The sequence below is a fragment of the Acipenser ruthenus genome, chromosome 51, assembly GCF_902713425.1.
Source record: "Acipenser ruthenus chromosome 51, fAciRut3.2 maternal haplotype, whole genome shotgun sequence".
NCBI classification, from domain to species: domain Eukaryota; kingdom Metazoa; phylum Chordata; class Actinopteri; order Acipenseriformes; family Acipenseridae; genus Acipenser; species Acipenser ruthenus.
Genome location: NC_081239.1, coordinates 2,527,007 through 2,655,592, shown reverse-complemented (window position 1 = coordinate 2,655,592; position 128,586 = coordinate 2,527,007). Strand labels below are relative to the sequence as shown.

The 128,586-nt window shown below is 41.2% G+C and overlaps 2 protein-coding genes across 5 annotated transcripts; both read left to right on the top strand.

Annotated features, from left to right (window-relative positions):
- The first annotated feature begins 17,923 nt into the window (after nt 1-17,923).
- LOC117962614 (signal-induced proliferation-associated 1-like protein 3) lies at nt 17,924-95,209 on the top strand. 4 transcript variants are annotated; one of them, XM_059015696.1, is made up of 18 exons: nt 17,924-18,118; nt 18,245-18,308; nt 42,388-42,434; nt 53,605-55,821; nt 57,697-57,821; nt 58,734-58,922; nt 62,325-62,499; nt 63,631-63,734; nt 64,159-64,316; nt 65,043-65,628; nt 69,839-70,113; nt 71,494-71,784; nt 74,119-74,272; nt 75,626-75,758; nt 81,277-81,375; nt 82,835-82,922; nt 85,843-85,921; nt 91,693-95,209. In XM_059015696.1, exons 4-18 carry the CDS (start codon nt 54,717-54,719, stop codon nt 91,834-91,836), a joined length of 3,705 nt encoding a protein of 1,234 aa, XP_058871679.1. In that variant the 5' UTR covers nt 17,924-18,118; nt 18,245-18,308; nt 42,388-42,434; nt 53,605-54,716; the 3' UTR covers nt 91,837-95,209. The 4 variants fall into 4 exon arrangements, with proteins under 4 accessions (XP_058871679.1, XP_058871681.1, XP_058871678.1 ...); XM_059015698.1 differs by lacking the exon at nt 18,245-18,308 and having other exon boundaries at nt 74,122-74,272; XM_059015695.1 differs by lacking the exon at nt 18,245-18,308.
- Nucleotides 95,210-111,650: 16,441 nt separating this feature from the next.
- Nucleotides 111,651-113,929, top strand: LOC117967725 (insulinoma-associated protein 1a-like). The gene has a single exon (XM_034915032.2). It carries the CDS (start codon nt 112,029-112,031, stop codon nt 113,472-113,474), a length of 1,446 nt encoding a protein of 481 aa, XP_034770923.2. The 5' UTR covers nt 111,651-112,028; the 3' UTR covers nt 113,475-113,929.
- Nucleotides 113,930-128,586: the final 14,657 nt, after the last annotated feature.

Sequence of the window (128,586 nt, the reverse complement as noted above, 5' to 3'; positions counted from 1 at the left end):
GGATAATTCTGGTTGCTCTTCTTTGCACTCTTTCTAGAGCAGCAATATCCTTTTTGTAATGAGGTGACCAGAACTGAACACAATATATCTTTTAAACAGTAATCTGTCCCACAAGCACTCACATACTCTAAGATCTACTTACTATCAATGCAGATGAATTTTCTCTTCATCTTACCCTAAACAATTAGTTTCTGGCGAAGGACTGCGAAGGACAACACTGCACTGAATATTGTACCAGTCTTGGGTAAAATAGAGAACAAATGCTTCACCCAGTAATTCAGCATTAATGAGTCATGAGGGAACCACTGAACTTGAGAGGCGGATTGCTCATTAAAATCCTCAGCATATTTTTAAAGAGGAGTGCGTTTTCTATTCAGAGATACCAAGATATTTAGTGAACTTCGTCTGAGTGAAGTTATCCAGCAAAAAACTCCTCATCCCCAGCTGTGCTGCTTTCCTAGAAGAAGGAGAACATTCTAGGGTGCCATTCTACTGGTCAAGTCAGGGATATTTATTAAGTAAATGGTCTGATTAAGGAAAAACAGGCAATAAAATTATTGAATATAATTTTATTGCTAATGAAGTCCAATCAAAGACTCTCCTAATACAAAAATAAATACATAAACAAAACCCGTCTCTGTGTCTGAGCGCTTAACTAAACTGGAGGTCATTTGTAGAGAGGAGGGCTAATTCCTTCTCCCCTCTGTATACAACACATCCTTATTCACTTTCGTTCCAAAAACAAACAGTGTTTTCAAATCAGCCCAGCAGCAGACAATCAACCTGTTGTCAATGCTGCCCTTACATACAGACCTTTCCTGATTACAGCACAATCAGCTATTGACAATTAGTCTCACCCCAACAGGCTACTGGACTGTTGCATTCTGGGAGATGTCATTTTCAGTCTGCTAGAAGTGACAGCAGATCTCCTCTCATCTACTCTTGTGTAGATCTCTTTAAAAAGAATACAGACTTCTGGTGATACGAGACCAAAGTACTTTACCCAGTCTTTAATACATGGGTTAATATAGTTATATTGTTTATCTATTACATATGATATTGTATCATACATATTTGAAAATCTACATTGTATTATAGAGTGCAAAGAAGAGCGACCAGAATTATCCCGGGTTTAAAAGGCATGTCGTATGCAGACAGGCTAAAAGAATTGAATCTATTCAGTCTTGAACAAAGAAGACTACGCGGCGATCTGATTCAAACATTCAAAATTCTAAAAGGTATAGACAATGTGGACTCAAGGGACTTTTTCTAACTGAAAAAAGAAACAAGGACCAGGGGTCACAAATGGAGATTAGATAAAGGGGTATTCAGAACAGAAAATAGGAGGCACTTTTTTACACAGAGAATTGTGAGGGTCTGGAACCAACTCCCCAGTAATGTTGTTGAAGCTGACACCCTGGGATCCTTCAAGAAGCTGCTTGATGAGATTCTGGGATCAATAAGCTACTAACAACCAAACCAGCTAGATGGGCTGAATGGCCTCCTCTCGTTTGTAAACTTTCTTATGTTCTTAAAATATCTATTGTAAATGACGTTGTTTTTTATAGTAATTCACAATATTCAATAGGTCATATTTAGTAGTCACAGTTATTACCACAAACAGGATCATGTTTTATTCGGTAATTTCTATTTTCAAATGGCTCTCAGAAAGCCCTGTTTTAATTTCACATGCGTGACAGTGCTGCGGATTAAAACCATGCCCGATATTTCAATTAACACGATTCTATATTCCTCCGAGATAATTGTTGACGTCATGCTAACTCAACGCCTCTGCCAATTCCTGTCAGCGCGGCTGCGCAGTGAAATGAATTCCCTCAGCCTGTGAGAAAACTGCGCCTCCCGTGTCGTGATTATTGATATAAACAGGCTCGCCTGGGTAACAGCTATGAAAGAGGAGCGCAGGCTCGCACCGGGGAACAGACAGAAGAGCTCTCAAGGGAAGCAAGCACCGCAAAGACATTGGGGGGGGTGCTGTACGTCACATCTGTTGCTGCGTGTTGGTAGAGGCTGTTTCGTAACTTTGGTGGAGACGAGTTCCCATCAGAGAATTTGATGCCAGCGAGTCTGCTCAATTGTGCAATTTAGCTCATTTAAGGTCATTTTTTTCTACATCCATCTTTTTTTATGCGAGCGCTGTCTTTAACAACACCATCTTTTCATTTTCATATTCATATAATGCTGAACAGCACACTGAAGACCAAAGATGATTAAAGAGGATTATACATTATTCAAAGTACGAGAAATTACCTTAAAATGAGTACACAGGATTTGACAGAATATTAAGAATGTGTCCGTAGACAGGTTCTATAAATCTACCCGAGCAGGTCCGTGGACCCATACAGAGCCGTTGTTGTCATTAAAGGACGGGATATTTTGTCATTTTTAACTGGCTATCCCTGTTATTGAACTATACTGTTATGATAACTCCCTCAAATTGTGTTAAGTTGAAATGTAATACATCAAATTACATAAATATAGCTTCTGATTTGTTCACAGAAAATGTAATTTGGTATTTAATAATGGGTTAAAGGTGGAACAAATATCTAATAGTAAATATCTCATTTTTAGCCGTCATTCTCATCTTATACACCCTCGTCCTTTGGGGGAAATCGCTGAATAACTGCTGGCAATGAAAAAATTATCCAGACGCTCTTTTTATATGTAGGATTTCTATCTGAAGGTTGTACGCTGCTGCCCCCACTGGACACAAATGCGCACTGCAGTCAAGGATTGGACTGTGAATTCGAATGATGAATAAATACAGAATGACTTGGTTGGGCATTTGTTCCTGTTGACTGTCCAGTTTGTTTACATTCCTTAAGCTGGTTTGAGCTGCAGGCACACACGCCCCCTCCCTCCTTGAAGCTTTGAGGCCATCTGGAAATATTTTACTATTTAAAAAATACCTATTTTTATTTTAATTTCAAAGATGTTTTTAATTTTTGAATAAATATAACATGTATGTGCTAACAAGGGGATTATGTTAGGGTTAGGGTCAGGATGAAGTTAACCATGCCACTGATAATCATTGCTGCAGTTACTCTAGGAAGCTGTGTGGTCCAGTGGTTAAAGAAAAGGGCTTGTAACCAGAAGGTCCCCGGTTCGAATCCCACCTCAGCCACTGACTCATTGTGTGACCCTGAGCAAGTCACTTAACCTCCTTGTGCTCCGTCTTTCAGGTGAGATGTAGTTGTAAGTGACTCTGCAGCTGATGCATAGTTCACACACCCTAGTCTCTGTAAGTCGCCTTGGATAAAGGCGTCTGCTAAATAAACAAATTATAATAATAAGGGGCTTGTTACAACAGGGTTCCTGGTTCAAACCCACTCAGCCACCGACTCACTGTGTGTGACCCTGAGCAAGTCACTTAACCTCCTTCGGATGAGACGTAAAACCGAGGTCCTATTGGAAGTGACTCTGCAGCAGTGTTTGTGATGCACGGTTCACCCCCTTGTCTCTGTGAGTCACTTTAGGTATAAGCTTCTGCTAAATGACTAATTAATGCAAATGGTAATTTTGCAGTTTCTCCCCATGGCTATACTGTGCATTTACCATGTTTTTGTAATATGCTTTACCATACCTCTGTGCTTTACAATGCTTCCCTATGCTTTACCAGACCTCTCTGTGCTTTACAATGCTTCCCTATGCTTTACCATACCTCTGTGCTTTACAATGCTTCCCTATGCTTTACCACACCTCTCTGTGCTTTACAATGCTTCCCTGTGCTTTACCAGACCTCTCTGTGCTTTACAATGCTTTCCTATGCTTTACCATACCTCTCTGTGCTTTACAATGCTTCCCTATGGTTTACCAGACCTCTCTGTGCTTTACAATGCTTCCCTATGCTTTACCATACCTCTCTGTGCTTTACAATGCTTCCCTATGGTTTACCAGACCTCTCTGTGCTTTACAATGCTTCCCTATGGTTTACCAGACCTCTCTGTGCTTTACAATGCTTCCCTATGGTTTACCAGACCTCTCTGTGCTTTACAATGCTTCCCTATGCTTTACCAGACCTATCTGTGCTTTACAATGCTTCCCTATGCTTTACCAGACCTCTCTGTGCTTTACAATGCTTCCCTATGGTTTACCAGACCTCTCTGTGCTTTACAATGCTTCCCTATGCTTTACCAGACCTCTCTGTGCTTTACAATGCTTCCCTATGCTTTACCATACTTCTCTGTGCTTTACAATGCTTCCCTATGCTTTACCACACCTCTCTGTGCTTTACAATGCTTCCCTTTGGTTTACCAGACCTCTCTGTGCTTTACAATGCTTCCCTATGCTTTACCAGACCTATCTGTGCTTTACAATGCTTCCCTATGCTTTACCAGACCTATCTGTGCTTTACAATGCTTCCCTATGCTTTACCAGACCTATCTGTGCTTTACAATGCTTCCCTATGCTTTACCACACCTCTCTGTGCTTTACAATGCTTTCACTGTGCTCTATTACACTTTTCTGTGCTTTTACTATGGGACGCTTTTATAAGGGTACAGGATCAAGTAGCAGCACCAATTGTTTGAATGTGGATGCAGACAGCAGGTAGGACACAATGTAAACAGGCAAGAGGATTACTGCATTGATAGTTCCTTTGTGAAAACACAGGGGATAACAAGTTGTTGCCAATCAATTACACACATTTCTAGCTCTTAATAGCGCACATGAAACATGTCAGTCTGGTTTTCGTGCTGCACATAGTACTGAGACAGCCCTTGTCAGAGTTGTGAATGATCTGGTGATAAGCTCTGAGTCGGGCTTTCCATCCAAATTCAAATTCAAATTTAAAGGTGCTTTATTGGCATGACCATTATTCACAGTATTGCCAAAGCAATGCATACACAGTACATCATCTGAACATTAAATAGACAATAACACTGATGAGAATAATAATGATAATAATAATGGTAAACAAATATAAATAATAACCACGTTATTAATAATTTAACAATAACAACAGTGAAATATAACAAGATTTGAACTAATGTAGAGTGCTCACTATTTTTCCCTCAGGCTGTGACAGGTGGCTGTGTACTGGGCTGCCAGTTGGACACAGCTGGACTCCTCTCCGAGGAGGATTGGGAGTTTTTGAGAGTCTGGCAGGTCTGGGAATGTTTTGTAGAGATGTTTTATTTGTGGGAAGAAAGTTTCCCTTATTTCTGTGTATTTTGTACACTGCAGTAGAAAGTGCATCTCTGTCTCTACTTGTTGGAGTTGACAGTGATGACACAGCCGGTCCTCTTTGGGCAGCCAGGTGTGCCTGTGTCGGCCTGTTTCTATGGCCAGGCTGTGCTCACTGAGCCTGTATTTGGTTAGGGTCTGCCTCTGCTTGCTGTCTTTCACCCTGCTCAGGTATTCAGCCAGGGTGTAGTGTCTTTTTAGGGCCCGATAGCACTCTAATTTGCTTTGTGTTTTTGTGTGTGTGTCCCAATAGGTGAGGTAGTTTTGTTTGTGTTGTGTCATCCATCTGAATTCTCCTCACTCTAAGTGCTGCTTTTGATACTGTGGACCACTCCATTGCATTGAATGGTCTAGAAAGCTCAGTGGGGTTGTCAGAATGTGTTACTGTTGAATTCTGATAAAACAGAGGTTATGCTGTTGGGCTCTCAGAACCAACTAACACATGTGGGATTACATGAGTTAGACTTCAGCAGGCTCTGATCAGAACTAAAACTGGAAATGAGAAATGTGGGGCTCATCCATTACCCTGGTCTATCATTCAAGATGCATATTAGGAACGTTACTGAAGTATCCTTTTACCATCTGAGAAATATAGCTGATCCTAGACCTATTATTTCTGTATCTGATGCTGAAAGACTAATGCATGGCTTTGTTTCATCTTGAATTGAAATTGTAATGCACTTTTCTCTGGTATCCCAAAATGTGTGGTTGTCGCTTACAGCTCATTCAGAACACTGCTGCTAGAACATTAAAAGCAGGCAAAGTGTATTACCCCTGTTTTGGCCTCTGTGCACTGGCTCCCTGTGCAGTTTAGAATTGAATTTAAGACTTTGCTTTTAACTTATAAGCCCCTGAATGGATTAACATCCAGTTACTGACAGGAATTATTGACCCTGTATCTTCCTAACCGCACAATTAGATCGCAGGATGCAGGGCTGCTGGTGATTCCAGGGTGAATACCAATAACACAGGAGGAAAGGCCTTTTCTTGTGACGCTCCGAAATTCTGGAATGCTCTGACTTCTGGGAGGGAAGCTGGGACTTTTTTGTCCTTTTTTAAATTCTAATTTAATTACATTTTCATTTTAGATTCTTAATTGTTCTATTTCTACAGACTTTTTTAAAGTTCTGTTTTATCATGTATAAAGGAGGACTGGAAAGCAAAGTTTTAGACTCCCAGCCTCCCTATTTTCTTAATTGGTCAACACTAATATGTTTTCCAGGTCTTTTACCAGTGATGATTGTGGCTCTCCAGGACCAGGGTTGTCCACCCGTGAACTAGGTGTGTGCATGTTTGTGTGTGTGCGTGTGTGTGCATGTTTGTGTGTGTGCGTGTGTGTATATGTGTGTGCATGTTTGTGTGTGTGGGGGGGGGGGGGGGGTATGTACATTAGGCATATCCATGAGAAAATATTTAAAATGTTTATAGAATTCTAATTTTAATGGTAAGATTTTCTTTATGTATATTTTATTGTGTAAATAAATTCGTTTTTTATTCTAATTATTTTTTAAAAGGGTCTCATGTTTATTTACTCGATTTGAAGAATGTATTTATAGGATCTATCCATATTTCATTTTGTGTAAAACAATTAATACTGTAAAAAGGAACGCAATAAAATCAATCAAACTGAATGAAAAGCTTGGTTTTTCCTGTAGCAGTACTGGTGAGCACCACCAGGGGGCAATGGGAGATGAGAGAAAAAAATAGAAAACCTCAACGGTGAGAAGACTGCAGAGCAGACAGGATAGTAACGGTGATTATTATTAGTATATAAAAATGTATTGTATATTTATAATAGGTTATATTGAATTCCATGTATTACATATATATATATATATATATATATATATATATATATATATATATATATATATATATATATATATATATATGTACATGGGCATTTTTTGTTGAAATTATGTTGAAAAAGTGGCCAAGTTAATATTTAAAACATATTTATATTTAAAAATACATGGTGTATATATATATATATATATATATGTATGTATTTGGTCAGATTTTTTTGTGGGTTGTAGTAGTATATAGAGGGAGTCAGAGAGAAAAAATGACACCAAAGTTTGGTGCTTCTTTCATTTGTTTGGTGTGCAAGGTAATCAAACATGCAATCTTCAGGTGTGAAAAAGTTATTTCCCCCCCTAGTTAACTCAACCCAATTAAAGGGATAATTAGAGTCAGCTGTTTGAGTACGTTGGTTAACAACCAGGCCTGATTTGGGCCAGCCCTGCCCAATATAAATCTGACTAACTTTGACCCTTACTATCAGAGTGAAGTTGTCAGCACACAGGTTCTAGAGGCACATCATGCCACGAACAAAAGAAATTCCTGAAGACCTCCAGAAAAAAAGTTGTTGATGCCTATCAGTCTGGAAAGGGTTACAAAGCCATTTCTAAGGCTCTGGGGCTCCACCGAACCACAGTCAGAGCCATATTGTCCAAATGGAGAAAGTTTGGGACAGTAGTGAATCTTCCCAGGAGTGGCCGTCCTGCCAAAATCTCTCCAAGAGCAAGGCGTAAAATCATCCAGGAAGTCACAAAAATCCCTAGAACAACATCCAGGGATATGCAGGTCTCTCTCGCCTCGGCTAAGGTCAGTGTTCATGACTCCACCATCAGAAAGACACTGGGCAAAAATGGGATTCATGGCAGAGTAGCAAGGTGGAAACCATTGCTCACTAAGAAGAACATGAATGCTCGTCTCAAGTTTGCCAAAAAGCACCTGGATGATCCTCAAGAGTTCTGGAACAATGTTCTATGGACAGATGAGCCAAAAGTGGAACTTTTTGGCCGACATGGGCCCCGTTATGTCTGGCGAAAACCAAACACTGCATTCCACAGTAAGAACCTCATATCAACGGTCAAGCATGGTGGTGGTAGTGTCATGGTTTGGGGATGCTTTGCTGCATCAGGACCTGGGCGCCTTGCCATCATTGAAGGAACCATGAATTCTGCTCTGCATCAGAGAATTCTACAGGAGAATGTCAGGCCATCCGTCCGTGAGCTGAAGCTGAAGCGCAGCTGGGTCATGCAGCAAGACAATGATCCGAAACACACAAGCAAGTCTACATCAGAATATTTGAAGGACAAGAAATTTAAAGTTTTGGAATGGCCTAGTCAAAGTCCAGACCTAAACCCCATTGAGATGTTGTGGCAGGACCTGAAACGAGCAGTTCATGCTCGAAAACCCACTAATGTCACTGAGTTGAAGCAGTTCTGCATGGAGGAGTGGGCCAAAATTCCTCCACGTCGCTGTGAGAGGCTAATCAATAACTACAGGAAGCGTTTGGTTGCAGTTATTGCTGCTAAAGGTGACGTAACCAGTTATTGAGTCTAAGGGGGCGATTACTTTTTCACACGAGGGCACTGGGTGTTGCGTAACTTTCTTTAATTAATAAATGAAATATGTATCAAATTTTTGTGTTATTTGTTCACTCAGGATCCCTGTTATCTAATATTAGGTTTTGGTTGAAGATCTGATAACATTCAGTGTCAAAAATATGCAAAAATGCAGAAAATCAGACAGGGTGCAAATACTTTTTCACGGCACTGTATGTATATATATATATATAGATATATAGATAGATAGATAGATAGATAGTGGAAGGGCACCCCTAGTGGTTGGAAAGTAGGTAGGGAATAGTTCCTTTAAGTAGGGACCAATGTGTGCGGACAGAGGCAGACAGATGACACCAGAGGTAAAATAAAATGCTACTGCCAACATCCTGCACACTCAGTGCAGCTCCAGAAATTAACAAAATAATACTTTCTCTCTCTCTCTCTCTCTCTCTCTCTCTCTCTCTCTCTCTCTCTCTCTCTCTCTCTCTCTCTCTCTCTCTCTCTCTCTCTCTCTCTCTCTCTCTCTCTATATATATATATATATATATATATAGTGATAGGAAGCATGTGTTTCCATTGTCCTGCACAGGGTTATATATATATATATCTCTGTTTGGAAACCTTGCTTTCAGTTAGTGTTGCACTTCCTGGGTCACCTGGAGGGTGAAATTGTCCCCGCCCCTTCACTCACTTCTTAACTGTCATTAACCAACCAGCTGCTTCCCCTACTGACTCGTTTGTAAAATATTTCAACCTCAAAGACAGTGCTGAGGTGAAAGGACCGAGCTGCCTTTTACCTGTCAAACTGAACCTATATAGTGAATGGAGGTCCACAGCCGTTAAAAGGAGCGTTAGCTAAACTCCTTTAAACTACAATACCCTGTTGCTAGGTAACAGAAGGGGTGGGCGGGGTTAGACCGCTCCAGTCTCCGAGTCTCCCCAGAGGGGGTTGATAGCTGGAGGAAGGAGTTATTCTTTAACCTCGTTTGGGGTCTTCCCCTCTTCTGACCCCAAGCGCTGGGGTCCTGGCTGGGCCATATGGCAGTGCCGGGAGGGGGAGGGGCGAACCGAGGCAGCTTTGTGTAATTAGGACACATTCACTCAGCCAGCAGCTGAGATCTGGCAGCCTGGAGCCTCCATTCATCACACAGCAGACAAGCCAGTGATTTGGAGAGATCTTACCTGCTGATGTTGGGCTGGGTTTGTTTTTAGTTTTTTTGGTTGTGAACCTGCTGTGTGGAAAGCTAAGCCTCTGGCATTATATGGCTTTCATTGCTACAATTATACTGCAGCTTAAGAGTACGATGCTTCTTTGTGGTATATGCAAAAAAGTACTAGAATAAGGGCTGTTATTGAGGATCAGATCCTGAGGATATGGAGGTGTCTGTCTGTTCATCCAACTGTCTGTACAGAATATCACACGTACATTTCACACGTATTCTTGACTCAATCAGAACTACACTGATATTAAATAACCATTATCAAAATAAAAACAGTCATCATTTGAATCTATCTATCTATCTATCTATCTATCTATCTATCTATCTATCTATATATATATATATATATATATATATATATATCCAAAACTTTTGCATCACCTAGAATTTTAGGATTGAGACATGATTTAAAAATAACAACTATATGAACATAATTATGTAATAAAAGAAACTACCAAATGATATTGCAACAGTGTACCGGAAGCTGCAATAGCAGTACAGTATTTCATGTTAGATTTCGAAATGTCAGCAATATGTTAACGTAACATTATTCAGCAGGTTTCATTCAACCTTTCAAAAGCAAAATTAGTTAATTATATAGAGTGAATCAAAAAGTTTGGCCATATATATATATATATATATATGTATATGGACACATACATTGGATGTGACACAATTTTATGTTATGCTAGTGGGCTCACAGAACCAACTAAAAGGAAATGTGGGACTACATGAGCTCGACCCTTGCAGTCTCTCATCAAAACTTAAACTAGAAATTAAGAGTTTGGGGGTCATCTCTGATCCTGATCTCTCATTTGAGACTCATATTAGGGAAGTTACTAAAGTATCTTTTTACCGTTTGAGAAATATAGCCAAACTTAGACCAATTATTTCTGTATCTGATCCGAGACTAATGCATGCCTTTGTTCTGAGCGTTCTATTCTAAGAATCATGACATCATCCACAGAATCTTTGTATAATTCCAAAGTTTACTGCACTGTTTACTTTTCTTTTTAAACAGCTGAATATATATATATATATATATATATATATATATATATATATATATATATATAGATAGATAGATAGATAGATAGAAAGACAGACAGAGAGATAGATAGATAGATAGATAGATAGATAGATAGATAGATAGATAGATAGATATTGATATAGATAGATAGATTGTATTGGTTTACAGTTATTTAATTAATTACATATTTACAAACAACAGCATATGTTTATTGCATTACACTATTTGTTGTTTTCTCAATTAGTTAAGTATTGATTTATATGTTCTCCAGTTTATTTTAATTAGAATTGGAATAATTGTATTTGTAGCCTCTTCTCTTACTAAATTCGCAGCATGGTTTGTGTTATAGTGGGGTTCTTAATAATGCTGAATGGATTAACATAAGTGACAGGCATATAAGCACACTGTAACAGTTTTTCCAGTCTGCGTTTCTTCTTCTCCACGGCTCTGGTCATCCTCTTGTTATATGGTACGGTCAGCAGCTTTACCGTCACACTGACCGCTCTCATTTTGAATGCACTGCCTTGGCATGAGGATGTTTCTGATCTCCTTCAAAGGGGTGCTGACCACGGCTTGAGCCTTTACTGTGCCTCTGACAAGGACTCCTTCTGAGTTAATGTCCCTCCTGATGTGACAATGACTATCGCCAACCACGCTTCTGTTTTGATTTCTGGGAGTTGAACTCTCATGAATCCTGAACTGCAGGGGCTTGTCTGAGGAGTATTTAACAGAGAAAATACTGAACCCGTAGAAATGTATAAAACACACACTGGAAATGTCTTCCGATGTCTCCCAGCTTCCACTGAAGCTGACACCCTGAGATCCTTCAAGAAGCTGCTTGATGAGATTGTGCGTGTGAAACTGACGACCCACACAGTGAGAGAGCTGAGGCTGAAACCCTTTAGCATGTGTTTGTTACCACAGCACAGCATCTTACCTCTTAGCAGCATTATCAGTGTCCCTTCAGTGATATACGAGACAGTGCTGCAGATGCAATGGTGCTGGTCCCTAATCGCTTCATGTTGTGTTGTAGTTCAGTCTCACTCCAGCGGTCCAGCTGCATTCAGACAGAGGGACTTACAGTATGCTATGCATCAGACTAACTGTAGGGCTGTGTTTGAAATATTATCCTAAATTAATGCAAAAGCATGTGAAGAATCAAAAAAGAGGTGCAGAAATGTGAATAAAGCTAATAAGAGAATGGATTTTAAAATGGTTGACACTCCTTCAAATGGGGAAGCAGTAATACTGTGAATACAGCTAATAAGAGGCAAGAGAACTGATTTTTAAAAATGGTTAACACTCCTTTAAGAGGGGAAGCAGTAACAGAGGCTTGGTGGTCCAGTGGTTAAGGAAAGGGTCCTGTTACCACGAGGTTCCTGCTTAAATCCCAGCTTGACCACTGACTCACTGTGTGTGACCCTGAGCAAGTCACTTCACCTCCTTGTGCTCCGTCCTTCGGATGAGACGTAAAACAAACAAGGTCCTATTGGACGTGACTCTGCATCAGCAGTCGTTGATGCGTAGTTCACCCCCTAGTCTCTGTAAGTCGCTTGGGATAAAAGCGTCTGCTAAATGACTCATTAATAATGTTAATATAATAAATAAGAGGGTAGGAAATGTAAAGCACAGGGTTAGATGATGTTATAATGATACATGACTGTATTAGAGGTGTTATGTGCAGTATTACAAATAGGATTTGTTTTGACAGTAGGTATTGCAGTGACCTGACAGCTGACCTGCTGCTTACAGAGCAACAAAAGCTGAGCTACAGACAGGAATGACCTACCTACCCCACCCTGCACTGCCCCACAGCGGTTATCATCCCCAGTGACCACTGACACACACACACTGAGACTCACACACACACTGACATACGCACTAACAATCACACAGACACTGACGCAAACACTCACTGACACACACTGAGACTCACACACACACACTGAGACTCACACACACACTGACACACACACACTGACAATCACACACACACTGACGCACACACTCACTGACACACACTGAGACTCACACACACACACTGAGACTCACACACACACTGACACACACACACTGACAATCACACACACACTGACGCACACACACACACTGAAACACACTGAGACTCACACACACACACACACACACACTGATAATCACACACACTGAGACTCACACACACACTTAATAACACACACTGACATACACACACACACACTGACACACACACACTGACAATCACACACACACTGACGCACACACACACTGACGCACACTGAGACGCACACACACTGACTCACACTGATAATCACACACACTGAGACTCACACACACACTTAATAACACACACACTGATGTACACACACACACTGATGTACACACACACACTGACAATCACACATGCACTGACAATCACGCACACACTGACGCACACACACACTGACACACTGACAATCACACACGCACTTACAATCACACTCACACACACACTCTCTCTCTCTCTCTCTCCGTCTCACACACACGCAGACACTCACCTGTTTAATATCCGTGTCTTTGTATAATTCACATTGGCTATGTTTACAATGACTTCTAGCACTCAGAATGGAACGCTCTTTTTCTAGAAATGTGACATCATCATACTGTACTTTTCTAGATTTTCGAAATGCCTGGAAGGGATAGGCCAGTGCCACTTTGGTTGGTTCCGGATCAAACTGCGAGACAAATTGAAGAATCATCATCTTACTGACACAGAAATACACTTCCTTATCTCCTGTCATCCCATTGCAAATCCCATGTTAAGAAATGCACATCACACAACTTCAGAACAGATATCGCAGAGACAGTGAAACAGTATATGAAAAAATGTCAACCAGGGAAAGGGCACAGCGCTTCCCCACGATTATTAAAAGTACATTCTCAGGAATTTCACAACACATTTCTCTGAATAATCTCAAAACAGGTTGATCTGTTTAAACTGTTTTTGTTTTGTTTAGCAATACACTTTAAAGAGAAGATATAAACACCTCCAGACCGTCGCTGATAAAACCACTGAAACCTCAGCAGCAGCACAATTCAATAAAGCCTCAGTTTGCAGTCCTTAGATCTAGCATCGAAAATACTTCAATACAGAAGTCCTTCTCTAATACTAATTTTATTACTTAGAGCATCTCTTTGAAAATGAATTGATTTGGAGTCAACAGTCATGCATATTTCAGCAGACACATTTTGTTTTACCTTGCATGCAGTTCATATTACAGTACGGCTATTCTAATTAAAGAGGGGATAACCATAAAACAAAGCAAATATTAATAGTACAGAGTTTACAAAATTACAGCTTTAGCACAGAACATGTCTTTATGTATGAGGGAATCTTTTTTTATAAATTTAGAGTGACCAATTATTATTTTTTCTTTTTATTTTTCCCCAATTTGGAATGTTCAATTACGTTTTTTCTCCTCACCGCAGGGAGTCCCCGCACAGCACGGACGTTCTGAGGGCGTGTGAGCATCCTCCGATCTCACAAGCATAAAGCCACAATCGCTTTTCAGTAGAGCAATCCAGAGCAGAAGTGGAGCGGCCTACCGATCCCGGAGAACAGAGATCAGCCCTGCCTCTTATCCAGCACTTTAACTGGATGAGCCGCTCGGGCTGCTGCACTCATCGTGTGCTTCCTGTTTCTGCTGCCCTCATCGTTTGCTTCCTGTTTCTGCTACACTCATCGTTTGCTTCCTGTTTCTGCTGCACTCACCGTGTGCTTCCTGTTTCTGCTGCCCTCATCGTTTGCTTCCTGTTTCTGCTACACTCATCGTGTGCTTCCTGTTTCTGCTACACTCACCGTGTGCTTCCTGTTTCTGCTACACTCATCGTGTGCTTCCTGTTTCTACTACACTCAGCGTGTGCTTCCTGTTTCTGCTGCACTCACCGTGTGCTTCCTGTTTCTGCTACACTCACCGTGTGCTTCCTGTTTCTGCTACACTCACCGTGTGCTTCCTGTTTCTGCTGCACTCATCGTTTGCTTCCTGTTTCTGCTACACTCACCGTGTGCTTCCTGTTTCTACTACACTCAGCGTGTGCTTCCTGTTTCTGCTGCACTCATCGTGTGCTTCCTGTTTCTGCTGCACTCATCGTGTGCTTCCTGTTTCTGCTGCCCTCATCGTTTGCTTCCTGTTTCTGCTACACTCATCGTTTGCTTCCTGTTTCTGCTGCACTCACCGTGTGCTTCCTGTTTCTGCTGCCCTCATCGTTTGCTTCCTGTTTCTGCTACACTCATCGTGTGCTTCCTGTTTCTGCTACACTCACCGTGTGCTTCCTGTTTCTGCTACACTCATCGTGTGCTTCCTGTTTCTACTACACTCAGCGTGTGCTTCCTGTTTCTGCTGCACTCACCGTGTGCTTCCTGTTTCTGCTACACTCACCGTGTGCTTCCTGTTTCTGCTACACTCACCGTGTGCTTCCTGTTTCTGCTGCACTCATCGTTTGCTTCCTGTTTCTGCTACACTCACCGTGTGCTTCCTGTTTCTACTAACTCAGCGTGTGCTTCCTGTTTCTGCTGCACTCATCGTGTGCTTCCTGTTTCTGCTGCACTCATCGTGTGCTTCCTGTTTCTGCTACACTCACCGTGTGCTTCCTGTTTCTGCTGCACTCATCGTGTGCTTCCTGTTTCTGCTACACTCACCGTGTGCTTCCTGTTTCTGCTGCACTCACCGTGTGCTTCCTGTTTCTGGTACACTCACCGTGTGCTTCCTGTTTCTGCTACACTCATCGTGTGCTTCCTGTTTCTGCTACACTCACCGTGTGCTTCCTGTTTCTGCTACACTCACCGTGTGCTTCCTGTTTCTGCTACACTCATCGTGTGCTTCCTGTTTCTGCTACACCTATCGTGTGCTTCCTGTTTCTGCTACACTCATCGTGTGCTTCCTGTTTCTGCTACACTCACCGTGTGCTTCCTGTTTCTGCTACACTCATCGTGTGCTTCCTGTTTCTGCATAGAGCGTTATTTACCAGATTTTCTAACTAATCTTATTTTTCAGGTGTTTTTTTTTAATGACCACTAGGGGTGTGCAGCTGTAATGTCTGCCCCCTCTGCAACTGTGGCACATTGTGAGTAACTGGAAATACACACTTACTGAGGGGACAGAAATTACAGCTGCACCCCTTTGTTGAACAAAGACATTGTGTTGGAATAATCAATCTGAGCAGAAACCGTTATAGGGAACACACAAAACAGGATACTAAACAGGGAGGAAATGCAATATCAAGAACACGCGGGTGAAATGAAATGTACTTGAGCCACCGTGGTTAGTCCTCAGTCTGCTGTCTGTGTCACATGAGCTCCATTTATAAAGCACAGTCATGAATCAGTATCTCAGCACCTTGAACTGACTGGCAAGGCAAGGGCTGCCCGTGGAGCGCAAACCTCACAGTTCAGATCTTGTGCCCAGTGTAACAAACCCGGGTGCACCACATGAGAGCATCTTACCCACTGGAGATCTGTTTGATAAACACAGTGAAGGTGTTTGATGCAGCTTTAATGCAATATAAATACATTTCCAACTGTCGTGTTTATGACCTGCTGCATTACACCTAACGGGAGTGCAAAATATGTTAACCAAGAGATTAACATGCTAATGTCTTTATTAGCAGGGCCCTCTCGTATGGTTTGAGCATCCTTTGTACCTGACATCCTATGCTTTCGGTGTAGCTTTACATACAGATATCACACAAGACTCTTAAAACGCTAGGAATTAAATAGTTTAAATGTATGCTTTGGTATATGAGCCTGCCTTTTCACAATGACCACACTAACTGCGCTGTGTTGTTCAATGGCTAACCCTTTAGTAATACTAAATTATTGTTATTCATTTCTTAGCAGACACCCTTATCCAGGGCGACTTAAATTTGTTACAAGATATTACATTCTTTTTACATACAATTACGTTATTTTTTTACACATTATTTTTGCATACAATTACCCATTTATATAGTTGGGTTTTTACTGGAGCAATCTAGGTAAAGTACCTTGCTCAACGGTACAGCAGCAGTGTCCCCCACCTGGGATTAAACCCACAACACTCCGGTCAAGAGTCCAGAGCCCTAACCACTACTCCACACTGCTGTGTGACATAAACCTGCCAGGCATTCCCTGATGAAAGCACAGCAAACTATAGTGAAGCAGAATTCAGCTATGAATAAGAAAACCACTAAGGTTGTTTGATAAAGACATTTTTAATTATTGATTATCGGCTGTAAATTACCATGATAATCACAATTATCTTAAATCATGATCCTAGTTTTTAGTTCTTCCTCTCTCTCACATTTCGCTGGTTGGCTTTTTAAAACAGAGCCCCTGTTCTCTCCCACAATAGAGGGGTCTGAATTGAAGTTATTTTGCCATGCCCAGTTTAATTGTGATGGTTCTGTACAGGAAGAGAGAGAGGAGCATCTCGGCAGCAGCACCGCTGATCCTTCTCAGCTTCACTGTCAGGAACACGATTACTGCAGAGAACACCAGGAGCCACAATCACTTTCAGTGCAATACATGACACGATACGAAAAGAAATGTACTAAATTCAATGGCAAATCCAATTTCCAGTCAAAACATTTGTCATTGAATTGCTTTCAGTATTTCTAAATTCAGCTCTGTTTTAATAGTCATGGATAAGAAACAATAGAATCTATGACAATCCAAAACAACCTTGGTTGTTTAAGAATGGGCTCAAAATGAGATCTACAAAATGTGTCATGAAAACTCCCTAGGGCTGATTTTATTTTTTTTTTTGCACTTGTGATTCATCAGTAAAGCATATTTAACGGAAGCCATTCACTGTGGGCTTCAAGTCATCGCGTTACCTTTTTTGAGGACATTTTTTTTCTTCAGTTTTGTCTCCACACGCAGACAGACACAGACACAGACACAGACACAGACACATACGCAGGCACACCCAGGCAATGTTTGTGGCTTAATCTCACAACCTTAATCAGCCTTGTGTTAGTCGTAGGACAAGATTAGCTGGAGGTAGGAGAGAGAGAGAGAGAGAGAAAGAGAGAGAGAGAGAGAGAGAGAGAGAGGGGGGGGCATCCTGCTGGTTGTAGCCCAGTTGTCTGAGAGAGAGAGAGGGAGGGGGTTTGAAATGTGTATAGAATAGAAACACAAGGGAAAGAGAGACAGAGCGACAGAGAGAAAGAGAGAGAGGAGAGAGAAACCTGTCCGTTTGACAATGCTGGAATAGGGTACACAAAAAGGAGTCGAATCAAACACAAGGATTTGCCTGTGAAGAAAAATATATAGAAAAAAAAAATGCCACAAAAATAAGGTAAGATGTGTTTTTTTTTTATATTTAAAATGTCTTTTCTGTCAAACAATTGCCACCAGAGGAAATTTAAAAGAGGAAATTTAAAAGAGGAAACGTTTTTTTTTGTTTTTTTTTTGACATTGATAGTAAGGCTTAGCTGTCTTCCTATTGTAGAGGATACAGGATGTACCAGAATAGACTGCTGAGAAAGGTAAGGAAAGCCCTGGTGTTTCTGTCTGTGCTTGGTTTGCTATATAGTTGGGTGTTATTTTCTGCAGAGAATAAGGGCTGGTGGTGGTAGGGGAGGCAGGGAGGGAGGGGAGTGTTTGCTATCATAAAGAGGTCAAGGTGCCTTGTTTTTGATACAGTGTGAATTACGAGCAGGCAGGCAGGCAGGCAGACAGGCAGGCAGACAGGGCTGAATTGGTGGATGGATAGAAGGACGATATAAGGGAGAATGAAGGAAGGAGAGAAGCTCACATAAGGGTACATGTGCAATGGAGAGATGGATTTCATGGAGTTTATTTTGGTGTCAAAAGACATTCTGACAAAATGTCGGGGGTACTGACACAGAAATACATAGGTGGGTAAAGATCATGTTATATCTACATGTTAAACACATTTCTTGTAATAGATGGATTCAAGTCTATCTATCCAGCTACCTATGTATCTATCTGTCCCCTCAGTCCTTTGATTGTGTTGTGTTTGTAATGTATAGCTTTATAAACATATTTGCAGTGGGGACTCAGGGTTGAGTTGTTTGATTTAAATCCAACGTCTGGATTTGAAACCGTGGAGATTTGGAAAATCAAACATATTGAAGATTTTTGTAAATAATGATAATTCTCAAATCAAAATATCCAAGTACAGTACAATTAAAGTGAAATGTTTTTTAAATATATATTTTGATTTCTATGTACATTTCTATATTTATATATAACATAGTTCTACATTTAAAATAAAACCTCTTTTTGGAGTACAATGTTCGCTAGGGTGTAAAGATTCACGGTGATAAATCGGGATTCTTTCTTTACATGATATACTGTATCGTAATAGAGGTATGTATTGTTGATATTGTGATACAAAATCACAGCACAGCTCACTGTAGTTCATCAAACGCTTCTTGAATGAAGAATGCGTGTGTTTTATAGTTGAATACACACTCTCCCTGTCCCATTTCATTTAACAAAATGTCCCATCGTTAATGATCATTTGATCTTATTCTGCATCATACAAGTAGCCCATCAGGACCATTGCATGTACTGTGATGCATATTGCAACCTGCCTATCGTGATACATATTGTGACATTAATGGACCGTTACAACTCTTATAGTCACTGCCAATATGGCATCTCTTACAACAGTAAGTGAGACCTTAATAATGAAATGTTAACTTATAATATATTCATAATAAAAATAATGTGATATCTGTATACTGTGAAATAATGTATAATGTGATATGTTGTAACAATTGTAAGTCGCCCTGGATAAGGGCGTCTGCTAAGAAATAAATAATAATAATAATAATAATAATTCAAAAAAAGGCACTATATATCCAAGCTGGTATCTGAATCCCAAAGGTTACTAACCCATCATAGAAATAATCATTTAATATGAATTGATGAATAGAGAAACCCCATGTTAAAAACTGATATATGTTATAACAAGCACGTCAGTCAACAGGGGATGCAGCTGATTGGTTATTGGCAGGAAAGAAGGCGGTGAAAGGGGTGGGGACAATTTCACTCACCAGGGGAAGCACAAGATCTGAGAGCACGGTTTGCAAACAGAGACTTTTTTCACCTTGTGGAGAACCTGATGTTTTAAAATGAACATTTTCTATAACATGTGTTTCCTTCAGAGCTGCACATTTAAGACCTGTGAGCCTATTGCATTGCTGTGTATCATATCTCCAGTTATGGTGTACGGGTACAGTAGCTGCTGTGGATCGAGTCAGTGCTCCGCAGAGGGGATGTGTGCCCTTTCTGTTGAATGGAAGAGGAGGGGGTTCAGGTGGCATGTGGGAATGTGCTGCCTGGGCAGGCTAAAGAACACGGCTGCCCTCTCTGGTATAGCCTGTGGGCATGGGACATTAAGCTCAAGATTTATCAAGGCGTTTACACCTCAATATAAATCGCACCCCCTTTGTCTGATGCTGGCAATCATTCAGAGCTGTTCTTTTTGTGCACGCGTGGTTCTTATTTTTTAAATCTGTGTAAAGATGCTTTCGACTGAGTTCAGGAGCTGCTGTGCCACGTTGGCTCATTTTTGCTGGCAATACACCAGCTGTGCACTAGATGGTGCTGGCACTAATTTAAAGATGCTGGTTGATCTAACTTGCGTTACAGGCATCTACAAAATACCACATCGGTTCTTAAGTGTTGTTTAAACCCACAGTGTGCTGCAGGGGGGACATGTTAATGGTTACACTCTGGTGTGCCAGCTGTAGAGAGAAGACATGTCTGAGAGCTGTAGTGAGGCCAGGGAACACAAAATACAGTAAAATACAGTATAAAAAAATACAGAAAGCTCCTAATAATATCACTTTGATAGAACATAAGACTTGAAGGTTTCCGTGTAATAAGATATACAGTATTGCAATTTTACACAGAGAATGCCACAATCTGTATGATTGCAGCTTCTGTATTCTTCAGTTATAGCTATTTGCTGTACACTATACTGAAAAGAATATGATTAATGAGCGCTATATACACAGTCAATACCTCGCACTGTGTTTGATTTGCACATGTGGTATCAGCACTGTGTTTTAATGTGTGTTCTGCCAGGTTATTAGTGAACTCCTGTTTAAGTTAAACTCCACTTAAGGTTACCATTTTTACTCAGTCAATTGAAAGTGATATTAAACGGTTTTGACTGATTTCATAACGAATGCATCATTGAGTAACATGCATTACTATTGTAGAAGGCCACCAGATTATATTATTTAAGACATAGCAGTAATTCCAGTAAAGGTGTAAACGGCTACAGGTCGCAGACATTGAAATGTTGGCGTTTCAGTTGGAGTACATCCGGTTTGTATCACATGCTGTGACAGCATGTGAGGAGTTAGGGGAGGGTTAGGGGTTGTGAAGGATTGTGCGTGGAGTTATACGCTGCTGTGAAGCTTTCCTGGAGGTGGTTTTATTCCTACATGGTGTTTATTTGAGAAAAAAAGCATTATCCTGTATTAAACACTGTTATTTTCAACCAGTATTGCCCTTATAAAAGTTTCCCACAATAAAATTACAGCAAAGTTTAATAAAGCACAGTAAAAGCATGGTAAAGCATAGGTAGGCATTGTTAATCACAGAGAGGTCTGGTAAAGCATAGGGAAGCATTGTAAAGCACAGAGGTCTGGTAAAGCATAGGGAAGCATTGTAAAGCACAGAGAGGTATGGTAAAGCATAGGGAAGCATTGTAAAGCACAGAGAGGTCTGGTAAAGCATAAGGAAGCATTGTAAAGCACAGAGAGGTCTGGTAAAGCATAGGGAAGCATTGAAAAGCACTGAGAGGTATGGTAAAGCATAGGGAAGCATTGTAAAGCACAGAGAGGTCTGGTAAAGCACAGGGAAGCATTGTAAAGCACAGAGAGGTCTGGTAAAGCATAGGGAAGCATTGTAAAGCACAGAGAGGTCTGGTAAAGCATAGGGAAGCATTGTAAAGCACAGAGAGGTCTGGTAAAGCATAGGGAAGCATTGTAAAGCACAGAGAGGTCTGGAAAAGCATAAGCAAGTATTGTAAAGCACAGAGAGGTCTTGTAAAGCATATGGAAGCATTGTAAAGCACAGAGAGGTCTGGTAAAGCATAGGGAAGCATTGAAAAGCACTGAGAGGTATGGTAAAGCATAGGGAAGCATTGTAAAGCACAGAGAGGTCTGGTAAAGCACAGGGAAGCATTGTAAAGCACAGAGAGGTCTGGTAAAGCATAGGGAAGCATTGTAAAGCACAGAGAGGTCTGGTAAAGCATAGGGAAGCATTGTAAAGCACAGAGAGGTCTGGAAAAGCATAAGCAAGTATTGTAAAGCACAGAGAGGTCTTGTAAAGCATATGGAAGCATTGTAAAGCACAGAGAGGACTGGAAAAGCATAGGCAAGCATTGTAAAGCACAGAGAGGTCTGGTAAAGCATAGGGAAGCATTGCAAACAATTTGACTGTAAATCTAGAAGACTTGTGGTTGAAATGTTTGCAATTGAATTGAGTGGTTCCAGTATTTCTAAAGGTTTATCAGCTATGGATGATGCATGCAGTGCAGTGAAATACGCCACTCCAAATCTTGAACTTGAAGGGTGTTTGTGTCCATTCCTGTTCTTGTTTCTTATTAAATATCTACAGCTTGTTATCTGTCCAGCAGCAGTGCAGTCCTGGCTGGAGGTAATGTCTCTTTAATAAGCAGTGCTGATGTGGAGGCTCCAGTCCAAGATTATCCTCCTTCTTATAGTTTAATCCCAAACCAGGAAGCGCCAGGCTGGGGAGCAGCAGCTGCTTCCATCCCCTGTGAGCTGCCCAACCCAGTAATGGGGACACTCCTTTGAAAAAGTAATGTGTTACAGTTTCAAGTTACTTTGATAAAATGTACCTAGTTACAGTTCCAAATAGTTTCTTCTCAGGCACAGTTTGCATTTTACAGAGATATTGCTTTGGGTTTGGTCAGGCTGCAGCTGGAAATATTCTTTGAAGACCCAGCTATCGAAGCCACTCCCTCCCACCTCCGATGCTGTTTTCTAGCAGGATGATCTGAAAAGCGTCTTCGTGTGACGTGTAGGGTTTGACTGCTGGAGCACTTTCTAATTTCCATGGTATTCATTAGCTGTAGTCCTTTTTTAAACTATGATATTTTTTCACTTCAAATGTGAGCCGTTTCCACCGTTCGTCACCTGCATTGCAATTGCAATGCTATAAGAAGCTTCTTTGACGTTTCAATTCCTAAAATAAGTTTCAAAGAATAGTAGGGTTGCTATATACACTGGCAGTCAAAATGATGATGTCACCAGCCTTGGAACAGAGTGACTGGGGTGGGACACTGTCCCCTTTACCCACTCAGACCCCTTTCTTAATAAATATCTTGGTATCCCTGAATGGATAATCATCTCCTCTTTAATGCAAAGGATTGTAATACTCGTCTAGTGTGGTGGTACCGGATCCATGTTTCAGAATGCAGAACGACTGGCAGGAGGGTTTTTATCAGCCAGGGTTTCTCACTCAGACCTCTTGTTCACTGAATATCTTGGTCTCCCTGAATAGATAACTGTCTTTAAATAGATCCAAAAGATTTTAATTAAAAATCCCTGCCACAGACGTTTCCCCCAGATATCATCAATTTACTCCCAATGCAGAATGGCTGTGTGGGACAATTATTCTTCATTTCATCCCAAAAACGTATGTCCCTACAATGGTGACTGCCAAGAATGACACCACATGGAGTTGTGTACCAGTCTTGGCAGACAGCATTGCAAAAACATGTTGAAAACAAAGAGCTATTGTCCCACAGAGTCAATCTGCATTGGCACTAAATTGATAATGAGAGGAGAGGATTATCTATTCAGGGATACCAAGATATTTACTAAGTGGCTAACTGTAAATGTAAGATTCTGCAATGTCCATTGTCTGCACATAGAGCTGGTTATGTGGGGTAATGCAAGAACAGGAAACAGTATAGTGTTTAGAAATACACATTATGCACACAGAGGATGCAAAAACCACAAAGTCCAGAAGATACTTTCTATATTCTGTTTTTAAAGGAGACGTGGTCTAACTTTTATCAGACCGTTATAATAATAATCAACAATTGTGATGTGTTGTTTCTTCTTCTTCTTCTTCTTCTTCTTCTTCTTCTTCTTCTTCTTCTTCTTCTTCTTCTTCTTCTTCTTCTTCTTCTTCCAATACTTTTCCTATAAACATCCATGTTGTACAGTCTTATTGTACACAGTGATGGCGTGAGACCTGTGCATAAATAAGGTGTATAATAAGGTTATGATAAATTGCTAAACTCAATTTTAAAAACAAACTCTACCACCAGTAAATGAACACAATAAAACCATCAATGCCAAAGCAAGCAGCAATGTCCTGCAGATTGAAAGTTTTATCTGCAGAAGACTGGGGGGAAATCTGTGTGAGAGCAGAATAGCGCAGTAGAAAATCAATAAGCGACATAAATTCAGTAAGAAATGACCTCAGCCACATGCCCTCCGTGGGATATTATGCAGTGTAGGACTGAGGCCCTCAGAAAGCAAAGGAAATCATCCAACTCCACCCTCCACAGCAGCACAGCCAATTTTGTTCTCTGATTCCTAATAATAATTCAGTTTTTACACCCACACATTTTACTAAAATAAAAAATTACATTATGTATTTTTTTCCATTTTTCAATATTATCCTCAACACTTCTTCAATTGTTAAAAATAAACACTGCTAGTTTTACAATTTCTGTCTCTTAGGTCACCATGTATTATAAGAAATATATCCATCCTTCGGCTGAGGTGTGAAACCGAGGTAGCAGCAGTTGTTGATGATGCACAGTTCAGCCCCTAGTCTCTGTAAGTCGCTTTGGATAACAGTGTCTGCTCAATGACTAATTAATAATAATAATAATAATAATAATAATAATAATAATAATAATAATAATAATAATAATATACATCAAAACTGTACATATATTTTGAGAGCCTCCAAAAAATATACACTGAAAAGGAGCAAGTCTCAATATTTCCAATAACATAACCTTCAATGTCTTTCCAAAGGAAAATATACAATGACACGAGTATTTGCAATCCACAATGACTTCTTCATTTGAAAGCAGCTCATCAATATTGTGCAAGTGTGAGGCCACAAAACATCAATATTGCGCAACTCACCATAACACAGCTAGTACTCAAGTCTTACTCATATACACTTGAGATCTCAGATGATATTAAAATGCTTTTGTAATATAATTCCATCCCATATAGACAGACGGGGATTTTTCTATTGATGGATTGTAAGAATATGCGCATTGATTATTGCAAAAGACAGGCCGATTACATGGATTGTTAAAGCATTCGTTATGGATCTGTTCATTGAACAAGGATTCAGAAACAAGTCCAGGAGTGTTTATAAGCTGAACTCCACTGTTTCGTTACAGCTATGAGCCCCAGGATGGCACTGCGGGTAACATCCCGCTCTGCCACTGAGTAGAATGGGGTTTCTGTCTGTTTTGGGAATGTGCTATTTAATCAGGACAACTCCAGCGATTTAAACATGTCATGTGATATTGTGAAGCAATGAAAAGCAGATCATCAGGCAAACCGCACACACAAAACACAACAGGAAGCTTCCATTGCTGTGTGTTGAAACCAGAGGAAGCACTGAATTTAAGCTAATCTTTTAGCTCCCAGTCTGAGTGAAAGTGTCTTCCTGTGCAGAAACCAGATGCTATTGGTCACCAGGCTTTTACATTAGCTAAGCTAGTGTGAGCTGCAGGCACACAAGCTTCCCCTCCTTGAAGCTTTCTGGCCACTCTGTGACTGAACTAAAGAGCTGTCCTCCTGCTGCTAGCTGCACCGTGCTTACTGTATTAGCTTTATGAACCCTTTAAGGTACAAGGAACATGTGTGTCCCACAAATAAAATGATGCTATTATTATTTGTTTATTTAGCAGACGCCTTTATCCAAGGCGACTTACAGAGACTAGGGTGTGTGAACTAGGCATCAGCTACAGAGTCACTTACAATTACGTCTCACCCGAAAGACGGAGCACAAGGAGGTTAAGTGACTTGCTCAGGGTCACACAATGAGTCCGTGGCTGAGGTGGGATTTGAACCGGGGACCTCTTGGTTACAAGCCCTTTTCTTTAACCACAGGACCACACAGCCTCCTTAGGGGTTAAAAGTTACTGCAGGTTGGATCTGGTCATCCAAATTGTCGCTTTTGAACAACAAGCGCTCGATTCCTTGTGTACTTGAAGGAGTTAACAGTATTGCTGACCCCACCATTTCATTGTCATGAGAATCTTTTGAGTCTGCTAACCTCAGGATATGAAACTATTTCAGCATTACCCTTTATAAGGTTTACCACAGTAAATGTGAATGCATTTTTGCAGTTTTCCCCCATGCTTTTCCTATGGTTATATATATATATATGGTTACCTATCCTAGCTTACCCTGGTTTGCCATGTTTTAAATATGCTTTATCATACCTCTCAATGCTTACCTATGCTGTGCCATGGTACCTGCATTATTACATTTTGCTATGCTTTTAATATGGGACATTTTTATAAGGGTATAGACAAACTATGGTATGCTATGGTCCAATGGTACATTTGCTATGTGTCACATGATCTGGACCATTGGAGGGAGCTTGAACTACAACACAACAGGAAGTGATTAGGTACCAGGAAGCAGCAGTAACTACTTATTCCCATTTATAAACAATATATAAGTATAAAATCCCAGAAGGTGTTCAACAGAAGACCAAGGAAGCTGATAAGAGGTAACAGAAACTTGGTTTGAACTCCTTTAAAAGGGGGGCACTGGTAATGTCGCTGGTGCTATGAAGACTGGTGCTGTGAAATGCTCTAATGAAAGCCAGCTGTGGGTTCTCTGGGTGAAGACTGATCAAATAAATCGAGCCCTGATCAAAGACTAAGGAGAGTTGTCTGCACGCTACACCCATTGCATGTGTTTGCAGGAAGGTTTGCACAGGAAAAAGGCAAGCCTTGTGGTTTTCTAATTATTTCCAAAGACACTCTGAGCAGAATGAATACAGAGAGCACCTGACTCATTTAGAGAACTTATTTCAACAGGAATAGTTTGCGATAAAACAATAGTATGACAAGTTCCTTTTTATTATTTCAGAGAACGGTTCTTTCCTAGTAAATCAATAATAACAACACATATAATAAGCTGCTGCTTCCTGAAACCACTTCCTGTGCTGTAGGTCACCCACTTGTAACACCCGCTCAGAGGGGCTCAAACAGAGGGGTTATTTTTAATATATAGCCCGACTACGCCAGCACAGTGTGATAAGCACAGAACAATATTCGATAATAATCAGAGACAATAGAAAAGCTCTTAATAGAAAAGCTCTTAATTCACTCGCGCTCGTTTTTCAAACCGGCATACTGTATGTCAGCCGAATACTTACCATCAGGAAAGTCTATGTACAGGCTCGTTTCACTTCCCTCTGTGGCTCTCCGTTCCAAACACTAAAATAATGTTCCCACTCCTGCACAAACAAAACCACAACAAAGGACGGACAGAGAGACACAACCCCCCAGGATGGCTGTCCAGTTTGCAAGAGGTGTGGGCTGTTTATATTGAGGTGCATAAAACTATCAATAATTCAATTTGTCAGTACCCAATAAGGCATTCTAAGTGAACTGAATGGAGAAGCTACTACAAAGTGATCAATCAGTTACAAAGTGTGAGTCAATAATATATAAAACGTGCACAAATCAAAGTGTAAATTTATAAAAATCAAACATACAAGTGACAAATAAATGCGTGAAAGCAAACGGACATTGTTGAATGTGTTACACACTGTTCAGCAGTAAATGTGGAGCTGTTGATAAAGAGGCAACTGACTTCATATTTGAAACACTTCCCTTTTGTGGTTTTGTCAGAAACTTTCGGGTCTCAGTGACCTTTATATTACTTAAACCAATGCACGCACATATAGTGTGTCCTCACAAGCACTGAAATATCTGTCAAATGACATGTATAAAACCATACAGGTATTAGATTAGACACAAATACAATCCTAAAGGGCTAGAGAACCATTTTCATCTGCCACTGGGACGGACTTGAAAGCATTTTGAAACATTCATTTCCATCAGCATCACAGATCAGATACGTTTCAATTGGGACTGTCTACCTGTGTGTCTGTCTGCCTGCTTGCCTGTCTGCCTGCCTGTCTGTCTGTTTGTCTGTCTGTCTGCCTGCCTGCCTGACTGTCTGCCTGCCTGACTGTCTGTCTGTCTGTCTGTCTGTCTGTCTGTCAGCCCCAGTTAGGATTGCAGGCTGGCAGAACCCCATCTCTCACACTGATGGACGAAGTGACCTAACATGTGATGCTAAATCTCTGACTGCAGAAAATAATCTGTAGGCTGTGATTATATTATAGTGTCCGGGGAATATTGGAAGTTGGTGAATTCATTCATAAATAGCAACTATACAACAACGTGATACATACAGGTTTGACTTGTGTGTCATGTGTCCGGCTGCAGAGTGGATTGTAGACTGCAGGTGGAAGCTGCCCCAGTTTGATACTGGGAACGAGATGAGATTGATTTTCACACGGATGGAAACGTGGCTAGGAGTCTATCATAAAAGTCACTAAACTTTCTAAGGACCTTTTTTTTTAGCATAATCTCAGGGCATATGGAAGCTTCCTGCTTCAAGACTGTATGCAACTCTTACCTTTTGACATTTATCTAGAGAACTTCGTGTCCTATTCTGATTAAACTTGGTAAGGACATTCTTTAGCACACTTTATTAGGAGTATGATAATATGAGGGTGTAAGAAAGCACACTGTTGTTCTGTCTTTATATCAAACTTCCATTGTTAACTTAAGGTGCTTATAATCTTTTCCATTTCCATCAGCTACACAGGTCTCAAATGTTACAGCCAACATGTATAGTTATTTTTGAACATGATATCCAGTACTAGGTTGAAGAAAGTTCTCAGTTTCTATACCTTATTCTCAGGATATCTGTTGCACTTCTTGGGTCAATTCACCTGAAAGCATGTCAGTCAATAGGGGATGCAGGCTGATTGGTTACTAACAGGAAATAAGACATTGAAAAGGTGGGGACAATTTAACCCTCCAGGTGACCCAGGAAGTGCAACACAGAGATTGTTTTAACCAAGTGTAGCACCAGATATCATGTTTAATAGTAGTACAGTATTTCATGTTAAATTTATCACATTTGTGTCAGTTTTTCGATAAGTATCTGGAAAACTACAAAGTGGTGTGTAATTCAATATGTTAACGTAACATTATTCAGGAGGTGTTCATTCGATTTTATGAAGCATAGTTACTTCTATAGGGTGATGCAAAACCTTTGGCCATAGCTGCATATATTGACTGGAAATGGACCACAGTTCTGAAATTATTTAGTTATTATTATTATTATTATTATTATTTATTTCTTAGCAGACGCCCTTATCCAGGGCGACTTACAATTGTTACAAGGTATCACATTATACATTATTTCACATTATACAGATATCACATTATTTTTACATACAATTACCCATTTATACAGTTGGGTTTTTACTGGAGCAATCTAGGTAAAGTACCTTGCTCAAGGGTACAACAGCAGTGTCCCCCACTGGGGATTGAACCCACGACCCTCCGGTCAAGAGTCCAGAGCCCAGAGCCCTAACCACTACTCCACACTGCTGCCCTGACCTCTAGTTAGCCATGACCTCTTTAAATTGTCACACGGAGATCTGATAGAGCACAGGTGAATCACTGGCAGTCGTGAGACACTGTGTGCTGAGCGCTGGCTCCAGATTAAAGGGACTTTGACATTGAAGTTTGGTTTGGTTTTGGCCGTGTGCATTTGTAGATCAGGTCTACTTCTTTCTTTCTTTCTTTCTTTCTTTCTTTCTTTCTTTCTTTCGAATAGTCATCTAGTCAAATAGCAAAGTGAGAAACTCAGACACTGCGAGTGGACTGGGCTGAAGTACAGTTGGGATTTCAATCCATTCACATGTAAATGACACTTTGGAATAAATAGTTCAAACAATTTCCAAGCAGTTTTAAAATATAATGTTCAAACAGCTGTTATGAAGCAGTACATTCACAAATAGCGAACCGGACATGTTCAAATACATTTATTATTAATATGTATTTAAACGTGGTGGTTTGTTGACCTATTCCACTATTTTTAGCTCAATTGTTGTCAGATTAATAATCGTGCCACCCCTAATCTAGATTATTACCAAAATCATTCAAACAGCAATGTGACTAGCAAGGGGCAAGCTGCACTCTGAACTTTACTGATGTTCTTTTGTTCTTAGTTATTATTATTATTATAATTATTATTTATTTCTTAGCAGACACCCTTATCCAGGGCGACTTACAATTGTTACACGATATCACATTATTTTTACATACAATTACCCATTTATACAGTTGGGTTTTTACTGGAGCAATCTAGGTAAAGTACCTTGCTCAAGGGTACAGCAGCAGTGTCCACCACCTGGGATTGAACCCACGACCCTCCGGTCAAGAGTCCAGCGCCCTATCCACTACTCCACACTGCTGCCCTCAGTTGCTGCGTAACTTCATTACCAGTTCAGAAACACGCAAGTGCTAAACACAGGGTCATATCAGAGAGAAGCTTGTTAATAGCTTGTATTGAAGAAAATATGCCCTAAAACATCAGAATGAATCTGATGCATTCTAACTATTCCAGCAGCATTGCTTATGTAAAGTGTGACAAAGGTACAATACGACTCCTCCACTGTTTCCTCTTCACAAGGGATGCCAACCCCAGCTCAGGATTAAGAGGTAACAGAATGGGTTTTAAAGTACTGGTTAGCGCTTCTTTAAAGGCTCGGTGATAATGTTGCTAGTGCTTATAAGAGGTAAGAGAATGGATTTTAAAGCCAGTGAGCATGTTGTTGGCACTCACAGGAAGTACCGTTAGCCCTGCTTTAATTACTGTAGATCTCTTCCTGTTTTTAAAGTAGCAAATACAGGAAACAACTGAGAAACTGTAAACCACACTACGAGAAACACAATGGCAAGGTACAGCAGTATCTCTGAACTTTCATTTGCTTGCTATTTTACCCTATTTTTCTCTTTAGAAGTTGAAACTTTCTGAATACACACAAGTCTGTTGCTCTGTCACACTAACATTATTGCATTTATCTGGAGAAACACTTATCTAATTGTCGTGAAACTTGGTAAAAACATGATTTAGCATAAATTCAGATTCTGGAATATCGTGTGTCTGTGATGCTGTCTGTGCCAGGCTGGGTTCAGATTTTAGGATATAGATTCCAGGTTATACTTTTTTTAAAGAGGCAGAGGTCAGGGTGTGCGTGACATCACATCCTGCTGCACAGGAAGCCGGTGCGCTGAACAATATGTGGGCAGGCCGTCCTCGGAGTTTGGGTTCAGAAATAGAGTGCTGGAACCTGAACAGGAAATACACAGTCGCTCAGCTGGGACATGCAGCCACCACACACAGGCCTCTACAATGTGATCACATAACTAACTGGAAGGACTAATTCAATCATTCTCTCACAAACCTCAGGGATTTGGTTTCCAATTCTTATTAGTTTTCCTTGAAAAAAGTTTGGAGCTCAGCAGGATTCGTAGCAATATCTGCCAAAGCCCATGACAAGATGCTTCTAGCTAGTTCCCCACAAGGGCTTGCTGCCTCATCAATGTGAGACTGAAGGTAAGAGAGTGGGACCGGGTATCAGTCTCAGCTTCTCCACCTGTGTGAGCTTCCCTGCTGACAGCCTCGTTGTGACGGGCTGGTTGAGATCATTGCTGCTGCTAACAAGATGCAGTGAGTCTGATGGTTTTCATTACAGGGAAGCTCACACAGGGGATGAAGGTGAGACTCATAATCAAATCAGATCACTCTCTTCTCAGCTGGGATCAGTTTGAAAGCTCTATAAAGTCCACAGGGGGTCATGAAAGTTTTGAGTTTTAAAAAGTCTCTAAGACGTGGTGATTCTAAACAACAAGACGAATGCAACATCGACATTTCAGAGCAGTACCAGTCTATAATGTTTCATAATGAATTGTCAGCTTTCCTATGATTCATGTTTTGTAGTTATAGAGATTGAAGGACAGACAGACATGAACAGTAATTTAATAATATAACTGGAAGCAGACAGGTTACCAGGCTGCACCCTTATAGAAGTTCACCACAGTACGATAATGTCCATGGTTATACATGCTTTACAATGCTTGCCTACACTTTACCATGCTTTCACTGTGCTGTATTACACTCTGCTATGCTTTACCATGCTTTCACTGTGCTGTATTACACTCTGCTATGCTTTACCATGCTTTCACTGTGCTGTAATACACTCTGCTATGCTTTACCATGCTTTCACTGTGCTGTAATACACTCTGCTATGCTTTACCATGCTTTCACTGTGCTGTATTACACACTGCTATGCTTTACCATGCTTTCACTGTGCTGTATTACACTCTGCTATGCTTTTACTGTGGGAAGTCTTATAAGGGAGGTGTGTGTGTGTGTGTGTGTGTGTGTGTGTGTGTACAGAGGGACAGCGTGTGCTCTTGCTATGGTGACGCTGTGTGAAGTAAAGCTGTCAACGAGGGAAAGAGAAAGACGCAACAGAAACATCTGTGAGATATATTGCATCCTGCAGCTTCATTCAAAACGCTGTAGTATCGAAATGATTGTGTCACCAGCCTGCTTCTACAAGCGTCACTGCCAGGAAGCACACCACATCCAGTGTTGGCAGTCGCCACTGCAGAAACATGTTGAAAATGAAGAACAATTGTCCCACACAGTCATTCTGCATTGAGAGTCAATTGAGAATATTTGGGGTAGCACTGCACCTGTCAGACAGATTGTTAATTAAAATCATTTGCATATAGTTAAAGAGGACATGATTGTCTGTTCTGGGCAATACAAGCCCTGTCCCGCTGTAGTAGTTGTGGATTTGGGGCGCCGCTGAACTTGTGAGAGGGTTCGATCAGGAGATGATGGGAGTTATTCAGGGATACCGAGATGTTAATAAGTCAGAGCTCTGGGTGGAATAAAAGGGGCAAGAAATTATTATTTTATTATTATTTATTTCTTAGCAGACGCCCTTACCCAGGGTGACTTGCAGTTCTATACAAAAAAATACATATCAAGAATCACAGTACAATTAAAGCCCCCCACCTCCCAGTCTAGTTTACAGGTTCAAAGGACAAGGATCTTTAAAATAGGAATTCTGCCTACATGTGACTAGAATTAATTATTTAACATGGAAGTTGTTTCAAATTTAATGGAACTATCGCTGCATATACTTGCAGAAATTAACTTGTCTATTTTTTTATTTTTCCAACTTTATCGACTCCTATGTAAACACACGGGTGCAATCCTGCTCATTTTAAGGTCTAAACCCTAACCCTAACTCTATACCTAACCCTAACCCTTTTCTGATACAATTGTGTACTTACATGTATCTTGCAAAAAGATTCACACGTTAAGTGCATTGTAACTATGCATAACAACATTGTAATTATGTGTAAGTACACATGTGTTTACTATGTAACTATTATGTTAACACACAGTAGAGACACTTCATGTAAAGCAGGACTTCTCAAACCCGGTCCTGTGGACCCCCTGTGTCTGCTGGTTTTCATTCCATCCCAGCTCTCCATTACTTAACTAGACACTTAATTGAACTGATAATTTACTTAATTAGACCATTTTACTTGTTTTCAGCTCTTGAACAGTTGCAGATTTCAAGTTAGTCATAACATTTGATAATAACTTGAACTACAACTGTTTAAGAGCAGAAAACAAGTAGAATGGTCTAATTAAGCAATTATTAGTTCAATTAAGGGTCTAGTTAAGTAATTGAGAGCTCTGTTGGAATGAAAACCAGCAGACACAGGGGGTCCCCAGGACAGACTGTGAGAAGCCCTGATGTAAAGTGTCACCCATTATTTAGTTATTGAGAATTCTGGGGATACATGGGGGAGTCTGTCTGTCTGTCTATACAATTGTTCATCTGTATGTTACATTTACATTTTCAGAATAGGTTGGTCGGTCAGTGGTATCTCAGTGAGTACTGGATTGTGGTTGTTGTGTGTATGGAGGCTGGTCTGTCAGTGGTATCTCAGTGAGTACTGGATTGTGGTTGTTGTGTGTATGGAGGCTGGTCAGTCAGTGGTATCTCAGTGTGTACTGGATTGTGGTTGTGTGTATGGAGGCTGGTCTGTCAGTGGTATCTCAGTGAGTACTGGATTGTGGTTGTTGTGTGTATGGAGGCTGGTCTGTCAGTGGTATCTCAGTGAGTACTGGATTGTGGTGGTTGTGTGTATGGAGGCTGGTCTGTCAGTGGTATCTCAGTGAGTACTGGATTGTGGTTGTTGTGTGTATGGAGGCTGGTCTGTCAGTGGTATCTCAGTGAGTACTGGATTGTGGTGGTTGTGTGTATGGAGGCTGGTCTGTCAGTGGTATCTCAGTGAGTACTGGATTGTGGTTGTTGTGTGTATGGAGGCTGGTCTGTCAGTGGTATCTCAGTGAGTACTGGATTGTGGTTGTTGTGTGTATGGAGGCTGGTCTGTCAGTGGTATCTCAGTGAGTACTGGATTGTGGTTGTGTGTATTGAGGCTGGTCTGTCAGTGGTATCTCAGTGAGTACTGGATTGTGGTTGTTGTGTGTATGGAGGCTGGTCTGTCAGTGGTATCTCAGTGAGTACTGGATTGTGGTTGTTGTGTGTATGGAGGCTGGTCTGTCAGTGGTATCTCAGTGAGTACTGGATTGTGGTTGTGTGTATGGAGGCTGGTCTGTCAGTGGTATCTCAGTGAGTACTGGATTGTGGTTGTTGTGTGTATGGAGGCTGGTCTGTCAGTGGTATCTCAGTGAGTACTGGATTGTGGTTGTTGTGTGTATGGAGGCTGGTCTGTCAGTGGTATCTCAGTGAGTACTGGATTGTGGTTGTGTGTATGGAGGCTGGTCTGTCAGTGGTATCTCAGTGAGTACTGGATTGTGGTTGTGTGTATGGAGGCTGGTCTGTCAGTGGTATCTCAGTGAGTACTGGATTGTGGTTGTTGTGTGTATGGAGGCTGGTCTGTCAGTGGTATCTCAGTGAGTACTGGATTGTGGTTGTTGTGTGTATGGAGGCTGGTCTGTCAGTGGTATCTCAGTGAGTACTGGATTGTGGTTGTGTGTATGGAGGCTGGTCTGTCAGTGGTATCTCAGTGAGTACTGGATTGTGGTTGTTGTGTGTATGGAGGCTGGTCTGTCAGTGGTATCTCAGTGAGTACTGGATTGTGGTTGTTGTGTGTATGGAGGCTGGTCTGTCAGTGGTATCTCAGTGAGTACTGGATTGTGGTTGTGTGTATGGAGGCTGGTCTGTCAGTGGTATCTCAGCGAGTACTGGATTGTGGTGGTTGTGTGTATGGAGGCTGGTCTGTCAGTGGTATCTCAGTGAGTACTGGATTGTGGTTGTGTGTATGGAGGCTGGTCTGTCAGTGGTATCTCAGTGAGTACTGGATTGTGGTTGTTGTGTGTATGGAGGCTGGTCTGTCAGTGGTATCTCAGTGAGTACTGGATTGTGGTTGTGTGTATGGAGGCTGGTCTGTCAGTGGTATCTCAGTGAGTACTGGATTGTGGTTGTGTGTATGGAGGCTGGTCTGTCAGTGGTATCTCAGTGAGTACTGGATTGTGGTTGTGTGTATGGAGGCTGGTCTGTCAGTGGTATCTCAGTGAGTACTGGATTGTGGTTGTGTGTATGGAGGCTGGTCTGTCAGTGGTATCTCAGTGAGTACTGGATTGTGGTGGTTGTGTGTATGGAGGCTGGTCTGTCAGTGGTATCTCAGTGAGTACTGGATTGTGGTTGTTGTGTGTATGGAGGCTGGTCAGTCAGTGGTATCTCAGTGAGTACTGGATTGTGGTTGTTGTGTGTATGGAGGCTGGTCTGTCAGTGTTATCTCAGTGAGTACTGGATTGTGGTTGTTGTGTGTATGGAGGCTGGTCTGTCAGTGGTATCTCAGTGAGTACTGGATTGTGGTGGTTGTGTGTATGGAGGCTGGTCTGTCAGTGGTATCTCAGTGAGTACTGGATTGTGGTTGTGTGTATGGAGGCTGGTCTGTCAGTGGTATCTCAGTGAGTACTGGATTGTGGTTGTTGTGTGTATGGAGGCTGGTCAGTCAGTGGTATCTCAGTGAGTACTGGATTGTGGTTGTGTGTATGGAGGCTGGTCTGTCAGTGGTATCTCAGTGAGTACTGGATTGTGGTTGTGTGTATGGAGGCTGGTCTGTCAGTGGTATCTCAGTGAGTACTGGATTGTGGTTGTGTGTATGGAGGCTGGTCTGTCAGTGGTATCTCAGTGAGTACTGGATTGTGGTTGTTGTGTGTATGGAGGCTGGTCTGTCAGTGGTATCTCAGTGAGTACTGGATTGTGGTTGTTGTGTGTATGGAGGCTGGTCTGTCAGTGGTATCTCAGTGAGTACTGGATTGTGGTTGTTGTGTGTATGGAGGCTGGTCTGTCAGTGGTATCTCAGTGAGTACTGGATTGTGGTTGTTGTGTGTATGGAGGCTGGTCTGTCAGTGGTATCTCAGTGAGTACTGGATTGTGGTTGTGTGTATGGAGGCTGGTCTGTCAGTGGTATCTCAGTGAGTACTGGATTGTGGTTGTGTGTATGGAGGCTGGTCTGTCAGTGGTATCTCAGTGAGTACTGGATTGTGGTTGTTGTGTGTATGGAGGCTGGTCTGTCAGTGGTATCTCAGTGAGTACTGGATTGTGGTGGTTGTGTGTATGGAGGCTGGTCTGTCAGTGGTATCTCAGTGAGTACTGGATTGTGGTTGTGTGTATGGAGGCTGGTCTGTCAGTGGTATCTCAGTGAGTACTGGATTGTGGTTGTTGTGTGTATGGAGGCTGGTCAGTCAGTGGTATCTCAGTGAGTACTGGATTGTGGTTGTGTGTATGGAGGCTGGTCTGTCAGTGGTATCTCAGTGAGTACTGGATTGTGGTTGTTGTGTGTATGGAGGCTGGTCTGTCAGTGGTATCTCAGTGAGTACTGGATTGTGGTTGTGTGTATGGAGGCTGGTCTGTCAGTGGTATCTCAGTGAGTACTGGATTGTGGTGGTTGTGTGTATGGAGGCTGGTCTGTCAGTGGTATCTCAGTGAGTACTGGATTGTGGTTGTGTGTATGGAGGCTGGTCTGTCAGTGGTATCTCAGTGAGTACTGGATTGTGGTTGTTGTGTGTATGGAGGCTGGTCTGTCAGTGGTATCTCAGTGAGTACTGGATTGTGGTTGTGTGTATGGAGGCTGGTCTGTCAGTGGTATCTCAGTGAGTACTGGATTGTGGTTGTGTGTATGGAGGCTGGTCTGTCAGTGGTATCTCAGTGAGTACTGGATTGTGGTTGTGTGTATGGAGGCTGGTCTGTCAGTGGTATCTCAGTGAGTACTGGATTGTGGTTGTGTGTATGGAGGCTGGTCTGTCAGTGGTATCTCAGTGAGTACTGGATTGTGGTGGTTGTGTGTATGGAGGCTGGTCTGTCAGTGGTATCTCAGTGAGTACTGGATTGTGGTTGTTGTGTGTATGGAGGCTGGTCAGTCAGTGGTATCTCAGTGAGTACTGGATTGTGGTTGTTGTGTGTATGGAGGCTGGTCTGTCAGTGTTATCTCAGTGAGTACTGGATTGTGGTTGTTGTGTGTATGGAGGCTGGTCTGTCAGTGGTATCTCAGTGAGTACTGGATTGTGGTGGTTGTGTGTATGGAGGCTGGTCTGTCAGTGGTATCTCAGTGAGTACTGGATTGTGGTTGTGTGTATGGAGGCTGGTCTGTCAGTGGTATCTCAGTGAGTACTGGATTGTGGTTGTTGTGTGTATGGAGGCTGGTCAGTCAGTGGTATCTCAGTGAGTACTGGATTGTGGTTGTGTGTATGGAGGCTGGTCTGTCAGTGGTATCTCAGTGAGTACTGGATTGTGGTTGTGTGTATGGAGGCTGGTCTGTCAGTGGTATCTCAGTGAGTACTGGATTGTGGTTGTGTGTATGGAGGCTGGTCTGTCAGTGGTATCTCAGTGAGTACTGGATTGTGGTTGTTGTGTGTATGGAGGCTGGTCTGTCAGTGGTATCTCAGTGAGTACTGGATTGTGGTTGTTGTGTGTATGGAGGCTGGTCTGTCAGTGGTATCTCAGTGAGTACTGGATTGTGGTTGTTGTGTGTATGGAGGCTGGTCTGTCAGTGGTATCTCAGTGAGTACTGGATTGTGGTTGTTGTGTGTATGGAGGCTGGTCTGTCAGTGGTATCTCAGTGAGTACTGGATTGTGGTTGTGTGTATGGAGGCTGGTCTGTCAGTGGTATCTCAGTGAGTACTGGATTGTGGTTGTGTGTATGGAGGCTGGTCTGTCAGTGGTATCTCAGTGAGTACTGGATTGTGGTTGTGTGTATGGAGGCTGGTCTGTCAGTGGTATCTCAGTGAGTACTGGATTGTGGTTGTTGTGTGTATGGAGGCTGGTCAGTCAGTGGTATCTCAGTGTGTACTGGATTGTGGTTGTGTGTATGGAGGCTGGTCTGTCAGTGGTATCTCAGTGAGTACTGGATTGTGGTTGTTGTGTGTATGGAGGCTGGTCTGTCAGTGGTATCTCAGTGAGTACTGGATTGTGGTTGTGTGTATGGAGGCTGGTCTGTCAGTGGTATCTCAGTGAGTACTGGATTGTGGTTGTTGTGTGTATGGAGGCTGGTCAGTCAGTGGTATCTCAGTGTGTACTGGATTGTGGTTGTGTGTATGGAGGCTGGTCTGTCAGTGGTATCTCAGTGAGTACTGGATTGTGGTTGTTGTGTGTATGGAGGCTGGTCTGTCAGTGGTATCTCAGTGAGTACTGGATTGTGGTTGTTGTGTGTATGGAGGCTGGTCTGTCAGTGGTATCTCAGTGAGTACTGGATTGTGGTTGTTGTGTGTATGGAGGCTGGTCTGTCAGTGGTATCTCAGTGAGTACTGGATTGTGGTTGTTGTGTGTATGGAGGCTGGTCGGTCAGTGGTATCTCAGTGAGTACTGGATTGTGGTTGTTGTGTGTATGGAGACTGGTCTGTCAGTGGTATCTCAGTGAGTACTGGATTGTGGTTGTGTGTATGGAGGCTGGTCTGTCAGTGGTATCTCAGTGAGTACTGGATTGTGGTTGTTGTGTGTATGGAGGCTGGTCTGTCAGTGGTATCTCAGTGAGTACTGGATTGTGGTTGTTGTGTGTATGGAGGCTGGTCTGTCAGTGGTATCTCAGTGAGTACTGGATTGTGGTTGTGTGTATGGAGGCTGGTCTGTCAGTGGTATCTCAGTGAGTACTGGATTGTGGTTGTTGTGTGTATGGAGGCTGGTCTGTCAGTACTTATCTCAGTGTATGAGTGTCTGTGTAAGTACAGATAACGCAATAGGCCTCTCCTGCACTGATCTCACAGTCAGCCACACAAACAGACCCAACTCCCCCTTAGCGTCAGGCGAGACTGAGGAGTTGTTGCTGGATCAGGAGGAGGCCTATCTCACTGCTGAGCATGACAGAGCAGCACAGCACGAGACAAACAAGAAGCGGCTATGACTCGGATACACCACACTGGTACAGTAAAGCTTTTGATAGCCAAATCAATTGGGACCAGGAGGCATTCGGATAATCCAATTACACTGTGAAATTGTTTCTGTGACTTTCCCAATCAAGAAACCTCCTCAAAATGTACAATTCAACCTCTTTACATTTCAATATATATCATACAGTACTGAGCTGTCCTGTAAACACCAGTGCTGACTAACCCAAGGGTTCTGCATTGGGAGGAGATTGATAATATTCGGGGTACCGCTGCACGGGCGGGACGGATTGTTCTTGAAAATTCAAATACATTTAAAGAGGAGACGATGGTCTTTTCAGGAATACCAAGATATTTAGTCGTGCAAGGGGGCTGAGTGGGAGAACCTGGGCAGTAAAAACACCAAGCCCTAGCTTCACATTCCTACAATTGAGTTGAGTTGGGGTATCACTGCACTTGTGATGTGATCATTCAAATATTTAGTAAGGGGCCTTAGTTGATAATTGGGGCAAGTGGGTCAAAAGACAAGGTCTCTAAAATGGGAATATTGCCTATAAGTGCCCAAAACATGAAATATTTACTATGGAAGTTGGGTAACAGGTTATATTAACTGTCTTTAATTACTGTGTATTTACATAGTAGTTACTTAGTAAATACATATATACTTACTAATAATTATAATGTTATTATGCATAGTTACAATGTACTTAATGTATAATTGTTTGCATGATATAACCCTAACCCTAACCCCCTAAACGCTAACTCTAACCCTAACCCTAACCCTAACCCCCTAAACCCTAACTCTAACCCTAACCTAACCCTTTTCTGAAACAATTGTAATAGCATTGTAATGATGTGTAAGTACACATGTATTTACTATGTAACTACTATGTAAATACACAGTTATTAGAGACACCATGTAAAGTGTAACTGGAAGTTTTCTCACCTTTAATAAATCTGCCGTGGTGTATAATTGCTTTGTCCTTTCTTGCTTGATATGTTAACAATCTTTGTTGTTCCTCCATTCAGTAAGGATTTGTAAAACCAGGAGAACGTGAGAAAGAATGAGTGGAAACATCGTTGCATTCTTTAGACCTGTTTATAGTTACATTACTGACCCACCTGGGCATAATAAAGATGTAAGAAGTCACTGGGGATTGTGGAGATGCGTCTAGAGTGCTTTCATATTCATTGAGAGGATTGGGTTGTGGTATTGACATTTACCAAGGCTTGCTTTTGAAATCTTAACACGTATGTCAGCAACCATTTAAAATGATTCATAAAAGCACAGCAAAGTGTAATAAAGCACCGTGAAAGCACTGTAAAGCACAGGCAAGCATTGTAAAACACTGAGAGGTATGGTAAAGCATAGGGAAGCATTGTAAAGCACTGAGAGGTCTGGTAAAGCATAGGGAAGCATTGTAAAGCACTGAGAGGTATGGTAAAGCATAGGGAAGCATTGTAAAGCACAGAGAGGTATGGTAAAGCATAGGGAAGCATTGTAAAGCACAGAGGTGTGGTAAAGCATAGGGAAGCATTGTAAAGCACAGAGAGGTCTGGTAAAGCATAGGGCAGCATTGTAAAGCACAGAGAGGTATGGTAAAGCATAGGGAAGCATTGTAAAGCACAGAGAGATATGGTAAAGCATAGGGAAGCATTGTAAAGCACTGAGAGGTATGGTAAAGCATAGGGAAGCATTGTAAAGCACAGAGGTGTGGTAAAGCATAGGGAAGCATTGTTAAGCACAGAGAGGTACGGTAAGGCATAGGGAAGCATTGTAAAGCACATGCAGGTATGGTTAACAAACATGGTAAACAATGGTAAATGCATAGTATAACCATGGGAAAACAGCAAAATAAGGGACTGGCTGTACATTCTAAATGAGAGCTGTCAGTATAATGTATAAGGTGAGCATGGTGTATATCAGCAGTACAGAATACTGTAGAATAAGAAATGGCAATGACTAGTTTAATGGGAAGTGGATAAGTGGTATTTAAGACCAACATGTCATTCAGTAAGCAGAGTTAGCATCATGGTTCATCAAACTGATTTACTTTCTGTGGATTAGACTTGTGCTCGCATGTAAAAAAAAGTAAGTATGACATACAGACAAACAGATGCACAGACAGAATACTATGCCCTATGTGTGATGTTTAGTGTGTGTGTGTGTGTGATGTTTAGTGTGTGTGTGTGATGTATAGTGTGTGTGTGTGCTGTTTAGTGTGTCTATGTGTGATGTATAGTGTGTCTGTGTGCTGTTTAGTGTGTGTGTGTGCTGTTTAGTGTGTCTGTGTGATGTTTAGTGTGTCTGTGTGCTGTTTAGTGTGTCTGTGTGATGTTTAGTGTGTCTGTGTGCTGTTTAGTGTGTTTATAAAGCTAAATCCTTCCCTATTTAAAGATGATTCTCCTCATAAATGGCTTGCCTGTATTTTTAAATAATATTCTTTTATCCTGAAGAAATGACTCATATTTTCCAAAGATTACAAAAATATATATATCTTTATAATACGTTTGTGGAACCCTGAATTTCTATTCTGTGAATCAAGTTTAAAATTGTTTAAAAGAAGACATGAAAGATGGCATTTGATTGAAGATTATACAATCCTCAATGATCTAGTTAACCTGCCATTACTAAACACAGAGAACAGGAGACAGGGGAAATGGAAGCTGAGTAAAGTCAGTTTGGAATAGAAGGTAGGAGTCACATTTTGAGTTATACCCACGTGGAATAGCTCACCAGGTGAAGTGTCTAAGACACACGACTCGATTCTGCCCTATTAAAGTAGACCAGCCTGGTCAGGTGAATGTTCTGTATGGGAGCTGTATTGCACTGTAGTATTTATGTAATGGATCTACTCCTGACGTCTGATGAATTAATAATACTGACCAGGGCTGACCGCTCCACTACAGAGCTGGCTCTTTAGCTGAATGGACTTGTTTGGCTTACAGATCAAGCTTTTTCCTCTGTATTCAATCCAGTGGGCTGAGATGCCAACTCACTACAGTGTCACTATTTCCACTGGTCACACTGAAGTTATTTTATTTATCGTATTTTTTTCTTCTTTGATTGCAGGAGCGATTTCTGTACGCAGTGTGAAGGCCAAGTGAAAGTATTTAAAAGTAAGTTAATCCTATTTGTATTCGAGCTGTAAAAAACATGCTTGTGTTTTTAAAGGGATTTCACCTTTTGTGCATATGTAGGGTCTCAAATGTGGAGCTTTGAGAGAAGCACATGTTATAGCGCACATGTACAGTCATTTCATTTCAACACTTCATATGTTTTCAGGTAATCTGTTGCACTTCCTGGACCATTTTACCTCAGCTACTACATGAAGTTAAAGAAAGTTCTCAGTTTGATTGTCTTGCCTTCTTTGGTCATTTCACCAGAGGAGTGCCTTCCATGTCACTGGCTGAAAGCATGTCAGTCAACACAGGAGGCAGCTGGTTGGTTAATGACAGGAAAAAAAAGATCTGAGGGGGTGGGGCCAATTTCACTCTGCAGGTGATCTAGGAAGTGTAACTGAAAGCATGGCTTACAAACAGAGATTTCTTTAACCAAGTGTAGTTTTGAGCTGCTTTGAGCTTGTCTGGCGAATCCTGCAGGGCAGAACAGACTCCCTCATTGTATGCCATGTGACCTTTCAACTCTGTGACAAACATTCAATCTAAAGTCTTTTTCAATGCATTCAACGTAAGGGTTTCCAGTCGAAACGGTTGTCGTTGGATTTATTTCTACAATGGTTATGGTTTGCCACAAGTAGGAGTTGAAAGGTCATCATATCATGTGGTGTGAATGGAACGCGGCAGGCTGGTTGGCCGGTCAGTGTGTGATACAGAGCTGCGATCGGATATATTGTCAAAATGGAAATCTGAAGGACGAAAAGCTGACAGTGAAGCGTATGGAGGGGGAGCGGCGAGGGGATTACACAGCCCACATATTAATCAGCTCCAATGAATATTTCATTCTGGCTGCATGTAAAAAAAGCCCCTCAATGGAATTTATTAAAGATTTAGCATCCATTTGCTCTGATTAAAAGTAATGACCTAAATCTAGGCTGTAGGAAAACGCACACCAAAATGACATTTTATACAAAGAACAAAAAAAAAATCTGTTTGGAATGTGCTTTCTTTTACAGTGCATACAGCTATCAATATGATTCCAGTAAAGCTCATCACCTCGTAGAGCTCATATTTTCCTATAGGAAAGAGCCACATGTCATGTTAAATGTTTGTTTGATTTTTAATGGTATTTTTTCATTGCATTTGTAAACAGGAAACTGGTGAATGTCTGGGTGCTGTGTGCTGGGTGCTGGGTGTTGTGTGCTGGGTGCTGGGTGCTGGGTGCTGGGTGCTGGGTGTTGTGTGTTGTGTGCTGGGTGCTGGGTGCTGGGTGTTGTGTGCTGGGTGCCGGGTGCCGGGTGCTGGGTGCTGGGTGTTGTGTGCTGGGTGCTGGGTGCTGGGTGTTGTGTGTTGTGTGCTGGGTGCTGGGTACTGGGTGTTGTGTGCTGTGTGTTGTGTGCTGGGTGCTGGGTGCTGGGTGCTGGGTGCTGAGTGCTGTGTGCTGTGTGTTGTGTGCTGGGTGCTGAGTGCTGTGTGCTGGGTGATGTGTTCTGGGTGCTGGGTGCTGGGTGCTGAGTGCTGTGTGCTGGGTGCTGGGTGATGTGTGCTGGGTGCTGTGTGCTGGGTGCTGGGTGTTGTGTGTTGTGTGTTGTGTGCTGGGTGCTGGGTGCTGGGTGCTGAGTGCTGTGTGCTGGGTGCTGGGTGATGTGTGCTGGGTGCTGAGTGCTGTGTGCTGGGTGCTGGGTGATGTGTGCTGGGTGCTGGGTGCTGGGTGCTGGGTGCTGAGTGCTGGGTGCTGGGTGCTGGGTGATGTGTGCTGGGTGCTGGGTGCTGGGTGCTGGGTGCTGGGTGTTGTGTGGTGTGTGCTGGGTGCTGGGTGCTAGGTGCTGGGTGTTGTGTGCTGGGTGCCAGGTGGTTTTGTGATTAAGATGGCAGTCTCAATAGTGTGCTCTTCTATCGTCCTGTCAGAAAGTAGCATGGTTGTGACAGCTTCCTGTCTGTTGCTAGGCAGAACGCCACCGTGGGAACAACCTGTATACTAGAAGCCGCTTTTGTCTGCTTGACTTTCATCGATGAACGTGGCTCGTATTTTCGTGGTTGGTTAGGGTTGAAGGGGTGTTTTTTTATCATATTATCTAATTTGAAATCAGACTCGTTCATTTCCATCAGCAGCAGGTCCATTTCAGTTGGGTGTCTGTCTGTCTTTCAGCCCCACAATAAAGTGACAGTCGACCTCAGAAACTGAGGAGGCTGTGTGGTTCAGTGGTTAAAAAAAGGGCTTGTAACCAGGAGGTCCCCGGTTCAAATCCCACCTCAGCCACTGACTCACTGTGTGACCCTGAGCAAGTCACTTAACCTCCTTGTGCTTCGTCTTTCGGGTGAGATGTATTTGCGAGTGACTCTGGAGCGATGCATAGTTCAAACACCCTAGTCTCTGTAAGTCGCCTTGGATAAAGGCATCTGCTAAATAAAATAATAGTAGTGATTGTGAAGAAACAGTGAGGCATGTGGTTTCAGATGGAAGGAAGTGCAAGAAATAAACAACATTTAAAAAAAAAAATATATATATATATATATATATATATACAGAACTCCAAGCTGATTCAAACTGCAAAAATAGAGCACCATACATGTTCAAATACAAGATACAGCAATATTTAACACAGTGAGGCTAGTCAACTATTTTTACCTCAACTATTCGACTAGTACAGTAGTTGATTCTTCTCTTAACGTGTATATATACTGCACAGAACAGCCGTTCTCATGGTGCGTGGGGACCCTTTGACAGCAGGTCAGGACTAGATGGACTGTGACATGTACAGCTGTGGCCAGTTTGGCATCATTTAGAATTTTAGGATTAAGACCTAATTAAAAAAAAAAAAGAAAGAAAGAAAAAACTATATGAACATTATTTGATCTTTTATTTAACATCATGTAATTAAATAAACTCCACAATTATATTGCAAAAGACTACCGGAAGCCATAATAATAGTACACTATTTCATGTTAGATTTCGAAATGTCAAATTTTTCAATTTTTGTCAGCTTGTCATTAATGGAAAACTCCAAAGCGGTGTGCAATTCAATATGTTAACGTAACATTATTCAGCAGGTTTCACTCGACTTCATGAAGCAACATTAGTTAATTCTACAGGGTGATGCAAAGCTTTTGGATCACTTTAGTTAAGAAAGTGAATGAGTGCATGTACAGGTTTAAAATATTCATATCAAATTGAAAGTCTATTGGATTAGAGCCAAAAGCAAAAAGTCTAAAAGTTTGGGAAGATTGGTGCAAAATTAAGGTAGTTATAGTGCATTTAAGAGTCCCCATGTTTTGACCCTAAAAAGATGTCATTGTGAGAAAATGAGAGCTGAGTAGACTGCACAAAGTGAGCAGTGCTGTGGAAGCACCTGCATGATTGTGTGTATTTGACACATGAACAGCAAACTGTGCAGCACAGGAAACAGACTGACAGACAAACCAGAATCCTGCTTGTGGTGACATGTTGTGACGTCACAAAAGTCAGCTAAAATAGAGACGAGAAACCAGAAGAGACAAGCAGACGAGAACAACCTGCAAACCGTTCCAACACACATTGTCATTTGCAGGTAAGAACAGCAATCGAGACTCAATTTTCTTTATCACATCGAGAGTTGTTAATAACTGAAGCTATCAGTCAATCTGTGGCGATCAAGGGAAATGCTTTTGACAGACTGCTACTGTAATTGAAGTTAACTATTCAGAGCGGTTCAGAGAGATATGAAACAAGAGTTTGTCATTTAAAGGGTGGATTAAGAGAGAGGTAAAACCAGGGTTAGACTCCTACAGAAAACAGTGAGTACACTCTACAGGGTTACGCACTGTGGAGGAGCAGTGTGCGTTTCCTATGCACAAGGGGTTTGGGGACTAATGAGGCCCCCAGTGGGGTCCATTGGCAAAGCCCTTGAGGGATTTTTCACATCTACAGTGCCAGTGCAGTCAGTTTTATACCTAAGAAGAAATTGATCTATAGATATTATTTGGGGAGGCTGGGTCCATGAAAAATTATACTGTTAGTTGGATGTGAAAATGTTTATTTGCATGTAAATCATTTATTATGAGAGGGTTGGAACAAAGGTTACCAATAATCAGTATAATAATTCTAATTAATAGCATGCTGAACTGGAAAATGCTGCCAATCTCTCTATTGGGTAGATTTTCTATGGAAAGTTCCCAGCCCAGAAAAAAGAAAAGGAGACTCCCACTCTCTAAACTAGGAGGGCTGTCTTGCCTGTTCTTGAGAAATATTATTTGGCTGCAAGGCTATATTCGGTGCAATACTGGATTTTCAAAAATGTCAATGCCGTCCCACATGAAACCAATTGGAAAACTATCTGACTATTCACATCCCCTAACTGCTCCCAAATTTGTTTTTAAGCATTTCAAATAGAAAACAGCTATTTTACATGCACTAAATGTCTGGTATAATGTTTAATGTTAGGATTAGAGAATTATTATTTAAAACTGGAGGAGAACTAAACAGAAAAAGCTTGGTATCAACACACTGCAGGACATCAAAAAGGAACACTGCTATCCTTTGACAGCACAGTCAGTCACAATACAGCAAAGGAAGTCTTTCAGTTCTTTCAAATAAGACAAGTTTCTTGGCTTTCAAAAAAAGCCAAGAAACTGCAGGTCGCAAATAAAAATGAAAGCATAAAAAACTGACAATATGTAGCCACACACGCGTGCCCTTTTTACATATGATATAGTATCCCAAAGCTTTTTTACAATAAAAAATATAAATACCATACTGACATCACACATCACAGAAATAAGAAACAAGCATACAGAATGCATAACATTTAAAAAAAAGAAGAATTTTTCAAAGACAGATTCACAAATTCAAAATAAACACGACACAATGTATGCAATAAAATAAAGAATGGGAAGGGTTTATATTATAGCCTAGTACAAAAAAAGGTTTGTAGTGTCTTTGTAAACACTGATATGATATTAAACAACTTTCGCTTTGTACTGTAAGATTTCACAATTATTTTTAGCAAATCGCTCACCCCCGAGTCTAACAGTGAGTAAAACTAATACTACCAGCTATAACTATGAAACACTCAGTGGTGCTGAGTTTAGAATTGTACATGTGAAGACAGTTTCAATAAAAGGACCTTTTTTAACCACGGCTTCTAACTCCTAAAACCTTCTGAAGGGAGATGGTTTGAAAAAAATGGGTTTGCTGTAATCTCTTTTGATTATGTATTGCGATTTCCTAACTCACATTTGCCACAGTCCCTCATCCCCTGAGAGAAAGGGTACTCCCTCCAGTACAGGGCAGGCTTGAGGCATGGAGACTGAACTGCTCCCTCCCTCACCCCCCTAAGAGAAAGGGTGCTCCCTCCAGTCCAGGGCAAGCCTGAGGCATGGAGACTGAACTGCTCCCTTCCTCACCCCCCTAAGAGAAAGGGTGCTCCCTCCAGTCCAGGGCAAGCCTGAGGCATGGAGACTGAACTGCTCCCTCCCTCACCCCCTAAGAGAAAGGGTGCTCCCTCCAGTCCAGGGCAGGCTTGAGGCATGGAGACTGAACTGCTCCCTCCCTCACCCCCTAAGAGAAAGGGTGCTCCCTCCAGTCCAGGGCAGGCTATAACAATTGTAACTGTAAACAATTAACAGAGAGCCACGTATATACAGGAAGGGGCAGTAATGTTTTGTATTAGTGAATTTGCTAAATAGTTTCCTACAGTTAAAAAGTGCCGTAGACTTTTTACTCTAGATACTGTTTTAAATGCCACACACAGTAAATCCTGCAAAGCAGTGGTTTGCTAAGCAGCCTGCAGTGTGATCATAATAAATAAAACACGCGCTTCCTCATGCGAGACAGGAAGCAATGCAGCAGTGAAGGAAGTAGATGTGGGGGAGGCCTTCGGTTCAAGTCTGTGGTTTGATCTGGTTCAAACTGGTATGAAGTTGAATGGACAAGACCAGTGTTCGCGACATATTTACCACAGCTCTTGACACATACCTCAGAAACGATTTAGACGTTTATATTTTTTGATATGACATATATATTTCTTACACTGAAAAAAAAAAACCTGTCAAAATCACTGAACACAAAAACTGATAACAGAAACACAGGATAACCTGAAAGATAAAGAAATCGCTTCTGACTGCTTGTTTAAACGTGATAACACAGTCATGTTATTTATAACGTGTCTTGATACGGCCAAACTCATAAAATCATTACTTAAAAAACGTTATAATGTTTTTTTTTCGTATTAAGTTTTCTCTGTCTGACAATACAGTTGGTGTATCAGATTGCAGGGGACATATTGCAGGAGACATAAGGAAGCTGTGTGGTCCAGTGGTTAAAGAAAAGGGCTTGTAACCAGGAGGTCCCCGGTTCAAATCCCACCTCGGCAACTGACTCATTGTGTGACCCTGAGCAAGTCACTTAACCTCCTTGTGCTCCATCTTTCGGGTGAGACGTAATTGTAAGTGACTCTGCAGCTGATGCATAGTTCACACACCCTAGTCTCTGTAAATCGCCTTGGATAAAGGCCTCTGCTAAATAAACAAATAATAATAATATCAAGGTGTGTGTCAGACTTATAATTTTACACATATCTTGAACACAAGAAGTTATCTCACACACTGTAAATCAGTTGTTTTACTATACTCTGAGACTGACACCTCATTGCTTACCTAATGACATCCAGGTCTTCAATACCACTGATTGGATTTCCATTAAACTGTTCTCTGCCATGTCTTATTCTAGACTGTTCTGTACATACTGTTCATTATGTCATGGTCATTGACGTGTTCATTCAGATACTTGAATGCTCAGTCGTGTTAGGCCGAGGGAACACGAAGACAGTTTGTGGCTTGTTTCAGTAGACCAGGTTTCAGGCCACTGCACGGCACACCAGGGGAGACTTAGGGTTTGATAAAGCACCTCAAACTAAATCTCCTGGTCTCCTGGAACCAGGTTTCAAGTCACTGTTCCTGAAAAGGTGGTTTCATGTTCCCTCAGCTTTACTGGCTTGCCTGTTTTGCCATGTTATTGCTGAACCTAACAGGAAGTGTCTGTACCGGCAATTTACACCTGATAATGAGAGCAGCTCAGATGGTTCTTCACTGCTCTCTAATCCCTGCATTGATGTTTCCTTGGTTTCGTAAGTCACCGTTGCTGTGTAATTGTCCCGCCATTTCACAGGAGAGCCTCTCAATGAGGCTGTGGAGCGTCGGTGTCTCTTATTATTATCAGTGATGTCATCTCATGCACTTTGGGCTTTGTCAGAATGCCACTCCATCACATGATATCATCTGGAGCAAAGAGCATACATCACAATCTCTTTGTTTTGTGTTGGGTTGTTCTGTTTGTTCTGCTACTAAACGTGAAAATGAGCTGCTGGTTTTGAGCTGTAGAGCTGGATCGTATGTTTTGTGCAGCAGATGGTATGCATACCCCAGATCTACTGGGCTTTTGACAAATCCTTAGTGGTGACGGGTTGATTTCTCAACCCTGGTTTATAATTTAAAAGAAAGCTGTAAAACTGACCAGCTTGTGTTGTTTGTTTGTGTTTGGTCATTAGGAGATGTGACCGTTGTACAAACACAGTACAGAGCCAGCTTGTGCGTGGGTTGACCGCACTGTGCAGGTGGTCTGGCTTTCTTTTTTTGCCACGTTATTGCTGAACTAAAGCCCTCGTAATGTCACCTAACAGGGAGGGTCTGTAACAGCAATTTACTGTGTTTGCACAACGGTCATGCCAAAGATTCTCAATCAGATTTAGAACGGGACTTTGACTAGGCCATTCCAGAACCTTGATTTGATTCTTCTTTAACCATTCTGAAGTAGATTTTGATGTGAGCTTTGGATCGTTGTTGTGTTGGAACGTCCAGTTGCGCTTTAAACCAAGTTTTGTAGCGGAGGGTTTCAGATGATTGCCCAATATCTTTTGGTATGCTATGGAATCCATTTTACAGTGTATTGGAACTCAGTTTCCTGTGCCATTAGAGGAAAAACAGCCCCACAGAAGGGTATTACCACATCCATGTTTGACAGTATGTTGTTCTTTTCTTTTTACGCCTCATCAGACTTTCTCCAAACGTAACGACTATCAGTGTGACCAAATAGCTTGATTTTTGTTTCATCACTTCACAAAACCTTTGACCAGAACTCATATCCATCATTCAAATGCTGTTTTGCAAACTTTAAGCGATTGTCCTTGTGACGTTTTCCTGAGTGGCTTTTTCCTTGGCCTGCGACCACTGAGACATTCATCATGCAATACTCGACCTACAGTAAGGTTGAAATGGAAACCCCAGTCCCACTTCCAGCCAAATCACTTTGAATATCTTTGGCAGTCAATCTTGGATTGTTATTAACCTTCCTCACAATTCTTCCACTTGTTCTTGGTGAAAGAACATTCTTTCTTCCAGACCAAGGGAGCGTTGTGACAGTACCATGAGTCTTGTACTTCTTGATAATAGAAACAATAATTGAAATTGGGATACTCAAATGCTTGAAAATCATCCTGTATCCTTCTCCAGCTTTATAACAATAAACAATTTTCTGCCTAAGGTGTTCAGATAGCTCTTTACTTTTTCCCATATTGACTTATTGATAATGACAGCAATCATCCTATGCCTAATCATTGTATCCTGTCTAAGAATGTTCACCTACAATCCTGCATTTCCTAGACTTTTCTAGAATTAGGTTCTGCATTATCATATTGCAATTTCTAGCACCTTGTAAACAATACTATCATAGCATCAAAGGGTGTGAATACGTTTTGAATTACCATTTATTGAGTTTTGCAAAATAATTGCTGAAATAAATAACTGCAACTTGTTTTCCTCATCCACAAAAGCAAAACTTTTGCTACAAAAGATTTTTCCTAAAATGTTTTGTTTTTCGAGAAATGTCCAGAAATTATAAATCTCCATTGGGGTATGCAAACTTTTGACTACAGCTGTATATACACACTGTACATGCACACACATGTTGTTACAAAGAACAGGATAGATCTCCAACTATACTTATCTCCTGCACGGGGTCATTCTAATTATTATGTTATGAATGGTTTTTTATAGGTTTTTAATTGTTCTGTTGTTACAAACTTTACATTTTACAATTAAAGTTTTTTTATATTTATTTTTTATTCTGTTTGTGTTTTAGACTCTCAATTGTTATATTTCTACAAACTAGCTTTTTATTTTCGTTTTTTTTAAACAATTTTTGATCTCTATTTTAATTTGTTTTTATCAAATTCTGTATTAGACTGTTTTTAATTTAATGTTTAGAAAACCTGACGAAAGGCATTGTCGTTGTTGCCTTTTACACCCCTGTATTTTGGTCCTGTTACCCCTAATCTAGAGAGGTCGGAAAGGGGCCCCACTCCTGAAAAAACACACGGTTTCTGTTATTCCTTTTATAACCCAGCTGTTTATATGATGCTATTTTAGTTCATAAATCCATCCATTCCCAAACGGAGTAGGAAATGTTGACTGTAACCCTACAGCCTGTTATTAATGCTGGTCGACCCCATGCAATGTGTTGTTGCTGGTTATCTATATCCTCAGACAGGCATAATCCCCATCACACGAAATGCTGGATTCCATGGGAACAATATCCCTAATACTCTACTCAGAAAACCCTGCTGTTTCTGACCAGAGCTCCTGTGTCATTTTACATTCATAAAGCATATTCAGCAGCATGGCTTCCTGTCTGCTGCATCGAGGAGCCCTTTGTTTCAGTCCAGCAATTCCGCTGGCTGTCCAACAGCGTCTGTTCATCATTTACTAATATAATAAATGGGACTGCACCTCTCTGGAAGCGTTATACCATGAGCCAGTGGAACTTCCTCCGAGGCAGTCACTCTTTCCCATCCTGTCCAAAGGCTGTGTAATATTGAAGCTTGTGCCTGTCTTAGCAGACTGTACCATTTAGTAGCACCTCTTGAAGGTGCCACATTTGCTGGAGTAACGCCTCTGTGTCTGTTATCAGCCGTGGTTTATTTGTGGTAACTACACTGTGTGTTAGTTGGAGGTATCTCCACAATTCTGATTTAGAAAAATTAAATGTGTCCTTCAATTGAGAGCATGTTTTCCCCTTCATAGATATCATCCAAGTGCAGTATCCTTGCTTTTACCCAGAATCCCCGGCAGAATGGCTTTTTCAAAATCAATAAGTAGTAGTTTGTTGCGCCATGTGGATGACTTTTTTGTATAAAAAACCCTGTCAGAAGATGAGGAGGGGAATGGTGTGGGAACAGGCAGGGAATAGACTTGATTTGGGGGCACCTTTATAAATGCACCAGTAAGGTCAGGTCCAATGCTGTCCAATTCTGTAGAGTGATCTCTGTTTTGAATGAGAGGGAGTCGGTTGCATGATGTTCACACCCAGTCTGTCGTACCTGCATGGCCTCACCTACAGTGCCAGTGTTCTCTTACACTCGGCGGGCAGAGTTCAGAATGGCATGGCTTCTGATTGGGTCCAGTTTGTCTTATTGTTTGAGGATTAGATGATATATCATTAGCATGAAGCAGCAGTGTATGCGCTTGCTGCCCAGATACCTGCAACATTGGTATTAATCCCTATGGCCATTGCCTGAGGTTGTAACGCAATGGAGAATAGGGCAGGGCATGAACAATATTTAAGTATTTAAGAGTATTTGATTTCTGGGATTTAAGGTCAGTCGATATTTTTGCATGTATCTTGAGAACACAAGAAGTTATTCTACATTCTGTAAATCAGTCCTCTGATACTGACACCTCATTAGCTTACCTAATGACATCTAGGTTTTAAATACCACGTATCTAGGTTAACCCCATTCATGACCTCAACATCCCATATTGCTTTTCTATTACAGTTGACCAGGTCACAATACCTCAGACCTATAATTCCAGTCAAACCATAACAGTGACATCACATCACCTTCCTCAGCCACTAACATTATTCTCTTCATCAACCTCGCCCCTCTTGCCAATAAAAATCACAATAGACACCATCATGAATGGAAAGCAAAGAGAGCTGGATATGTCAGCTTGTATATGAATAATAAAGTGGTATGTAGTGGAGTTCTGTCTGTGTTCAGGTTATATGAACACTGATAGCTCCCAGCCTCGCTCCGTTCACTCCTACCCTCCGATATTCCCTCGCACACAGACGCTCATTGTCCTGTAACCTCGTATTAAACAACACTAACTCCTTTCCTTGTTTGTTTGCTCTCTGCAGGTCTTTGTGATTGACCAGCAGAAGGGAAATAAAGACACCTGTATCACTGTGGGCTAATTCCAGAACAATTGTATTGAGACTGTGCCAAAATCCTGGTCTGTTTGAGCTCCAAAACAAGAGAAGTGAAACCAGAAGCTAGAATCGATGTGAAAAAAGTATTTGGACAAAGTGTGTCTATAATTCTGAGCTTCCACTCTTCTGGAACTACTGCTATCTCACCTTCTTGGTTTCTACGGCAACAGGTTTGACAAGTTCTAATGAACTGTGTTTGAGGCCTTTGGGGAGAGTAGGCCGCCACAGGAAATGACATCAGTTGCCAAGGAGAATACTGGTGCTCTTACTGAGATTGGAGCCAGCTGATTCTCACTTAAAGGGGAAATACAAAACATCTAATATTCTTTCAATCAAAGGAATTGATCCATCATCCTTTAAAGTAAGAAGGTCAAGCATCCGGTGCTTACTTTTAAATTAAAAACTCTCAGGCAACATTTTTAACAAGCTCTTCAAAGTGCAATATTTTGAGTATTGGGATTAAGAGAGAAATAAAGAAAGTTGTATATTATATATACAATATATATAAATATATCCATATATTCTACGCAATATTTACTTTCTCATCTATCTCCCAGTAGCAAAAGTTAAACAAACACCAGCTTTTCCACTTGAAACTGTAAACTATTCATTCCGTGTGACTCCAGACACAGTATTTCTTGAATAAAAAACTGTTTCCATTTTATATCATATGCAACATCCTGTTTGGTTAGCCAAAGCTGAAGAGCCCATAAAACCACCAATTATTAACTTCTTAACCATCTGTTAACTGACTTTATCTACAATATACTGTTCCAGAAGATTCTTGATTTATCGGGACACACAAAACCATAGCAAGGATAGTTGGAGCAGACTCCTGTCAGCCTCACATGAACAAACCGACCGGAACGCCCGCTTCCTCCCAGCGATTCCTTCTCCAGCCCCTTTTCATGTGCAGAGCATCCCCAGCACTGTCCAGCAGAAAGCAGTGGCATTGTAACAGCTGAGAAGCAACACAGGAAGTGAGCCGGGCAGGCAGGAAGTGAGGACGTCGGAGAGCCGTTACCCTGGCGGCGTCAACCATGCAGTCGGACGACCTATTCATCCGCAAGTTTCGCCGGCAAAGCCCCCGGCCTTCCTTGGCTGGGGTCACCTTCGAGTCGAAGAGGGAGCCGCTAATCGGTACCCTGCGGGGGAAGGTGGTGGCTGAGTGGCCACCCAGGAAGGAAGGAGAGGAGAAAGGGTCCGGGATAGGGAGCGGAGCACTGCGGTCTGCAGGGAGAAGCCATGTGATGCAGCGGAGCAACAGTGACGTGACTTTGGGGGATCTTGAAGTGTCTGGGAAAGTGGGGGGCAGTGTGGACGGAGGGGATAAACTACAAGGTGGGCCAGCTTTGGGGGAACAAGATGTAGTCCTGCACAGGGAGTACGGAAGTCTATCTTCTCTGGAAAGGCAGAGTCGAGCAAGGGCACAGAGCAGCGATGATCAGGGTGCCTTGAGTCCTCCAGCCCAGCGTTTCAAAGACCCCTTCCTCCTTCTAGGGCTCCAAGCAGGAGGAGCCGAACCGGATTCCTATTTCAGAGCTCTCACCCCTTCCGTAGTGAAGCCCAACAAATCCGAGCTTCAGAAAAAGCCGAAAAGCCAACCTCAGCTGCAGCCCTGTAACGAGAATCTACCCGGAGGGGCCTGGGTCAGAAACTTCGCCCACTACGATGTGCAGAGCATCCTGTTTGACCTAATTGAGGCTGCTTCCAACCGCGACAGCATTGGTCGCAAGAAGAACATCACCTCCGGGGCCTCGGCTGCCTCTCAGCTCCGCAGCCCAGCTCTGCCTGCTCCTCCCGGGGGCGGTACTGGGACTCACTCCCCCGGAGCTGTGTTGGGAGGAAGCACCGAGGACTTGGGGCTGGACGAAGGGGATGGGAACGACAATGAGCTGCTGCTCAGCTGCCCGCACTTCCGCAATGAGCTGGGCGGGGAGGAGAGAGCAGGCTTGGGGCAATCGCAGGCACGCAGCAGTGGGCAGCCGTGCCAGCTGCAGCTGAACTTCCAGTGCCCAAACGATGCTGTGTCCGTGCTGGAGGAGCCCAGAGAGAGCCACATCCAGCAGCAGGGCAAGACCAGTTACTTCATCGAGCATGCAGACCTCGGAGCCCACTACTACCGCAAGTACTTCTACATGAAAGGTAAGAAGCTTGTGTTCATCCGTATCTCCATACCTATGAATAACACACTTCCTATGTTTAATAACTTTCAGCCAGTAACACGCTTTTACCCATGCTTTTATAATTGCATTATGTATGTATTTATTGTAAAATGTATTCAAACACAGTCAAAGCTATGAGGTTGAATAAGACAAAATGATCAGAGCAAGTACTTTTTATAATCTTAGAATGCATTTGGGGTAAACTCACAAATCCACAAGCAAATTACCTTTGGAAGTTCTGAAACAGATTTTAAAAATGACATATTATAACTTGTGTCATCCATGATTAAGTTAACCTGTTAAGGATGCTGTGTGGTCCAGTGGTTAAAGAAAAGTGCTTATAACCAGGAGGTCCCCGGTTCAAATCCCACCTCAGTCACTGACCCACTGTGTGCCCCTGAGCAAGTCACTTAACATCCTTGTGCTCCGTCTTTCGGGTGAGACATAGTTGTAAGTGACTCTGCAGCTGATGCATAGTTCACACACCCTGGTCTCTGTAAGTTGCCTTGGATATTAGCGTCTGCTAAATAAATAAATAAATAAATAATAATAATTTAGCTTCTTTCAGTACTTCTGAAATTAGCCCCATTGAGGGTTTTCTAGTTATGGATGCATTATTAAAAAAAATAATGAAAAGGCTTGTAGTTTCAATAGAAACTGTGCAACCTTTATTCTTGCAGCTTATTATTCTCACAAATCCCAATGCAGTTTTTAAAACATATTCTCTTATACTGGACTCCAGCCATCTCTTATCCTACATATAATATTTAACAAGTCATGCTTCAGTGCCATGACATCACGCTGCCATGACATCACGCTGTCATGACATCACGCTGTCATGAATCATTACCTGTTATGCTGTAGGTATAGGTAAATGCATAGGTAAATGAGCTCTAGAACACCGCAGTGTATCCAGATCACGCTCCCTCCTGTAACAATGCTGGTGATTCAATTGAGTGCTCTATGGTAGGAACAGAAAACCAGCATCGTTGAAGGAGGGAGCGTGATCTGGACGCACTGCGATCACGAGTAAATGGCGAACGCTCCCGAGTTAATGTTGAGAACGTATTGCCCAGCTGATTTATGACCTGTGATCTGTGATTAAGTTTTAGTCACCAGTATGTTTAAAAATATAACTCTGTGATACGCACAACACGGGGCACAGCAAAAGTGACACCGGGGCAGCAGTGTGGTTAGGGCTCTGGACTCCTGACCGGAGGGTCGTGGGTTCAATCCCAGGTGGGGGACACTGCTGCTGTACCCTTGAGCAAGGTACTTTACCTAGATTGCTCCAGTAAAAAACCCAACTGTATAAATGGGTAATTGTATGTAAAAACAATGTGATATCTTGTAACAATTGTAAGTCGTCCTGGATAAGGGCGTCTGCTAAGAAATAAATAATAATGATGCGTTTCTTGTGACACTGCAGGGGTTCTGGAACACTTTAAGAGGATTATTAGGGATGAAAGTCTCTTGTGGGTGTCGGTAGCTGTATGCCAACCCCAAACCCCGATCCACAAGCAGAAGAGAACGTGAAGCATATAGTGAGCTGCTATAAATCAAGGGCAGCACTGAGGTCTAGAAACAAAAATGCTGTTCCTCCTCCTTCATTATGAGATCCATTACCTTTTCATTTACAAATGAACCCCTGGATATCAGATTAGCGTATTATTCATTTCAAAATAGGTAGAACACTTGAAACCTAAAGAAGGGTTAACCAGACTGTTGGAACACACTGTTAAGAGCGTTCTTTTTAGTGTTTTTGTAGAGAGGCATGGCTTTGTCTTGTAGATATAACACAGGTCTGAGTAGGGACACTATCTGAGAGTTGGTTTATTATCTCTGCTCCCTCCAGATCACCAGAATTTCTTCGGGACGGATGAGAGGCTTGGCCCGGTAGCGATCAGTTTCCGTCGGGAGGAGAAGGAGGGATCAAGTGGCTCTCAGCACAATTACCGCATCATCTTCAGAACCACAGAGGCAAGCACTCGGCATTCCGCTCATTCACATCTCATTTATTATCACATATAACATGAACTTTACATACTGTACCAGTGACATTTTTTATATGCAGCTCTGGCCAGACGTTTTGCATCACCCTATACAATGAACTCATTTTGCTTCATAAAGTCGAATGAAACCTGCTGAATAATGTTACGTCATACATATTGAATTACATACCGCTCTGTAGTTTTCCATATAATTAAAGAAAAACAGACACAAATTTTGCATTTTGAAATCTAACATGAAATACTATACTATTATGGCTTCCGGTAGACTTTTGCGATATAATTTAGTAGTTTCTTTGTTTCTTTGATGTTAAATAAAAGAGCTAAATTATGTTGATATCATTTTATTTTTATTATATCTCAATCCTAACATTTTAGGTGATGCAAAACTTTTGGCCATAGCTCTATACTCGCTGTCAAAATGATGGTGTCACCAGCCTTGAAACAGAATTACATGCCTTGCCCTTGTACTACACTCAGTCCCCTTCTTAACTAAATATCTTGCTATCCCTCAATCGTAAATAATCTCCTCCTTCAATATATACTGAGATTTATGGATCAAGCCCTCCCACTAGAGTATGTTTCTGCAATGGTGGCTGCTACCTGGTACAAAATTCAATGAGGTATCATTCTTGGTCGTCATAGCAGAAACATGATATTGAAAGAGTAAGGGGCCTGAGTGGGCAGTGGCCCCCCATTTTTATTGCAATTGAAACATGTTTATAAGACTGTACATGTGAAATGTTTTTGGACAGATATCACTTTAAAATGGCACTGAAACAAGTGTGGCAATGTCCTAGGTGTTCCAGTCTGTTCTGTCCCATACATATAGTCATGTGACCGCCAATACCCTCCGGTTATTGTAAGTGTCTCTCCCCCTCAGCTGAAGACACTCCGAGGGTCAATCCTGGAGGAATGTGTCCCGACAGCAGCCCGACACCCCACCCCTCGCGGCCTGTCCCCCAAGAAGCTGCTGGAGTACATCATCCCCGAGCTGAACCTGCACTCCATCCGCCTGGCCTCCACCTCCCCGAAAGTCAGAGAGACCCTCCTGAAACTGGACGAGCAAGGGGTAAGCACAACCCCAAACCATTCCCACACAAACATGCACCATACCGAATCTGAGAGAGAGACGCTCCTCAAACTGGATGAGCAAGGGGTAAGCACAGCCCCAAACCATCCCCACACAAACACGCACCATACCGAATCTGAGAGAGAGCCCCTCCTCAAACTGGATGAGCACGAGGTAAGCAAAACCCAAACCATCCCCACACAAACACGCACCATACCGAATCTGAGAGAGAGAGACGCTCCTCAAACTGGATGAGCACGAGGTAAGCACAACCCCAAACCATTCCCACACAAACACGCACCATACCGAATCTGAGAGAGAGACGCTCCTCAAACTGGATGAGCAAGGGGTAAGCACAACCCCAAACCATCCCCACACAAACACGCACCATACCGAATCTGAGAGAGAGACGCTCCTCAAACTGGATGAGCAAGGGGTAAGCACAACCCCAAACCATCCCCACATAAACACGCACCATACCGAATCTGAGAGAGAGACGCTCCTCAAACTGGATGAGCAAGGGGTAAGCACAACCCCAAACCATCCCCACACAAACACGCACCATACCGAATCTGAGAGAGACGCTCCTCAAACTGGATGAGCAAGGGGTAAGCACAACCCCAAACCATCCCCACACAGAGAAACATGCACCATACCGAATCTGAGAGAGAGACGCTCCTGAAACTGGATGAGCAAGGGGTAAGCACAACCCCAAACCATCCACACACAGAGAAACATACACCATACCAAATCTGAGGGAGAGACGCTCCTCAAACTGGATGAGCAAGGGGTAAGCACAACCCCAAACCATCCACACACAGAGAAACATACACCATACCAAATCTGAGGGAGAGACGCTCCTCAAACTGGATGAGCAAGGGGTAAGCAAAACCCAAAACCATCCCCACACAAACACGCACCATACCGAATCTGAGAGAGAGTCTGGTCAGGGAGAACCTTCCTCACTCTGAATGAGCACAACCCGAAACCATAGAGGCACGCACAACCATACCGAATCTGAGCGCAAGCGTCTGGCCTCTGCTTACCACAAAGTCAGGGGTAATCTGCCCAAACTGGACGAGCAAGGGGTGAGCTTCCAGCACAAAACCAATTACCACACATACGCATCCAGAACCATACCGAATCTGGGCAGTTAAACTGACTATAGAGACTGAGCCATCAATGAGAGAGGGAGAGAGAGGGGAGGTAAGAAGCTCAAAACACATCAGTAGTTTTCTGAAGCTACATTCTACCTCATGCAGTGTTTTGAATGGGTTAGTGTTTTGTCCCACGTGTTTCAGGATGATTAAAACCCAGTTGTTCTGAATTGAGTCTTCTGTCCTGACACAGTAAAGCCTGTCTAGCCCATCCTTGTTAATGCAGTGTGCTGGTGTACAGAGGTACTGTCAAATCTAATACTGCACCTACAACAGGTAGAAACTATCTGAAATTATTCCAGTACACACAGTAGGAGTGCTGCCCAGGTACACCCTGTAATTCAAGGATTGGATCAATTTTACTTACTCCATTATACTGATATATTGATTTTAGACAGACAATATTTACAAATACAATAGACTTTCCAAAATGTAAAGGAGATCACACCATTCAGTGCATTAGGGATTTGGGGAGGGTGCAGTATGGATTATCCAGGTTTTACTGTAGTAATTAGACAGTAGCTTATGTATTATTGCTTAATTCCAGTCAATCCTCTGTGCTTGTTTTGTCTTATGTGATGGTTCTGGACTAGAATGAGACCTCTAAATGATTTCACCATCAGCAAGGCTACTAGTCCACTGTGCCACGTAGCTGTGGAGGGTATTTTGTAATTGTTCTTGTGTAGATGTACATCTGAGATGGTTAAAACGATTGGATTACACTAGAGAACAGTCTTACTTATGTGCTGGAGCAGCAAACGATATGTGCAGCTACTGATTTATGACGGGTTGGAGTTGGTTCAGCTTTGATAGCGTTGTTAGGTGAGCATTTCCCTGTTCCCTTTTCAAGGGCACCACAGAGGCACATCAGCGAAATAAAACAGAAGGGAAGCAGCTCTCTATCCCCAGAGTCCCGCCTCCTGATTCACGCACTGCAGCCAGCCCTGGATTCGAAGTCTCTCCGTCTCTCTCCCCCTCTCTGATCTGTCTCACTAATTAAATCATTAAAGATGTCCCTGGGGCAGTGTGGGCTCCAGCTGCTTGTCTCACATTCACTAAGCCCTGCCGCGGACATGGGATTTATCCCTAGAAATCCTGGATTAATCCTGCTGACTTTGCACTCCTTCACTCATGCACATCTTTTAAAGAGTATCACAGTTATATTCAGAACATTTACGAACGGGAGGAGGCCATTCGGCCCATCAGTCCTCGTCCGGTTTATCCCAAAACGTCTTAAAGGATCCCAGTGATTCAGTCTAAACAACACGACTAGGTAGCCCATTCCAGCCCCTCACCCCTCTCTGTGTGAAGAAGTGTCTCCTTCCCTCTGTCCTCAGTCCACTTGTCCTCTGCTCCTGGTTTCTGTGCTAGTATTGAATTAAGTCCCTCCTGATGTTTTTTTTGTTCCAGGCTGAACAGATTCCGCTCTTCTTTTAAGCTCTTCTTCTTTCGATGTTTCATTTTCTGTTTCAGTCATCACATCCTGGTGATGTTTTCACAAGTATAAAGCCCCCCTGTGGCCCCTATAGAGCTCATGTCTCCTCTCCACAGCTGGTACACCAGAGTGTAACCTTTAACCTACAAAAATACAGCAGTGAAACAAGTGTGGTATTTCGTACATGCAGGATGTAGTGACTGAAACAGAAAGTTACATTAATTCCAGACAAGGAGAATACATGATTGTATAATACATACATACATCTCTCTCACCTTCCTCTCTCTCACCCTCTCTCTCTCTCTCTCTCTCTCACCCCTTCTCTCTCTCCCTCTCACCCCCCTCTCTCTCTCTCTCCCTCTCTCTCCCTCACCCCTCTCACTCACCCCTCTCTCTCTCTGTCCCTGTCACCTCTCCCCCTCTGTCTCTCTCCCTCACCTTTCTCTCTCACCCACTCTCTCTCTCCCTCTCACCCCTCTCTCTCTTTCTCTGTCCCTGTCACCTCTCCCTCTCTCTCTCTCCCTCTCCCTCTCTCTGTCCCTGTCACCTGTCCCACTCTCTCTCTCATACCCTCTATCTCTCTCTCCCCCTCACACCTCACTCACCCCTCTCTCTCTCTCTCTCTCTCTCTCACCCTCTCTCTCACTCCCCTCTCTCTCCCTCACCTTTCTCTCTCACCCCCCTCTCTCTCTCCCCCTCACCCCTCTTACTCACCCCTCTCTCTCTCTCTGTCCCTGTCACCTCTACCACTCTCTCTCACCCCCCCTCTCTCTCCCTCTCACCCCTCTCACTCACCCCCCTGTCTCACAGTTGAATTTCCAGCGCAAGTTTGGTATCATGTACTGCAAGGCAGGTCAGAGCACGGAGGAGGACATGTACAACAATGAGAGTGCCAGCAGCTCGTTTGAAGAGTTCCTGGACCTGCTGGGGGAGCGGGTTCGACTCAAGGGCTTTGAGAAGTACCGCGCTCAGCTCGACACCAAGAGTGAGTACCACCGCCGACACGTCTGTGTGTGTGTGTGTGTGTGTGTGTCAGCTACAAGAAACAGGGAGCTTGCAATGAAACCATGCTATCACCTACGCCTGGTATATATATACTGTTACAAGACGTCTAGTTATTTCTGTAGCATCCATGTGAGACTAAAGTGAAGAAAGTGAGATTGATTTGATTAGTGTCACCTTCTATAGCTCTAATTAAAAAAAATAAAAAAATAAAACAAATTATATATATATATATATATATATATATATATATATATATATATATATATGAACATCATTTCATAATTTGGATATTTTCTTTAACATCATGTTATCAAAGAAACTACAACATGATATTGCAAAAGTCTACCGGAAGCCATAATAGTAGTACAGTATTTCATGTTTCACATTTTTCAATTTTTCTCAACTTTTCATTAAGTATATGGAAAACTACAAAGCGGTATGTCATTCAATGTGTCAACATATCATTATTCAGCAGGTTTCCTTCGACTTTATAAGGCAAAATTAGTTCATTCTATAGGGTGATGTTAAACTGTGGCCAGAGCTGTACACTTGTGTGAGCTTCCCTGTAGCAAATGTCTCCAATCTTCACATACAGATGTGGCCAGAGATGTGTGCCACTATAAACCACATGGGTTGTTGTAGCCAATCAAATTCAGTGTAGAGCAGTCATTATCGTACAGTAGATGCCCTCTAAAGCTAACCTAAAAACACATTTTAAAAAACATCCACGTTTATTAATTTTATAATAGCATTAATATTCTTCACAGCAGTCATTACCCATCGATAACTGACCTTCCGTCAAGTGCCTTTGGCTGCAGACACCAAACTGTCCTGTTGCCAGCCAGTATTGCTTAACTGGCATTCCTGTTCTGGTTTAAAGATATGCAGGCAGGAGGGTTTATTCCTCAGTCCCTGTAGTCTTGTGTAACGTCAGTGAGATGAGGTTCTATAACCACGAAAGCAGAAGAAGAACCCGGTTCTTTTCCTCGCTTGCGGTGTGCCGGGTCCCTGCTTAGAACTTCTGCTGCACTCGCATTATATTCTTCACTTGAGAGTTCTGGGTGGATTACCTCCATTGCTTTGCCTGATGGTTCTGTCATTCTTTCTGCAGCCGATTCGACTGGATTGTACTCTCTCTACACTCGCTACCAGGACTATGAGATCATGTTCCATGTCTCCACCATGCTGCCCTACACTGCCAACAACAACCAGCAGGTAAAAGTCCATCTAAGCACTCTGCGCCCTCTATGCTTGGGAAATGTAGTCAGGCAGCGTGCAAGGTGAGTCATACAGTCAGGGGAGCGCAGGGGTCCCTGAGGGTCTCCCCTGGTAAATGCATGACTGTGTGGTGTGCAGGGGGGAGTCATACAGTCAGGGGAGCGCAGGGGTCCCAGAGGGTCTCCCCTGGTAAATGCATGACTGTGTGGTGTGCAGGGGGAGTCATACAGTCAGGGGAGCGCAGGGGTCGCTGAGGGTCTCCCCTGGTAAATGCATGACCTGTGTGGTGTGCAGGGGGAGTCATACAGTCAGGGGAGCGCAGGGGTCCCAGAGGGTCACCCCTGGTAAATAGATGACTGTGTGGTGTGCAGGGGGAGAACATTGTGGGTAAAATAATGTGATTTTGTTTTTGTTGTTTCAGCTGCTGAGGAAGCGACACATCGGGAACGACATCGTGACAATCGTCTTCCAGGAGCCGGGAGCACTGCCCTTCACACCAAAAACCATCCGCTCCCACTTCCAGCACGTCTTCATCATCGTGCGCACCCACAACCCCTGCAGTGAGCACACCTGCTACAGGTACACAGGGCTCTCACCCCTCAGAACCGCACTCCCCTACAGGAGCACAGAGCAGGCTCTCACCCCTCAGAACTGCACTCCCCTACAGGAGCACAGAGCAGGGTTTTCACCCCTCAGAACTGCACTCCCCTACAGGAGCACAGAGCAGGCTCTCACCCCTCAGAACCGCACTCCCCTACAGGAGCACAGAGCAGGCTCTCACCCCTCAGAACTGCACTCCCCTACAGGAGCACAGAGCAGGGTTTTCACCTCACAGAACCGCACTCCCCTACAGGAGCACAGAGCAGGCTTTCACTGCCTCAGAGTGTACCAGTGGAACAGCACAGTGCTTGTGGAAAATGAGGTTCAGAACAGGGTTTGTGGCAGTGGAAACACAGCTTTTTCCTGAAAAGAAAATTGCTTGAGCCCCAACCAAAAAAAAAAACAGCATTACTGATCATTTAAATCCCTAATTTATATAAAAAAACATAATAAAACTATAAATATTATGAGATCTCCTGCTATTATTATCTATTATAAATGTATGAATTTGACAGAATTCCAGTACATCTCACCCTGTGTGCAGATGCCATCCCTTGTATCTTATTTGTTAGCTGCCACTGTCCAGATCAATTGACTACAGACCAATATAGTCCTGAAACTGATCCGCAGTGCTGTTGATTTCTTGCAATCTTGTTTGGGTTTGTTAAAGAGTTGAACCCCTGTTCTCTGTGCTTCCTCTTGCAGTGTGGCAGTGACACGCTCCAAGGACATTCCACTCTTTGGTCCTCATTTCCCTAAGGGGGCGGTGTTTCCCAAGTCACCCGCCTTCCGTGACTTCCTGCTGGCCAAGGCTCTGAACGCAGAGAACGCAGCGGAGAAGTCGGAGAAGTTCCACGCCATGGCGACCCGCACAAGGCAGGAGTACCTCAAAGACCTGGCGGACAACTACGTCACCACCACCCCTATCGACTCTTCCTCCAAGTTCCCTCTCCTCTCCCTCGGAGGAAAGAAGAAGGAGAAGCTGAAAGGCTCCAAGGGGGCCGAGCTGCACAGTGCTAGCGCCCTCGTGTGGGCAGTAGGAGCGTCGCGGCAGCCCGGGGTTTGGGATTGGGTGCAGTGCCTGCTGGGAATCTCTGCAGAGTTCGTGGTCCTGATTGAACGCAGGTCCCGGAGGGTGGTCTTTAACTGCTCCTGCCGCGATGTGATTGGCTGGACGGCCCGGTCGGGCGGGACCGCGCTGGATATTTATTACGAGAGAGGCGAGCTGGTGTCCCTGTGCGTGCTCGAGAACCAGGCTGAAGACATCAAGGAAATCATTCAGAGGCTGGAGGTGAGAGAGAAACAGACTAGCCTGTCAATCAGGAATCCTGCCAATTCCAAAATCTCAAGGGTTTTATTGTATATTTTACAGGAATTAGACAGCATTGGCAGAACCATTTTGATGTAATACTACCTAGCCATGCTGCTGAAACAGAATCACTTGGATCAATTAAAATCCAACTTGACAAGGTTTTGGGATCAATCAGCTATCAATCAGCTACTAGGAACCAGACGAGCTCAGATGGTCCGAGTGGCCTCCTCTCTCTCCCTATTTTTCTATTTCTTTATATATTCATTTATTTCGTTTCCAAACAGAAGCCAGGTTAAAAACACAGTAGGTTAAGATCTCAAATCTCTTCACCCAGAGAACAGAAAAGTCAGAACAGAAAATCGTCATGAACTTACCAAACCGGAATGAAACTCATTCTAGAGTTAATCTTATGTTATTTCTGCTGCTTTATGATATGTGTCTCATTTCACTCACTTTAACTCTGATACACAATAAGTTGATACGTGGTGTGTCTCTTAGTATAACAGAAATCCATTCCCACAGCTGTAGCAGACAGAAGGCTGGTTGTGTGGTGCAGTGGTTAAAGAAAAGGGCTTGTAACCAGGAGGTCCCCGGTTCAAATCCCACCTCAGCCACTGACTCATTGTGTGACCCTGAGCAAGTCACTTAACCTCCTTGTGCTCCATCTTTCGGGTGAGACGTAGTTGTAAGTGACTCTGCAGCTGATGCATAGTTCACACACCCTAGTCTCTGTAAGTCGCCTTGGATAAAGGCGTCTGCTAAATAAACAAATAAACAGAAGCAATATGCATGAGATTATCTCTCTGCTAATATTAATAAGAGACACTTTACACTCCACATAATAACTTATAGGGTAAGAATGGCCCCTAGTGAGGGTAAGAAATACTGGTGACACTTTACATTAGATGTCTCTAATTGCTATGTATTTACATAGTAGTTACATAGTAAACACATGTGTGCTTACACAGCATTACAATGTTATTATGCAAAGTTACAATGTACTTAATGTGTAAATCTTTGTGCATGATATATCGAAGTACACAATTGTATTAGAAAATGGTTAGGGTTAGAGTTAGGGTTAGGGTTAAAGTTAGGGAGAGGGTTAAGGTTATATCATTATAACTATGCATAATAACATTGTGAGTACACATGTATTTGCTAAGTAACTACTATGTAAATACACAGTAATAAGAGACACTTCATGAAAAGTGTTAGTGGTAAAGTGATACCAGATTGAACTAGAGGCAGGTTTTTGGTTATGGTCTTTTGAAGCCACAGGGGGTCTTTACACTTGTGAGGGTCCCCAGGATGTGACGACTGTACAGACAACGATACAGAGTGAATCAGACCAGCAAGAGCAGTACTAGGAAGCCTTACGTCTTGCTGCTGTTATTTCTCTGTGTTTTCAACACTCAGTTTTTCACTTGTCTTTGCAATGCTTGATTTTCGTTATTTCTCTTAGCCTCTTTTTCTTCTTTTCTTTGGTTTATTTTGTTGTTTTCTGGGAGAGTTACCTGGGGCAGAAGGTGTGCTTTTATTTTTGATCTTATTAAATACAAAAATGAATATCAATTGTAAATTATAAATGGTATTGAATACAATGACCCAAACGTGGACTCAAGTATGCTGGCTTGGGAGACACGTGATTCGCTGCAGATCCTGGGGGTGTCGAGTTGTCGTGGTTACGAGCGCGGTGTTGAAACTCCCTGAGCCTCGGTGGACTTGTGTTTCCACGGGAGGATGCGGTCCGATGAAGCGGGCAGGAGAGTGTAATAGATCTCCTCCTAGATGCTGATGAGTTAATAACACTGACATCACCTCTCCACTGTAGAGCTGGCTCTCTAGATCAGTGGTGTATGGCTCCCGTCCAGCCCTTGCTTTTCCATTCAATTCAGAGGGACGATTTATTACAAGGGTAAAACTGCAAGAATATATGCTTTCTTCAATGATTCGGTCTATTGATGCTGCAGAATCGGGTGTGGGTTAGAGGTGTGAAGACATGGGAAATATGAGGGTGGGGGAAAGGTGCCACATTTTTATAAAAGTGACTTCTGGAAAGTAAAAGAAAGATGGAACTAGAGAAAGGGGGTATTCGATTAAGTAGGGGAGGTCCTTTGGTAAAGCGCTTGTTTTTCAGGAGCTAAATACTGTAATAAATCACTCACCTTTCAGAGTAACATATTTATTGTTTATTGTTTTGGCAACTTTGGACAAGAGAGAGAAGTGTGTTTAAAACCTCTGAGTGCAGAAACAGACATGTAGAACACACAGGCTGTGAGTTATTATCCTGTCAGGGGCATGTTGAAGACTGTGAGTTATATTATACTGTCAGGAGAGTATTGAATGCTGTGAGTTATATTATAGACTGCAGATTGAACCGGCTGCAGCCCCAGTTTAAATTGGATGGAGATGAGATTGAGTTTCACAGGGTGGTTTTCATTGTACAGGCAATCCACACAGTATTTCTGTTTTGTGTTTGAAATTGATTATTTTAGTTTCCTATTAAAGAGAAGGAACCCTAAAACAAGGAAGTGCAAAGTTTAACTCTGATCTGATAGGAATTAGACAACTTCCACAACTATGCAACTTCCATACAAGCCCAGACTTACTTCTCTTATTTGAGTGCCAAAATGTTTTGTATCACCTAGAATTTTCAATCAATCCTAAAATTATTCATATATATATATATATATATATATATATATATATATATATATATATATATATGAATATAATTTAGAGCTTTTAATTTAATATAATTTAGAGCTTTTATTTAACATTGTGTAATCAAAGAAACTACACAATGATATCGCAAAAGTCTACCAGAAGCCCTAATAGTAGTACAGTATTTCATGTTAGATTTTGAAATGCCACATTTTTCCATTTTTGTTAGTTTTTCGTAAAGTATATGGTATGTAATTCAATATGTTAACGTAACATTATTTAGCAGGTTTCATTCCACTTTATGAAGCAAAATTAGTTAATTCTATAGGGTGATGCAAAACCTTTGGCCATAGTTGTACACTGCCTGGCCACTTTATTAGGACCTGTCTGTCTCCCCGGTTGGAATAGGCATTTCAAAGTGTTCAGGAGTTTTCAACAAAAAGAATACGAGTGCATCTCAAGAGGGTTGCATGATAATAACATTTCCAATTAGCTCTCAACAGCTATCGCAGTGATCATGGTAACCTTCAATCATGATTTGAATCGTTAATGGTGTCTTTCTTCCTCCCTAGCTCTTAGTTCTCTCTCTCTCTCTCTCTCTCTCTCTCTCTCTCTCTCTCTCTCTCTCTCTCTCTCTCTCTCTCTCTCTCTCTCTCTCTCTCTCTCTCTCTCTCTCTCTCTCTCTCTCTTTTTAACCTTGTTCTGCTTTTCGCTTGTTGGCTTTTTAAAACAGAGCCCCTGTTCTCTCCCACAATAGAGGGGTCTGAATTGAATTTATTTTGCCATGCCCAGTTTAATTGTGATGGTTCTCTACAGGTAGAGAGAGAGGAGCATCTCGGCAGCAACGCCGCTGATCCTTCTCAGCTTCACTGTCAGGAACACGATTACTGCAGAGAACACCAGGAGCCACAATCACTTTCACTGCAATACATGCTCAACACAGAACAAATTATTAATACTATCACAATGATTAAATATTGTTTTCCAACCCTACTTCTCAATCGTGTGCAATTTGAGATGGAGGACCCTATTCTATGTATCCAGGAAAACCTGTTTTTAAGACATACTCACACTGTATAAAGAATCAATCAATATTTTATTTATTTGTTTATTTAGCAGACGCCTTTATCCAAGGCGACTTACAGAGACTAGGGTGTGTGAACTATGCATCAGCTGCAGAGTCACTTACAACTACGTCTCACCCGAAAGACGGAGCACAAGGAGGTTAATTGACTTGCCCAGGGTCACGCAATGAGTCAGTGGCTGAGGTGGGATTTGAACCGGGGACCTCCTGGTTACAAGCCCTTTTCTTTAACCACTGGACCACACAGCCACCCTTTAAACTGGAGCAGCAAATCAGCTTTTAGATTGTACTGCTTCAAAATATTTCTTTCGAAATGAACATATTTGAATTAATATGTTTTCTCGTGTCCAGATTTTAAATAACGGTTTAATGAATGGTTCTGATTTCTACATGTCTAATGAGAGCATGTTTGTCATGTGATGTCATTTCTCCCCTCCTCAGTTTGTGACATGTGGCTGTGAAACGCGTCAGGTGACTCCGTTGCGGAACAGCGTGGGTCACGTGGGGTTCACGGTGAACGACGAGGGCTTTGTGACCGAGGTGGAGCGGTTCAGCTACGCGGAGAACGGGGGTCTGCAGACGGGGGCCAGGCTGGTGCAACTCTGTGGCGAGCTCTACCTGTCCCTCACCCCCGCGGAGAGAAGCGAGCTCCTCCACAATGCTGTGAAAGTGCACGTCACCGTCATCCCTCCGGACGAGAATGGGAAGCCACGCAGGTTAGACCAACCCGTTCTAGACCCAACCCGTTCTAGACCCAACCCGTTCTAGACAAAGTGCTCTAGAACGAGGCAAATCATTCTGAAGTTAAAGGATTACTAAAGTCATGTTCCCATCTGCCACTGGAATTGAAATCCAGCAGAGATCCAATCCATTTCAATTGGGACTGTCTGCCTGTCTGTCTGTCTGTCTGTTTGTCTGTCTGTCTGTCTGTCTGTCTGTCTGTCAGCCTCAGTTAGGATTGCAGGCTGGCAGAACTCCATCTCTCACACTGAAGTGACCTGATGAGCATCCAATGTGAAGGATGCTAGAGAGAGAGAGGGGCGGGTTTTAAACTTGTAAAAAAAGAAAATAAGGCAGAAAATGAAGTCTAGATAAGCTGCCAAGGAAATATTAGAGGTTGGTTAATTAATTACAAGTTGTTGTTATTATTATTATTATTATTATTATTATTATTATTATTATTATTATTAATAATTTCCTATTTGAGAGATATTGCTTCTCTCTTGGGTTCTCTTTCAAGCACTTACTAGACACTCATGCAGGTTCCCTGACTAACTCGCAGGGCAGCTAAGCTGTTAACCTGACATAAACTACACAAGCACAAAGTTCACTCAGTACCTGTGAACACAGTATCAGACGCCCCATCGGGCTCTTCACACAGAGGCAGCCCCGAGCACACTGGCTGCTCTCCTTTTACACTTGGCAGCTGGCCTCAATTTGCAATAACGAGGCCAACTGCCAAAACAATCAAACAATAAGACAATTAATTAATACAATTAAACAATTAAACTTGACAGGGAGCCTTTTAACCCTGTTCCTGCCACACCTAGAACCTATGCCCTTATCCAGGGTGACAAAATATCACAATACACAGTATCACACTGTAAAATATCACATCACACAATATCATGTGATACATACAGGTTTGACTTGTGTGTCATGTGTCCGGCTGCAGAGTGCATTGTAGACTGCAGGTGGAAGCTGCCCCAGTTTGATACTGGGAACGAGATGAGATTGAGTTGGATTCAAGGTGCAGATGGAAACGTGGTATAAAAAGAAACTTACTACAATTTTGACAAGCGTTTCTAAGAACTCATTCCAGTCGAAACGTTGTCAAAGAATTTTAGAGCGTTTCTTTTAGTAATACTGACCATTTAGTGTTTTATAGTTATGGATGACCTACCATTTATCATTAGGTTCAGATGTATGCTTTTAAGCACAAATGTTTATTGGAATTTAATAATCACAAGCTACATGATGTCATTGTCTGGGTTAACTTGTGAAATACGGTTTGTGACACAGTGGTACAGAGATACATTCCCAATGTGTTTGTAGCTTTGAGGTTGTACTGAACACTGTGTTGTTTTGCTGTGCAGGAGTTTCTCGGAGCTCTACCTCAAAGCAATCCAGGACACTGAGCGCAAGTCAGAGGGCTGGGAGGCCTGGGTCCTGAGGAAGACTGAGGACGGGGTGGAGAGCAGGGTCCCGGGACAGCAGCGAGAGGGAGAGGGCGACGGGACAGAGGTGCCTCTACTCAGCCCCCCCAGCTTGCCCCTGTTTCGAGCAACCTCTCTGCAGGACAGTCCCGTCGTGGAGCCCCTCCCCTCACCCCTGGTGCGCAGCTACTCCCTGGAGAAACGTCCCGCCCTGGAAGAAGCCAATGGGAAGTATGTTGAGCAGCAGCCCGGGTTCGAAGTGTGATTTCAATCAGGGCTGTGTGGATACTCAGCTTTTTGAGTTAACATGTTATAAGTCAGCAGGTTTTAATTAAAACAGAAAAAAACATTTTCATTTAGAAACACACAATTATGTTTTTGCTTTGCAGTCTACAGCTATGGCCAAAGGTTTTGATTAAGTTTAATTAAAAATATATATATACATATGAACATAATTTTGATCTCATATTTAACATCATGTAATCTAATATAACTACAGAATAATATTGCAAAAGTCTACCAGAAGCCATAATATTAGTATAGTATTTCATGTTAGATTTTGTCAATTTTTAAAAAATGTTTCTTTTATTATTATTATTATTATTATTATTTATTTCTTAGCAGACGCCCTTATCCAGGGCGACTTACAATCGCAAGCAAATACAAATACATTCAAGTGTTACAATATAAGTCATACAATAAGAACAAGAAATACAATAATTCTCAAGTGTGACAAACCACAATTCAATAATACAGCAGATAATAGTGAAAGTTACATCAGGATATGATTAAATAGTGATAGTTACATCAGGATATGATTAAGTACAAAATACTACAGGTTAAACACTTGGCAGATTACAATATTCTGAGGTACAGGATTAAATGCAGTAAAATAGGGGGCAGATAAGAGCAAAATAAAGCATATTTAAATGATTTTTATGATAAGTATATGGAAAACTACAAAATAGTATGTAATTCAATATTTATTTATTTTTAATTTGGAATCGGCAATTAATTTTTCTCCCCAATTTGGAAATCCCAATTATTTTTTTATTTAAACCCAGCTCACTGCTGCCAACCCCGCACTGACTCAGGAGAGACAAAGACAGACACACGTCCTCCGAAAATTTGTGCCGTCTGCACCTTTTCACTCTGCAGGCCCGCCATGCAGCCGCCTCAGAGCTACAGTGTCGGAGGACCACGCAGCTCTGGGCAGCTTACAGGCAAGCCCGCAGGCACCCGGCCAGACTACAGGGGTCGCTGGTGAGCGGTGAGCTGAGGACACCCTGGCCGACCTAAGCCCCCCCCCCATCTGGGTGGTGCTCTGCCAATTGTGCGCCACCCCCTGGACTCGAACCAGCGATCTCCAGGCTATAGGGCGCATCCAGCACTACACGTGGAGCGCCTTTACTGTATGGGCCACTCAGGAGCCCAGTAATTCAATATTTTAACGTAATATTATTCAGCAGGTTTCATTCGACTTTATGAAGCAAAATTAGTTAATTCTATAGGATAATGCAAAACTTTTGGCCATGGCTGTAGACTGTATTAAGTACCAATCAATTATAATAAGACAGTGTCAGTGTGAATTAGTATAAAATGATCTAATAGCTTGTCAGAATATAATCTATTAAAATATTAATATTTGATCAGTAATTATTTGTCTTTCCTTTGTTTAATGTTTGCTATAAAATGAATTTTCATTTGATTTTCTAATAACACTTCACTAAGTCCCGGCTCTCATGAGGAATGTTCAATAATTCTGCAGTATTCAGCGCTTGTTTCTGATTAACTTTCTGTCATTTGAGAGCCAGTTGTTCTTATTAAGTTGTCAGGTAAAAACATGTTCAGTTAGAAACACGCAATTCGGTTTTTGCTTTTCAGTCCACACATTATGAAGTACTAATCAGTTATAATAAGACAATGTCAGTGTGAATTAGTATAAAAATAGCTAGTCAGATCTAATCTATTAAAACCTCTCATATTTGGTGTGTAATTATTTTTCTTTCCTTTGTTTCATCAGTTTGCTATAAAATGAATTTTCTTCAGATTTTCTAATAACACTTCACTAAGACCCGGCTCTCCTGAGGAATAATTCTGCAGTTTCAGAGACTCATATTCAACGCTTGTGTTGGATTTAACTTTCTGTCATCCAAGAGCCAGCCATCATTGACTGGTGCTTAATGCTTTGAATCTGTTTTGCAATTAACATGTTTTTAACAGCTTTAAAACCAGACGATATAAAACATGTTAAAGGGAATTACTTGGGGAATCTGAACATCTGCACAGCCCTGATTCCAGTTATATAATTCCAGCAATTTTACCCAGCATGCCTCTCTATTGACATGTGCGGTTTGGTTGGAAGCACATGGATTTTCATTTTAAAGAATCATATAATATTAAAGAAATCTATCAGTGAGTGATATATAATGGAAACGTTTGTCAATATACACATGGATCTGTCTCGCTGTGAAGTTTCATGCACAAGGAATCACCACACCCTCTGATCACTATTCTATTAAGAACCCTTTGCCAGCCTGACTGACCTCCCCTCTGTGTGTCTAGCAGGCATGTCTATGACAATGTGGGAATGCAGCTGGACTGCAGGTCAGACTCTGTGTATGAGAATGTCCCGAGGCTTGTGGGCACGACTCCTGACCTCATTCTTGCGGTCAAGCCCAGGAACCCAGCAAAGGAGGAGGATGAGATTCAGAAGCAGGTAAGAGTGACCAGCTGACCGCCGGACCAAACCGATTAATCATGCAATAGCATATGAAAGCTCATGGGCCTGACAGTGGAGTGATCTGGTGCATTCTGGGAGCCTGTTACAATAAGTGTGGGTTGTGGCAATGTAGAGATACGTTTAAGATCCGTCCCAGTCCTGCTCGTACCTGTAATCAACTCAATGATGTGACACTGATCGTTTTATTATCTTCCTCCCTGCTCACCTTTATACTTTCCCAGTTTAACTTTTTTTAATTTGAATATGTCTTCCTAACTGTGATTCAGACCACACACCCTTATCCAGGTGCAGCACTCTTACCATTGACTCCAGTCTGGTTAGGGACAGTGCTAGTCAGGGGCAGTGCTAGTCAGGGACAGTGCTAGTCAGGGGCAGTGCTAGTCAGGGGCAGTGTTAGTCAGGGGCCATGCTAGTCAGGAGCAGTGCTAGTCAGGAGTCGTGCTAGTCAGGGGCAGTGCTAGTCAGGGGTCGTGCTAGTCAGGAGCAGTGCTAGTCAGGGGCAGTGCTAGTCAGGAGTCGTGCTAGTCAGGAGCAGTGCTAGTCAGGAGCAGTGCTAGTCAGGAGCAGTGCTAGTCAGGGGCAGTGCTAGTCAGGGGCAGTGCTAGTCAGGGACAGTGCTAGTCAGGGGCAGTGCTAGTCAGGGGCCGTGCTAGTCAGGAGCAGTGCTAGTCAGGGGCAGTGCTAGTCAGGGGCAGTTGCCCATAACAACTGTTGTTGAGAATGTTATGTTAAATAAGACATTGCACAATTATATGAATCTGTTTAACATAGACTGTATCACAATGAATAATTCACAAGTGGCTTAAAAGAATGCTAGAGGTAAGGAGGAGTGAAGAGAACTTGTTAAACTGGTTTAAATTCACACATGGATTTGGTTTGTTAGGTTATTGGTGGGCTCCCGACAATGTCAAGTCCACTCATTATTGTCACAGTGCATGCTCAGTTCCTGTTGAAGTTCTGTTAAGCAGGCTTGACTGTATTTGACTCATTGCAACAAGCAATATCAGAAAACAGATACACAAGGCGGAACACGCTTTTAATTTCATCCTTTTAAAATCGGAAAACAGCAAACCACAAACCACTTGATTCTCAGTTTATTTATTTATCTTTTAAGATTAGAAAGTGAAAAAAAGCGAGTCAATGTAGGTTTTTGGTTTGTTTTAAAAAGTAAAAAATAATTGAACAGAATAAAAACAAACCTACTTCCATAATGTCCTTCCAGTAACATATAGAGCTGACCTACATTGTGATTGTTGTGTATTTTCTACCTAAAAGGCTCAAATGGTAATGGAGTGATTGCTGGTGTTTTATTCCTTGTCTCTCTTCCAGTTTTCAGGACTGGACCTGGGTGTTGAGGATCCCTCTGTCAGTGACCCCCAGTGTCGCACAATCCCGCTGGGCTTCTCAAGCAGGGCAGACAGGAGCTCGCGAGCCCTGAGTATCCAGAACTCCATCACGAAGAGTAGGTGTCGCTGCTGCTCTTTATACAATGGCAAAGGGGGGTTAAAGTGCCGTCATTGCCAGGCTACAGATTGATACCGCTTCCTGTAGGCTGACTGAGGAATTAAACTGCAGAGGACTGTGTGGTGTAGGTACAGTATTCAGAGCTGCTGGCTTGTGTTACTATGAGGCAGGGATAGAATGACTACGAATCGGAATAGAATAGGTTGACTCGTCGCCACTTAAGAAAATGGTACACTTTACATTGACTGTCTCTAATTACTGTGTGTTAGCATAGTAGTTACATTGTAAACACACATGTACTTACACATAATTACAATGTTATTATGCATAGTTACAATGTACTTGAAGTGTAAATGTGTTTGCACAACTGTATCAGAAAAGGATTAGGGTTAGGGGGTAGGTTTAGAGTTAGAGTTAAGGATAGGGTTAGGGTTAGGGTTATATCATGCAAAAAGATTTACACATTCAGTACATTGTAACTAGGCATAATAACATTGTAATTATGTGTAAGTACACATGCATTTCCTGTATCTACTCTGTAAATACACAGTAATTAGAGACAAAATATAAAGTGTCACCAAATGATGTTGCTAAATCCTGTGTTTGACGATGACCGGGGTCCTGTTTTGCACTATATTTTAAAACTGCTTGGATTTTTTTAAGCAACATATTAATGTTACAAAATGTAATTGATATATTACATTACAACCGCACGCATCACAATGACTTCACAGATAACTTTACTATTCGATCAGTCGACAGCTTATATAAATATAGAGGTTAATGGATGTTTACAAAGGAATATATTTTTAAGTTATAAAACATATGTTTCGCAAATGTTTGAATTCTTTATATGCACTCAGTTGGAAATTAAATGACTTCGGGCAGAGGGTAGGAGACACTTCTTCACACAGAGAGCGGTGAGGGGATGGAAGGGGTTACCTAGCCGTGTTGATGCTGAATCATGTATTATAAAGTCATATATTTCATAGGCTTGATCATACACACCATTATATATGGGCAGCAGTGTGGAGTAGTGGTTAGGGCTCTGGACTCTTGACCGGAGGGTCGAGGGTTCAATCCCCAGTCGGGGACACTGCTGTTGTACCCTTGAGCAAGGTACTTTACCTAGATTGCTCCAGTAAAAACCTAACTGTATTAATGGGTAATTGTATGTAAAAATAATGTGATATCTTCTAACAATTGTAAGTTACCCTGGATAAGGGTGTCTGCTAAGAAATAAATAATAATAATATATATATATATATATAGCAGGGAGGGGGTTAAAGCCTCCCTGAAGAAAAAAACATGTAAAAATGCACGTTTGTTTAGTTTATTGTTTAATTGTTTTGCTTTTCTGATAATTAGTGTTTGTTAACTGTTTTATTGTTTAATGATCCCCTGCACCTGGGGGGGTAATTGGAGATTAGGACCAGGTGCAAGGTATAAAGGACAGGCAGGCAGATTATTCGGGGCTGCTGAGTAGAAGGAGGCAGATGAGGTGCTCTGCTTCCGAGCAGTCCTGAGGAAAGTAAGCGCTGTGTGAAACCCGCGTAGTTTTGTGTTGTGGTGTCAGGTAAACGGCTTAGCCGTCCTGCAAGTTAGTCAGGGAATAATCTGTTTAGTTAGCGCTCTCAAACGGAGTTAGGTGTTTATTTTGTGTTTTGTTGTGTTTGTTTTATTTTTGTGTTTATTAAAATATAGCGTGTCAGCGCGAGAAAAATCCATTTCTGTGTGTACTGGGTCGTATTTTTAAAGGGGCTCGAACCCGTGTGGCAGCGGTTCATTCACAATATATATATATATATATATATATATACACACACAGTATATATATATAACGTACCAGTCTTGGCCGACATCATTTTATTTTGAGGGGTGGAAGAATATTAGGATAGATTTAAAGTTTATTTCTACCTATTATTTTGACCTACAAGCTGATCTTTCCAAACCCAGTGATCACAGAGTGCTGGTCTACTGGGGATTCGAAAAGCTGCTTAAAATCGTCTTTCAGTTGCCAAACCCTCCCTATGGAATTCAAGCCCATCTGATATGAAACAAGCCAGAAGAATTGCATCTGCAATCCTGACATGACTGGACAGTGTTTCCACACACTCCTAGATGGCATCTGAAAAATGAATAGCATGTTCTGAGACCGTAGTTTTCATTTAATACAGTACCAGTAGTTCAATTATAATTAGCATTGCGGGATGTTTGCAAAACAAGAGTAAATTAAAATTATATTTTCTGCTGTGATTTTTTTTTTTTTAATCGAATATTAGAATATTAAGTCTTAATAATCAAACTACAATTATGGAATGCTAATTTTAATCAACGGTGATACAAAAATTGCCTGTTTACTGGATCCATCTATTATAGCAACTGATGAAGCGATAAATGTCTGATGACACACCAAGCCTGGCTTGGCTGTACATTTGTATTGTCTGCAGATTTGAAGATGATCTATTCAGGGATAGCAAGATATTTAATAAGCAAACAAACAGGCTGTGGAATAAAACAGCACACTGTCCTCCCCCAGCCCCCAGGCACCACAATCCTGCAAGGAGGCGACTGAATACTTTTTTGCATCACTGTACAAATTGAATTAAAAGAAAATACATAATGCATTGCAACTGCCTCCTGTCCGACAGCCCTCGCGGATCATTCAAAAAGGGTTCTTATTTTTGTGAAACAAAATAACAGATGGATGCAGCTCTGCTTTTTTGCAGACGAGCCTCAACCTCTCCCATCTGTTTCATTTCCAAACCCTGCAGGGACTGGGGGAGGAAGGGGGAGAGGGGGAGGAGGCACAGCTAGTTTCTCTAGATCACAGCTGTGACGATTTCCAGTCTGGCAAACTGATAATAATATTCACTGAGCCGTTGTTCATTCATTCAGGCAGAAGCTCATTCATTGTGGTCCTGGTTCTTTAGGGATGAAGTAATACAGGGCTTAAAACATATCCTTTCTAAACTCCCAGAGGCAGGATCCGTACATTGGGAAAGAGGAATTAGTAATGAGACCAATATGGGTTTTACATGTATGGATATTCCTTCATTTCCAATGGAAAACAAAAGTTGACTCCATACTATATTACAGTAAAAAAAAAACTTCTTCTGTACAATGGGTGTTATGTATTTCAAGTCTCATTTATGCATGTATCCTTTGCATCTTTTTCATTGTCATGTAGAGATTCTGTTACACGAATAACCACGAACACATCGTTTTTGCCACCTCATTTCAAGCAGCGTTTATCTCAATATTTGAACCCAGCAGATATATTTCATTTCATTAGATATTTATAATTGAGTTGGTCTAGTAAACATATTTTATAATATATTTCATAAACCAAAAATAAATGTACAATATAATTGTCAATTGAATGTATTTTACATGTATGTTTTAGATTACAAAAGGCAATTTTGTTGGATTTGAAAATGTATATTTTAATATTATATGGCACATTTGTTAACCTTGTAATGAAAATATCCAAATTTTATGAATAAAAAATAAAGTAACTTCAGGTAGTAATAGAACATAGCTAATCTGATCGTTTTAACCCATACAAAATGGCTGAAATATATAATAAGCATACTTTATGGTTTATATACCTGTATTTTTACCTTTTACTTTTAAAATGAAACAAATATATTTATAATTTGTAGTAAAATATACAAATATATTTTAAATCCAAAAGTTGCTTTAAAATATTTAAAACATATTCCATTTGAAAAACACCTATGAAAAAAATGCATTTATTTTTGATTCAGCATATGAAATAATATTGCAGTGGACTGCGATAGTAACCCTTAACCCTTTTTGAGTCTGATTTCTTATTTCACGGGAGCTTTTCGGTCCCTGCACGTGGTGCTCATGACTGTTTATTTAAAACCCTGCTGCACTCGAGAGATTATCAGCAACTGAGAAAACATGAACATATGACAAGGCTGTTAAATAAAAAATACTCAAAGGATCATTTCAGCTCAACTGGGCCAAATTCTGAGATGGGGAAGGGGTTCAAGGGCAGGTGAAGGGGGAGCAAAGGGTTCCAGAGCAGGTGGAGGGTGGAGCTAAAGGGTTCAATGGCAGGTGGAGGGGTGGAGCTAAAGGGTTCCAGTGCAGGTAGAGGGGTGGAGCTAAAGGGTTCCAGGACAGGTGGAGGGGTGGAGCTAAAGGGTTCCAGGGCAGGTGGAGGGTGGAGCTGTAGGGTTCCAGGGCAGGTGGAGGGGTGGGGCTAAAGGGTTCCAGGGCAGGTGGAGGGTGGAGCTAAAGGGTTCCAGGACAGGTGGAGGGGTGGAGCTAAAGGGTTCCAGGGCAGGTGGAGGGGTGGAGCTAAAGGAGAGCTGTGTAGCTTATGCTGACCCACATGGTGATTAAAATGCTCATTCTAATGACCTTTGGCCTAATCCTTCTCCATGCAGTGAACAATCTCATTCTACAGGGTGTTAAACAGACAACCTCATCATTGAGAATTATGAGGGGCTCATCCACTTCCACATAGGGTGTTGATCCTAAAACTGGAATCCAGTGATTCAGTATCAACAACATGGCTAAGTAACATGATAATAAGCGGAGAGTGACACTAACAGGAGTGATATTAAGCAAGTTTGACCTTCCATGAAAATCTGCTGAGCCTGCTGTGTATCTAGTAAGCAAACAAAATTAGATTGCTGATGGTGGCCTTGTGGCAATATGCCCCGCCCCTGTGTGCATATTATGTGTTGTATGTTGCATGCGTGTGTTAATGTTGGTGTATAGATTGGTACACGGGATATAAACGGGTCTGTGTTTCACGTGTGATTTAATAAATGTAGATTTGTATTTAGGCACGAGGAGGGCACAAATCACTTCACGTGCTGGTTAAATGTAATATGTGAGCACGGGGTTGCACAGAATTAATTCACGTGCTGGGATTCAAGTGAATAATTAATTAGTAATTGAATCCCAGCACAACAGTATATATAGACACATTTTCATTCAGTCGGGGTTGTGTGTTCGGTGAGTGGAGAACGAGTGTGGAGAAGGAGGTAAAAAGAAGAATAATAATAAGAAGAAGAAAAGAACTGTCTCACTCACCGTGTTTCGTTTGTCTGTCTGTTTACTGTCTAGTCCGTTTTGTTTACCTGTTTATTTTGGCTACCAGTGCCGTGTCCTGTTTTGTGTTCAAACCTTTTATTTTCTGTTCTGTTTATTAAATGATGAGCGACAGCATTCGCTCAGCTTCACCAAACCACATCTCTGTCTGTTTATTTCCTGCTTCTGGTCTGACGCCACCCACTCCGGCCGTCTTTGTGACAGGCCTCCAGTGGTAGCAGAAAGTATTGCTCAATCGTTGAAACTGCAGACGGATATTCCAGGCATCACAAACTGCATTTTAGTTTTTCTAGTATGTGTTTAAATATCGCCTCAGCAACTACAGACAGTGTGCTCATTATTATTAAGGTGCAGGGTAATGACTTTTTGATTGTCTAAGGATCGTATAATTTTCTAAGGATCGTATTTTCTTTGCCCCTCAGTTCTCTCAGAAAATCCTGACTCTACAGATGAGGAATGGCAGTCGATCTCAGACTTGGCGACGGCTTGTCGGAGCATCTTAGAGGCGCTGTCGAGAGAGGGTGAGGAGGCTGGCATGCCAGTAGGCTTCTCGGACTCACATCCTGTACAGGCTCGCTCCTTACAATGTTTATTTTTCAGGGGATCGCAATCGCTTCCACAGGACTTTTAAATGTATCATACTTTTCATTGTACTGTAATTGAAATCTGATTTCAGTGTTACCGTAACTAGTAAAAACAAATATTATTTATTTATTTATTTATTTATTTGGCAGGCGTACAGGTGTTACAGTGTAAGCTTGTAAAGGGTTACAGTGCAAGCTTAAGTATGGATTTGTCTTAGACTCATGATAATACAAATTACTTATAATATATATATTTTTTTGCTGGTCCATTGAAATTCTTATTAATGCATATTGACTGTATGTATGTATGTCTATGCACTGCTGTGCAAAAGTCTTTAGTGTTTTCTACTGTTATAACAACCTTGACTTGCATAATAAAAGGAAAAACATTGTGTGAAATAGCTCCCATCGCTCGATTTTCAAGGTGTGGTATCCGAAGCATAATCAACAAGTACAGAGAAACATCATCTGTAATTGACAAACCCGGGACTGGAAGACCCAACAAGCTATCTAACAAGGATGAGCAATACTTGAAGATAATATCCTTAAGAAATAGAAAGAAGACAAGCATTGAATTGACACAGAACTGGCAGAAGGCACAGGTGTTGTTGTCCATCAAATCAACAGTATTTCTGTGTTCTTGTGCATATTTTAGTCTTGTTCCCCGTTCTTAACAGAGGTATTCTTACTGCAACACCCCCTTCAAGTCCTGATTTCAAGAGTGGTCTTCGTACTGTTGATTTGATGGGTAGCGACACCTGTGCCTTCTGCCAGTTCTGTTGTCAATTCAACGCTTGTCTTCTTTCTATTCCTTAAGGATATTATCTTCAAGTATTGCTCATCCTTGTTAGACAGCTTGTTGGGTCTTCCAGTCCTGGGTTTGTCAATTACAGATGATGTTTCTCTGTACTTGTTGATTATGCTTCGGATACTACACCTTGAAAATCGAGTGATGGGAGCTATTTCACTCAATGTGTTTCCTTCTTTATGCAAGTCAAGGCTGTTATAACAGTAGAAAACACTAGTGAAGGGCACTGTGTGAGATACTAGCTGACTTTCACCCACTTTTCTATTGTGGAGTGAATACCAGCTTGTTTCGTACAGCACCCTATAATATATTGTTTGTAATATATGGTTAAATAAGAATAATGAAACATTATAGCTAATTTTAAGGTCACGAAATACAATATTCTATTTATAGTAAATTACATCAGATGGCGAGGGACAGCAATGACTGGCTACTCTAGTGAGGGACAGCGATGGCTGGCTTCTCTAGTGAGGGACGGCGATGGCTGGCTTCTCTAGTGAGGGACGGCGATGACTGGTCTAGTGAGGGACAGCGATGGCTGGCTTCTCTAGTGAGGGACAGCAATGACCAACTTCTCTTCCCTCTTAGATCGGAAAGCTGGAGACGGAGCTCAGTCTAGCAGCGACACGTCTGTGACATCACAAGAAGACATGAAAACAATGAACAAGAAAGAAGGGTAAGAGCACGGCATTATCCTGTGAACAGAGGTCCTTCTCTTCTATCATCTAGAGCAGAGGGAGGCAACCGTGGCCTTTCCAATCCATTCCATTGCGGAGGTCAATTAAATAATGAAGGATCTGGCTGGAACAAAGTCCTGCAATGGAATAGACTGGATGTGCCAAGGTTGCCTTCCCCTGATCTATCTTTAACATTTTGACTGCATACAGATAGGATGCCTGTGTTTCTAATCTGCCATGGCAAACACCTCTTACATTATTTACCTAACAAATGACCTCTAACCTGCCCCCATTAACCCTTTGCTGCCTACATGACCATATACAGGCATGAATATGACCACTTTGTGTTTTAGCGCTTGTAGTTTGGCAACCTTAAATCAGACATTAAAACCCAATATACCTACAGAAAGGCATTAAGCAGCTGTTTCCAATGATATAATGTATTTTGTTGTGGAATGTATTATATATTTTTCATATAAGCCACACCTCCAAAAAAAATACTGAAAAATGTATAATAATAAATATTTTTAAAAACTGCCAATTTCGACCTCTTTCCAAATTATATAGAAAAAACTTAGAGCATACAGGCGATGCACAATTTTCCAAGGATTTCAAATCAGAAATCAGAAATTAAATATTTTGTACAATTGCAAAGATAGACAAGGTTTTACAATGCATGGTATTTTATGAAAAACAACCTCCGAAATGGCAAACGCAGACCAGCTCTAAGACTTTCCAAAAACTGAGACTGGAAACAGTATTACCCTGTTTGTGATAAAAGTATATTTATTTATGGGTATAGAGGTGACAAAAATAAAGAAATACCACACAAGATGTTGAATAATTCAATGTTTTATTAAAAAAGAAGCAACTTACAACTTGACAAAACTTTGATAGCAAGATTTTTATTTTCAAAACTAGAATAAATAAATCACCCACAGAAACAAAGAAAAAGTAAACCAATGATAGTTATAATAAAATACATACCTTAATAATAATAATAATAATAATAATAATAAATTTATTTCTTAGCAGACGCCCTTATCCAGGGCAACTTACAAGATATCACATTATTTTTACATACAATTACCCATTTATACAGTTGGGTTTTTACTGGAGCAATCTAGGTAAAGTACCTTGCTCAAGGGTACAGCAGCAGTGTCCCCACCGGGGATTGAACCCATGACCCTCCGGTCAAGAGTCCAGAGCCCTAACCACTACTCCACACTGCTGCCCACATTATATATAAATATAATAATAATAATAATAATAATGACTACAGCTAACTAATGACTCCATCCTTTTACAGACACACACAGAAACAATGAAAACATAGAAAAAGTAAACTAGAAATAATAATAAAATACATAGCTTATAATAATAAAATGTATTTAGTTTTGCCTCTGTCCACTTCCTGAGGAGAAACGTTTTCAAAAAAGGAAAACAATAAATACGTATATAATTAAAAATAACAATAATAAAAATAATAATAAATGACCAGATGCTGGTACAGTAGTTGGTCGTGTCTCTATTTATGTAAAGTCATCTCCTGCCCTGCCCTGCCTTGCACGCACGCAAGCACACACGCACGCACGCAAGCACACACGCACGCACACAGATAAACAAAAAAATCATTCCAAAAGTTTTTTTTTTAAACAAGCGGATATAAAGTTTTTTAAAAAAATAAAAATATAACAAAACGGCTAATTAGTCCAAGTACTTGCCTTTCAAATGAGTTGTGGATCAGCACGCCTGGACTTGTAGAACCAGAGACATGGACGTTTTAAATTGACGAGTGTCTAGATGAATCTGCAGTGAACTCAGCTAAAATGGTGGTGTCTGTCATGCATCCTTGTAATTATATTATATGTCCCACCCACCCTAGCCCTAAACCAATTATATGGAGACATGGCCTGTAGTCACGACTCGGACACATGCAAAAAAAAACAAGGTTGGTGATTGGACGGCCGAGATATGACATGAAAGGTCATCGATACTATACGATCGATTTTAAAGCGCTCCGGCAGCATAGGGTTAAACCCGCTTAACTGCAACATCTCATGAGATTTCAAACTCCAAATGAAAACAGGACCCCAGGTACAGGCCGTGTATTTTCACACTGTTACAACCTTCATGTTTAATAACATACAACAAGACTTCTTGTCATTGGCACATAAGGAGAGAAAATTATGAGACCTCTCGTCATAGGCAAAAGGTTAAGGAAAAGGGTCTCCAAATGTCTCCCCTGGTAAAGTTTCAACCTCATCACGTGCAGTGTGTCATACAGGCCAATACGGTCAGGGGAGAGCAGGGGTCCCATATTGTCTCCCTGGTAAAGGCACAGCTGCGTGTTGTTCAGGGGAGTGCAGTTTCCTTTATTCTATAACTCATGGTAGAAAACTTCAATTAAAAAAATTTGTCATTTTTCTTTGTATTTTTACATTTAGTGTGTGTGTGGTGCCCTGCGATGGACTGGCATCCCGTCCAGGGTGTAGTCTCGCCTTGCGCCCTGTGTATGTCGGGTTAGGCTCCGGCTCACTGCGACCCTGTAAAGGAGTAAGCGGTTAATGATAATGGATGGATGGATTTTTACATTTATAACTATTGAGAGTTAAACAGTTATGGATAAGTTACAGAATTCTGCATAACTAGGATCCTGCATATTTAGAAAACTGTGTGTGTCCCAAACAAGAGGAACACCCTGCAAATGTGATGGTATGGTTGATGTGATGGTATGGCTGATGTGATGGCATGGCTGATGTGATGGTATGGTTGATATAATGGTATGGCTGATGTGATGGTATGGTTGATATGATGGTATGGTTGATGTGGTGGTATGGCTGATGTGATGGTATGGTTGATGTGATGGTATGGTTGTATCTCCTGTGACATTTCTCTCTCTCCCCTGTGTCCTCTCAGGGATTCTCCGGGCAATCTTGAAGACAAAGTGTGTCAACTGGAAGCCAGGCTCAAACATCTGCAGGATGACCTCCAAAAGGTACACCCTCTCCCAACGCAGAATCACACCCACTCCCCTGACTCACACAATGGCCTGCAAACACAGTGATGCAGCCGGGCAGGGCAGCCCCCACCCTCCTCCCTGCGAAACACAAAAAACAAACTGATGGGGAGCCGCTGGGGGTGCTGGGATCAGGTAGACGTATCACCCTGGAAAAATCAAACTGGAGATAACACCATTGAGTGTTTTCAGCTGTCCTGTTACCGAAGAACAGCATAAAAGTAAGACTGAGCATGGTTTGGCGACCGATCTCACTACTAAATATTGATTAAAGGAGTGGCTTTAAAATACCTCCTGTTTCATTATAGCTGTTCCCCTTTAATGTGTAATTTCTTGTTATTTTTATTTTAGTTCAAAAACAACACTGGCTTCTTCTACCAGGAAGTGTTTTTATAGCTGTTGTATTTGTGCATTAAAAGAGGGACTGTTGATAATGTAAATAACGTCAATAAGAGATAAGACATTTCAAAGCCTTAGTTAGCACTCCTTTATTAGTTGTAAAATGTACAGTAAAAATAAGTTACCCTGCATGGGAAAACATCTATATACAGTATATAATATATGATCTATAATATATACAGTATATATAGATATTTATAAGATATTTGTATATAGTAATATATGGATAAGAGTAATATGTATGCCACTAATCAACGCAGGTTAAAAAAAACCTTGATACTAAAAGTTGGTAGATTGCAATAAAATGGATTCCTGCTTTTGGACACTGTGAATCGTGGGCAGTTCAATTCTGCCCTAAAAAAACTACCAACTTGAAGCTAGTCCTACTGATGCCATCTGAGGATGTTCACTTTTTCAACCACAAGAGCATTACTGCCCCCTGCTGGTGATACAGCGCTATTGCAGCTTGAATTGTAGGACTGAGATCCAGAGGAGACCTGCTGAGCAGCCTCTGAAACTGACACTGTGAGAGTGAAACTGAGCCCCCGCTCTGCAAAACAGTGAAGTAACAAAAGTGTATGGGACGTCCCATAACGAAGGAGGTGCTGAATTTAATTGAGATTACCGACCTGCTTAACTACCGGCAAAAGGGTAGGGAACCTGTTTCTTAAGAAATATATATATAAAAAAAATGAATGTTATATGTCTGAATTAGGTATGTATTGCATTTAAAATCAGACATTTTTCATTGTATTTGAAAGGGTTGATACGATGGGCATTTTGCCTACATATGATGGCCAAACTACCATGCTTTTATTCTCACACTGATGATGCAGCAAGCCCTTGTGGGGACCTAACTAAAAGCATATTGTAATGGCTCAGAAAATATGATTGATTGTTGAACTCAAACTTTAAAGACATTTCCAGGATGAGACAAAGAAACCAAACACTGCGAATGGCACAAGGGTGAGAGAATTGTTTAGTTTCTACGCCATGTTTGTCCTACCTTTAAAATTAATTTCCTTACCTCTTAATAGCACTTTTTAAATTCCACACTGATAAGAACAGGTTAGTGTTCGACAGTGTGGTTGTATACCAACCATGCTCAGTCTTGCTACTGGCTTGTAGATCAGAAGAAGGCGTCTCTACAGCAGAAAGAGTCTCCTTTCCTGATTGGCCTCCTGTTTCCCTAATGAACTTGGTATTGGTCTGAAATATCGCAGTTATCATAGAATATATTCTTCTTGCTGTTGTTTAGAATCACTTTGTATTTCTGTTTCCGTCATCACATCCTGGTGGCTTTTTGAATCCAGAAGTTGAAAGTACCCTCTTGGCCCATATAGAGCTCTCAAACATGTTTTCAAGTACAGCTGGCACACCAGAGTACAACCATGAACCTGTCCCCCTGCAAAACTCTGCCCTCTAGTGGATGTAAGAAATAGCACAGTTCTATGTCATATTACTGACTTGCAGAGGGCAGGTTACTGGTTACATTGAGAAGACACGCTTGATATAGCAAGTGAATCTATACAAGAGGAATACATTAGTTTAGATAACTGGGATACTTAAGGGGAAAGGTACAGGGACTTGAAGCGTGTCTGTTTTAATGATCTGAAGGAGGATTTTTCCATCGTCCTGATGAGTGAAATAACCACAGGACTCTGTGAGCATTCTGTTTATATAACAAGTACAACTCATGGCAGAGTAAGTGTGTTTAAACCTAAACAGCTTGATTCTGAGGAATATTTCTTTAAATCAAACCCTGCATCAGCTAGCTGATATTTGGAGTGATTCGCCCCATCATTCTGTCGTTAGATTGGAATGAATGCGAGATTCCAAAATGAGATCTGGTAAATAATAATAATAATAATAATAATAATAATAATAATAATAATAATAATAATAATAATAATAATAACACTGAATACAAAAAAGGCCAGTTCTTTCAACATTGTCCAATAAAAATAACATGTTTTCAATGAAAATCAACCGTTTTTTGCCTTCATTTTAATGTCTCATCGTATCACTGATATAGACAATAGGCTTCAAATATTGTCTTCAAAAGGGCAAGGGTCTATTTGACCTAAAAAGTGATGACAAAAAATGCAGTATTTCCTCTGGAAGTTGTTTCATCTTTAATGGCACTACCACAGGGGGGTATTTGCAGAAATGAACTTGCCTGTTTGCCACATTCTTATTTTACCCAGTGTATTCAGTCCTGTGTAGGTCCACACAAGGTCTACTTTGCATCCATTTGTTAATGTGAGCGCAATCTTAAACAGCTTCAATCTTCAGGATGCTGGTCAGCATTATGAGATCAATATTAAAAGATGGTATTGTATAAAGATCACGTTAAAAATCGATGCAAAGTAGGAAACATGACCTTGTGTGGGGCTATAGACAGGTTAATATCAGAATTCATTTTCGGGCGTCACTTGTCCCATCCTGTAGATCCTTGGCTCACAGCTGTGTTCTATGATTCTCTCTGTCAACGGCTTTTGGTCACATTAGGTATATTTGACACAGGAAGTGCTAGGGTGCCAGGATTCAGTGGATAATAATGCTTACAAGAGGTAAGAAAATTGATTTTCAGATGTTCATTATCAGTCACTTAATGAAGTTGCTTGAAAACTATGAGACTGCCATCCTGAACGAAACATTAAAATGATGAAACACAAATGAAATGAAAGCATCCCAGCTCACTGATTAAAGATCAGACATCCTTAGAAGACTCAGTAACCATTTGTTTTAAGTGGCATCATTGAGTTACACAGCTACCTGTGTAATTACATTGTAATTAATAATAACAATTTCTAAAAAAAAAAAAAAAATTCTGCTTATATATTGTTGTATGCTGTTTGTCTTCTTAAAAAGCAATAAAAAATATTGATCACGGAAAATAATTTTGTACTTACTGATGAGGGTGAATCAGGGATGAGTGTGGTGTGTGGCCCCCGAGGGACAACCTGTGGCCCCTACATATAAGCCCACCCTACAGGGGTGCTTGAGTAGGTAAAAAAAATGAGTTTGCAATCATTATTAAATTAAATAATATTGTTTTTAAATGTTTTGATAAGTCTGTGTTTAAGGTGTTTTGACAATGAGTCCAGGAGCTGCAGTTCAGTTCTAGTTGCCTGCCACAGACATATGTAACACAGGCTAGATCAGCCTTTAAGTTAGTAAGCTTCAGCGCCATCTAGTGTACACCTTTACAACTTTGGATTGAGTTTCCTTTTGCTGGCAAGACAGAGTAGGTTTAACATAAGACGCTGATCTAGCCTGTGTTACACATGTCTATGGCAGGCAACTAGAACTGAAGAGCAGCTCCTGAACTAAGGAGAAAGCACCTTAACACAGCATTATCAAAAGATATATAAAAAAAACACTTTGAAAAAACAGCATTTGAGTAATTGCAATAGGAGGGAACAGTAACGTCTATGAAAATCCGTTTCAGTTTCTAGACATTTAAAAAAAATGTGAGAGGAAAGAACATTGCTAAAGCATTGAGATAATTTAACATATTTTGATTAAATAAGGGCCAGTCTCGTATTCTAGCAAATTTAGTATCAAAATCCAAAACTGTGCCAAGAGGGGGTTCCGTGGCCCACAGCGATCAGGGACCCTACATGTGGCCCTTAGCGTAGCTCAGATTGCTCACCCCTGAGCTGCACAAGATAACGACTGCGTTCCTGATCTGAATGCATACTGTATGGACTGCAGCTGCACAAGATAACGACTGCTTTCCTGACAGTCAGTGGCTCTACTTTAATAATCCAGAGTCTGGTGGATCTTAATACTGCTGCTCTGACATTTAAAACCCTGAAACCAGGCTTCTTTTTTTCATGTATGTTGTTATAGTTAAATACTGTAGAGTTGGAATTAACATCCATTACTCTTTACATTATATAAAAAAAGTACATAGCAAAATGATTCCAGAAAAACCTCTTCGATCTTATCTTTTGCTGTATGAAAGATGCACACATTGATGTGTATTTGATTTCTGATGGGATTGTTTTGCGCTTTTCAATGCCTCATGAAAAAAATGAACAAGAACTCATCCTCAAAAGCTTCACACTTTGGATCGCCTTCCCGTAACCATTCGCTGCGTCTCCTGTGACACGTGTGTTTTCAAAGTCGACTGCGTTCCTTTAAGCGACATCATTGAAATAGTAAAGCATTGAAATACCAGCAAGAAGCCATTGATACCCTTTCTGCACTGATAGCTAGAAAAAATATCATTCAAAAATTGAATTGTCATTCTATTAATTTTGGTACTGATTCTGGTTTGCTCCACTATCAAGTTGCTTTGAGCTTTGTCTGGAGAATCCTAACTGCCAGGCCCTGAACAGACTTCCCCATTCCATTCTATTCAGCCGCACCTAACTATAGAGGGTGAGGAGGTGGGGCAGCCAAGTTGAAAGGTCACATAAGTTAAATGTAATGAGGATGTCTGTTCAGTCCAAGGCAGTTTTCCAGACTCAGACAGGTAAAGACAGATATAGAGAAAAAATAATATTGGATTAACAGGACCCAGCTCTAACCCCTCCCCCCCACCCCTTTCCATCTGTATGAAGTATGAAGAGCCTAGAAATGCTAAACAGGGATAAGTGTTAATACTGCTGAGCTAAGAAAAGGGATTGTTTCAGAAGTGCAACAAAAGCGCAATTTTTTGTTCACTTATAGGTATGAAAAATTAGAATTAGGCTTGCTCCAGTTTATGCATTTACATCAGGGGCTCACAAAATACTGCAACAAAATCACTCACTTTTCAGAGTGTTTGACTGGGGTTCTTCATTGGAACCCCATAAACCCTGTTAATGATACAACAGGTTTCAGCACTTTCTGTTCATGAGTCCTTTCTGAGCAGTTGAGCTGAGCTGTGATTTAGTGGAGATACTGGGATCCAAATTCAACAATTGGAAAGCGTCGGGTATAATTGACACCCGTTTCATTTGCTGTGATTTCGCTTGGATATCCCGGTTGCGTTTGGTCAGCTGCTGGTCAGAAGCAAAGAATGAATTGAAAATGATGGCATTGAGCAGCAAAGCCCCTGCAGCCTGGTGCACAGTTAACAGGTCTCATGATGTTTCACTAAAGAACCTGTCTATAATTACTCTAATGGGTGAGTGATTTATTACAGTATTTTGTGTGAAATGAAATGCTGAAAAGGAACAAACCTAAACATAATGACAATCATAATATGTGCGTATAGAAAAATGTTGGTGGTAATGCTGGTAAGTGGAGTTTAGCTCTAAGGTGTACCTCCTAAAGAACGTGTACCCAGAAGTGCCACGGTGTACTAACCCCCTTGTTGTTATTCGCTTTGCTTATTGTTCGGGGCGCTCGCTCAGGAGAAAGAGGACAAAGCAAATCTGCAGGAGGAGCTCCAGAGCCTGAGACAGAACAACCAGCGTCTGCAGGAGGAGTCTCAGTGCACGGTCGCGCGGCTCATCAAAGTGACAGAGCTGCTGTGCAACGTCAACAAGCCCTACTAGGACCTCCGAACTGTGACCTTTCACCTGGGACCCCGCCGCGTGCATGCTCGGGGAGGGTGCATGCTGTCCATATCCTTCTTTATTTACGGGGTGTAGGGCGTGTTGTCAGGATGAACAACTCAAAGTGTTGGAATCGTTGAAAATAACCCACTGAGTTCCGTTAGGCATGAGAGATTCTCTGACGCAGCAATTCTCTGCTTTGAGTTGTTTATCCCAACTTTTCTAGTTAGACTCGAAACTTTTTAGTTCCAGTACTGCTGGTTAGTAAGGAGTGTTAACGAACCTGTTCTGAATATCATGTTGGTTTTCTAGTGATTGGCCTTCAGAAGACAAGCAGTGGTCTATTGTTTCTGCCGTATTCACAGTTCTCTGTCAAAAACCCACAGTTTCAGTTGACCTGGAAAATGAATCAACTAAAGATCAGAGGGTGTATCATAGAAATGTTTACTAAGGATACTGTGTGTGTGTCCCTTACACATGTTTTACAAGTTCTTTGTAGGTTATTCCCACGCACCCATAAGAGGTATTATGAAATATTATAAGTTGTACAAAAGAAAGCTGTCATTTTTTTATTTTTTTTTGTACATTTTGTCATCGCCAATGATTTTTACCCCGGTTTTCTCCCGAATTTGGAATGCCCATTTAATATTTTTATTCCGGTTCACCACTGCAACTCCCATGCCGACTCGGGAAACGGCAGCAGACACACGTGTCCTCCGAAATGTGTCCTGCCAAGCCGTCTTTTTTTTGTGCTGCAGGTCTACAGCGAAGCCACCAGACCCATAGTGCCGGAGGACAACACAGATCTGAGTGGCTTCTATTGCAGACCCGCAGGCAGCCTATCGGCCGCAGGAGTGAACTGAGGATTACCCTGCCAACCTGAGGCCTCCCCACCCGGGCGGCACGCGGCCAATTGAGCCCAGAAGCCCCAGAAAGCTGTATTTAAAGAAAAAAAGATCAAACCTGCAGAAATTATTATTATTATTATTATTATTATTATTATTATTATTATTATTATTATTATTATTATTATTATTATTATTAGTTGGTTTAATATTTTTCAGCTATATAGTACACTATATAATATGAAATGTTTACGAATAAGACATTTCAGGCCATATTTTCAAAGACTCCAATCTTTAATTAACTCCTATGTTTTGGAAAGGAGATAAACACCTGTTGACTTTACAAAAGTAGTATCAAATATTTAAATGTAATTCAAGGTATCTCCTTTTGTTTGTTTCTCAGTGCTGTACATTACTCTTGAATCTCCATCTTTGAAAAAAGAGAAGTTAATTTAAGACTAGAGTAAACGCCTTTCCTGTTTAACAATCATTCTTGCTGTTTCCGTTCAGGGTTTTTACCGGAAGGGTAACGGATTGTATGTTTAGGTTCCTATGTCTTCTTTGCAACCTTCTTAACAGATTTAAAGTGTTGTTTCTGCTTATGAGTTCTAATGGGGGTTTGTAATAGAAAATAAACGGTTATTAAGGATGTGGATTAGAAATTATACCCGGAGATACATGATTACCAGAAACCAATGCACTCCAAAACCATACTGAGCTAAATAAAAAAAACGTGGACTTAGACAGGATGGTACACCTCATTAAATCATACAGAAAAGAGTTACAAGACGTATATACAGCTATCTGAATTCAAACCCCATTTTAGTCTTTGCAGAGCTTGCAAAATGCAAGGGGTGTGCACCTACGGACTTTGTGTATTGTGATTGGGTGCCAGTAATGAGTCACACTCAATCAGAGGGGTGAGCTCTGAAATTCCAAAGCTGGGATCTACAGAGCTCCCTGATTGTGATTCCAAGTTTCAAGTCTTCCGTCCGGATCTAAACTGCAATGGGGAGAGGTGTGTGCGTGTGTGTGTGTGTGTGTGTGAGAGAGAGATGTGCTGTCTATCTGTTACTGTACAAGAGAAAAAGCCCAGCCTGATACACAAGACAGAGGCAGGCTGTGCAAAGTTTTAAAAGGAGAACTTCTCATTCCTGCTCAAGTGGACCAACCCCTGGGAATACGTCTCATAAGTAACACCATGAGGAGGGCATGCAGCCCACACTGCTCGCACAGGGCCTCGGAGCTTAATTACTCAACACAAAACCAAGCTTAGTGTTCCTTGTTCATGCACGCAGGGTAACAAAATAGCCCAGGTGAGAGCCCCAGGGGGTGTGCGTGGCTAACCTGAGTGAAACAAGCACAGCACTCCATGAGCGCTCATAGGGTATTCTGTTTATATTACAATGTACGGAAAGGAAATTGTGTTTCATCTTAACAGCTCAGTTCTCAGAATGACTTTCTTTAGCGCAAGCTCCTCGTCTTCTTTAAGCTGTGTAATTTGGAGTTCACCCTGTCGATCTGACATTGTATCTCAAAGAATGCCAGATGTTCCACTTATGCAATATACTGTATGCATTTTTTTGTAATAGTTTTAAAAAATAATAATGAAGATATATATTAAAAGCATCACACTGTGAAAAATTCTGATCCAACTTTTCTCAAGATGGATGAGGAGTTTATAGTATGATTAGTGAGTAGTTTAGTCCTTGTTCTTGTTAAGCAATGTACATAGCCTAGCGTTTAGGTTCTGAAGTCAATCTGTATTACCATATGCAATGGTACTGTATTTTTCTGTGACAATGTGACCTTTCAACTCCCCACCTACAGCTATATAGAGTGGTGGGCCTGACAGAGTTGACAGGAATGAAATGGAATGAGGAAGGCCGTTCTGTCCTGGCACTTAGGATTTTCCAGACAAGCTCAAAGCAGCTCTAATCCGGGTACAGGCAGGGTTAGAGAAACATGATAAGAATGCAATATTGGAGGAGCAGAACCCAGAACCACTCAGAATGGTTGCAAACACCATAAAATAGTCAGGTGGATCTACAAAAGTAATTAAAATGACATTCAAAGCTACTTGCTCTTTACAATTAGAATGTCCCTAAATTGTTTTCTGGTGGTGTAGCATTGCAAGCCATAATTGTGACTGTGCTGTCCGTGCAATACTGTTTCAATACTATATATCATGTTAGTGCAATGAAGGGAAGTATTTCATTATTGTATGCATACACAGTGTACACATTCTGACAGTGTTTATCATTTGAGTTGTAGTGTTTTTGTTGCAGCTGTGTAAGCAGCTTTAACACTTTCAATGCCAGCCCAGCGATGTCTCAGAACTCTCTGTGTATCTGTGTTACCCCCTGCGGGGAAATAATTGCAATATTTCATTGTTTGTAAATATTACTGTTTGTTTTTTGTTTTCATTTTATTTTTAAGACGTGTTAATATAATGATTTTTTTGTTTGTTTGTTTTTTCATAACTTTCTGAAAATATTCTTTAATAAAATTGAATGTACAAAGTGGAACTTCTCTTTTTGGTGCAATAAAAAAGAAGATTCTGTCATTGTGTTTATTATTATTATTATTATTATTATTATTATTATTATTATTATTATTATTATTATTATTGAAAATACACATTATTAAAATGGCCATGCTTAAGTATGTGCAGGATACGTTTCATCACAACTGAATAGGTGGTTAGACAAGAAATTGACAGATATATATTCTCAGATTCTGTTACTGTACTCTTAATAACTTGTGCTAAAATGTCCTGAGGTTTCATTACAATTAGACAAACTGTTCGCTTGATATATGCAAAACTCTAAAATGTCAAACAAAGTCTGATTGAGAGACAGCCTCCATACACCCACAGTTGTATACCCACGAGGTGCTATAATGGCCAATCACCCACCAGTGCAGACCAACATTTATGTAGGACCTTTATTATGTGTTATGACTGTCATCTAGTGGCTTACTACAGTAACCATAAGAAGAACCGCCTCCATAAGCACTAAAGTCGTTCCTAAACAGTTACCTACACACCTACATAATACTTCTCAGCACGTGTAAAAACACCAGCTCTATGTAGTACTCATGGATGTCAAATCCAAAGTTTTACCCGTAAAATTTACGGTTTTTCACAATTTGGGGAGTCTCAAGGCCGTGCAATCGATTGTCACGTTCATACGTGATACAGCGGTAAATCCAATACAACTGTCCAAGCGTATTATTTCATATGGGGGGGGGGGGGGGGGGGGAAGAGGTGTACATTACCATTCTGTATTCCTGTAGCTGCTACGCAAACTACCCCCTTACTCCAAAGACAGAATTGTCTCTGACGGTTTGTCTACGCGAGCCTTCTATGTTTCTGTACAAACACGTCGTTGCTCCGACAAGGCCGAAGGAGAGGCTGTCACTGTCTCGTTCACGCACATATTACCACAGAATTAAAAAGAGAAATGGACATCAATGGGAATGTAATTATTAAAGTCGAAAAATATAATGTTCTTTGTTTTGTGACGTTCATGTTAGTGTAGCGATTCTGACAGTCGCAATGCTGAGTAACCAAAAAACAAAGCACATATTAATTTAAATAATTGTTGCCACATACTTTAGCAGAGCACACAAACAACCGCTTAACAGAAATGTTAATAGAAACACGAAGCAAATAATTACATTCAACCGTCCTTGGAGACATTAAAAACCGCGCTGGCGACCCCTCAGGTGTTCGTGGTGTCCCTGGTGCATCGCCAGTTCTCAGCCCGCTGTGTGGCTTCAGGAGTCTTCGTGAATCCAGCGTTTTGATTGGTTGAGACAGAGATATCATCTTTAATAGTAAGTGGTGGACAGAAAGACCGCGGTTGTGTTTTCATGCGCGAGCTAGCTGTTTTGGCGCGCAGTGCCTGGCTTCAACCTTCCTCGAGCTCAGTTACCTCAGAAAGAGAAACAGAGCTGAAGAAGACAGTGTAGTCGGCACATTAATTAATTCATCTTTTTTAAAAAAATTAAGTACCTTCAAGTTAGTGTAGCTTATCAATACCAGCATACCTAGGTAAGTTTAACTTAAAATCTTTGGTTTTTAACGAATCATTTGAGCCTTTTTATGTAGAAAATACTGTACACGGCAATCATAATCTAGGAAAACAACCATTGCCATTTATCATGTTACTGGAAGGAAATTATGGACGGTGGTTCGTTTCCAGTTTAAGCAAATAAAACTGGAACGTTTCTGTAATTTCACAGTCACTGTAAACACACTTTTAATCCAATGCGCGTTTAAATGTGTTGGTAAGTTGTTATAAAATATCAGCGTAACTGGTTCTCATTACCATAATAACACCCAGCGCTGCACCGAGGTTTGTTGTAAAATCGTATGATAAAAAAAAGCATAGGGGCAAGGATTTGTTTTTTTAAAGGAATTATAGCGCGACAGCCGTAGCGTGATACGATTTGAGAGAGAGAGAGAGAGAGAGAGAGAGAGAGAGAGAGAGAGAGAGAGAGAGAGAGAGAGAGAGAGAGAGAGAGAGAGGAGGAGGAGGGGGGGGGGGGGGGTTCACAAAATAAATGTAAATTGCAGTCCTCTTGCAATATTTACAGTGTGTCCAACACCTGCTAGCTACACACCTGTTCAATTAATTATTGCTATCTGGCCATCAAAGCAGCGCGATTATTAACCAGCTGTTTCTCACAGTTTGGTTCATTCTGGTGGCGCCTGTTTCCTGTCCCAATGCCTATTTTCTATTTTAAAAATCGTTTTACATGCCATGCAAAAAAAATATTAGGAATAGAAAAATAATTAGTCTCTGCAAATTCTATGTTAAATTAAAATGTAACCGAATATGTGTATTTTAAACTAGATATTTTTTGTAAATATGAAAATATTTTCGTGCCCATCCCCAGCTGCAGTGTATTCACACCAGCGCAGTAAGATGCATGATTTTGTGCTGTGTATGTTTTGCGTGTTGCATGCGGTAACTTTCCCATTTGTATTTGTATTCCTTTTCTATGGTCCAGTGCAGTTCACTAAGGAGGTAAGACTGTTTGATTTGTCTTTCCCCTGAACCGCCGTGTTTGTTTTCCCACTTGGTGGAGCCTTGTATTACGACGTCACGGATTCTTCTTGGTACCAAAAGCCTAGAAATAAAGGCACTAGAGAATAATATTCGTGCCCTTCATGTAGCATTACTTCATATCGAATTGTGATCCAATTATACAGCGCTCCCCAGCCTCTGTACAATATTTAATCCTGTTCCATTATTTGTTAAAATATTGTAAAAAGGTTAAATACATTCTTTATTTCCTTCTTTTTGGTCTCATTATTATTATTATTATTATTATTATTATTATTATTATTATTATTATTATTATTGTTGTTATTATCATTATTATTATTATTATTATTATTATTATTATTATTATATTGTCTCTGTATCATATTTTTTCACCTGCGTTTGATCAAGATGAAAACGCTATACTTGTATAAACAAACGCTTAAATGATGTAAGGTTTGAGAACTAAAGGGGTAGGCTTATGCCGTGTAATTAATCACATATTTATATTATAATTTGTTTTAGTATAATAAAAATATAACATCATTTTTTAAATATATAGTAGCAAATAGTACATATATTGTTTCTTTAGTGAAGGACACGCGGGGGCTGTCTGCTCGTCTACAGATTATTTCAAATAATGTTTCGATCTCCTTCATGACCACTTGGTGGCGCACTGAAGCCGTGTTCAGTTCTCTAACCCCAGCTGTGGTCAAACGTTTTGCATCACCTAGAATTCTAGGATTGAGACATCATTAAAAAAAAAACAAAAAAAAAACTCTATGAACAAAATTTATATCTTTTATTTAATAATGTAATCTATATATATATATAGTTGGCCATAGTTGTTATACACAGCCATGGAACCCCAGTAGAACACATACCAGTAGACAGTGTTGTTGGATTTTAGAGTAACTGTAAAAAATCTAACTGTGCCTTAATAAATGTTGTGATTTGAATGCTTTAAATAAAACGTTATTACTGTATGTATAATAAACACAATAATGCCTCAACAAAATCTTCACCTGTTATGTTATGCATGCAGTCTTGTACTTTAATATTTTTTTCTGCACAGTATTGTCAAAAAAAAGAAAAAAATCTGAAAACGGCTCCTTTTATTTATTTTACTTTTAGGTTCCTTACCTACAGTGCATTCAAACTCTTTCTTCACCAAAGGAAAAAATGCATTACACTAAAATGCCTTTCATATTAAAGTTTGACCATAAACCTTCATTAAAAAAACAGCACTGTTAATAAAAGGTGAGGTTTTATTGTATTTCTTCAATTGTCACAGGTTGTTGTCTGCACAGTCATTCTTGTGGCACAATGTTTTTTCCAATCACTGCAGTCAGTCCATTAACATGCTGCAGCATATCTATGTGACGTCAGGACTGGTGTCTAGAATGTCTTCCTCAGACCCTTGAGTGTATGACCTGCCTCACTGAGTGATGCGGGTGGAGCTCCAGTTTCTTCAGTGTCTGTCTCTGCCTCCGGCTGTATTCAGGTGCTGTGCTGAAAGCTGCTGCTTCCTGTCATTCCCGTAGGTTTCCTCTATTGGAAACTTTCATCAGTGATCTGAATTCCATCACGCTCAGAGCTGTGGCAGCGAGTCTCATTCACAATAAGATCAGTGGGTTCAGTTTCAATTATCTCACTGCCTGTCTGTCCCCAATCCAGCTTTAGCAAAGCACATTGTGATGGCAGAGTCCTTTACCTGGGACCATGCTCATTCAATCCACTAGATGGCGCCCAGAACTGTGACTTTGACAGCTCGGTTTGCAATCAAGTGGCTGATCGTTTGCTTAGGGTAAAGCAGCTTCACAGTGTGAACAATGCCCAGATCCAGCGGTACAAAGCTGTCTGGAGGCAAAACCAGCATTTCGCACACTGCTCATTGCCTCGGTAATGTTTCTTTGCGCGCATCATTTTGATCACCGCATTGAGAGCCAGTCACACAAAGTACGGTAGTTGTCTACAGTAGTTCTTTCCAGTTGTAAGCCTCTCCTTTGCCTGCCTTATATTCATCAGTTTTCTGAGCTGGTGTTCTGTCAAAAAACAAAGGCCAGTTTCATCATAATTAAAAATGTCACAACCTGCACACAGTTCAGGCAGTTTTACTTTGAAGTCAGACAAACTATCTAAATTTACTGGAATGTCTTCTGAATTTATTATTATTATTTATTTATTAGCATTTATCACATTATTTTTACATACAATTACATTCTTTTTTTACACACCATTATCCATTTATAGAGTTGGGTTTTTACTGGAGCAATCTACATAAAGTACCTTACTCAAGGGTACAGCAGCAGCAGTCCCCCCTCCCAGGATTGAACCCATGACCCTCCGGTCAAGAGTCCAGAGCCCTAACCACTACTCCACACTGCTGCCCCGTGCCACAATGTGACCGCCAACCCTCTAGCCTTACATTGGAAGCCTTGAAATGTTCCATATTCAGCTAGTTTGCAAATTGAATGCTTTGGTGTGAAGTTTTGGTTGAAAAATTGGCTTGTTTAAACCATTGCCTTATAAGGGCGTTCACTTGCTGGTGCCTGCATGTGGGATTGAGGCACTTTCTGCTGCATTCAGGTTTCTCCATGTTGCTTTAAATAGGCATCATTTGTTTTCAGAATGCCTCAGACGGTTTGTTGCGATTTAGAATTTTTCACTTAACTCTGTTTGTGTTGTTTTGATAAACGTCAGCCTCTTTGATAAGCGCAATTTTTCTTTCAAATATTAGCTTGTTATACGGGCGTTTTGACATTTGAATTCCTGTTTAACAACTGTACAATTCATAATGGCACCGATGGGACATGTGATTATATACATGTCTTGCTTTTTAAAAATTTTTTTTAAATACTTGTTTTAAACTTGGAAAAGAAAAAAAAAAACATGATCCTGAGTCAAACTGGACAGTCAGATAAGCATTGGTTTTAGGCAGACAAGATTTACAAACCATGCTGTATTGGAGAATAGACAGGTTCTGGTTTGTACCATTCAATCCAATAGGGATTTGGTTGAAAATGATGGTAAATTCTACAGAATGCCGGTATGTAGAGGGGCTGGATTAGACATGCTTCACACTGTACTGTTAAGGTTCAAATACTTTAAAATATTACAAAGAGCTGCAGGCATGCATTAATTATTTTCTATGAATGGCATATGAGTTAACGTTTTCTCAGATATTTCATTTGTCATTTCTCAATCATATTAGTTATGCTGAATCATACAGGATTTTGATATACTGGTTTTCCTATGTTTCTACATAGGCCATACATGTAATTAACAAAAACTATAACATTTAGACCGTATGCAGACAATAGACTTAAAACTATATAGCAAAACCATTCCATAAAAATAAGGTATTTTGGGAGGTGTTTTGCACTAAAATTCAGTCCATTTTACAAACTTGTAATTAGGTCTAGTTAGCAGGGGCTATATAAAAGAGCCTCTAACGTGTGTGTTCTGCAGATAACTAACCGTTTTTTCTGAGTGATATACGACGTGGTTGTAAAATGTAGATTTAATTTTGGCCTAATGGATGAGCGATGACCTGCTCCAAAGCTGGGTGGGTGGCATGGCGTGTGTGCTGCTGGTTCCTTTGTAAACACGGTTGCTAGGAGGGCCCTTGGATACAGATAGAGAATGACAATGACTGCTGGTAAAGCGGGTTCAGAGTTACATAACAAAGATAAGAAGGCTGTGTACAGCCTACAAAACAGAACAAAGGAGTATTGATAAACAGTAGAGTGGATAAGGAGCATGTGTTTACAGGGCATACCCCTAAGCGTAAACGGGTATATTTAACCTTGGGCTCATTCTGTAACCTCACTTTGTGTAGGGTCTATAAATGAAATGGTTTTAATGGTTGTATGTGCTCTTCAGGCCTGCTCTGCATGGCACATACTGCGTGGCTGTATAACAGTTATAAGATGACACTGGGTATGTATTTGATATTGTATGTGATGGAACCAGTCTTTTAAAAAATAAATGCATATATAAATTCACTTTATCAACTATGAAGACTAAAAAAGGTCATTTTTGACTCAAGTACACTAGACTATGCTAATATTATTATTTGTTTATTTAGCAGACGCCTTTATCCAAGGCAACTTACAGAGACTAGGGTGTGTGAACTATGCATCAGCTGCAGAGTCACTTACAATTACATCTCACCCGAAAGACGGAGCACAAGGAGGTTAAGTGACTTGCTTAGGGTCACACAATGAGTCAGTGGCTGAGGTAGGATTTGAACCAGGGACCTCCTGGTTACAAGCCATTTTCTTTAACCACTGGACCACACAGCCTCCTGTGTTGTTTTGTTCTTATGTTCTTATCATTAGCATGATATAATGGCAGGACGGTACTGCCATAGTTAAGGTTGCAATGTTCTTTCCATTATAAGCCCCTATTTTGTGCAACTCCAAAAGTGGGTTTAAGTTCAATCAATCTGCCTGCCGTTTTGTATTTCAGGTCTGATTTTTTCTACAAGTTTTGTGTTATTCTGTCAGGTAGTTTTTGAGCTACAGCACTTTTTAAAAACAGTTGGTTTTTCATGTAAGTTTGGTGCCGGGAGAGCGTTTTGTATTATTCACCTGTAGGTAAAAAACTACTGGACAGTTACTACTCCCATCTGGCAAGTTATTGCATCTAAGTAGTCTATAGTGCCTTTTGTGGGTGGGAGGGTTTAAAAATGTGTATTTTAATATAAAAAGTACTTTTAAAAACGAATGCTATGCATGCGCAGTTGTACGATTTGGTAACCGTTTTTGTGTAGTTCTGACTGGACTTGTAACAATGCAATCACTTAGGAGTGCTCTCCAGTTTGAACTACAGATCCCAAAATGCACACCGAACGGCTGATCATAGCTAACATTTCAAGCTTTTCACAAACGTAACAAAGCATCATATTGTACTGTACAGAGAAACTGTGGAAATTCAGTAACAAAAACTTTGTTAAAATAACAGATATGACATCATACATGACATCAGTAATGACATCAGCAATGACTAATCACATGATAAATGCTCTACCAACACTGCCCAGAAGGACATTGCCAAAATAATAAACCTTTGGAGAGTATCTGTGATGTCATCATGCACTAGGAGACCTTTAGTTTACAGAGTCACAGAACCTGTAACTCACTGAAGTACATCTTTTATTTTTTTATAATACCTGGATATTAGTATATGTTAAAAAAAGACAATATAAAGGTGTCTTTGCTTAGGTCAGAGGTCAAATCTAATCATCTAGAGGAATATGTCTTGTTTTTGTCATTAACAAATGCTCCACCAAGACTTCCCAGATGGACATTACACTGGAAAAAAAATTCTCTGTGCTGGACTGTAGCTATCATGCTTTTTGGCGTACGTGCCAACGTAGACACAATCATAGACAAAACAAGAACACTTTCATTGAGCTCACTGTCACTCGGGTCACTCTTTGCACTATTGTCTGTAGACGTGATATATAGGTGTTGCATAATTACTACTGTTACTTCCAATACAAAAGTTGGCACACTTGCCAATATGCAATATGGCATTGCCACATATCTATCCAAGACCATTGGTTTACCAAATGCATTTGAATTTGTATCTCACTCAGTAAAAGGAATGTTTTTGTTTTTTTGTTGTTGTTTTTTTCTAGAACAGTGCCATGGAGAATGAGGACCAAACTGTGCTTCTTTGCCTTCTATGATGTCATTACTGATTTCATGTATGACGTCATATGATGCGATGCACAGGCATAAGAGGGGTGAGTTAAGGTTGCGTTCAAACCTTAACGTCCCATTTCCTGACTGATTTTGAACTACAACCTTAACGTTACTTTAAATAAGTTTTTGTTACTGAATATATATATATATATATATATATATATATATATATATATATATATGTGTGTGTGTGTGTGTGTGTGTGTGTGTGTGTGTGTGTGTGTGTAGTTTCGAATAAAACGTTTAAAATATAAAATAAACATTTTATAAGCATACAAATACTAAATACAGTTTAAGAAATTATTGTCTCTTAAATATTATTATTATTATTATTATTATTATTATTATTATTATTATTATTATTATTATTATTATTATTATTATTACTAGTACTACTACTACTGATATTTGGTAAGCGCCTATTGGAAACGACCATGCAATACAAATCTGTGTTGAGGCCTGCCACTTGTATCCTAATTGATCGCATTGCAGCTTTGCACCTTCCAACGCTCCATTCTCCACCCGATAGTTAAGTTTTGTTCAGCACTAGTATTTTAGATGGGAGGGGAGGGGGGTTGTCCATAGCAAGGCAGTACATTCTTCTCTTTTTTCTTGAAACGCATTGAAGCTTTTTTTTTATCCGCGCCCGCTGGACTGGCTGCAGGCTCGGCGCCCAGCCGCGCAGCTGTATGCAAATAAGATGCTCGTCAAGGACAGGCTTGAGCTCGCTCAACAGAGTGGCACATGGCCGGCGAGCGCCTCCAGCCAATCAGCGGCGCCCATTAGTTCCAGGCAGAACCCGAGGGCCCGTAGCAACAAGACCCCGATACGTGCTTACAAAGAAAGAAATTAAATTAGACATTTCAGGAGTAAAATTAGTTTTTGTGGTGCTCTGTGTGTTTTGGGGGAGGGTGGTGTTGCTGGTGTCAATTCCTTTATTTATGTACATTTGTACTGTACTTTAAAATGCCACGATCGCTACAAAGTCACACAACTTACAAATTCACGCGTGGAATGTTTACAACTCAAGTATAACGTAAAATAATAATAAACACATAAACTGAAATAATAATTTCATCAAAAATAATATGTAAACAAAGGAAGGAATGCAATGAAGTTACTAAACCATCAACAAATAATCCTGACATTTTCTTTCTTCAACATTTTTTTCCGAACTGTTTGGAAATACGTTTTGTAGACGTCATTAACCATCAAATAATATTTTATTTAAATAAAGTAATCCTTTGTTAGGATAGAAACAGGCCTGCCGTGAGATGTGCTATGAAGGTTTTGGTACATAGCTTACAGTTTGTAAATTGAATGTATCTTCAGGGGAGGAGTATATATATATAGTAGCAGTAATCATTACATTTTCGGCAAACGAAAAAAATGTGTTTTGTTACATTCTTTCGATATTTTTTACTTTTTTAAACAATATATCCTATTCAAGACCATATACAGTGCTATTCTTTGGTTCAAGGGAAATTGGCCAACAATACATTTCTTAACGGCACAACATATCAGACAACGCAGAAAGTGTATTGAGCAGCTCAGTAAAAACGTGTATTTATTTAGCATGTAGCACACTAAAACAATTTTTTTAAATAAACTGGTAACGTTTCAGAACTTGCAAGAACTGCGAATTTAAAAGTAAAAATAAAAATATAATTTAGCACAGTGGTATGTAAACACGGCCCTAGTTTTGTTAAACCCACCAAAAAAAAAAAAAAAACACACATCCGCTGAACTCGGTGAATGATTCCTGTGTGTTGGTGGTCGCTGCGGTTTGCAGCAATGGGATCTTGTGTACGATCTGCGAGGAAAGTACTGGCGAAGTGACTGCGCTGTCTGCCCGGACTTGCCCTCTCCGAATTACAGCACATTCCTTCACAAGATCAGAGACACCTTGACATTCTTCGAGTCGAAACTGCACGATTCCATCCAATCAAGAATCTAAAGCACTGGGGCAGCTTATGAAAACAAAACCAGAAAGGAGCTGGGGGCACCGACCCAACACAATACCGAGCCCTACCTCGCAAAAGCATGTCCCAAACATCAAGAAGGCACAACCAATCTTAACTATGACAAAAGACCCGGCTTTACATTTAACCCTGTAATGCCCAAGGATTTTTTTTAAAATGAGAAACAAATTATGTAACTAGATTTGGTTACTTGTAAGAAACACTTGTTACCCTTGGTCCAGCAACACACAATGTACTGCATATGAAAAACTCTGCTAGAGGGGAGGCTAAGGATTGCACAGAAATGGGCATTACAGGGTTAAACACTAGCCATGCAGTTACCCACTTCTAAAGGTTTACCACAGCTCAATTCCACGGCCATTTTGCAGTTTTTGTTGCTTTTCCCATGGTTATACATTTACCATAGTTTACCACGATTCGCCATGCTTTTTAATATGCTTTAAGATAGGGCAGCAGTGTGGAGTAGTGGTTAGGGCTTTGGACTTGAACAGCAGGCCGTGGGTTCAATCCCAGGTGGGGGACATTGCTGCTGTACTCTTGAGCAACGTACTGTACCTAGATTGCTCCAGTATAATCCCCACTTTATAAATAGGTGATTGTATGTCAAAATAATGTGTATAATGTAATTGTATGTAAAAATAATAATGTGATATCTTGTAACAATTGTAAGTCGCCCTGGATAAGGGCGTCTGCTAAGAAATTAATAATACTAATAAGATACATCTCTTCAGTGCTTATGCTCTGCCTTCACTGTGCTTTATTACACTTTGCTGTGCTTTTGGGAAGCTGTTATAAAGGAAGCTTCAGAAGCACAAATGATGGAACACGTGTTGCTTCTATAGTGCCGTTTCGTTTATAATTATAAACAGCCGAGACATTTAAATAAGGACGGTAGGCTGTGTAGAATCTAAAAAATCAATTTATAAATCTCTACTTTGTGTTTGATCTTCAAATGCATTGCACGCATTCCCATAGGTGTCTGTCTGATAAAAAAAAAGAAAAAAGTTTACTCTATTTTGATGTAATACTGACAGAAATATATCTTTCATGTTTATGTTTACAGTTGATTCCCCGCAGTAGCCCTACTGAGTTCTAAAGTCTGCAGCTCATAAGCCATCGACCCGTTTTCAAAGGGTTTCCTCTTTTCTTGAATGGTTTTTTAAAGGGGAAAAAAGAATGTTGTTACAAAATAAAAATAAACGAAACACATTGAGTGCTGAAGAGGACTTGAGATATACAATGACGTTGTTTGTAAAATGATCAGGCGTTTTACCTCTGATAAAAAACAGGAGTTGTTTCAAGACTGGAGTGAACGCTTTGAAAATACGACCCATAGGTGTAAGAAAGAGCGCTGCGCCTGCTGTGCGCACGATGGAATGTCGCCCCTAGCAGGAGAGCACGGCCTCCTTACTAACCGGTCTGCGGGGACTACCTGCACAGAGTCCCCGGCGGCAGTTATAGGATCCCAGGCCTGCCTGCATCGCACAGATGTGCCCAGATCCGGACTGGATATCCACTGTGACACGGCCTCAGGCTATGTGAACAGCTAATTGCTTTTTTCATAAGTTCCTAGTGTCCTCGATGCTAGTACTTCACCTGGTAGGCTGTCCCAGGCATTTGTGAAAAACTGCTTCAAAACATCTGCTCTAAACCAGCTTTTACTCAGCTTCCATTTATGCCTACTTGATCAATCTTAAGTAGTGACTTATATTAATTTATATTTATGATTTTACAGACATCAAGGCCGCTCTTTCCCTTTTTTTCTAGTCTGATTTTTTTTATCCTGGCCCCCTATGCCATTGAGGTCTGATCAGCCTCGTCGCCACTCTCTCAAAACTAGACACATCCAATTCAAAACGAGGTATTGTCTCGTCTTCTTTGCCATTTGTGTAAAGTAGGGCACGCTACGCAATTTAATATTTGAAGAAGCACTGTCAATTTTACCGCATCAAATGGATTTTAGATGTTAAAGCTAAAGTCGATATATAAAAACAATCCGCACCTATGGGGCTAATTTTGGGCCAGCGCTATACCCACCGGTACACTTAAAACCAATTTAGATCGCTCGACTCGTCCAGACAGTTTCATATAACAAGTTAACGACCTGTTTGCACATTATACCTGTTTCCAAATATTAGAGGTGTGTTAAATACGATGGGGAGCTCACTGTTGCATCATTGTTTTTGAACAGAGTAGGCTGCAAGCGGACACAATCTGTTGGGGATCACACACCCATGTAAACAGAGACATGTGCGCGTCTATTCGGAAAGATTTGTAGACCCTCCGGAACACTACGTGATTAGCTATGAGAGACAGCGACTCCTCCGAGAACCGTTTATAAATATATACACAAGAACATAAGAACATAAGAAAGTTTACAAACGAGAGGAGGCCATTCAGCCCATCTTGCTCGTTTGGTTGTTAGTAGCTTATTGATCCCAGAATCTCATCAAGCAGCTTCTTGAAGGATCCCAGGGTGTCAGCTTCAACAACATTACTGGGGAGTTGGTTCCAGACCCTCACAATTCTCTGTGTAAAAAAGTGCCTCCTATTTTCTGTTCTGAATGCCCCTTTATCTAATCTCCATTTATGACCCCTGGTCCTTTTTTCTTTTTTCAAGTCAAAGAAGTCCCCCGGGTTGACATTGTCTATACCTTTTAGGATTTTGAATGTTTGAATCAGATCGCCGCGTAGTCTTCTTTGTACATATATACGTCTTTTTTTATTACATTCTTCCACACTTTCACAAACAAACCAGACATCAATGGCTGACCAGTTTCTTACATTCTCCAAGTTTCAGCCGAAAACTTCATAAAATAAAATACAATTTTGAAGTATGAGGGGGTTGAGTATTTTTAACTATGAAGCTCGACACATAGAAAATCATCTCTGTATAGGAACACAACAGGAAATGGGTCATTTGTAGGCTTCAGTTTCTAATTTTCTATTGAGGCGTCAATAAAAGCATCTGAAAGGCTAGTATCTTTGGGGTGGATGAAATCCGACACAAAGTAGGCCACAGGATGACATTTTCACGAGAAGTCCTGTCTCCACCGCGACCTGTAGTTGTGGTGTTTAATAGTCAGCTAGGCTGTATGTTGCTTCCAATCGGACTGTGCACAAATGTAACATAAATCTCCTTGAACAGATTGTAAACACAAAAATAGACAAAAATAGACATTACCGTAGAGTAGTATCATATTTTTAACACCGGTCGCATGATATTTATGTGTGGGCCACTTCTTAAACTCTTAATTTTGAGCTGAACCCCAAACCTTCCATGCAATTATCAATACATCAAATAACAGTGATATGCACTTTTACAAGACAGTCTCCAATAAGCAAGTATGAGAATATCCACGAATTGCTCCTGTAAATATATTTCGATATGAATTCCATGGAAAAGAATGGTGAACTCTGCACTCGCATTTTGAAACTGGCGACATAATTGATGGTAATAGTTTCACCTGCTAGGGGCTGAACCTCGGACCCCCCCCCCATTCCCCCCCGTACAGACACACGCTTCCGTCTTATCAATTAAGAACGTGGTGAACCCATTCAAACAACCACACGGCAGAATGCGAGCAAGCGGCGGTTTGTTTAATTTGAACACCTGTGCTGTTTAATTTATTATTCTCTCTCTCTCTCTCTCTCTCTCCCTCTCTCTCTCTCTCTCTCTCTCTCTCTCTCTCTCTCTCTCTCTCCCTCTCTCTCTCTCTCTCTCTCTCTCTCTCTCTCTCTCTCTCTCTCTCTCTCTCTGGAGCGATTTAATTGAATTTGAAACTTTTGAATGAATACATAAATATTGCTCACTAAATATCTTGGTATTCCTCGAGATATTTAAGTATCTTCTTCAAATCTTTAGATATAGCCCTAATAGAAATTATATAATATATATTCTTAACATTATGACACGATAAATAGATGATAAATGACAGTGCAAAGAATTCCATAAAATCATTTTGTATAGATGTTTTTACCAGACAGATTATTATTATTATTATTATTATTATTATTAGTAGTAGTAGTAGTAGTAGTAGTAGTCGTGGTATGTCTTTAACATGGAACGTCAATTTAAATTCATTGAATGTGATTTAAATCTGTGTTGTTTCTGGGTAATCAATAACGCAGCAGTCTGTGTAATCCCCTTTGCCGCTATCAACCATTTAAGAAGTCAACATGGATCTTATGTAGATTTCGAACACAACTTGTGTTAATTTGCATTGTTTGAGAATACTACACAAAAGGACAACCAAAACGAACGTTGCACAATAAATATTAAAATGTGTTTAAAATGTGCTGCATAAGATTCATTTACAGTGTAGAATTATATATATAGATAGACAGACAGACAGACAGACAGACAGACAGACAGACAGACAGACAGACAGAGATAGATTTTGTTCGTACATTAAATAAATAATCGTCTATTATAAATACTGGATGTGTTATTGTATGCAAATGTTTTAACTGGTTTAATATGTATTTTGATGTGCAACTAGAAAGAAAGAAAGAAAGAAAGAAAGAAAGAAAGAAAGAAAGAAAGAAAGAAAGAAGAAAAAACTTTAACGTGTGTGTGTGGATTACCAAAATCTAAAAACACTTTATTAAACAATTAGTAACAACTCAAATGATGAATGTTATATTGTTACCCCTGCTTCAAACCCGAGGTGGAATACAGCGTCCCCTCGGCGGGCAGTAAAGAGTTAACCCGCGCGCAGTGTTCACGGGGAATCCAGTCTCCAGCTTTATGTTAATGTGGGTTGGAGGGGTCAGGGTGGGCGCGTGGCTCTGCCGCTGAGGCACACTTTCAAAATTACAATAAAGTAAAGAAAGAAAGAAAGAAAGACCCCCCCTCCTTGCCTCTCCCCCCTCCCTCCCTCCCTCTCCCTACCCCCCCACTGAAATTCCAGTAACAATCAACACCGTCCCTCGAGACGACAGGCACGGTCCACAGTCCACTACACAGCAGTTAGAGGGTGGGGGGTAGTAACTATATTCCTAACTGAAATACGAAAAAATAATGTATAAATTATACATGTCTTTGTTAACGTGTAATAGTGACACACGATATATAACATACACGTATTCTAATAATAATAATAATAATAATAATAATAATAATAATAATAATAATAATAATAATAATAATAATAATAATAATGATAATAATAGTTTGATTCTTTTTCTTAGTAGTATCATCCATTACTATTAAACACTTAATAGCGTTGAATTTGGAAATACTAAAAGACACTTAATAAATTCAGAGACGAACATTTTGACTAGAAGTTTTTTTTTTCATGGTATTCAGTTGAATGTATTCTACTGCAGTATTTTTTGTAATAATAATAATAATAATAATAATAATAATAATAATAATAATAATAATAATAATAATAATAATAAATGTTGATTACAATAGATTAGGAAGGAAAGAAAGAAAGAAAGAAAGAAAGAAAGAAAGAAAGAAAGAAAGAAAGAAAGAAAGAATTAATGTTGTTTTTTTTAGGTTTTACTGTGTGTAATTTTATTTCAGACTTTATTAATGTCTAAAGATTTAGATTTACGTGGCACTTGCCAACTGCTCCCGAACTCGGTGCTGAAATGAGCCCCCATTTCAGACCGTGCGCCTCTAAAGCCTCTGGGATTCGGATCGCTGCTCTCAATGCGTGCTCACGAATGCGGGCTGGACACAAATCCCTTGCGTTTAGCTCTTCCCACTTTGGTTTTGTGGAGCTTTGTTCCACAAATACGTGTCCTCGGTTCCTTCTTTTATTTTTTTGTCTTTTGTTTGTTCGAAACTGAAAGCATTTGCATGACGCTTATTGCATTCTAGAGGTTGCCAATGTAAATATATTCCTCCCTTAGTCTCTTTCTTTCGATCTGGGGTGAGGAATGACTGGGGGGTTGAAGGGATGCGATGAAAATGGTTAATTTCGTTCACAATGGCCCGGCAGACTGCATCTATTGTCCGGATCAGACGCCCTAGGGGCGCCCAGACTGATGGAGCAAGATTTTTAAACTTTTCTGCAGCATTCATTGGAGAGGCCCCATACTCCCCCTTACATCCCTAGAGGGTCTCTCTCTCCTCTCTTTTTGCTTTCATTCTTTTCTTATGTTCTGGTGAATCAAGACAAAGCCCGGCACGTGTGTACTCAATGGTCCCCCGAACAAAAAAAAAAGCAAGCCGGACAAAAGGAGCGGAGCTTGGCGTGTGGCATCTAAGCGTCAATCTGCATAATTCTGAGGGACCACGCGCCGGGGACAAACTCACATCTGCTGCTGGCTCTGCTCCCCGGAGACACGAGCGGATCGGGTTGCGGCCGCTCCCATTGGCGCTTGGTTTGCAGCCATCTGCGGCCCCGCGGGCAAACAATGGGTGCCTGCTGCCTTTAAATACCGCGGCGTGGAGAGGGGTGTGAGTATCAGCGAGAGCTGCAAGGGACGAGAGCTCTACTTTCTAACAGGAGAACATACTACACGGCTACCTCGCTCTCCACAAGAGACACAGGCTGGTGACCAAATAAAAAAGACACTTTATTTTATTTGTTTATTTATTTATTTATTTATTGTTGGAATACGGGAAAAGAAGCCAAGATGCCGAGAGGGTTTTTGGTAAAGCGGACCAAGAAAGCCGGCCCCGTGTCTTACAGGGTACGCAGTAGTGTCGAGGATGAAACTGCAGTGCAAAAGTTTACTTCCGTCATCTCCTCGACGTGGGCTCGCTGCCCGGATACCTGGGAAAGAAGCGCCGCTGCTCCTACTGCCCCTTCCGCCGCGCCTTCTTCCCTCGCTAGTCGCGGCTTGGTTATGGCAAACACCCAGAGTGTGGAAAGCCGGATACACTTTGGGGGGGTGCCAAAGGCCCCCTGCGCCCCGTCATTGAGTCCAAACCGACCGGTCAGCACAGAGTACCCGCCGCAGTACCCATCCACCGGGGGATACCTGGACAGAAAACGCAACTCCAGCTCGCCCGTACAAGCCGAGTCTTTCCCAGAGCCGAGCCCAAATTCATTCACATCGCTAGGCGGCGGACAAATGGCTTTCCTGCCTCCCCTAGCCGACATGGCCACCAAACTGGGCTCTGTATGCAGTCGCGCATCACTGTCAGAACACCCGCAATCACTGAAGAGACGAGCCGCCGATGAACCCAAAGCGAAACAGCCACATTCCAAAAAAGCCAAGACTACCGCCGCCCACAGCAGCAGCGAAAGAAAGCCGAAAGACGAGGTCACCACGTCTCCGGTTTTGGGTTTACGCATCAAGGAAGACCCCGAGGAGGATTCCAAGCCCCGCTCCAATACCAGCAGCCCGCTGGACAAGTTCATCTGTCAGCTGTGCAAAGAGGGGTACTCAGACCCGCTCTCCCTGGCGCAGCACAAGTGCTCACGCATCGTCCGAGTGGAGTACCGCTGCTCGGAGTGCGACAAGGTGTTCAGCTGTCCGGCTAACCTGGCTTCTCACAGGCGCTGGCACAAACCCCGCAGCGCCCAGCTGGCTGCCCCCTCAGATACCCACTCGAACACATCCTCTCCCGGGCGGCACAGCCCGCTCCTCCCGCACCCGATCAACAAGTCCAGCCGGGAAGCCAGCACGCCATCCCCGCAGCCTTCAGATTCGGGCTCTGATGAGGAGCTCGTATTCTTTGACTGCCCGCATTGCTCCAAGAAATTCCGCAGACAGGCTTACCTGAGGAAGCACCTTGCCCTCCACAACAGACCGAGCGCAGTCTCACAACAGAGCCAGCAAGCGGCTGCTGAAAACATCTTGGAGAAGAAGCCCCGACTTAACCAGGGCACCCCCCAGTTCGCCACCGCCACGGCCGCTCCCGGTCCTATCTACCTCGGCAGAGACGCGGTACTGCAGCCCGCTGCGCCAATGAGAATTCTGTCTGCAGTAGTCGCAGCCCAAATTGCAGAGGTGTACCCGTGCCGGTTTTGCTCTGAGAAGTTTTTCTCCTCTCCCGGATTAACACGGCATATCAACAAGTGCCACCCCACAGAAACCAGACAAGTGATTCTGCTATCGCAGTCTGCTATGTAAAACTATAGGTAAAACCAAAAAAAAAAAAAAAAAAACACATTTAAGACGACGTTGTGTCTGTGTTACCCTGTAGAATTGTGTGAAACTTTCAAACACTGTTACAAAACTGCCTTAAACACAAAAAAAAAACCTTAAAAAAGAATAAGCGACATATTTTGTTTAGCTTTTTTTTATATTCGTGTGTGTGTTTGTGATGTGTATGGTTCCCCACGAAAAGCTGGGGGATATAAATTATATTATTTATTTATGCTGTGCTTTTTTTGTATGAAACATTGTGCTGCTTTTTTGTATTTATGAAAAAAAGAAAACTGTGTTTTTATTATTTTGAATAAGAAGCTCTTATTTATATACAACAAACAAGACAAAATACACCACCATCCAGATATTCTGTACTTCTGCACATCATGAAATGTTCTGGGATATTTAATCAATAAAACGAAAGATCCCTAATATAAGGTTGGCTGTCTGTGTGCTTTAATTGCTGTTCACTGTACTAGTGCTGAAAGCGGAATGCGATCAATAACCGACTCATTGATGCGCTGTTTCTAGAAGACCAGGAATGATTAACTGTAAAGGCGATTTGCCAATTGTTGCTGGGTTAATATTATTAAATCACAAGGCTACTTTTGTGATTCAAACGTTATTACTAGTTTTGTAACATTAATGGTGCACTTTCTCTTTAAGTTAAAAACTCCCACGCTTGGGGATTTTTTTCCAAGCCTTTACTTTAATGAACTCCTTCCTCTTCCTTTAAAGGAACACCTGCTCGTTTTACAAACCAGCCAAGCCTCTTCAGAACTGTCAATTTGTTTTTCTCTTATTCTGTGGCTATAACGTGACAGAAATTAATTAAAGACTGGGTAAAAGGCTTTAAGGTATCAGATAAACATCTAGGTTATTAATTAGAGAACTTCCGTTTGATGGAATTGTATTAATATTAAACGTTTTTCAGAAGAGAAAAAAATCAGACGTTAACCTGGGACAAATTGCTTCAGCGTAATGACGTGTCCCATTGAGCGCCGGCATCAGGAGGTTACATGACGTGCAAGCACGCGCGCCATCTGTCTCGTGCGGCTTGCATTTCAGGGATCCACCACAGTTAATAATACAAAAATATGTACTTGAACTGTATACAACTACACCCGATAGTCTATAGCCTGCTATGCTCAGCAAAACTTTTTGTTTTAGCTTCAATTATTGCTTAACAAATACATAGCCTTGAAACCTTGCCTTGCGTCCTTTGTTACATCGGCACATTGATGTCTGAAGTGGACGCAGGTACCCCGGCATGCACTCGTCGGACTGTAGCCTGGTGAGCAAGTCCGGGGCGGACTTGAGGCTGCAGGGGAGAGTGTAGCGTGCACGGGGGAAGGCAGCAGCAGGGCTGGTAGGTGACGTAATCACACACGAAGACATCAATCCGATACACGCTCCTTGCAAAGGAGCCGGCTCTTTTGTTCAGCGGTATCGGCGCTATGCTTTAGTGCGACATTGTAAACTTTACTTTTCTTTTTTTATTTCTGTACAACTTTATGTACAAATCAGTTGAAACATCTGCTACACATTTATATTATAGGCTATATAAGTTTACTTTTAGATAAGGAATCAAACACACACAATAGACACCTGGCATGCTATCAACGGGAATGCAGCAGTGAATCTGAATTCCCTTGACTAATCTGAATCTTTCATTCTGCTCAATATGGAACTGTCTTGTATGCTTATAAGTATTCAATCTCTGCCTCTCAAGATGAGAGTGTATTTATCCTGCACTCTTTGCTGTGTCATACAAAGAGCGCAACAGAAAGTACACTATCACCTTGATCAGAGGTAGACACTGTAAACATATGAAGCCATTACATCTAAATGAAAAACAGACAAAACGTGATATGAATGCGCTGCATATGTTTTTATAGAACCTGTTATGGTTTAAATGTTTCAAATGCTTTGTCAGATCCACACTCTCAGTGACATTGTAAGTGAAGCTGTTGCTGCTGGGTTCCAATGGGGACGTGACCTATAATGTAATACAGTAACATCTTGCCTTGAGGTCATAAAGACCACCTCGGAATTAAGGGCATTGCTTTAAGACCCATGTGCTCCCATTGACGCAAAAGTCCTGTTAAATGGCCACTCCTGTATTTAGTATCAGGGCCGCCATCTGCACCTGCAGTTAAATGATGTCTTTAGAAGACATTTAAAACAACTGCGCCATGTGACTCCATGTGACTCCTCTAGCAATTTGATTAAGATACTTTTTATTTACAGTATGTGAACCAAGGCTCAATATATAGAACACCAAAGAAACATCATTTTTTGTTACATTTGTTTTTATTTCTTTTTGGAAAATAAAACACAACCACATCTGCACATGACATAAATAGTAGTACCCTGAATATTCTCATTTTACCCCCAATGCAGAATGTGTGGCCAATTGTTCTTCATTTAATATCTTTCTGTAATGCTGACTGCCAACACTGGTATCAAGGGGGGCAGCAGTGTGGAGTAGTGGTTAGGGCTCTGGACTCTTGACCGGAGGGTCGTGGGTTCAATCCCAGGTGGGGAGACACTGCTGCTGTACCCTTGAGCAAGGTACTTTACCTAGATTGCTCCAGTAAAAACCCAACTGTATAAATGTTTAATTGTATGTATAAAATAATGTGATATCTTGTAACAATAGTAAGTCGCCCTGGATAAGGGCATCTGCTAAGAAATAAATTATATATATATATATATATATATATATATATATATATATATATATATATATATATATATTTTGTATACTCAAATTTAAGATATTTTAAAAACAAAACCATGAAAACATGTTGCTTCCTGGTAGCTAATCACTTCCGGTGTTGTAGTTCAAGTCCCTTGCAATGGTCTCGCTGCAACCAGACCATGTGATCTACAGCACAGGTACCAGGATGCATCAGTTAAACATAAGCGTTACGTTTGAAATATTTGTGTATCTTGAAAAGAGGAACAAGTGTGTTTATATAAAGTTATTAAAGGATTAAGGCGCCCGTCTATGAATTGTTTCCATTATAAAGTAAATACATGCAGGTGAATCATATTGAAACACTGGCGATAGCATTGCAAGCGAGGTGCCTGCTCACAGTTAGGGTGCTGGATTCTTGTTGGAACTTGTTGGTTTGTTTAAACTATAGGCCTCAAATATGCAGTTTTTAAAGAAACATCCTTGATAGCAAACCTGCACTTTATATCCTGTAGCATATCCAAACCAAGTTTAATCACAATGGAATAAGTGCCCCTCTAACGATAGCCTCCATATTCTATAAGATAATCATGTGGTGTATGACTTGTGCTAAAGTTAGCAAGTTTCACGACAACTGGAAAAGAGATTGTTGAAATATCTGTAAAGTGTGACATACGAATGCCTCCGGGGGTAATAAGAGGTTTTAAAAAGGTGTTTTTTAGAGCTTTTTACAGCAGTGGGGAATTGATTTGCATCGACCTCCTATCTGGGGTTGTCCAGGGATTACCCCTAAATAGAACTGATTCAGCTGCCCACTAGGGGTGGAGTGTTGCAGGAGGACAGGTTAATGGTTACACTCTGGTGTACCGGTTGTGCTTAGAGAGATGATTGAAACAGACAATGATACAAAGTGAATCGAAGCAGCAGGAAGAATATAACAGTAATATTTCAACCCTGTACTACAGTAAGCTGCTCTTTAAGATGGCATTTTAAACATCTGGTACCACACTTGGTTAATGTTCTCAGTTTCCAAGCCTTATTTTCTGGAAGTCTGTTACTGTTTCACTTCCCAGGTCATTCGGGGTCTGGCTGCCAGCATGTCACTCAACGGGGAGATGTATTTAACCTCCTGTTTGCTATAGCATGTGGTTCTTTCAAAACTGCACATTTGAGCCCTATAGTGCTGAACAGAATAAGTTATTTTGTTAGCTACAAATGCTTTTATATTGTTGATCCATGAGTAGACAGACTGCTAGACTTGAATCAACAGGTCGCTAGGCTGCAGCAATACGGTTCATGTGTATGCAGAAAGATCTTGCAGACCAGGACTAGTTATAACAAGCCCCGCTTGTAGCATTGCTTAATATCTTTGGAGCTGACAGCACTGACACACACAACATGCCCATCTCAAAAGATCTTTTCAGGACCTTTTTTGTAATTTGCTATTTCAGAAAGGAGACATCCACCAAAGGTTGATCTGACCAAATCTTTATTGTGTTTTGACAAGGGACCAGAGAACGTAACATACTTTTTGGCCCGTGGCCTTGTCCATTGAGCTCTAGAGCTGCCCGTGTGCTGGCTGACTGAGATGAACGATCATTTCTTGATGACAGCTATTGTTTGTTTATTGATTAATGAGAGTCATGCCAGCGGCAGGACCAGTGGCACTCTGGGTGACGTTACCCCCCCTCGTGAGCTGGCTGAACTGAGGTGGATGCATGAGTATGATAGTTATAGCCAGTGGCAGGGCAAGTGGCACTCTGGGCAACATTACCCCTCCTCATAGTCAGTGGACCGCAGGAGGCACCATAGTTGACTATATTATATTAAAAGTACTGGTGATCTGTACACATGCCGCATTAATTAACAGGACACAGATTCTAGTTTAAAGTATACTGAACCAGCAAAATAATTCCTGTGAATCTTCTGCAATGTCAGTTCTCCCCTTTTCTGTATAAAAGATGCACAAGGTTATGGTAAACATGTCTTTGATTACTTTATTGTATTTTTTTCAAGCTATTAATGAACAAAATCTATTGATTGCATCTTAACCCTTTAAGGTACAAGGGACGTGTGTCCCACATTAAAATGATGCTAACTTTCTTATTTTTGCAATGAGGTGCACGAAACAGGTTTTAAAACATGCTGTCATCCAAATTGTCAGTTTCCTGATACTTGAGTCAGTCTCAAATGTATTTTAAGAAGAAACTGTTTGAACACGTGTTCAATTCCTTGTGTACCTTCAGGAGTTAAGGATGAATTCCCCTTCAACATCATATAAAGCAACGCAGAGACGCTGAAAACACAGAAACAGATTCCGTTCTGTTTAAACACCCCAAAACCAGTCCTCAGTAGCTCACTGCTTTTCCAATGACTGGCACGTTTTCAATGTCTGTGTCATTATCAAGGTATCTCTTGGAGTGGAGTGCAGGAATTCGACGGAGTGCAGCAGTGAAATATCTGCAAGGAGTGAGTGTTACATTTTTGTTCATTAATATCTCTTTAACACGGCTCCGGGATGTGATGAACTGAAACAGAAAATCACAATCTAAACAAGAAAGTACATTCGTTCAAGTAACTAGTGAACAAAACAGTCCCATAAGTCTTAGCCCTTTTGCACTTCCGTTAGCAACAGACGTCTCTAATGTGCAGTTTTGAAAGAAACACATGTTACAGCAGATAAGTATTTTCATTTTAAAACATGATTTCTGCTACTACTTCTGGTTAGAAAGATTTCTGTTTCTTTGTCCTATTCTTGGTTTATATGTTTGCAGTTCCTGGATAAGTTTACCTCAGCAGTGTCTTCTGGATCATGTTACTGGCTGTAAGCATTTCAGAATAGGGGAAGCAGCTGATTGGTTATTGACAGGAAAGAAGCCAGTGAAGGGGTGGGGACAATTGCACCCTCCAGGTGAACCAGGAAGTCCTAGACAGGCTTGTAAATATATTTGTTCAACCTAGTGTAGCACCAGGTACCAGATGTTTTAAAATTAAAATGTGTTTCTTTCAAAACTGCACATTTGAGACCTAAATAATGAATGGAGACATTTCATGGAACTTTGTGTGTACCGATACAAAGTGGGCACTGAGATTCATTGTGCCAGAGTCCTTATCAGTATCCGGTCCTCTGATTGTTTATCAGCACATAGCAATGAGGGCGAGGGGTGAGGGAGGGAGTGTGTCTGTGTGCGTGTGTATCAAGGGAATGTTTGCGTTTGTCCTCTTACTCATGTGAATGAGTGGTTTTGTTAAAGCCAAGGAGATCACCTGGAGCTGAACAAGCAGCTTGCGAGGCAGGAGTGCTTGTGTTTACCAGGGAGCTCTGTCAGGGGAGGGGCGCTCAAGAGAACAGCTGTTTAGCGTAACAACATTGAAAGAAAGAAAAAGCATTAGCCCTGGGCTAAACCATTGCTGTACTGTTGCCATTCCCTTTGGATAGTGATAATTATCTATTATCTGTTATACTCCAAATAAAGGTATTGCAAATATATAAATATATACACTGGCGGTCAACTATGTCAGCCCTAAAAGTTTCCCATAGTAAACACAAAGTGTAATTAAGCCTAATAAAAGCATGGTAAAGCATAGGTAAGCATGGTATAGCACAGAGATGTGCAGTAAAGCAGATTAAAATACATGGAAATAATGATAAACTGTGGTAAATGCATAATATAACCATGGGAAGACTGTACATTCACTTTGCAAATTTACTGTGGTCAGCTTTTTTAAGGGACCAGGCTTGAGAAATTGGGGTGGGACGTTTCGTGCCCCTTTTATCCCACTAAGATCACTTACTCACTAAACAGCTTGGTAATCCTGAATAGATCATTGTCTCCACTTTAAATATGTGCAAGGTAATTTTAAAAAATCCATCCCACAGGTGCAGTGGTACCCTGAATATTCTCAAGTTACTCCCAATGCAGAATGTCTGTGTGGCCAATTGTTCTTCATTTAAATGTATTTCTGTAATGCTGACTGCCAACACTGGTATCACTGTGGTATTGACAGTCACCGTTGCAGAAACAACCTTCATTAGATTTGAGGAACTGAAAAACCGCTCAGGGTGATTGAAAACATCACAACTAATACGTAAGAAAATTCACAAAACTTTGAGTGCTGTTTTAATGAATGTTTTGATAAGGACTGTGTTTTAGAGGCCATTTTAATTAATGAAATCAAACCCTTTCAAATTGCTTAGGGTTTATACATGCATTCTTATTTAACATAAGAGAATAAGAACATAAGAACATTATATTTACAAACGAGAGGAGGCCATTCGGCCCATCTAAGCTCGTCTGGTTCCTAGCAGCTGATTGATCTCAGAACTTTGTCAAGTCGGGTCTTAAAGGATCCCAGTGATTCTGCCTCAACAACACGGCTAGGTAACCCATTCCATCCCCTCACCACTCTCTGTGTGAAGAAGCGTCTCCTTCCCTCTGTTCTAAGTCTAACCCCACTTAATTTCCAATAGTGCCCTCTGGTCCTGTTTTCTGTACTGTGCTTAAAGTATTAGTTCAGGTTAACTATGTCAACTCTTTTAAGATTGTAAAGACTTCAGTCATGTCCTTCCTTGTCCTTCTTTGTTCCAGGCTCAATAGATTCAATTATTTTAGTAGTAGTTGTAGGAAGAGGGTTTATCTTCATCGCTCATAGAATCTTCATGGAATGTTTATAATCTCTTTAAAAACAAAACAAAAATCCTTAAGGATAGGGCTCAGTTTTAAGGATTGATGCCTCTTATATTTTTTTCACCTAGAAAACTAAAATGACAGTCACATGGAAAAAAGTATTTTTTTTTCACCATCATGCAAACCCAATGCCTAGGAGTGTTGAGGCTGTCAGGCGGCAGGTGCTGGTGGTTGCTTATCTATGTGTGTGTGTTTCTGTGTTTGTGTTCTGGTGTGCTGTGAGCACATGTTTTTATATCATTTTCAATAGGAGTCATTCTGTCAAAGCACTGGCCATCACCTGGGGCTGAATAAACAAGTCTCAGAGGGTGGAGTGTGCTTGTGTTTACCAGGCGAGCGCTCTGAATAGAGAGGGTACTTAACTGAGCAGCTGTATGCAAGACACAAACAATGTGCAGCTTAAACACATAAAGCTGTAATATATGCATTACCTTTACTGTATGCTGTGTTGTCCGTATCACAGTGACATCTTTTCAACATTATCCTGATAGCTTTGATATTTTTTTTCACACATCATAAATCAACTAGGGAATTCAAATTACTTTTACTTGGGAACGTTCACCAGGAGAAAGAGAATTTGTCTTCTAAACCTTACAGTGTATCCAGATCACGCTCCCTCCTCCTGCAACAATGCTGGTTTTCTGTTCCTACACCACGCCCCTCATTTCAATCGCCAGCATTGTTGCAGGATGGAGCGTGGTCTGGATGCACTGCGATGTGCAGAAGAAAGATTATCTTTCTCATGAGTGCTGACAATCGCTCCTGAGCAAAAAGCTAATTCCCTTGTTTATTTGCCTTGTGTGAACAAAAAAAATATCAAAACTATCAGGATTATGAGTTTCTTGTAAACACTGCAGTGGGGGTCTGGCCACCTCAGTAAAGAGACCGCTTCACAAAGCAAAACAAAGTGCAAAATACATTTATCTGCTGGTTTGTACACTTTTAAAATTAATTTTGTGTTCCTCTTCTAAAAGTTTACCACAGTAACTATGCACAGTACATATTATACATTTACCACATATTACCATGTGTTTTTTTTATATACTTGACCATTCTTTCTGTGCTTTACAAAGTTTACCTATACTTTACCATGCTGTCACTGTGCTTTAGTACACTGCTTTGCTTTTACTATTGGAAACTTATATAAAGGACTGTGCTTTAAGTTTGTGTGTGTGTCAGTGTGTGTGTGTGTGTGTTTGAGTGTGTGCGTATCAGTGTGTGTGTGTTTCAGTCAGTGCATGTCAATGTGTGTGTGTTTGAGTGTATGTGTGTCAGTGTGTGTGTGTGTGTATGTGAGTGTGTGCGTTTGAGTGTGTGTGTGTGTGTGTGTCAGTGTGTGTTTCAGTGTGTACGTGTCAGTGTGTGCGCGTGTGTTTGAGTGTGTGTGTGTCAGTGTGTGTTTAAGTGTGTGTGTGCGTGTCAGTGTGTGTGTTTGAGTGTGTGCGTGTCAGTGTGTGTGTTTGAGTGTGTGCGTGTCAGTGTGTGTGTTTGAGTGTGTGCGTGTCAGTGTGTGTGTTTGAGTGTGTGCGTGTCAGTGTGTGTGTTTGAGTGTGTGCGTGTCAGTGTGTGTGTTTGAGTGTGTGCGTGTCAGTGTGTATGTGTTTGAGTGTGTGCGCATCAGTGTGTGTGTTTGAGTGTGTGTGTGACAGTGTGTGTGTTTGAGTGTGTGCTGCACTGTCCTGATACACCTTTCAATAGGCTCACCTGGGGCTGATCAAGCAGCTTGCGAGGCAGGAGTGCTTGTGTTTACCAGGAAACTCTGTCAAGAGAACAGCTGTTTAGCGTAACAACATTGAAAGAAAGAAAAAACATCAGCCCTGGGCTCGACTGGGCTTGACTGGGCTTGTCCCTTCTCTTCAATTCTTTAATTGTCAATATTATACCTGCCAACATATCATTCCTTCATTGGTATAAATCCAAGAGCAAAAATAAGCACATATGAAAAAGAATTATGAACTACAGTCCATTCAGCCCATCAGTGCTCGTCCAGATGCCAATAATTCAGCATCAACAACATGGCATGGTTGGCCATTCCATCCCCTCACCACTCTCTGTGTGAAGAAGTGTCTTTCCTAAGTATGTCTCCAATTGTGGATCCTGGTTTCTGTGCTGTGCTTAACGTATTAGTTAAGGTTTGTCAACTCCAAGATGTACAGCCTCGTCATAACCCCTTTGATTTATGCTCTACACTTTTGATTGTATACCCAAGCATTCTGTTTGTGTTTTTAATTGCTGTACGATACAAGCTGATATCCACCTCACAGCTGAGAGGTCAGTGGCTTTGCCACGAGTGGGCTTGCTGGCCACTCTGACCTTGAGGGGGTAAAACCAGCTTGTAACTTGCACAGCACTATACAATATATTTGTGTTATACTATATCATTAAATAAGAATGAACAGTAAGTGGTATCATTTCCATCTGATACAAACAATTTGATACAAAGACATTTCAGAGGGCTGGATCGCATCAATATCAGGGTCTAGTGCTATATATTATAAAGACATTTCAGAGGGCTGGATCGCATCAATATCAGGGTCTAGTGCTATATATTATAAAGACATTTCAGAGGGCTGGATCACATCAATATCAGGGTCTAGTGCTATATATTATAAAGACATTTCAGAGGGCTGGATCGCATCAATATCAGGGTCTAGTGCTATATATTATAAAGACATTTCAGAGGGCTGGATCGCATCAATATCAGGGTCTAGTGCTATATATTATAAAGACATTTCAGAGGGCTGGATCGCATCAGTATCAGGGTCTAGTGCTATATATTATAAAGACATTTCAGATGACTGCATTACATCAATATCAGGGCCTAGTGCTATATATTATAAAGACATTTCAGAGGGCTGGATCACATCAATATCAGGGTCTAGTGCTATATATTATAAAGACATTTCAGATGACTGCATTACATCAATATCAGGGCCTAGTGCTATATATTATAAAGACATTTCAGAGGGCTGGATCGCATCAATATCAGGGTCTAGTGCTATATATTATAAAGACATTTCAGAGGGCTGGATCGCATCAGTATCAGGGTCTAGTGCTATATATTATAAAGACATTTCAGATGACTGCATTACATCAATATCAGGGCCTAGTGCTATATATTATAAAGACATTTCAGAGGGCTGGATCGCATCAATATCAGGGTCTAGTGCTGTATATTATAAAGACATTTCAGAGGGCTGGATCGCATCAATATCAGGGTCTAGTGCTATATATTATAAAGACATTTCAGATGACTGCATTACATCAATATCAGGGCCTAGTGCTATATATTATAAAGACATTTCAGAGGGCTGGATCACATCAATATCAGGGTCTAGTGCTATATATTATAAAGACATTTCAGAGGGCTGGATCGCATCAGTATCAGGGTCTAGTGCTATATATTATAAAGACATTTCAGATGACTGCATTACATCAATATCAGGGCCTAGTGCTATATATTATAAAGACATTTCAGAGGGCTGGATCGCATCAATATCAGGGTCTAGTGCTGTATATTATAAAGACATTTCAGAGGGCTGGATCGCATCAATATCAGGGTCTAGTGCTATATATTATAAAGACATTTCAGATGACTGCATTACATCAATATCAGGGCCTAGTGCTATATATTATAAAGACATTTCAGAGGGCTGGATCGCATCAATATCAGGGTCTAGTGCTGTATATTATAAAGACATTTCAGAGGGCTGGATCGCATCAATATCAGGGTCTAGTGCTATATATTATAAAGACATTTCAGATGACTGCATTACATCAATATCAGGGCCTAGTGCTATATATTATAAAGACATTTCAGAGGGCTGGATCGCATCAATATCAGGGTCTAGTGCTATATATTATAAAGACATTTCAGATGACTGCATCACATCAATATCAGGGTCTAGTGCTATATATTCTAAAGACTTTTCAGAGGGCTGTATCGCATCAATATCAGGGTCTAGTGCTATATATTATAAAGACATTTCAGAGGGCTGGATCGCATCAATATCAGGGTCTAGTGCTATATATTATAAAGACATTTCAGATGACTGCATCACATCAATATCAGGGTCTAGTGCTATATATTCTAAAGACTTTTCAGAGGGCTGGATCGCATCAATATCAGGGTCTAGTGCTATATATTATAAAGACATTTCAGAGGGCTGGATCGCATCAATATCAGGGTCTAGTGCTATATATTATAAAGACATTTCAGATGACTGCATCACATCAATATCAGGGTCTAGTGCTATATATTCTAAAGACTTTTCAGAGGGCTGGATCGCATCAATATCAGGGTCTAGTGCTATATATTATAAAGACATTTCAGATGACTGCATCACATCAATATCAGGGTCTAGTGCTATATATTCTAAAGACTTTTCAGAGGGCTGTATCGCATCAATATCAGGGCCTAGTGCTATATATTATAAAGACATTTCAGAGGGCTGGATCGCATCAATATCAGGGTCTAGTGCTATATATTATAAAGACATTTCAGATGACTGCATCACATCAATATCAGGGTCTAGTGCTATATATTCTAAAGACTTTTCAGAGGGCTGTATCGCATCAATATCAGGGTCTAGTGCTATATATTATAAAGACATTTCAGAGGGCTGTATCGCATCAATATCAGGGTCTAGTGCTATATATTATAAAGACATTTCAAAGGGCTGGATTGCATCAATATCAGGGTCTAGTGCTATATATTATAAAGACATTTCAGAGGGCTGGATCGCATCAATATCAGGGTCTAGTGCTATATATTATAAAGACATTTCAGATGACTGCATTACATCAATATCAGGGCCTAGTGCTATATATTATAAAGACATTTCAGATGGCTGAATTGTATCACTATCAGGGTATGGTGCTATATATTATAAAGACATTTCAGAGGGCTGGATCGCATCAATATCAGGGTCTAGTGCTATATATTATAAAGTTATTTCAGAGGGCTGGATCGCATCAATATCAGGGTCTAGTGCTATATATTATAAAGACATTTCAGAGGGCTGGATCGCATCAATATCAGGGTCTAGTGCTATATATTATAAAGACATTTCAGATGACTGCATCACATCAATATCAGGGTCTAGTGCTATATATTCTAAAGACTTTTCAGAGGGCTGTATCGCATCAATATCAGGGTCTAGTGCTATATATTATAAAGACATTTCAGAGGGCTGTATCGCATCAATATCAGGGTCTAGTGCTATATATCATAAAGACATTTCAAAGGGCTGGATTGCATCAATATCAGGGTCTAGTGCTATATATTATAAAGACATTTCAGAGGGCTGGATCGCATCAATATCAGGGTCTAGTGCTATATATTATAAAGACATTTCAGATGACTGCATTACATCAATATCAGGGCCTAGTGCTATATATTATAAAGACATTTCAGATGGCTGAATTGTATCAATATCAGGGTATGGTGCTATATATTATAAAGACATTTCAGAGGGCTGGATCGCATCAATATCAGGGTCTAGTGCTATATATTATAAAGTTATTTCAGAGGGCTGGATCGCATCAATATCAGGGTCTAGTGCTATATATTATAAAGACATTTCAGAGGGCTGGATCGCATCAATATCAGGGTCTAGTGCTATATATTATAAAGACATTTCAGAGGGCTGGATCGCATCAATATCAGGGTCTAGTGCTATATATTATAAAGACATTTCAGAGGGCTGGATCGCATCAATATCAGGGTCTAGTGCTATATATTATAAAGACATTTCAGAGGGCTGGATCGCATCAATATCAGGGTCTAGTGCTATATATTATAAAGACATTTCAGAGGGCTGGATCGCATCAATATCAGGGTCTAGTGCTATATATTATAAAGACATTTCAGAGGGCTGGATCGCATCAATATCAGGGTCTAGTGCTGTATATTATAAAGACATTTCAGATGTCATTTTAATATACCCTGATACTAACACCTCATTCGCTTACCTAATGAAGGTCTTCTATACCACTCACCCCATGTTCATTAACCTATTTTTTGCTATTTCTTATGATCTACTATTCTGTGCAGTTGAACTACATCATGGTCTTGAGCTTTTACTGATAGCTCTATTTCCATGTTCCAGGCTATTGGTTTGTGTGTGTGTGTGTTACTGACACATTGTTAAAAGTAAGAATGACTCTACCTGCCTTAATTAACACAGCCTCTGACGTCTCTGTCACCAGAACACTGTCCCTCTCGCTCGCCATGCTGCAGGTGTTTAACAAACAAAACCAGATTAAATATGTTTGCTGGCGAGTTAATGACACACACACACACACTGACACACACACACAGACACACATACACACACACACACACACACACTGACACTCACACACACACACACACTGAGACACACTCACACACACACACTGACACACACAGACACACACAAACACTCACACTCACACACAGACACACACTGAGACACACACACAGCCATGCTCCATGCTGTACCCATATCCCTGTTGTTTTTGTTTCTGTGTGTTCCTCTACTTTTTTGTTTCCTAATCTCCAGGCTTATCAAGGGCCCTGCCTAGCAGCTGCCTGCCCTCCTCCCCCTCCTGAATTGTCCCGTTCAGAGGAGAGGAGCGGGGGAGGGGGGGAGTGGTTGTTCCAGCTTGCCGTCTGCAGTGCAGGAATGTCTTTGATACGTTTCCTTTCAGACAGGAATGTGCTTCTTGCACCTGCTGGGACAGGGCAGAAATTCTTCAGCTGTGTCACTGTGACCCATCACCCCCTCACCCCCTCACCCCCCTCACCCCCCTGTAACAATGACAATGCCTAATCAACAACAGTGTCGTCAGGCCAGCTTCGGGGGACTGTGTAGATCTGCCTCTCTCTCTCTCCCTCCCCCTCCCTCCGTCTCCCTCTCCTTACAATGATTACAGCGAACAAAATAATTTCAACAAGTCTTACTTGTTTTGCACTTTTCAGTTTCCTTACTCTCAGCAATCTGCTACACCTGCACTTCCTGGGTCATGTCACCTCTGCATTGTCTTCAGGGTCGTGCTACTGGTTGAAAGCGGAAGCAGGTGGTTGGTTACTGACGGGAAGAAAGCCATTGAAGGGGTGGGGAGATTTCACCTTCCAGATGTAAGATTATCTGAAAAAAGGCCTGTTTGTGTGTGTGTGTGTGTCAGAGTGTCAGTGTGTGTGTGTGTGTGTGTGTGTGTCAGTGTGTGTGTGTGTCAGTGTGTGTGTGTCAGTGTGTGTCAGCATGTCAGTGTGTGTGTGTGTGTGTCAGCGTGTCAGAGTGTCAGTGTGTGTGTGTGTCAGTGTGTGTGTGTGTGTGTGTCAGTGTGTGTGTCAGCGTGTCAGTGTGTGTGTGTCAGCGTGTGTGTGTGTGTGTCAGTGTGTGTGTGTCAGCGTGTCAGTGTGTGTGTGTGTGTCAGCGTGTCAGTGTGTGTGTGTGTCAGCGTGTCAGTGTGTGTGTGTGTGTGTGTGTCAGTGTGTGTGTGTGTCAGCGTGTCAGTGTGTGTGTGTGTCAGCGTGTCAGTGTGTGTGTGTGTGTGTGTGTGTCTTTGTGTGTTTGTGTGTGTGTGTGTCAGCGTGTCAGTGTGTGTGTGTGTGTGTGTGTCAGCGTGTCAGTGTGTGTGTGTGTCAGCGTGTCAGTGTGTGTGTGTGTGTGTGTGTCAGTGTGTGTGTGTGTGTGTGTGTCAGCGTGTCAGTGTGTGT

What these genes read in the sequence shown, in the direction of transcription:
- LOC117962614 (XM_059015695.1), top strand. Translation starts at nt 54,717, where the DNA reads ATGCAGTCGGACGACCTATTCATCCGCAAGTTTCGCCGGCAAAGCCCC. An exon ending in CAAGTACTTCTACATGAAAG is followed by an intron (nt 55,822 to 57,696) that starts GTAAGAAGCTTG and finishes TGCTCCCTCCAG; the next exon opens with ATCACCAGAATTTCTTCGGG. An exon ending in AGGATGAGATTCAGAAGCAG is followed by an intron (nt 74,273 to 75,625) that starts GTAAGAGTGACC and finishes TCTCTCTTCCAG; the next exon opens with TTTTCAGGACTGGACCTGGG.
- LOC117967725 (XM_034915032.2), top strand. Translation starts at nt 112,029, where the DNA reads ATGCCGAGAGGGTTTTTGGTAAAGCGGACCAAGAAAGCCGGCCCCGTG.